General features: G+C 40.1%; 4 protein-coding genes across 15 annotated transcripts; 3 read left to right on the top strand and 1 right to left on the bottom strand.

Moving 5' to 3' along the window:
- The first annotated feature begins 10628 nt into the window (after positions 1-10628).
- Positions 10629-35977, top strand: HABP2 (hyaluronan binding protein 2). Of its 2 annotated transcripts, none has more exons than XM_052798449.1 (14): positions 10629-10774; positions 18890-18926; positions 24001-24129; positions 25308-25418; positions 25876-25992; positions 26360-26479; positions 27397-27568; positions 28009-28103; positions 28233-28479; positions 29364-29506; positions 29858-29992; positions 31506-31651; positions 32552-32752; positions 34369-35977. In XM_052798449.1, exons 1-13 carry the CDS (start codon positions 10706-10708, stop codon positions 32726-32728), a joined length of 1698 nt encoding a protein of 565 aa, XP_052654409.1. In that variant the 5' UTR covers positions 10629-10705; the 3' UTR covers positions 32729-32752; positions 34369-35977. The 2 variants fall into 2 exon arrangements, with proteins under 2 accessions (XP_052654409.1, XP_052654410.1); XM_052798450.1 differs by having other exon boundaries at positions 25311-25418.
- NRAP (nebulin related anchoring protein) lies at positions 33998-87259 on the bottom strand. 4 transcript variants are annotated; one of them, XM_052798446.1, is made up of 42 exons: positions 86991-87259; positions 86630-86724; positions 85863-85941; positions 82643-82747; positions 81994-82098; positions 81250-81357; positions 80306-80410; positions 79637-79744; positions 78008-78112; positions 75163-75267; positions 73154-73270; positions 71306-71410; positions 70254-70361; positions 69446-69550; positions 66941-67039; positions 66316-66420; positions 64597-64704; positions 63679-63780; positions 62975-63172; positions 62647-62751; positions 60257-60355; positions 58108-58212; positions 57521-57628; positions 56569-56880; positions 55407-55511; positions 53163-53261; positions 51219-51323; positions 50718-50825; positions 49827-49940; positions 48177-48374; positions 46227-46331; positions 45083-45181; positions 44308-44412; positions 43842-43949; positions 41864-42175; positions 39773-39877; positions 38917-39015; positions 38696-38800; positions 37074-37181; positions 36092-36403; positions 35692-35844; positions 33998-34428 (listed from the first exon to the last, which is right to left on the bottom strand). In XM_052798446.1, exons 1-42 carry the CDS (start codon positions 87060-87062, stop codon positions 34327-34329), a joined length of 5205 nt encoding a protein of 1734 aa, XP_052654406.1. In that variant the 5' UTR covers positions 87063-87259; the 3' UTR covers positions 33998-34326. The 4 variants fall into 4 exon arrangements, with proteins under 4 accessions (XP_052654406.1, XP_052654405.1, XP_052654408.1 ...); XM_052798445.1 differs by having other exon boundaries at positions 85854-85941; XM_052798448.1 differs by lacking the exon at positions 79637-79744 and having other exon boundaries at positions 85854-85941.
- Positions 87260-93092: 5833 nt separating this feature from the next.
- Positions 93093-118317, top strand: CASP7 (caspase 7). 4 transcript variants are annotated; one of them, XM_052798452.1, is made up of 7 exons: positions 93093-93201; positions 95145-95257; positions 111431-111579; positions 112469-112597; positions 114264-114439; positions 115942-116080; positions 116712-118317. In XM_052798452.1, exons 2-7 carry the CDS (start codon positions 95145-95147, stop codon positions 116933-116935), a joined length of 930 nt encoding a protein of 309 aa, XP_052654412.1. In that variant the 5' UTR covers positions 93093-93201; the 3' UTR covers positions 116936-118317. The 4 variants fall into 4 exon arrangements, with proteins under 4 accessions (XP_052654412.1, XP_052654411.1, XP_052654413.1 ...); XM_052798451.1 differs by lacking the exon at positions 93093-93201 and adding an exon at positions 93299-94086; XM_052798453.1 differs by lacking the exon at positions 93093-93201 and adding an exon at positions 93996-94290.
- Positions 118318-120199: 1882 nt separating this feature from the next.
- Positions 120200-139186, top strand: PLEKHS1 (pleckstrin homology domain containing S1). Of its 5 annotated transcripts, none has more exons than XM_052799890.1 (14): positions 120200-120677; positions 123110-123245; positions 124501-124592; positions 124698-124804; positions 126179-126313; positions 127659-127734; positions 128412-128519; positions 129207-129302; positions 132793-132903; positions 133879-134006; positions 135322-135531; positions 135775-135876; positions 137326-137461; positions 138261-139186. In XM_052799890.1, the coding sequence occupies exons 2-14, from the start codon at positions 123215-123217 to the stop codon at positions 138327-138329; spliced, it is 1401 nt and encodes a 466-aa protein (XP_052655850.1). In that variant the 5' UTR covers positions 120200-120677; positions 123110-123214; the 3' UTR covers positions 138330-139186. The 5 variants fall into 5 exon arrangements, with proteins under 5 accessions (XP_052655850.1, XP_052655852.1, XP_052655853.1 ...); XM_052799892.1 differs by having other exon boundaries at positions 133888-134006; XM_052799893.1 differs by having other exon boundaries at positions 124531-124592.
- The last annotated feature ends 4993 nt before the right edge of the window (positions 139187-144179 follow it).

Below are 144179 nucleotides of genomic sequence, written 5' to 3' on the forward strand. Positions count from 1 at the left end.
ACTGTAATCACAAAAACATTGATGTTTGCATGAAATCCTGAGCTATGAACAGAAAGCAAATTTTGAATGCTAAAGTGAGCATAAGGAAACAAAATCTCTAAGAGTAACACTCGACAATCTGCTAATCAGGCAGTGAAAAGGAAAGCCATATGAGCCTATACACTGAACCAAGATTTACCAGCCCAGCTTAATCCACCTTTACTAGAGGGTTATAGGAGACTGTTTTGCTAATGGTTACAAAACGCAAAGGCTGTAAGGTATTAACGCACATTTTGTAAACAGAAAAAGTGGGCAAATCTATAGAATAAATTATACATAATTTTTCCCCACTTCTTTTGCCTGCCAGCATAACTATGCCCATACTGTGCTGAAAAAAGGGTTTTCACAGATTTGTGATGTTAACTGTTGAATCTATATTTATGAGTTGCCATGATGTTTCTGTAATAATAAGATTATTAACATCTTTTTTACTTAGTATGAGGCACTAAGGCAATCAATGCATGAAACTTACCCGCCTGTAACAGTAGCTGGTTCATTGGCAGGGACTACTGTAAAGAGTGTGGTGAACATTAAGGAATATGCATTTATTTTTAGCAGGGACTCAATATTCTGTGCAAATCCAGCATGGGAAAGGGGAACGGAATTTATAAATATCTCGTTGGCAAAGAATCCTTCCCAGAATGGCATCATTCAAGCATTTTATACCTTTTCCTTTTAACCCTGCACCCTAAGGTGCCAGTGAAAAAAACCATGAACAGCACAAGACTTAGGGCAGGCCCAGAGATGAGTTGTTGGTCAAACTGGTCCTCCATTTTGAGTGTTGTCCCCTGAGTGTGGTTCTACCAACAGCCGTGCCCATATAATATTTTGTCTAGTTCCCGTTTTCACAATTAGCTTATGAGAATATTATGTCAGGCTCTTTCAAAAGCCTCATACCATCTTCAGACACACCTTGCTCATGTTGAATTCTGTTCTGTCCTTAGTACCTCTTTTTCTTTCAAGTGAGACCAGGATAGATAGGGAGGCAGTCCTCGACATGACTAGCAGAATCTGGGTCTCGCTTGCCTTTGAGAATGCCCAAATTTGGTGACACCCAGATCCTTTGGTGGGGATTTGGTGGCCTCACCATTGGTGTATGGTCAAAGAGGTCAACTTCAGCACTCATATCAAACCTTGTCACTGTGAGCAATGGTTGCACACTGACAGCATGGTGCTGAATATGCCGTTTTGACTAGGACAGAGTGTGAACATATTCCGTTCTTAAACTTTATTTAATCAGATTGGAAGTCTCCTTGCTCAACTGAAGAGCTTGCAACAGCATGTGAAAGTGACAGCTAGGGAAAATGCCATCATTAGGAGTATTTCCATCGTGTCTATGGCTCTCCGTCAGCAGGCAGACATGCTGAAGTGATGCACACAGTATTTTCACATTAATATAAAGTGTGTATGAGTGGCCTTTGTAAGTTTGCTGTGTATTCAGAGAAAGCTCAAACTGAGGATCTGACCTGAATTTGGAATTGAGTGGTCCTTTCAGTTATGTAAAAGCTCATTTTTCATGACAAGAATCCATTTATTAGGTGAACCAAAAACCCCATAAGCAGACAGTTTTAGGATTTCAAAGTGCCTTCATACAGGTTCTAGGAAACAACTTGCAAAACATGCAGGAATTTATACAGAGATGTTTAATAAATCAAAGAGACACTTACAACAATGAACATCACTCAGTTTAGGTGATTAGTTCTTTACAGTCATTAGGATTGGAGACCAGAGTGTGTGGACTAGTCTCTTTTTATAGATGATTGATGGGATGAGAGAGATCAGAAACAATATTGTAGACAACAGATGAACAGAGAATATTAAAAAAGCAATGGGGGGAGGATTGAAGCCCTGCTGAAAGATTAAAGAATAGAAAGAAGTACAAATGAGCAAATCAATTATTGTGTGAAGATTTCTAGGATGTTGTTTAATTCATATTGGCCTGTTCTATATTTAGTTTCCTCACAGTTTCTTTTTTTATTGATGTTTCTTTTAGTTCCCTCTCTGGAATCTGATTCTAAGATGCATCATTGAATGATCCTTTGAGGGGAAATGTTACAAAATGAGACCCAATCTAGCAAACATTTTCTGACATGAGCCGTCTTGCCTTAACTAAGCAACATTCAATGATGCTGTTTTGGAGTACGAAAATTGCTCAAAGAAGCAAAAAGTTTGCAAATGCGGGCCCTGGAATGTGTGCATCTGCTTGGGGAGGGAAGGGCAAAGAAGGAAAGGGAAGGGGTAACTTCAGACATGCTTTTTCCTTCCCCAGAAATTTATTTTACCACCAAATATATGGTTGGGTTGCTGGAAGGATGGCCCCAAAGACATGCAGAGCAAAGGGGGTTTACGTGCAGTGCCTGCCTGTCAGACCCCTTTCGGGATGTGATGCCAGGAGTTGGGCAGCTCTCCCATGGGAACCTCGGCTTCAGGACCAGCTTCGGGGCCAAGGTAGCTGGGTTTTCCAGCTTGTCCTCCTGCCTGGAGCCTCCTCTCCCAAAGCATCCTGTACATGGTGTGAAAGCTCTTTCCCTCATGGGCGTCATTCGCTTTGACTTTTTGGGTCCCACTCAAGTAGGTGCACAAGTGAGAGCACTAGCATAGGCAAGGACAATGCATGACAGGTTTCTTCTGGGAGCTGGAGCGGTGAACTGGAGCCATTGCCTCCACTCAGCCGTTCCTCGAGCCAGCCCAGCGAGCAGGGCATCTTCGGGTCAATGTGTGGGGAGCAGCAAGAAGAGGAGCCCAGAGGACAGGGACTGAGGTGCAGGTGCTGCAGCAGAGCTGCGTGCTGCGTGAGTGCCGTGCACGGAGGGTGTTAGGGGAGAGGAGAGGATGTCTGGGAATGGGTGTCAGAGTGGAGAAACCTTTGTGCTTATGGGAGGCACCATGGGAAAGGGAAAAGAGGAAATAAATACACATTTAAAAAGTAAGTAAGTGGTGCACTCTAAGCACAGACCACAGACTTTAAAATAATGTAACCATATTGCTTTGCTGGCTTCAAGATGTCATTATATAGCCGAGCTCAGGCTGTTCAGGAATCAGTTCTACTTTGGAGCATGTTTGAATTAAGTTTAACAATAAATTATTCAGTTTTGCAATGCCTGGCTTAGGGATAATTATAACATCACTGTAATTACTTCTAATGTAAACACTGATACATGCTGTCACCCATACCAGCACCTCAACATTCAAAATTTGCAGTGAAAATTTAGGTGCCTGTCTAAACATATAAAAAGTGTTGCTTTCCACACAAAATGTCAACTTTCTCCCAGAAAGTTCTTTTTAACAACAGCCAAACAGATTCACTGATACCCTTTTTGTGAAGCATTTCATAGGAGCATGGTGACTCTTACCTCTTCTCTGCTTTTTGGGAGACTATGATGCATCACAGGAAGATTGCCAACCAGGAGGTCCATGTTGCTACCGAGGGTTAGGGGAGGAGGAACTTGACTATTGCTGCCATGAAACATTGTGATGGTAGGCTCATACCAAAGTTTCCCAACCTTAAAAATATTCAGGTTTTGGTTTAGGACTCTGAACCAGGAAAACCATGCTGACTTTCCAGTGAGCTGATACAGTTGTTGGTTGCTGATGACAGAAGTCTCCCTGGACAGTGTCTGCATTTCCCTTTATGAATCCCAGATGCTGATTTTTCATGGTGCTGGGTCTGTCCCTTCCCAGTCTGGCCCTTCAGAGGCTGTGCTAGTCCTGTGGGTGCAGAGACACCCTGGGCTGCGAGCATCTTGTTCCCTTTGCTTTCGCTGGCTCTGGCTCTGGGTACCCACCATCGGTGTAACTTTAAAGCCTGCAGGATGACTGGTTTGACTGCAATGAGAAGAATAGAAAGTGGAGAGCGGAAAAGGGAACAAAGAGATTTGGGAGCAGCTTAGTCAAAAAAGGGCCAGTTAAAGAGGACCGTAGGGAAGCAGGCAAATAGTGCTGAATGCAGTGAACAAGGGGGAGGAACAGTGGTTGGAGTTTTCAAAGGAAGGTAAGGGGGAATTCAGTGGGAGCAGGACACAAAATCCCGTAGGATCTGCTCACAATTCCAGTGACTAATTTACAAGCTATTAGCCCTGCTGCTATCGATCTGGATCTCACATTTAGCATTGCTGCTCAAGAGACAGCTTTCTTATCCCAGACAGTCTTATAAAAGCCATAATCAATTTTACTTGTGGTTGCCACTGCTACATGGGGAAAAGTGCAAACAGTGCTGTGCTGCTTCTGTTATAAGTTTCAGAGAGACTTAAATTAAAAAAATACTTGTTTGACTTCAACTATGTAGAAAACGAGCTGGAATACTGGATCAGTGTCCATAGAAAAATTGCTTTTCAGAAAGAAAATCCAGGGTCAAAGTATAGATCTAAGGTGATGGATCAAAAAGAGGAATTGTAACCTGGGGAAGCTGGGCTTGAAATGAAATCAACATCTTTATGCTCAACCAAATTGGCCCCGCTCATCACGCTAGGCCAGCCAAGTTAAACACAAAGCCAAGATAAACATGACATAAGTACAAGAGCTGTTACACATTTCATCACCTCCGTGTATGGGAACCAAGGAGGTAAGGCAGGGGTTACAACTGTGTGCTGCTTCAGTTGTGCATCCTTTCAGCTGGCCGTTCAGATGGCTAACTGTCAATGTGTAGTAATGAACATTAGTAAATAGATGAAAACTAGAAATCTTTTGTATATTCTTATTCAGAGTACTGCACAAGGAAAAGTGAACACCTGAAGAGAATAAAGTAGTTGTGTAGTTCTTACTCAAGGAAGATTTGTTGGCTCTATCAGAACTGCATAGCTGTACGCATAACACTTGTGCATCCTTGCACCTGAAGTTATTTGTCTCTGTTATTTTAGTCATTTAGACAATTCATTGAACAGCATACCAAATTATTCTGCCAAAGAATTCTCAGATATTTAGTATATGTATTACTGTATGACCTCCTGTTGGATTCCCCTCCTGGAAACGGATATCTCACTGTCCCACTGAAAACGTGTGACTCCTGTTTAAAGTAACAACACTACGGTGAATGGGGGGGGAAATCATTCAAAAAATTACAATAATTTTTTTTAAAGATGTATTTTGGAGGCACTTTTTTTTTTTTAAAATCCAAGTGTTTCCTAGTTTGTGCTTGCCTCTAAATGCATGCAAACTAGCATGGGGGTCAGACTTCATTATGGCTTTTCTTCTTCAACAGGAAAAAGGTATTTACCATAATGTTCATTACATTCAGCTTGTTTGGGCATTGTAAAAATAAATCAGTAATGAGGGTGGTTTCATCTACACTGCAGTGTGAGAGGAAAAAAGACACAGATGCTGGCCGAAGTGGCACCAAGATGTGTGACAAGTCCTGCAGCTGGGCAGCACCCAAGACTGCAGAAGCGTTTCCCAGGGGAGCTCTGGAGCTGCAGCCGTTACAGCTCTGCAGCCCTGCGTGTCCAGCGGGCTCTGTGCCTTTCTCGGAGTACAGAAAGGAGATGGAGATTCCCCAGAAATCCATGCACCTCTGCCTAACCCCATTTTTCCCCCTCTCAATCCCATGCAGCTTGTGAGTCTGTGGGCCAAAGACCACCTCAGGCTGGGCTGTCAAACACAGCCCACAGCAACTGGTTTGTGCCACCGTACTACAAGGGCCACCTTTCGGGAGGGTGGCAGAGGCTCCTACCTTCAGTTGACTTGCCAGCTGCTATTTGACATGTTTTGGAAGTGCCTGGCTCTGACCAGTGTGGGGTAGGTCCGTGCACCTCTGTGCAAGTTGCTGCCTGGTGCCCTGCTGAGCCCAGCCACCCTTCTGGGCTGCTGCTCCTCACCCCCTGGTGAAGAAAATCCTCATGGCTGCAGTGCCAGGCCCTAGTGTCAGGCTTTTTCAGGTCCAGGAGCACTTGGGTTTTGCTGTTACAGCTCCTTCTTTCCTTCCTATGCTTTTATTGCTGCTGTCAGGTTAAAAGCCGAATGCTGCACCGTTCAGAAAACCCATCTTTTCCCCCAAAGCAGCAGGATGGCACTGTCAGCTCTTGCCAGCTCTCCCCTGTCTCTGCTCCCACCTCTAACCAACAATCCCGTCAAAGATTACCTTAGGGGGGCACAGTTTGTACGTGTTCCCTCGGACTGATGTTCCCTGTCCTGCACTTTGTCTGGAGAAGGACCAACGGAGCCTGTGGAGGAGGTGTTTGGTAACCGGAGCAGAGAGACTATATTAGCTCTACCTTTGCAGCGTAAAAATATCCCTGGTTTAGGATGGTTGGACAGAATTTGGCCCTTGGGATTTATAGCCTAGGCAGGTTAAGTGAGAGCTGTGCACATTAAATGCAGGCTTTGAGATAGGCCGTCGCATCTTTCCTAAAATGATGTTACCCTACGGTCAGATTTTGTTTGTTTTTAATACTCTGTAAATTTACTACAGGGGCTTTGATGCACGTTTTTCAGCTTGAAAGCAAAACTGTCTTCCTTCATCCACCACTTTACAATTTTAATGCTTTTAGCAGGTAGCTCCAAGACACAAAATGGGCTCAGAAAGCTGCACAGCTAACAAGAATATCTGGAGCTGTTATAGGAAAGATTTAAAAGAACACCCAAGAGGCCAAAAGAGGACAGAAAACCTTTTGGCCAGGGCACACGCCAGTCTTTGACTGAGGACAGGAACAAAGCTCCACCATGGCAGGTTGTTCTTCAAGGGCTCAGTGGTGTTTATGCACCTTCAGAGGAAGAGTCGGGTACCAAATCAGCGTCAGAGAGAGGTTGCTGGTCCTGGTGCGTACCGCTGGAGTGGGATTGCCTCTCTTCCTAACTAGCTGAGCCTCTTCTTGCACTAGCTTTGAACTTGCATAAAGCCTTTGAAGAGTTACTTCTGGGTTATAGCGGCGGGGATGAGGGAAGAGCCCTTTTGCACGTCCAACAGAACTTTCTGCTGCCTGCACTTATTCTGGTTTTTGTTTGTTTGCTTGTCTTTAAATTTTTACTGTGCTTTTGATCTGCACCCAAGAATTGAAACCATCACTGGGAATGTGCTGCTAGAGAGAATTATGAAACAAAATGCAACCGCAACACTTTAAATGTTGATTTAAGTGGTGTCTAGACCTCATGCTGGCTTTCTGCACCAAGATGAATTTCACAAACAGAATACCCCTCCTCCCCTTCCCAGATTTTATATTAAAAGTCAATTCCCTATACTCTCACCCAACTCCAGTCCTTCTGTATAAAGAGGAATAATAGGGCTTCTGCTTTCTTATTTTCATTTGCCGTTTGAAAAAGGCTTGTATTTAATGGAAGTGGAGGGAACACTAAAAAGGAAGCATGAACATGTATAGGGCTTTTGAGTTAGTAAGTTAATTAAAGAAAGCCACAAAATGGTAGCAGTGGAAAAGGCCAAAGTCAAATCATCAATCTTTGCGTCTGAAGAAAGATGTCCTGACCCTCAAAGAGACTGGCTTATGCTCTTGTGGGCATGATGCTCATGTCTGATGCAGGCAAGTATTTCTAGAACCTCTGTTTTTATTAATGTTGCATAATAGATATTTTTATTTTACCTTAGGAAATTTCGCTCTTCACTTACAGCTGTAATGATTTGTTTCTTCTGGTGTTAGTAACTAGATCTGCAGTTAGTGTATCTAACACCTTAATAATCCACACACCCCAGACACATGTAGGTAGATCCAGCACAGAATATTCATTCGTGTTGGAGGATGGAGAAGAGTTATCAGCCAGGAAGGGCTTGAAATGCTTTCCAGGATCAGAATTCAAGCGTTGTGCACAGTGGCAGAAAAATGTCAAAGGGAGATATTTTTCAGTGGAAATTCCCATTGGGGGGGCGGGGGGAGGACAAAGTAATATTTCTGCTGTTTATTTTGGCAACCAAAACTACTCAAGCATTATAGAGTACAATACTTAAATATTGATAGTTAAGATATCAATAATAAATCATTAGACTATAGTCTTATAGGTTAATCTTTTCCTTCTTTTATACTAGACATCACAACCAAGACAGGGCACCTCTTGTGCTTGGAGCTGCTCATTAATATAGGAAAAAAAAAACTGAGCCAGAAGAGTTTATTACCTAAACAGGCAACACATAATAAAGAAGAGAAGTTATTACCCACACTCTTTGGGTGGGACTGATGGCATATTGAGAGTAAATGATTTGTTCAAGGCAGTATAGATGGCTATGCAGAAGCCCCCCAGGCCACCACAGCTCTGATCCATTACTTAAAACATTTGTTTTCATTTATTTATTCTCAATTTAAAAAGATTTGATGGGTCTTATCTATTTTTTTCTCCAAATTTATTGTTTGAAGACACTTAGACTGTCACAGAGAAGTGCTTCGTGTCTAATGAGCAAGCCATCATCACTAAGATGGGCTTGGAGATGTAGGGAATGGGTCCATTCCCAAAAAAGAACATCTGCACCCAAATCCTGCACCACCTTTGAAGTCTTTTGCTGTGCACAGCAACATACTTTATGCACTCCCGTGCCCTGAAAGGGTTGGCCATATCCTGATGAACAAGGAAAGCAAGATGGTATATGTGGGCTCACAACTTTTAAGAATCAAAATGGCTTCAAAGCTTCTTTTCAGTTTCTTGAAGGTCTCTACCGACAAGACATTTCCACACATAGAAAAGAGGAAGAAGGAGTTTCACTTGTTTAAACTTTAGTCCATCTTCTAAAATCAGCAGAAGTTGCAAGCAGGTTTGCCTTTCCATAGGGTCTGACAGGAGGACCACTTTGCCACAGACCGAGAGGCAGAATGAAATGGATCCATAGAACATTCTCATCGGTCAAAATTCTCCTGGGAACAAAGAGACACCCAGCAACCTTGTCGCTTGCATCTTATTCTGTAGATTTATGTGGCACAAAAAGATATGAGCGTTGTGCCAGCCCTCTGCACAGGCGAGATTTCACTCAGCAGCTTGAGAAGGTCAATTAAGTGTTAAATAGCACCCAGGATAACAGGGTAAGATGACTATGTGCCATGTAACACTTTTTACATATCATGAGCTGTGCACAAGGGCATATCTAAATAAAATGCATAGGAAATAGCATCACGCAAATATGATCTACATTTTTCCTTGATCAAAGAGGCTGAGGGGAAAAAAATAATTAAAAAGTAAAAGCCTTATGCAATGAGATTTAAAAGAAAACTTTGGAGGCTGACAAGACGCATCTGGCACAACTTCAAAGTCCATCAAAGTACATATAATCAATGTTTGTCAATAGCAGTTTTGCATCCTTTAATTTATCTTTCATGGCTATAAAGCATGATGTTATTAGGACCCAGTCCATACCTTAATTCTGTTTAAGTTTTGATGAATCAGGGCTCTATTAAAATTCAGTGCAAATCAGCTTACTCAAGGACACATTACATAAAGTCGTGTGTTATCTAACTCCTTTTATCTTGCTGTCTTTCTAACTAGTTAAAGAATCTGGAATCTCTTAAACTTGTATGTGTGGCCACCAACATACTAAATCTCAAACAAGTTTTGCTTGTAGGCACCTGCTTAAATTATGCACGTGTGGCATAATTAGCATACCTAAATTCTTTGTGTATTTTTTGATGTCTGAAATCTCCTGTAGCATGTTCAGGCTCCAAAGTGAGGAATCATCAGAAATAAGGTTCCTTGACATCCAAATTTCAGCACTTGTCACACAGTCTGTAATCAAGTTCTCACATCTTACCTTTTTCACCAGAAAATCCCATTCAGGTTGGGAAATGATGAGGCCCTTGTGATTTCACTGTTTTCTTCCTCATATTTCAACATGCAGACACCCCACCCATCCGTTTTATTTACTGTTCACTATTCAGGTCCTCCTGAGCAGACAACCATATTCATTTTTCTCCTGGTGTTGTGTAATGTGATCAGCACTATCCTATTTAACTGTTTTATAACCATAAAGAAAACATATTGCTAAGGAATTCCTTATGAATTTGGGCTGTGATGTGAAAACACTGTATTTCTATCACCCTCTTCCTTCTCCCTACTCAGGCTCTAAACTATCTGGGAGAAAGAATATGTCTTTTCACTTGTTTTCATAACATTTAACACAAACAAGATCTGATCAGTAAAAGTTTGTCAGCATTTGTCAGAGAGGGTTGTTTATTCTTGCAATAATATTGTGATTTCCTCAGTTGCTACTGTTGTTACAAATGCTTCAGCTTCTGGAAACTGGGGGTTACTCAAGAATTTTGATTTTTATTAAAAAAAAAATTGTCCATTTGTGGACAAATGCTTGAGAACATGAACCCTAATATCTGAAATTTAGAAAATAATAAAAAGCACACTTTCGTGTTTTTAAAAGTCTTGTATTTTATAGCTAGATCTCACTATTTTTTCAGGTGGAAGGGAGAGAAGTAAGTCTGATTCATACTTTTTTTAATTGACAATAATAGTCGAAAAATAATTCTGATAAAAGGAAAATATTTTGTTTCATTTTTAATTTATACTAGTCCCATCTTTGATACTTACTGATTTGAAACATTTACTAGCAGTCAATTCAGTGATTACCTGGACAGGATGCGCTTATTTGATCAGGGCACTCTGTTGAACATTAAACAGTATTTGAAGCACGGTTAATTATTTGCACTGAATTAGCTCACCCTTGAATGATTGTGGCTTGTCTGAAAAAACGTAGGCAAGAAGAAAAAGCTAATTTCAAGAAAAAACGAGCACAAGGATGGTTAACAGTGCTTTGACCCTTCAGGTTCTTCCACTGGTCGTTCTCCTAGGGAACACACATTTGTGCGTGAGTATGTTTTTATATTACTTTTCTTGCCACGTGCCAGCTCTGCTCCTTGCTGAGCCCTTCCCAGGCAGCTGGAGCATTTAGCTGAGTATCTGCATTTCAGGACACTGAGATGCCCAACCAAACGCTGCATAAGAGGGAGGCCCCATGGTTTTTTGGAGCAGATATCTACAGTGACAAGGAATGGCCCATCCGGGTGCGGTCGGTGGCCGGCCGGCTCCCGGGGGTGTGCGGTGGGGAGTGCAGTTGCTCCCCCAGCCCTGGGCACCGAGAGATGCTCCAAACCAGAGGGCTGCAGCGTGGACTGCTCATCTTCATGCCGAAGGGACTAGATAGGTAGCAGATTAAACGGGTCAGGGGTATGCACTGGCTTGGCAGTTTTGCAAGCTCTTTCGTGAAAGGTAAAATTTACCCCAGCCACGTGTTTTGGATGGCTGAATTGTCATTGCCGCTAACGTTGAAGGAAGGCTAATGGCAAAATATTCAACTCAGCTAGAGGTGGCCAGAGCCCTGCTCCGGTAGAGCTTGCTATACTTTCCCAAATCTGTTCATCTCCTCTTTAAAGAAGACTGAAAGAATGACTTGTAACCAAAGCAAAGTTAAAAGTCGGTTTTAAAAATATTTCTTCTGTTCCTCCAAGCACTGTGATCAAGTAGCTCTTCTCATGAAGGAATCTGAGGTTCTTTCAAACCTCTGCTTTCTTAATGATGGTTCCTATGCATGCAGGTTCATATTTACTGAAATGCATTGCAAAATTTCATATTTTGACATGTTTAAATTGAGTCCTTTGGGAAAAACATAGAGTGGGGGGTTTTAATGGGTTATAGATCTTTTTTGAAGAGCTCAGTGAATCTGTGATCACTGATTTTTGCAACACAATAGGGTATTTATTAATTAGTGTATCATCAGGGCTATCTATTCTCTGACAACAGTGGATGTGGCACACTTGATCCACTGGTACATGTGACAGCTTACTGAGGGGATCAGTTCTAGGATAGTTCAATGCCAGTTTTACAGACATTGTAGGAACCCAATCTAATATAAATAAGCTCATAATGAATTGGTTGTGTTAATTCACACTCAGTGAAGAAGATGTAGGTGCAGTCTTAGACAACACAAAGTCTTGCACAGATTTTTACTAACTAGTCCTAAGTGTTAGACTGATTCATTAGCTCGGACAATCCTTATCTGACTTTGCTCTAAATACTGCTGTGGAAAAGGTAGTGTATACCTCCCCCCACCCCTGAAAATTCATTAACTTTGCTAAAATGCAAAAGCAATTCTGCTGTCACTGAAAAGCAGCACGACAGAATATTCAGCAGGCTAGTTTTTAATAAAACATGTTTTTTCTTCATAATTAATATAACAAGCTTTTCTGGCTTAGCACTTGGCATGGATCCCAGAAAAAAAAAGAGGGGAATGAGTCGCCGTGACGTGACCATTGCATGACAAACATGTTATGAGAGAACATTTTTGCCTTAATGATTTGTTCCAAAGAAAAAGTTACACTGAAATAGTTCAAATGAAAAAAGAAAAGACTTTGTACTTTGCTGAAACCATGGAAAACACCCTTAAATTCCTATTTCTTCACAATTCTCATTTTTATTCAAATCTCGTTTTAAGAGTTTTTATAAGTAACATTCTGATTAATACATGTTATTGGTGAAATATTCCAGAAGTCAAAGGCAGATTTAGGCAGCAGCTCATATCGAGTCAGTCAAAATAGAACAGGAAAGCACTCGGACATTCATGGATCCGGCGGGTCTGGAGCAGGACCCTACACCAAAAATTTCCATTTGGTTCTTTCATATTACCTGAAAAGAAACTGATTTCACCTGCATGAATTAAAACTATTTCCATAAAAGGCATAAAGCAGCATGATGGGTGCAAGCGAGAACAAAATTTGGTCCTTTATTTTAGCATATATGATGCAACTGAACCGAAGATTGTCTTCAGACATGACAAGACTTCTCAGGTTGGAGGGGGTTGTTCCACTTTTAATTACACTTCTGCTCATCAAGATACTGTAGTAGAAATGTGCCTGCCATAAGATATTGGTTTGTTAAATATTCCTTACTTAGCCATCCTCCCTTACTCAGACTTGTATTGAGGCAACTTTTCTGAAATACACATAGATTTAAATGGTATGCTTAAATGTTGTGCTGACTTGGGCTAGAGAAATCTGCAACAGGACAAGACCAAGCTGGATCCCACAACACTCCGGCGATGGAGCTGCTCATACACCAGGCTGCAGCTCCCATTTAACAATGCTCTCAAGTGCTTCAGCACATGCTCGCAGAAAAAAAAAAAGTGCTTTTTAAATCAACAGATGTTCAGATCAGGCTTTTTCCTCATATCAGAGTTTCCTGCAAACTCAACACCCCTGGCAGCAGAGAGAAGACATGCAGGGGCATGAGAGCAGCAGAGGTGGCTCTTCACTGAATATTCCAGAACTTCAAAAAATTGATGTCAGCGTAGTTGTGACGGAGAGTGTTCTGAAGTAGTGACTAGCCATGCCCATCCCGATATCTAGTGCACTTAGTAGTGGAAAGGGAAAGATTAAAGTATCACATTAAGGTCAAACAGTTGCAAAGAAAACTTATCATCGATGCCTATCTCCTAGCTGGCCCACATCAGGTCGGAAACTGTTACCAGCAGTACAGGTCTTTCCTTGCCTCAAGTGCTTGGAGACCAACATTTTAGGGTGTCCCGAAGTCAACTCTGTCTGACACCTTTTTGTACCCACCAGCAGATCTATTCCTATAGTAAACTCCCACTTCTGCTCCCCTCACCCTCTCTCCAGTGCTGCACCACACACACGAGGGCTTTACGCTCCACTGTGTCGCAAACCGATCACTGCAAAGAGAAGTGAACGCTGTCAAGCCCGCCTTGATTTGTGGCCCATCAGGTGTAATGCCCTTCTGCCGCGCTCGCCTAAATTTGCCTGATGCAGCAGGAAAGCGCCAAAGCCTTGGGAGTGCCCCCAGCTAATTGTGCACCGTGCTCTCAGAGAGGGAAGCGTTCCTCACTGACCCCTGAAGGCAATCAGCTTATGCCCTGAAGCGTGCAGGTTGATATCCCGTGTAACTAAAGGGACTTAATGACTTTGCATAAGCTTTAAGTCTAGCAGTATAACCTGCATTCCCGGCACTGGCTGCAAAAGCGTTTGATAGTGCAGCGCCCTTGTGTTAGTGTGACAAGGCTGGCTCCTGCAGCCCCCATGAAACAGATTTTGTAGCTTCCCCTTGCTGTGGCATCCAAGGCTGACCCCATTTTCCACCTGGGAGCACAAGCACACCTCATCCACCAGTAAGTAACTTTAAAAACAGCCAGCTGCTACCAGGCCATCTCTCACGGTACAAAGATTAACTTGGGAACTTTGATCTCTGGGAGAACAGGAGCAGGTAACTCCTGTGCAGAGAACCAAGCTGGTTTCAGCAGCATCTCCAAGGGCTGTTGCTTTTTTTCCTGCTTCCCTATGGGTTTTGTATCAGGTGCTACCATGGGAAAGGTTCACAACTGAATAATTAGCCAAATAAAGACGTTAAATGTAAACTTCTCTGGGTACCCAGGGACCAGTCAATAAGGACTCTGTCATTTAGTCTGAGGCACATGCTGCAGTTCAGTGTGGAGGCAGGAGATGTCTTGCTAGCAGAGAGGTGAAGAACTCAGAGGTTTTGGTGGAATCCTTTCAGAGAATGGTTTCCCAGGCTAAAAATACAACATGTGTTGCATGTGTGCTCCAGATGATAATATGCCCTGCTTTCATTATACTGCAACCATGGCCTTGGCTGAGAAACACAATGTCATTGCTGGAAAAGCCACTTTCCCTTGAAGTTCAAAGACTGTCACTACCCAAGATGGTTGCAGGCAAAAATCTGGCCGATTGGAAGAGCATCAGAACTGTCGATTCCCTCCTCCTTTGGCGAGAAGCCCAGACAAAGGTTCCCACTGAGAGCTGTCAGCAGGATCAAGGGGTTCACTACGAAAAGGCAGTAGTTGTGTCTGCCCTCATGGCTCCTTCATGCCTTATGTCAGTCGTGGATGGAAGTTGATCAAATATCCATCCTTATTCTCCAGTTCATCCCCATCCCACCTCCTTCTCGGCTGCAAAGCTGTGACTGCACAGAAGAGCTAATGAAAGGGGTAATATTTGGGGTTTTGCTGCAGAGGCCACTTTGCAGCAAGTTGCGGGAGAATTTGCAGGACTTAGAGTAATTAAGTGAATAGGCCTATTCTTACCAATGCAGTTTAATGTTTGAACGCCTGTAGTGCTTTGTTGCAAAGTGTGTGTATGTGTAGAGGTAGTTTTCATCGCTCTGCTCATCTGTCGTGCCAGCTTGAGTAGCTACACTGTTTTCTCTAGAATTACTTCTGTTCTGCACACATGTAAATTCACAGCCTAACGCTGGGTTGTTGTCTTTGTGCTGCCTGTTTCTCCACCTGCTTTTGTGTTTTAATTATTCTTTTTGATTGTAATAAGGGGTAGCAAATGTACCCAAGACACAATACTTCCTTTGAATTTGAGGTCAAATCTTCCCGGCTTTATTCAGAAAGAATCACCCGAGATTAACTGGACATTTAAGATTAACTGGACATGTCAGACCACGACATTGTCTGAGAAAGAGCTGTAGGATTCTGTCCCGAGACCAAGAAAGCTCATGGTTCTGGCATTACTGTTTCAAATCTATTACATTTCATTCGTGTCTCTTTCTTGAGGAGTTGAAATGGAAAAATGAAGAGTATCACGTATCTGCAGTGTTTAACCTTGGTACAAAACCCAGTTAGCAAAGTTTTGATGGTTCTTTGGAGAAAGAAAGTTTTAGTGAAGTGCTAATCATTACGATGATGACAACAAACAGCAAAGGTCAGGTGAAATTAAGATATTTTGTATTTCAGCCATTTTTCCACCATTTTTTCTAGAAGCCCTATAAATGTAATCGGCTCCACACTCGGCAATGCACCAGTACCCATATAAAATGTCTCTCCCAGATATCTTTTTTTTTTTTTGCAAGGTTTCTTTTTTATGAGCCTAAAGTAATAAAATTTAAAATTGCTCTCCGCACATTTTTCCAGCTTTGTCCCCCATCTCTGCGGACCTGCTACAAACAGGATCCAGCGATTTTATTCCCTCTTGAGAGAGCACACAAAGTATCAGTGTCGAGCTGCAGCAAGGAGACTGTTTGGTGAAACCAGCCCCACAGCCTAATTTCTTCTCTCCCCATCCGCCCCCCCACCCCCCCCCCCCCCTTTTGTTTGAATCCTGCTCCTGGTTGGGCTCAGTATTGCACCTCGTCGGAAGGACAAGATCCTCCTCTGCTGGCCATGAGTAAATACGGCACTGCAGGCAGGAGGCCCTGCCTTCACTGCCCCTGCCTGCACCCCCTCCTGCAGCCCCCAGCCTGCAGCCCCCCCCCCCCCAAACCTGCAGCCCCCTCCTGGACCCCCCACCCTGCAGCCCCCAACCTGTGTCCCCCTCCTAACAGCCTCCTTCTGCATCCCGCATCCCGCATCCCGCATCCCGCATCCCCTGATGGCACGCAGGAAAGGGTGAGCTCAAGCGGGCAGGAGGGAAGGAGGTGAGCGCTTCTCCCTCCTCTGCTGCACACCACCATGGAAAGCTTCATGCAGGGAGCCAAAAGGCTTAAATTTGGCCCTGTGTTGGCTAGCGGGGGTGAAAAGGCTTCAAAACCAGTGTGGTCTGGTGAGGGGTCCAGTGGACCTCGAAAGGGAGGAGAAAAGTCTCTGTGCTGAGAGGTCAGCTCTGCCTGGGGTTTTGTCCGCTGTGGCTCCGCTTGTGACAGGCGCATGACTGGGAAAAGCTCCAGGACAAAACAGGACACCAGAGCCTTAAGGAAAAGATTGGGTTTAACTCTTTGTCTCCCCGTGCCAGGTGCTCCGGGAGCTTTTGTTCCCAGTAACATTTGTACTGTGGCAGCAGATAGAGGCTTTCATCCAAAAGCAGGAATCAAAATTCGGGACTCAGCCACCCTAGAGTACAAGCGACTGCCTGCTCTGAAGGATATTATTGGAAACCTGCACGTTTTTTAGGGCCCCAGTTTATTGCAAGTGGGAGTTTAGGATATCTGCCCTCTTGCAGTCAGCTCTGCCCATTGGAAGAGTGCTTGGACAGGAGGGATAGGTGGGTAACCTGGAAAAGAAAGTAGTGTAGCAAAGTGCTTGGTCTCTCATCTTTCTTCTTTTCTCAGTGTGTAAGCCATCCCCTTGGGCATTGCGAGACTATCATCTCTGCTCTACAGTGGGGGAAACTGAGGCACGGAAGAGCATGATGCAGTCATGTCCTGCACCTCTCTCAGCCTGGGCTGAAAACCTCTGGCATTCCCGTGTGGTGCCAAGGGCTGCCCCAAGTGCAGGGGCAACCTCGCTGAATTCAAACCCTTCTGCCCTCAAACCCTTTCCAATCCCATCAGGCAAACAGCACAACAGGGTGCCGCGGAGAGCTGGGGAGGGAGATGAAATGTTTCTTGCTTCATCCTGCTCCCGTTGCTGCTTCCTTGCTCTTTGTTTCGTCTGTTTCTCCAAAAGAAAGGAGTACACTTGCAGGGTTTGTTTTGGTCTGTGTTTATGGATGAACACTACCACTAATTGTAAATGGAGCAATTAGACCTTTTCTTTATACAGTCTCCATCGGGGTCTGGCAAAGGATCTGACGAACCCTGTACCTGCACTCAAGAAACACATACACCAAGGGCAGAGCTTTTACAGCCTTCTCATTTACTGTCATCTCCGCACTCATTCAGGAGGGGCAATTGTGTGAGTGCGTGTGTCCTTCCAGCTGCAAAGGATTTACTTATGTATGTGTGTGGCTCACTTAAGTGCACCTGGAAAGGGGCTCTGCTGAGCGGTTCAGGGGACATCGCTCTCATTAAAGTCAGTGGGAAGGGGAGAGCTGGAGTGTCTGTTCTCCCTGGCTTAAACACAAGAGGGACGCAAACGTGCCTGAAGCAAAAACTCATTTATATATTCCAGATAATATTCACAAATGTGAATTCTGAGCATTTTTTGTCCTGTTTCTTATTCATTGCTTCTGACTCATTCGTTCTTAGTCACAACCAGCGTTAGCTGAGAATGTCTTTCTTCTGTATACCATTTCTATATATAATGCTCAACTAGCCAGGGCTTATATTCACAGTTAATTGTATCTGTAGCAATGCGTAAGTGCACATAATGATCGTGTGTGTGTGTGTGTATGTATGCTGTCTTTATTACGTGTGTGAAATTGTTTGGAAACATGTTTTCTTCTGACAAATCATGAGAGGGATGAAGAAGAGGAGCTCCAAATCTCCTTCGTTACACCCACTGTTAGCACGCATGTTCTCATCGCAGGCAGGTAATCCTGTCCGCAGCTGGGATTTAGAGCAAGAGCTGAAATCATCACGCAGGGGATGCATCCCGGTGTGGAGTCTGTGTGTCTCCTTTCAGACAAACCTCACGCACACTCTTCAAAGGCTGAGAGCTGTTTTCCTTCTTCTGTTCCCTTTTGTCGCTTGCCCTTGATCATGAGCCAAACAGGAAAGGCTGGAGCCCCACGTCGGAGGTCAGACACATGGCATTTCCTCATGGGAAGTGCCAGAAATGTTCTCCTCCATCCAAAGGTGATTGACAGCCTTCCAGCTCGGAGGTCCGGATCCCACCGCCTGCAGCCGACGTAGGCTCCCGGGCTGTGCCGTGCTGCCCGACCTCCGCTCTGCCCTGCCCGAGCGCGTCCCAGCCTCCAGCTTTGGCAGCTGGCTGGGGCATGGTCTCCGTCAGTACTCAGACAGATAGTCAGTGTGTGGTCACTTAATAAGAAAAGAGGCAATTTAACTTGTTCAGGACAGGTTTTTCCCAAATCACACCAGCCCAGCAGCGTGGGCTGGATGCTCAGAAAAGCCAGAGCTCCCATGCGGGTTGTTGGGAGCAGGGGGTGTTTTAAGACATTTTGTTAATCTTTTGAAAGAGCTCTTAAAATCCAGCCCAGCTAGCTACAAAGTGGGTAATGAGCTTATCTGAATGTCCAGCACTGGGGGCAAACAAACTGTGCTGTAAACCTGGCTCTGTGCTGGCTTTTGTTTTTCCAGAAACTGACCCTCTGCCCTTTTTTATCTCATGCAGGCTTCCCATTTCTTCTTCTTTATCGACCTGCTGCATGGTAAGTGGTTTCAATTTCTTCGTTTTAACTTCTGCATACAAAAACTGAGAGGCTGGCAACCTGGTCCATCAAGAGTCTTTGCTAGTGCCCAGCACTGAATTTTATTAACTTCATGCACAGCTTTGCTGAGCTTAGAATAAGGCCTGTGATCAAGCAGAAAGTCTGTTTGACTTTTTGGACAAGTAACACGGTGAGCACTTTCAGACCTCCCTGTGTGCTCTATGTCAGTGCAGGAGACAGCCCTGCATCAGGTTGCAGCCAGGAGCGTGTCCGGCACACTGGAGCCCAAAACAGAGGTACGGCAGCAGGACCAACTTGCAGCTGATCATGGGGTACTCCTAGACCGCACCTGCAACTCACAGCTCTGTTCCAATCCAGGACTTTTCTGCCACTCTGTGGCTTCATGTGCTCAACACAGTTTTTGGGATCCTTGGGTGACACAGTGGGTCATGGGCTGGAGGAGAGGTCGTGGTGCTGGGCTGCAAACCTCACAGAAAGATAAGCCAAGAGTCTAGCTGTGCACAAAAATTGAAGGTCAAATAAATGAAGGCTAACTTTCCCTTGCAGCATACAACTAACTGTGGAACTTATTTCCGCAAGATTTTGTCCAAAGTGCAAGAAGGTTCAAAAGCTCATGCAAGTAAAAAATCATTAAAGGCTATGTAGCATTAAGATGTTGATAAGAGAAACGCTGTGATAAAAGTTGTGTGAGGATGTGTAGATTGTGTGAGGATTTGTACATCCTTTCACAGCCTACTTGGTCCACATAGAAGATTATGGTTTTATTGATAAATTTAGTATTTTTGCAAGTAAGCCCTGCTCCTCCTTTTCTTGATTTCAGTGGCTCTTAGACATGTGTTTATAATTTATAGCTAATAAAGTATTACATTAATTTTTCTCATTTTCCTGCAAAAAAGCGTGTGGCTTTTACTATGCACTCATTACTCATCTGCATTCCAGTTCATTCCAGTGGCATTTTGGCTTCCAGGACAAACCTGCAAGTCTAGCAGCCTTGTAGCTCATACGTGACTGCTTCTTTCCCCAAATCAATGTTACTCTTCTAACAAGATGTTTGTGGAAAACAAATTTCCAAAACATTTGTGCATCTGAGCTCAGTATTTGGCTTCTGCAAGTATTTGGCCACAGAGTCATGTGCTTGGCTTCAGGCTTTAACCACAAGCCTTGTGCAAACTGGTTGATTTGCCTTTTGATGGTAGAGTAATCCCTTTCACCCTTCCTTAATTCATTCCCTCCCTCATGTGTTATGGTCCTTACCTCTGTCCCTCCACCGTCCCTGCACTCTCCTGCTCCCCATCTTCCTGCGAGTCCCCACTCCTTCAGCCGTCATCGGCCGCCTTCGCCCAGCGCCCATCCCTCCAAGGAAAAGGTGCTGCAAAACTGCTTTTAAGTAACAGCCACAAAACTATTTGAAAGGCTTGCTGGCTTTGTTGTTAGCTGGTCTCACTTCTTTCACAATTTCTTTCTGAAGCCACAGATAGTCCCAGCCACAACCTGCGTGGAAGGGAGGAAATACCGTGAGGTCTCATCTCTGCAGAAGTAAATGGGGAACATCTCATTATTTAAAATACAGTCAGGATTTCAGCCTCATAAAAATAACACTACATTATTCTCAGAGCTGGAGACAAAAAGTATTTAGGGAGGTGGTAGGAAAACTCATCCTGCTTAAATTAGGCCAGATTTCAGTCAGTCCCCAGAGGTTCAGAGAGCTTGAATAAATGCTGGGTACTTTCTGGTGCTCTTGATGTGTGTTGGCAATATGCTTTAACTTTGCACATCACTCATCTTGACAACTGCAGTCCAACAAAGTTACCTCGCAATTCAGGTCACTCGATGGCATCCTAATGCATCACTTTCCCTCTCGGAACATTAGTCATGACTTGATCCAGCGAAGGTTTTGAAAACAGTGTGACTGCCGGCGTTGGGATATCTGTTCTCTCCATAACAGAGAGCCCGTGTAAGCTAATGAACAAGGGGATATTGATCAGAAATCCATCGCTTGATTGACAGCTCTTGGCAATGTGAAAAACTGCAGATGAAAGCTTGAGCAGTTTAAAAGATCACCCAGACCTCAAAGCTGATTTGAAGCTTTAAAAGTCAATCTCTGCCTATCAATTATGGGGGGATTTTTTTGTACTACACAGAGGAAAGTTATTCTTTGAAAATTTGCATGCAGGATGTCTAATTTAATTTCATGTAATAGTCACATTTCAGTGACAAATGTCAGATCACTGCTTTTTTTAAGCATGTTAAGGTTTTCCAGCACTTACAAAGAATGAACACTCTGATTTAGTAATATGTTTAAATCAACCAGTGTATCAGACTTTGTGCGTTAATTATGTGCTCAGATAAAAAAAAAGTGTTGTTTTTGCTTTACTAAACCTATAGCTTGTTATGAATAATTAAAAAAATGGAATGGGAACACTTCTTAAATAAGAGATGTGGAAGCCAAATAGCGATTTAGTGTTGAAGCAATGATAAATGAGAAGACATCTTTTAGTTTGATGTCACGTACCCAAGTCAGGGTATTCTGTTCTTTGTTTTTCACTGCTTCGTGTGGCTGGGGAGGACACGGAGTAGCTGGGAGATAGGAAGCATCACTCACGTGACCCGTAGAAGCTATTTCTGTTTCACAGTTTCATAAAGAGGGATGGCAATGGAGAAAGCAGGGACGCTGGTGATTTCTCAGATTGGCTGCACTCTCACATCGCCGTGGCTGGTCTCCCAGCCAGGCAGCTCAGCTCCCCGACTCCCACTATTCACACGAGGGGCCAGGGTACCCAAAAGGATTTGCTGATGTTTTCCGAGCCCTTTCCGCGTGTGCCCTTAACTCCGCAGCTTGGCCATAAAGTTTCACTTAATGGTAGTCGCCAGGCTATGAGGGGGTTGCTCAGTGCCACCCGCTCGACTTTAGCCCTGGCCACCCAAAGAGGCTATCCTCGAGGGCTGCTGGGTGCCAGCCTGGCCTCAGGTGTGCATTAGCCTGTCCCAAAACTGCCCAGGGGTCATCTGCCTCATCAGCGCAAACAGGGGGTTGTGCTCCTCCACCTCGCAGAGCTGCCAGAAGCAGACATCCTGCAAAACGTGAATTGCATCTTGGCCAACTTGGGTTTTACTGCAGAGATGCACTTAAAATAGTCCATAATGGGTCAACAAGTAATTTCGTAAGTGTTGTTAATAAATGATTAATCCATTGCTAAGAAATTATGCCAGTGTAACAAAATGAAGTGACAGTATTGTAATTTCTTAACACCATACTTACACTGAGCAGTTGATTTAAAAATCATGGTAGAGGCTTCTACAATGGCTTAGCTATTTGTGCTCATTCTGAGCACTTGTTTTTCCTCTGTCAACTCAAGAGAGTCCTCACCAGCCTCTGTAAAACATGCTGGGAGTCTTTGCAGTCTGCTTTTGACAGCTGTAACTCCCCTGTTCATCCTTCATAACTTTTAACAGGTATATCTTTTTTGTACAAAGGGCTACCCCATCCCTCAGGATACTTCTTTAAAGCATCTGTGGAATAAAAGCGAACATTCCCCACTAAGATTTTGAAAATAAACAGGGGAAACAAAATCAGACTTGTTCAGACAGTTCCCTCAAACTCAAGTCCTCTTGCAAAATCTCCCCTCCGACAAAGTGAGCTTGCAGGCTGCATTTCAGGCAAAACCCTCTTTTTGTTTTCCTTTCTTAACTACATCACATTAAATTTAATTTTGTTCACTGTAGACAATGTCCTTATCTTCCAGTGAGATCCTTCTGTTCCTCAGCAAGGCATACACTTCTGCAACACTTGCACACTGTCGAGACTCAGCTCCTGCGGAAATAATGAGCTGAGGAAAAGGAGTCTTGACTTGACATAGCAATAAATGAGGTGAAACTTTCCTCTTTTTTTTTTTTTTTTTGGTGAGAAATGAGAGTTGGCATGTAGGAAAAAAAGAAGAAAAAAAGACAGTTCTATTTTAATATGAAATATAAAACACCCATTGTACAAAAGTGGAATTTCTTTTTTTTTTTCAGAAGCAAAGAAAGAATAAAGATAAAGGCTGCAAGCGAATGAATGAGGAGAGAAAACTAAGATAATGCAGTCGATAATCAGTTCAAGGCAGAGCATTATCCATGGGGCCATCGGTCCGGCCCTAGGGGAGAGCTTTTTAAAATGTCTCTGTACGTAGCTTAGCTTTGCTCATTACCATAGCTTGTCTTTGAAACACCGGAGTGGCTTCCACCGGCAGCGGCCGTACCTGTGCGAGGAGCTGCCAGCCCACTTTAATCAACCGACCCCCCCAAACGCGGGCTGGCAAAGCTGCGGGTCCCGCCAGCGCCAGGCTCCCGGGGAGGACGCTGGCTGCCGGGAGGCTGCAGGCTCAGCTCAGGCAAGGTCGGGTTTTTCAGCACGTGTCTGCTGTGCCTGGCCCTCGCTCCTCCGCAGGGGAGCCACATAGGCGTGCGGGTGCCTTGGGCCCTCGTTCCCCTCCTATTTCCCCCAAAATGGGTTTCTGTGTCCCCACGCGCAGCAGGCACCCACGTGCTGATGAAGGTCTTGCCTTGTGCTGCGGCGGCGGTGATGCTGGTGGCCAAAGCAGCTGGGCAAAGAAAAACCCTTCTTCTCGTAGGAATCTAAATGTCCTTTTCTCACTGTGCTGGTAACAGCCATCAGCACCTCTCCTGGCTGCGGGGCCGTGCGGGGGGCTCGTGCCCGTGCCTGCAGAGCCCCCCGCCTGCGTCCCCTCCGGGGCATCCCGGTTGCCACCGCGGGAACTGGCTGAGCAGCCGGGGCCCCAGCACCCTCCAGCAGCGGCAGCGAGGGCAGAGCTGGGGCCGGTGGTGTGCGGCGGCGGCCGGGCCGGGCGCTGGGCGAGCTCTGTCCACGCCAAGGAAGAGCTGAACAGCACCTTTGGTCCTCCAGATGGTGCGAGCTCTGGACCCACTGGTGTCCCAAACAAGCTGAAGGAGAAAAGGACTGGGCATCCCAGGGAACAACTTCTTTGATACCCTCTCTCCTTCAAGCAGTTTTAATTCCTCTGTTCTTCCACCCTCTTCTCTCCCCTCCCTGCAGACCAGGCTGATGAATACGAATACTACGACGAGTACACGCAACCGGGGCAGGACCCCCTCCTCCAGCAGCAGTCCTCGGAGGACCCCGACTGGTTCGAGGCATTTTTTGGCTACAGCGATACTGGAAAAGGTACCTCTGAGGGGTGGGCAGGGAGGTGAGGAAGGGATAAAATCCCAGCCCTGCGCTTGCAGCGTGAGCGTGGCAGGCCTCGGCTGCCAGCCTGCTCTCGAAATGCCTGCATCAAAGAGATGAGTTAGGAGGATTGTTTGCAGTGTTCTCCTTTGTATTTCTCTCGTAAGGAGCCTGTGTTTTATCTCCGGGTTTCACAGGATGGATTCTGATCATGCAGAACATTTCTGATTGCTACTACAAAAAAAGCACAGGCTTATTTGTCTATAGACACTGTAAGATGTAATTGCTGTTTTCATGGGATATATGTTCTGTATTTATGCTGGGAACCAAATGTAGAGCAGGCTTCCTTTTTTTGTTTTTATTTCTTCTCAGTTGCAGGGTCTCCTTTTCTCTTTTCTTTTCTTTTCTCTTTTCTTTTTTCTCTTCTTTTTTCTCTTCTTTTCCTGTTTTGCCAAACTTCAGGAAAGCAGGAAAGGTTCCTTGAGATTGCTCAGGAAACACAAAAGGAGAGACAGGGAAGTTGCCTGTAACATCCCCTGGGTTATCCCCTGGTACAAAGAAAGCAGAGCTGGTATGTGACTGTCCCCAATACAAATTGCTCCTGGCAGCTTGGAGTGGAGAGGTTGAGCATGGTGGAAGGAGCAGCACTCAAGTGACTCTCAGCAGGTGCCTGCTCCCTTGGAGCAATAGCAATAACACCAGGAGGTATTATACAGTATAATGGTGGTGGATGGCTATTCCAGGGGCGATTTACTACCCAGTTGTGACCAGGGCAATACCAAATCCAGATCCCTCCACACTAAGTGCATGAAGGCACATGCCCAGGACCAGCTCTAGTATTTTAAGGCATCTGCTTCTGCCGCTGACATAGAGTTAAATCTGTCCCTGAGCAAAGGAAGGGACTTGCCCCATTACAGCTCCATCATAGACATGGCAAAGGGAGCTGAGGAGCTCCAGACCCAAAGACATGAGCTGTTACAGCTTGCAATAAGCTCTGCAGCAATTCATAGCTGCTCCTATGGCTGCTGAGCTGATGCATAAGCACGGTATGTGTTACAGGGGATGCTGTGCCCAGCAAGGCAGCCTTCTACAGTCAGAAAATGTGAGAAGAAAAAGCAGGTGATGGAGGTGGAGAAGCTGAAAATAAAACTTAAAGTTCTCCATCCTTACCCCAGCAGACGCATGCTCCTCCAACCCCTGCAAGAACAACGGTAGGTGTGAAAACAGAGGAAGCAGCTTCAGCTGTCTCTGCCCAGAGCCATACGCTGGGACTACGTGTGAGAAAGGTAATCGCTCTTTTGCTAACTTACACTCCTTATGTTGGCAACTGATGTTACTGTTACAGCTCTGTCAATGGAATCAAACACAGGGCTTTATAAACCCACTGTTTGCTAGGCTGAGGGTTTTGGCAGCCCACTGCAGTCATGTTCATAGGTCTCACACTTAGCTCCTCATCCAGATCAAGGTCTGTCTAAAGCAGTATCCAGTAAAATAGACTTCAGGTGTGCAGGAAGCGCTCCTCTATCCCCTGCCAGGTGGGCAGCGGGGAGCTGCTCATTGGTCCTGCAGACTTTTTGCCATAGATACTGTGAACAAGAAGAGAAATCCCAAGTCCACACCAGCCAAATGAAAGCCTCCTCAGAACGTCAGGAGAAAGCGTGTCTCCCCATGGTCCCTGCAAGGGCACAGCTCTTGTGCACACACAAATGGTGATGAAGTACCTCGTGTCTCTGTTTTACACAGTGAAGAACATGTGTCTGGAGAAGCGTTGCCATGGTGGAGACTGCCTGATTACATTAACCCCACCTTATTTTCAGTGCAGATGCAATCACCCCTACAAGACACCCGACTGCCAACGAGGTGAGCACTCAGCAGGACGCTGAGTGAATTGTGGTGGGGACGGCACGGTGAGGTCACCTCACCACGGCTGGTCAGAGGTGGGAAATCACAAACAGCCCACTGCAGAGGGTGGTCCTGCCCTAGTCATCCAGCCTGAGTCTGCTACAGCTCCCATCCGTGGGGCTGGTCGGTGATGAATCATGTTTGATTTATAGGGTGGTGGTTCAGTAACTGGTAAACCCCCCAGTGATAAGTGTTTTTCAAGAGTTCATAAGAACTTGATGCCAACAGGCTAAGTGGGAGCTCTCCCAGTTTCCATTGGGCATGCAAATGGCTGTATAGTGTTCAGCAGAGCGACAAAGCTGTTCTGTGTTTTCCACATTGACAGCATCTTCACCGTGCAGGCCAAACCCTTGCAAAAATGGAGGTATCTGCATACGGCACAGAATCAGATCCAAATTCACCTGCAAGTGCCCTGAACCTTTCAGCGGGAGGTTCTGCGAGATCGGTACGTCACCACACCAAGCTCCGAACACACCAGGAGCACTGGCCTCCTTGGGGAGAGTGTTGGAGGAAGAAGCTGACTTCTGCAGCCACCATTAGCAAAGGGACTCCGAACAGTTCCCATAATGATGTTTTCTAAGTGTGCTTCAGCAAGGCCCCACTGGTATATAATGAATGAGCACACATTTCGCAGAGGTTGCGTGTGTCCCATGGGGTAGGAGCGTCGGGCTTTCCTTAAACACTCGAAAGCTGATGTAGTAAAGATTCATGTCCAGTTGCCTGTGACTCCCCAGGCTGAGGGGACAGCCACTGATACACGGATGGGTGGCCAAGGGCGTGGGATTACCCCAGCCTGCATGGAGAGCCTTCTGCCTCTGCAGCACCACCATGGGCACCACACTCCACGCATGTTTCCAAGGAGAAGGATTTCTTTCTCTTTTAAAAGTTGATTGCACTTCAAACTCTATGTACCATTACGTGCTCCACATTGCAGGTGACTTTTCCTCCACCTCGCCTACAGGTTAGGTTCACAACCCCACAACCTTCCTTTTGGCTCATCCACTGCCCTAGAATGACAGCAGCTCTATGCCCACTTCTGTCTAATCCTGCTGATACCATTTCTTGCCCAAGCCACTGATGGACAGATTCAGCTTTGGCATTAAGACACCTCTTAGCTGCTAGGTCTTTACCATGCAAAGAGGTTTCAGGCATTTGAAGTCAATCAAGCTTCAAGCTGGACAGATGTTGGGACATTACTCTTATTTCTGGCCTGTGTAGGATAAGGGATATAATTACATGACCCAGTAGGTCCTTCTGATCCTCCATAAAATTAACATAGGGCAAGGAAGGGAAGGAAGAGGAACCACTTTGGGCAAGGAAAAACACAAAAATAATTTTCATAGCAGCATTGTCTTCCTACAGGACCAGATGATTGTTATGAAAAGGCCTCCTCTAAGTACAGAGGAAGTGTGAACCAAGTGGTGAATGGAAAGACCTGCCTGCACTGGAATTCCCACTTTCTCTTGGACTACCCTATTAATGCCTTTATGGAGGACGCTGACTCTTATGGCATCGGTGAACATAACTTCTGCAGGTAATATTTTGAAGAAGCAACTGTGGAGGTCTATATCAAAGAGAGCACCGAGGAAAAACTGCTCATGAATTTGGCAAACTGATGGTGTTAAGATCTCACACCTTTCTAGACACCGCTTGTCTATAAAATACCAGGATGTTAGAGGCGCATTCCCTAAGTCACTGTACTGAGGTGAGGTTTCCAGAAGCAGCCCTCATTTCCTTGAATCAGTCCCTCATTTTTCTTAGGGTTAAGAAGGGTATGGGAATAGTAAAATGGCAGAAGCCCTGCTTTCTTATCTCAGGTATCTTCCTTGTCAAATCTTATGAAAGAGTATCTTTGAAAGCTTGGCTGTCATATGGGAGCATGAGGCTGCTTCCCTAAGCATCCTCAGATCCTTCACTGGTTTCGTGGAGATTTCCCCATTCCTACTGGCTGATGCTGTCAAATGTTCCCTTTAGGAACCCCGATGAGGATGAAAAACCCTGGTGCTACATCAGAAAAAGTCACAAAGTGGAATGGGACTTCTGTGACGTTTCACCCTGCTCAGGAACAGGTAAAGAATCAGAAGTAAGTTGTTTGGCAGCATGTAGGTGGTCCAGAGCAGCAGGTAACTCCCTGTTACTTAATTCCTCCAGTCCGATATTATCTCTGCTTTATACGTCTGCTGTCTCTTCCAATGCAGCTGAAGAGAGCCTATGGCCAACAGACAGCTCAACAGACCCACCTGGATCAAATGAAATATTCAAAACATGTGGACAACCAGAAATTCAAAGGGCACTCAAGAGGATCTATGGTGGAGCTAAGACTATAGCTGGCAAACATCCCTGGGTGGCATCTCTGCAGATAAAGACTTCAAAAAGGAACACACATTTCTGTGGTGGAGTGCTAATTAAAGCATGCTGGGTTCTTACTGCCGGGCACTGCATTGAGTAGGTGCATGTCCTATGCCTAGGGTAGATAAATGTATAAAAATCAGGATGGTTATTAAAGGCAGTTTGGAATTCAAACTATTTGCAATCTAAATGATTGCTGGGAATCAAATTGAAAGGAAAACATATATGTGAAAAAATGAACACGTACATGAAAATATGTATATACTTGAAGATAGTGGTTGCTGGAATAACAAATTAAACTTACCCTCCACTCACCCAAAATGAGCTAAAATAGTTGTGTGAGAGGAAAAAAGGAGGAAAGTAACAAAGTTTTGCAATGTATAAAAGAATGTATGAGAACTTCAGGGGATATTGGGATACCATAAACATCATCACATATTGCATCATAATTAAGATCTCCAGAACAGCCAAAATATGCATTGTGCTTTCAATTGTTTATGTGCCAGCTAGCTTAGAATATGACATTCCCTTCAACATTTTTGTTGAATAGGTTGGAAACCACCATACTTGGAAACTGGTAAATTACACTCTGGAGATCATTCCAGCTCAGATGATTTTACGCGTGCCCAGACAATGGCAAGCAATTGTACCCCCATGGCTCCATGAGTTGCCACTCATCATCACAGCTATAGTAACAGACTGTGTGCACACTGCTACTCTGCCCTCAAATGCAAAGAAAACAATGTTTGTGCAGCTTTAAATCACTTTATTTCATGATTGCAGCAAGTTAAGGGCACATGTATTGTCCAACACCACCGCTTCCCTGACTAAGCCCTCCTATAACAATCTTAGGAAATCTTCTGGCCATGCTCTACAACAGGAAGCAATATCTTGACTTCCAGATACTAAAGGTGCAGGTTTTCACCACCACTGATAGACAATGTCTGCATGTAATTTACATTTTTTTTTTTTTTTTGCAGACAACCAGCAGAAAATCTTCAAGTAGCCCTTGGAAAGCAAAACCTCAAGAAGAGAGAGCATCAAGAGCAAGTATTTGATGTGGAGAAGATCATCGTACATTACAAATACAGAGAGAAGGAGGGTGTCCCACACAATGATATCGGTAAATCCCTTTTATTGAATATTCATGTGGCTCACCTCCAACCTCAGTTATTTGAATGCCTCTTTCCAACTCAAGTCAATGTAAAATTTCCATTGAGACTATATTCTGGAAATAATTAGGCCAAATTGAGGTTTAGACCAATTTGAATCTTTAGGATGTGAATTGTGATGGGCAGGCAGAAGTCACTGTGTGGGAGGAGCAAAACAACAGGGACAGGTCCGACATATAGTGCAAATAGCACGTCAGGTATATGCAGCTTTGCGTGGGGTTGTGTCACAGCATGGTAATGATGGTTAGGGATTAAAATTAACTACAAATACTTTTTTTTGTTGTTTTTTATCGTCTCTCCAGCACTACTGAAATTGAAGCCAGTTGATGGTCACTGTGCAGTGGAAACAAAGTATGTGAAAACAGCGTGTCTGCCTCACTTCTTCTTTCCCATTGGGACTGACTGCTTCATTTCTGGATGGGGCATGACAGAGACAGGTATTTGTGGCCTAGCTGGATTTTGGTGGGTACTTCCATGGCAAGGTGGGCTCGTGCTTTCAGTAGCAACTGCCAAACCCAAATGTGGACCTATGCACTTAGTGAAAACAAGATATGGAATTCAAAACAAAGGACAGCTAAACCCTGCCATGGAAATTACTCATTAGGAGAAATCTCCAACTGCTAGACCAACCAAACCTTTCAGAGTTCTGAAAAAATCTCTGATGCATTTTTTTTGCTTGCCATCTGACACACCATGTCATGGTTTCATCTGAAGCCAGCAATAGAAGCAAGAAGGTATCAAGAGACAGGCTATTGTATAGTTTGTGTGTTTCAAGACAGGACCAAGAAAGATGGGAACTTTCACATGGTTTTCCAGCCCATTGGGTCAGATAAAGCTTTTCAGAAGCAGCATCTGGATCTTCAGATGCGCTGAAAAATAAAAAATCCCAAAGCTTTTCAAGTTCAACCAGCTCTATCCAAAACCTTTCTTGCCCACAGTAAATCCTAAGGGGAGAAATTACTATGCTTAAAAAAAGATAATGGCAATTTTCTGAAAAATGCATTTTCTCATGTTCTGATTGATGTGTTGCTGTAAAGCAGCAGAAGGAAAATGTGTCACTGAGGCTGCAGTAGGTGTCCTAGTGCTTTGTGACTGATACAGCCTGATACGATACATAGGACCAAATTCTCCCTTCTGATGTAACTCTCATTGAAGTCCACAAGAGACAAGCGTGTTCATTTGATCAGAATGCACCAACAGAATTTAATGGACATTTTTTAAAAGTTCCAAATAGAAAGTCTCGCTTAAAAAGGGTACAGGGAATATTTTTTTTTTTTCCCCAACAAAGATATCAAGTACCCTGTACATGTTCACACTAGATGGCTACTTCTTTGAGCAGAGCTATTATTAGCATTTCAGGAAATCACTGCAGAAATGGAATATTTCCTGAAACTCAAGCAGAACCAAACTTATAAACCACCTTTGATTATCTACAGATGTAGTGCTTTGAAACTCTGGCTATTGCCTTTAGATGTCAAGTTATGTCTTTAGATTCACTGTAATTAATCATTGCCCTTAAATATTGTATGATTTTCAGTTTTCATCTGTTTCATTAACTTGTGTGTTAAAACATCTAATCGCACCAGTCTGAGAAGTGCTGAGCAGCTCAAAGTCCCATGGGGACCTGTGGGAGCTGCAGACAACCAGCACCTTTGAAAAGCAGGATTACACGGGTAGAGCTGATTGGAGCCAAATTCTGAATACTTGACCTTGTGCTTTTATTCAAGCAACAACGTGGTATCCTGAGTGAAGCTTCCAGGCTCCAACTCTAACCCTTATCATTTCAGACAGATACTTCTTTTCTTCCCAGGCTAGCACATGCATTCCCCCCCTGCGCCCGCTATTCCCCCTTCCCATCCAAATGGTAAGCAAGCTCATATTTTGAACAAAGACAACATGTAACAGGATTGGAAGGAAGGTGACTCCATTTTTTTGGTGCACATCCTGTAGATGAAGAATCCCATCAGCTGTTAGATGCCAATGTCAAGCTGATTTCACAGAGGAAATGCAGTGCACCCAGAGCATATGATCACATACTGGATGAAAGCATGTTTTGTGCAGGAAACCTTCGGAGACCCGGAGCTGATTCTTGTCAGGTCTGTTGCTTTTTCTGTATTTGAACACTAATTTTTTGTGTAAATAGTCAGGCTGTGCAGAGTAATAGCTTTGGCAGGGTGCTGCATATGTATCTGTTTCTCCCATCAGTGTATTTCAACAGCGACCGTCTTTCTTCAGTACAGTTTGAGATGTATATCCCTAGAGCTAATATTGTCACTGTCAGCCACAGGCAGATCTATGGAAGCTAGAGACTAGCCTGGAAAGTTTGGCTTTTGAGGCAGTTTGTCATAATAACCTGGAAACTTGCCTTTTTTCTCTCAATTTAATTATGGCCTCTGCTATGAGCACCAATTCTAATCTGATTTTCACTATCAGAGCTAAGACTTGCAGGGAAACTCAGGATTGGTATTTCTTTTCACTACAGCTAGTGCAAATGTGAAGCAAGTTTATACTGTTGTAAGATAGGGAAGAGTTTGAACAATGCTTCCTGACATGCAAACTACCACTGCAAGCATACTTCACAATAGAAATCACCAATAAAACAAAAAAAAATGAGACCAACCAGTCAGAATAAGGTTATTTTGAGGGGTATGGGAGAGATCAAGTGTCTTCGTTTATGTCAAGGATCACATCTTTATCTTTCTGAGGTCAGGTTCTTAATGCCTGGTACGTTCATGCCCAGGAAATTTCATGTGACCTTGTCAGATATACGTCACAGACTTGAACAAACAAAAACTTACATCCAAAAAGTCTGGTATCATTTGACCTGCTTCCAGAACTGCAGGCCTATTCAGGGACTGAGCAGCATCTGATAGTACATCTGATGATAGGAAAAAAAAAATCATTACAGCTTCAAAGCCTTATGATGGGAGAGGAACATTCTTATTTTGGTTAATGTTTTGCTCCATATTCTGATTGTGTGTGCTTTTTCTCATCAGGGAGACTCCGGAGGCCCGCTAACTTGTGTAGAAAATGGCTCCTACTATGTATATGGCCTTGTGAGCTGGGGTGATGGGTGCGGGTTAAAGAACAAGCCAGGAGTTTATACCCAGGTGACAACATTTCTCAGTTGGATTAAATCCAAAATTCAGTCTGAGTCAAGGTCACTTCACTAGGAGACAGCTTTGGAATGACAAATGGTAAGCTTGAGATATTTACTTATTTTTATCCTTTCCCCAAATGCCTCCTCTTTGACCAAAACCATTATTGATATTTCCTCATGGCCTACATGGAGCATCCTTCACCACCATCTTGAAAATAGCCTTAGAGCACTTGCTAGAATGTCAGTGACAGTTTTCCTGTTGGGGACTTTGAAATAAGCCCACATTTTGTATGCAAAACAGATCAGAAAGTAAAGCAACTCCAGTTCTTCCCCAAATCAATCAGAGCCACAGTTGCCAATGTTTCAGTTTTGGTTTTCAAGCCTTGAAAATTCTGCAGGCTCAGCTGCTGCCACCCTGTCCCTCTTGCCCTTACGCCCCAGGCTAAGGTGTGTTTTTTCTGGACTCATTGGACCCTGACACCTCAAAGCTATTGGTGTGTGCTCCTAAAGCCAGTACCATTTTTCACATATATAAAAATCATCATGTGCCTATGTTTGCAAGACTGCAGCCATTAGAACTATCTGAGGAGGGAGGATCAGGCAGAAGAATTGTTTTTAAAAGCACTTCTGTAGGACAAATTCCACCAGTGATGCATTCCAGATTGAAAAAGCAAAAAAAAATTCAATATTAGAATTATCCACTTTATTCCTGATTAGAGAATAATTACTTCTTATGTTCCAGATCTACAATGGTATATATGTGCTTAACTTCAATATCAGTGAGACTTAGGCAGTATTAAAGCCCATTAAAAAATATGGGTCTAAAGCCATTGGATAATTCTTGGGTTTTCATAAGTTTTGCAAGTCAAATTGTGTAATTTTTGCCCAATGATTCTGTACAGAAATTTGAAAAACAGAGGATTGGTATTAAATCAGGATATAAAGAATAGACGTGTTTTTGAAGAGTCAATTGCTTAAAATAGTAATGTCCTTTTCACCTGAATTCCAGGGTTTACAACCTTCTCTAAGCAGCTACGTAATCTATCAATAGCTACCCCTATTGTGATAATTTCTAACAAACTAATTCTGATTTTTTTTGCTTTGGAAGATTTGAAAAAGACTGAAGAATTAATTGCGATATGAATACATCATGTTAATCAAGAACAAATTCTTTGATGTCTGCTAAAAGGCGTGCCCTTGGTTAGTCAATGATAACTTTGCTTCCACCGGCCTTTGTCTTGTTCATCTGTTAAACCACCTGAATCACACTTTTGTATTCTCTTAGGTCAATGGTGCCAATAATCCAGGAACATAAAAATCTCCAAAGATTACAAGTGTGGAATAAGATTCATCTGATTTATTCATTACAAATTATTTTATATTCTACCAATCAGGTTCATTCATCTGTAGTACAAAGCTGAGCCTGCCAGTCATCTAGTATTAATTTCATTTACAGCTTTAAATAAATATCAGATTCTGTAATACATACAAAGATAAATCACAAAGTATCCACACAAAAATAAAACAATCACTTATAAATTGCAATGTTTAGGTTGCTTTTTAAAACAAAAAGTTCTTAGACGCCATCTATTGTGCTTCCCAGAAAACTGGAAAAGCTACAGGATTTGCAGGACAAGATGAAAATGTATTTGTGTTATGTCATGTTTCTGTTTACTTCTGATACAGCTGCATTTTCCTTCTCTTGAATTGCAGAATTTCTGAAGCATCAGGGTTGACTGTGACCTGCTGAGATCCTTCTGTCTCCAATTCGTCCTGTAAAATCAAACCCAAGTAAATTGTGAGGACAGCCAGTGGACAGGAGGTTTTAACTATTATTCCATAAAAATATTTGCATATTAAAAATTACCACAACTGGCAAACAAGTGAGCAAAATCTACATCACTGCTCTGCACTGAGCAAATCTCTACAGTGGAAAAGTGCAAAAAATGGAGCCGTTCATATAAGTTAGATACTACACATACCAAAGGACTGAATGTGCTCAAGTCCTAATTTCTAATTTGAGCCCTAAATAAAGAGCAAACTAGCAAACACCTGTGTTCCAGATGGATTGCATACCTGTAGATTTCCCTGGAACCATCAGATCACTATCATACATAGGGCTTAAGATATTGCCCGCAGTCCCCACTGCCTGCATTACTCAACTAGTTATAATTTATTTCCAGAGTAACCTTTCGGATGGGAATGTAAATCATGGATATGTCCTGTTTTCCTTGGGCTGGATTATTGTTTGACTTGTTGCCAAAGTTAAAACTTAAATGAAACAAGTATTTAAAGTGCAGAGCTTCTCTTTTATTGTAACTTAATGCTTCCTAACTGTAGGGGCTACAAGGTCCCTATATAGACTTCTGCTTTCTTGTGCAGGTTAGGAGTCACCCCTGTGGAGGCAGGGAGAAGGAAAACCTGGAAGATCCCAGGTTGTAATTTCTTGCCTCTTGATCTGGACAGAGATGGAGGAGGCTGGAGCATTCCCCCTTTGCAAAAAGCCTCCCACAGTATTGGGGAGCCTCCCACAGCACAGATTATGCTGTTAGGAGTCTACACTGAGCCTGTCAATACAGTTGCCAGTGGAGATTACATGGCAACACGTAATTACGTGGCAACACATGGTGTCATGCTGAAATTAGGAAAAGAGAAGGGGAGTTGTACAGGGACTCCCTTCTGCCTCTACTTCTGCTTTCCATGGAGGTACCAGGACATTTGGAGATCTGACAACATCCACAAGTTAAGGGAAACACATCCCATAGTATAAGTAAATCCTATTCTGTGGCACTTTCTAGTCCCTACAGGAATTCCTCAGCCATGACAGTGCTGAATTCTCTTGAGAGGTTCCTTCAAGTTAAGGTGTACACAAAGCCACAAAGCTTTGCAAGCGAAGTATACGTATTCTGTTCAAATAAAGGGGACAACTGTTGACTCCAGGGAGTATTCAAAAGCATTAAACAGGATGTGTGCCTGTCTGCCTTCTGGAGAGCAGTGCTGTTGGGATTTGTGAGAAGAACAGTCTACTCTACTTACAACTCCAGGTCCATACTGAGCAGAAGCACCCTGCAATCCCATTTCCCGAATGTACGCCAACTCAGCAGCTCTTCTTGCCATTTCGACTTTGTGAGAACCTGGGGGAGTCCAGCCAATGCCTCTGAGCCAGTTCAAGTCAGACTTGTATTTTACCTGAGAGAATGAAACATACACCAGTGTGTGTTATTTTGTTTGGCTCTAATCAAACCACATGTCCTGGGTATTCAAGAGAGAGCATATAAAGAGCAACAGAGTCGATAATAAAGAAGCTATTCATTTTCAGCAAGCAGACTGTAGTTCTTTCAAGAGTGTGATTTTGTTGATAGGTAAAGTCTGTGAAGCACATTGCCACAGGCAGCTCCTAGCACTTGGAAGGACAGTGTTGCTCAGCTATACTTACATCACTCTGCAGCTTGTAGGCCTGCTTTGCATGCTTCACATTCAGCTGCTCAGGATCACAAGTGTATTGGTGCAAAGGCTGCCTGTAGTTAACACTGCTTGCAAGCTGCTGGCTTCTCTTAGCATGAAGGAATCCTGGCTGGTTGATGTGACTCTGGAACTGTGCCCTGTTTTGGGCATATCCACTCCTGTATTGGTTGTCACTCTGGAGTTTCCCCACTCTGAGGACATGCCTGATTTTGGGATCATCATTTGCACTGAGGAATCCAATCTGCTGGCCTCTCTCTCTCAGGAAGGCTTCTCTGTATTTGTACTGCAGGAAGTGCAGCAGAAAATCTCACTTTCACATTCAGATTACCTTCAAATTCTGTTATGAAATAACTTACCCTCCCCTAGCTACCATTCATGCTTCCTGTAGTACCCAAAGACCAAGGGTTTGTTTGATATCAAACTACATCTCCTAATCTAACAAGACACTTCAGAAGAATGCTCTTTGTTCTAATTTTTAAAGGAGTAGAAAGATTTAGGGACCCCAAATTACTGATCTTTCAAAAGCAATCAGAGGTCCTTTTATTGTTGCACTCGGGTGCACCCAATACACAGCTCAAGCAATGAAGTTCCTCCATCTTCAGTTTTCTTGCCAACTGTGGTCTTCTGTGTTCAAAGGTGACCCACTTTATTCTAGACCATGCTTTAACTATTCATAGCCTAGTACCTATTTTATTTAACTACATCATAATATGCCTCCTTCCCAAGAATAACTCTTTGAAGAGAAACAGAGCAGCCTGGTATTGGACATTATTAATGGTAGCCTTTAGTTGGAAATCTTTGCACTTAACTCACATTTGGTTACACTGGGTCACCAATTTTCCAAACCAGAGCCAGAACAAGGTTCAGAGTTATGTCAGAATTCACCCATTTTTACAGGGTGGGGGTGGCATGGGAAGAGGGTTGGGAAGTGTGTGAAACAGAACAATTCTTACATCACTAGCAATCTCTCTTGAAGCCTTTGCTGTCTGGAATGGGATGGCGTCAATCCTAAAATCATAGCCAGATGCCCTTGTCTGTTCCCAAGATGTTTTATACAATTTCTGTGTTGAAAAGAAAAGAACAAAACAGTCATTTCCCCCTGCAGTTTCTTAAATGCAGTCCCATAACTGCAATAATAAATGTTTTATCCTACTGGGCTTATTTGTATCACGAGTCATCAGTACCATCTCCAAGGTTTTGATCCAGTTCTATAGCACTTCAACTTCTTTTCCATTCACCATAATGATAAAATGCCTCATCTGAAAAGTGCCACCAGGGTTTCCTTTTGTACTTGAATGTGGTTGGTTTTGATGTGATTTAATTTCTATTAGAAACTGTGAGGCATCAGTCACATCAATATTGCATTGATATTGCCCTTATTCTCTCTTTTGATGCATCCACTTGCAGTGTCTTGGGTTTCGTGGCATCATAATTTCAATACCAGTTATTTCAAGCTTTTCAAATGATCCCTGTCTCTATCCCCAGCCACATGTGGCTTCATTAACTCATATGGAATAACAGCCGGTTCTAACATATTTAATGTGACTTTGAGGATGTGAAATACATTTACATCCTGAAGAGAAAATGCTCTAGATTTAGTACTTCTTCCATTAGTAGCTTTCTTAAAATAGCTTCTAGTCTGCAGGTCCGGCTGCACAGCCATGGTATCTTAGCTGACACTTTTGGCTTGTCCCTTTCTGATTTTATTCATTTGCTTTCTGTAATTCTTTGATTCATCCTTTCTGGGGTTTGTGACCATATGAAAACAAGCACAAAATCCACTTCACATTTTAAAAGATATTCTTCTGTTTCACTGGTGAATTTAGTGCTAGGTCGTGCTAAATTTGAAGGTAAACTGAGATGCCAGAAATCCTGCAAGACAGCCTGGGTAGAAGCAACGCAAGCATTACTGTACACCCTGCCAACAGGTCTAGGGCTGACCTTTGCCTTTTTACCTTCTCCTCTATCGCTTCAAAGAATGTAAATCCTACTTGTTTCTTTCACCTACAGAGCACCTATCACCAAACAAGGAACTCAAAGCTTCTTACAAAGGTCCCTCTGACCCTACAGTTAAAGACAACAGCTAATTTAATCGGGGAACAGTAGATTAGGAATAGACTGAGTGCCTCTGTCTGGGATAATATGGAAACAAAATCCCTTTAAACCTGATTCAGTTGCATCCAGGTTGATGACAACTGTGCCTAAGGGCACACAGCTCAACACAGTGTTGCAGCTTCATGACAGTAGATAGTCAAGGAAAGAGGATTCTCCCTCCTTCCCCACCCAAACATAAGTAAAAGATTTAAATTTGTAACTAACCATACCTATACTAAAGGACTGAAATCCTTAATAATAGCTTCCTGACTTATAAAGCAGAACCAATTCTCAAAAGAAAAATCAACAGACTTTTCCTGATCCCTCCAGCCCAAACCTAGCAACATGTTGGCTGTCCACAGCCTCTGGCTTTTTTAGTTTTGGTCAGGCTCAGAGAACCTGGCTTCTACATATGTATGAAAGTTTTTAATTCCCAAGCAAGTTTACCAAGTCAACTCCCCAGAGTAAAAGGCTTACTTACATCGCTGATGTGAAGTGCATTCTGGCGGGCTCGGATAAAGTCCGGATGATCAGGAGGCAGGGTGTACCTGTGCCTGGCTTCTGAGCCTCCAGCCTTGTATAATCTCTGTGGAGTCAAAAGTCATTGAATGCATCTGATACTGGAAGCAATGTCGAGATCAATTCTTTTATGCATTGTAGTACAACAAAAGTTAAGATTACTTATAGTAAAATGAAACCTACGTCACTGCACTGGAGATAGCTGGTTTTAGCATGAATCAAATCTGGAGAGTCAACCACGGCAGTGAACTTCAAACTTTCTGGCTTCTGGCGGTATTTTATCTAAGAGGGGGAGGAGGCAACAAAAACAAACAACGGAAAAAAAACACTGGACATTTCTGTTAATGATATGTCACAATTCCAAGTGTGTGATAACTGGAATAAAACATAAAAGCCACCTTCCTGAAGCCACAGTATTAAAAACATAATGTTCTGCTTTAGTCTCAGTTGCTCTTTCAGCTAAGGAATGGGGATGCCGCTGTATGATTGCTGTGGTGCCCAGGCACCAAACTTCTTTTTTCGTTTGTGTGCAAGAAGGACTTCCCACTGAAAATTCACATGCAAAAAGCTTTTGAGGCACCAAACTTCTTTTTTCGTTCGTGTGCAAGGACTTCCCACTGAAAATTCACATGCAAAAAGCTTTTGAACACTACACTTTTGACAGCTCATAATTTTTCTCCATTAATGCATGATACTGAGCAGGCAAATGCCCCTTCAGTGTGGTTGTCAATGCTGTATCTTTCTATATCACTTCCATAACCACCTGCTTAGAATTTCATAATGGAGTTTACTGCATTTATTTATTGCTACATGTCTTGTTTATACTCTTGTGTTTCATTTGGAATGGAAAATATTCAGCAGGTGTCACACAGTGGACTTGCATCTCCCGTACTGCTTCTTGGTAACTTACACCTTGTATAAACAGGCTCCCACATCAAAAGGAAATGATAAGCTACATTCGTAAGTGTCATGTAACGAGGAGCCTTGATGGTAAACAATTCCTACAGACGTGCTATCCCATGAAAGATTTATCAGTTACCTCGCTGATGAGCTCTCCAGCCTTCTTTACACTTTCTATCTGCGGAGATCTCAGAGCCATCCAACCAACTCCTTTCATGAAGTTCAGGTCTGATTTATAGCGATGCTGTTAAAAATGAAAATCATTAGCTATCAGTTTTGTATCCACAGCTATTAAGGTTTTTTAAAAAGACTCCCTGATTCATATTAACATTTTGAGGTTTTTCATTTGCCATGCACATATCACATCGTAAAGCCAAACTGTTTGCATTTGTTCATTCCACTAGGAATTAAATAATGTATCATATGCAAGTTACAAGAGAAGGCCCCGTGAGTGAATTAGTATGACTCAAAGCAGTAAGTAATAACCTGTTTGTACTGGGCGTAAAAGAACCCCTTTTGAAATAATTTTCTGAGGTGAGTTCAAGTCAGGAATACTAATTATTTTATCTGGTGCATGCTTCCTCATTAACCCCATTTCTAGGACTACACATTACTCTTTACTCACATTAAAGGCTTGCTCTACCTCCTAATCCAGTTAAGAAAACAAGGCAGACCCAATAAAAAGTGAAAGCCAGTAAAGTACCCACAATCCCAACAATTCTGACTTCTCCTTCAGAGTGACAGTGGGTCACTGTGTGACTTCAATCCAACCACCCATTTTCTCAGGGGTTTTTTTTTTCCCTTGTATGCAAAAGGACATAACAGCCAGCTAGCTCAAGCGTGTTGTACTTTACTAGATAGTGAGGGTATCAGACAAAACCACCTTCATTTCTCTGGATTCCTAACCTGTGGGGTCTAAAGGCAGGGAGCCAAATGCTGAGGTTCTTATTCATCTTCTGTCCTGTCCCTTTGTAGGCAAGCTCTGAAGTACATGCTGTTAGGGTCTAAGGACTAAGACCCTAGAAATGCCACTTTCCTATCACATGAGCCACCATCACACATCAGCAAATAGTAGAAAATCCTGCCTTCCTGGATCTAACTACCCGTATGCCAATCTGTTAGCTATTACAGGAGAAGGTAGGAATGGGAGTTGGAAGGGCAAAGAACTGCATCTAGCAACAGCTTCTATACCATCTCAAGAATATCCCCAAAAAGTTCTGGCAATGAATAGTACATTTGGGATACTGGATAGCAAGTACACCGAGTAAGAAAGAAGGATACAAGCTCTCTGGTGCTTTGATTGCCACTCTGACTTTCGTAGCTGGAATATCTGTTAATATCTGCTCATCAGATCTGAATAAATCCAACAAATATCCCATCACTTTGTCTCGCAATGAAATCCTGAGCTCAGTAAATGATCAGCTCTCTAAAGACCTATAAAGAGTTAGCATAACTTTCTGAACAAACTTTTTCACTTCCCTGCTGAAGGAGTCATTCTCTTTTCTTACAAAACAAAAAACACCTTAACAGAGCTTCCTGCTACAGAGCAGCTAATGACACTGGACCCTAAGCTGTCAAAATACAGCTGCCTGCATCCATGCAGCTTTATGCATGCACTCAACATCTGCATCTGTTTGAAAGCACATGCAGACAATGGCTTGTCCCTGGACAAAGGTACAGGCTAAGGCAAAGTGAGCATGGACGTGGCCCATGCTGAGATTCCATCATTTCTGTCATCAAAGTTTGTCTGAACTTACATTTGCATAAGTAATTTCTGCAAACACATCTGGGGAACTGGTTATTTGATATGACCATTTCTGTTTGCAAAATGACCTTCTAACATATCCCAAATCAACCTCTGAGCGTATCCTAAATCAGGCTCTGAGCGTTTAACCTTCTGCTCAAAGAATTCTGCATGTAGAGTAGTGGCTGTCAAACCACTGATTGGCTGTGATCCAAATAGCTGAGAGATGATTGTGTATATCCCTTGGCTCTAGAATGAGTAACATGGACCACAGTGATTTTATGTCAGGTTCACAACACGAGAACCTCTGTGTTCCGTATATTCCATATGTGAGGAGCAATCACATATCTTGCTGTTACACATACATAAGCTTACAAACAGTCTTTCTAAAAACACTGCCCAACATCAATATACAATTCATGCCAGTCACGCAAAGCTTTGGTATTGCTAAATTCAATTTGCTGTTAACAGAAGGAAAGTCTTTACCTCACTCTGTAGCATGTGGGCTCTTTTGGCCCACTTCATCTTCATGTCTTCCGGGAGCGCTGTAAATTCATGGAGTCTCTTCCTGTAATCTTGATCACTCGCTAAGGCCTGGGCTTTCCTGGCATGGACAAGATTCACCATGTCCATGGGCAGATGGTACTGAGACCAGACTTCTTGGGATCCCTTCTTATACTCCTGTTCACTCTGTAATTTGGCAGCATGCAAGCAATGCAGCAACCTGGTGTCATCCAGAACACTTCTAGCACCAATGTGCTTTCCTCTCTCCATCACGAAGTTGTGTTTATATTGGTACTAAAAATAGAAAAGGGTAAAAGTGAAAAAGTGCCAAACTTAGACTGGCTACTCTAGCTAACTAACTTAGGGTAAGTCACTAAAACATCTATGCTGTCCGTAAGAACAGCCAAGGTATGCAGCACTAGAAAGTAATTGTTTGAATCTCTCATTGCTCTCAAATTTAAATACTGCAGTAGTTGCAACATTAAAGTTAAGCACATCTCAATACATTCTCTGAATATGCCCAAAGCATTGATCATGTTTAACCTCATATCATGTACTTTTATTATCTCTCATAGAATTTTATTCCCATCACTAGGAATAAGAACATAAGAGAAACAAACAAAAGACAGAGGAAAAAAAATCTATACAAAAGAGAAACATCATGCACTCTGTAGCCTTCAGATTTGCAAATGCCACCCAGCTATTTTAAAGAGTAAATTCAGTTTTCCTGGATCAATAGCTATGTTGAGAAGCCTAAGATGGTGGTCTGAGCACAAGAATAAGCATGAGCAACCCCTCATTCTTATCTTAGCTGGGACTATGACTCTCCCTATCATCTTGCATTTATCCTCTCTGTGAAATAGTGATGATGATGATAATGATTATTTATACAGCATCAACAGAGTGCTTGGAACTTTAAAGGGAAGGCCTGGGCCCTGAAGAGTTCATAATGTAGTTGAAATGGGATAATAACACTTATCTACCACACAAGAGAGTTGTGGGGATTAAATTACAGTAGCTAATGTTTATAAAGTGCTTCCAAGATGAAGGGCCAAATTCAGATCTGTTGTAAGTGGATGTAATTCTGTTATGGACTTGTACCCTTTAGAGCAGATCTGAAGCTGTAACCAAAAGCACTCTGCAAAATATGTTTAAGTATACATCATAAATTACAGCTAGAAATAGTTGCTTCATAAAACAAATACAGATGAAATATATTCATATTTTATCACATTAGAGATAAAATATGCAACTAAATACTGCACAAAATGAAGACTTTTTTTGCTAAATTTAGCTTGATTGTCAGTGTTTCCTAGAATTTATTAAATTTCTTGTGAGGAAGGGATGAACTTAGGCTTTCTGAGAAATGGATACCACCATGTCTGAGTGTTTTGCAAACAGCAATCCAAATGAGACAATATTTTTAAGGGTGAGAAGATTTGTTTCCTCTGTTTCAGAAATTAAGGGGACACATATTTATAGGAGTATCCACTGATTTTCACTTCTTAACCAGACAGGCAGTTTCTGATTTTCAGAGATTCAAAGAACGCTCAGCTGCTTCTGACTTCATTTCAATTCAGGAGCACTAAGCACTTCCAAATGTCAGCTCAAAGCAGGGTGGACAGAATTAGTGGGCACTTTATAATATGAGGAGCTGAAAGCCTGCAAAGGAGCAGAATCCCTCTGATTTGTCTGTCTGCAAATACTTTAATTCAGCTATTTCCCACTGGAAGATGTTTAACCGAGCTTGGTTCCCGATTAGCAGCGATTCTTCCTCTTCTTTTTTTTTTTTTTTTTTTAATTCACACAAAGAAACTCATTCATAAGTAATATATTCTGTCTCACACTTGTCTCACATGGTTATGGAGTTGCTTTAATTCAGTACAATCTGCTTTAGACATTGTTTTACATGAAGTTAACAGAAATTAGGCAAGAAGGAAGGTTGAATCATTCAACTCACATCACTGGCAATTTCTCTGGAGGCCCTGGCAGTCTGGAACGGGAGTGCTTCCGTTGTCAGCTTGTAGCCTTGAGCACGTAGATTATGCCAAGATTCTCTGTATTTTGCCTAAAGTAGGAAAGGCACATGTAGATTGCTGTTTCACTTTTAAATGCACAAAGGAACAAACAAAGGAACCCTCTTTCATTTGTTATTCTGCGTTACAGTCTTATTCTTCATAATCAAAGGATTTTTTTAAATTATCTTTGGGAAATCCTACTAACTCAGACAAAATATGTCTCGTTCTTTATGTAGATATAATTTACTCACAACCTTATATATGCTAATGGAGACAAATATCATTATAATCAAATCAGGGAAAGCATAATTAGAATAGACCTAAAAAGTCTTCTACTTATCCATCTTCCTTGCCACTGCACAATTCATCCTCCATCCCAAGTGTAAGAAATACAGAACAAATTCTTACATCACTGAGGTTGGCTGCATTTATTCTTGCCCGTGTAAACTCAGGCAGACCCACTGTTGGTGTATAGTGATGCTGACTGTCCTCTCCCGCTGCTTTATACAGGCGCTAAGAAAGAGATCAAAAAGACAACTGCAATTAATTTTCTGTATTGTTTCAATAACAGCAGTACTAAGTTGTTTATGATTTTGACAACTATAGTCAGCCAGCACAAAAACCAGCTAAGAATATACCATTGCAATTGCAATTGCATGGGGTTTTTTTCTGGGCACAAAAAACTTTTACATTAATTTTTATACATATATCATGATGCCAACCCACTACATTCTTAGCCTTGCATTGTTATGTTCTCAGCAGGCCAAAAGTAGACCTAAGAACATTAAGGGCATCATAAATCCGTGTTAAACAAAAGGGTAGGCATTTCTGGTAGACTGGCCATATTTTCTAGCTTGGATTTCTCCTCATGTTATTATAGGTGATTTTGATAATTTGCCTGTGGGTTTTGTCTTGTTTTTTCAAAAATTAGAAAAGCAATTCTTTTTTTAGGAACCCTCTAAAGTGGACCATACTACGCAAATGGTTGAATTGAACGTGGTATTAGATGTTTGGAAATAATGAAATGTGATCTAGCTGTGAAAAAACACAAATGAGTGATGCTTGCTTTCTTTTTGATGCATTTTTTTTTTTTCAGAAAAGGGTTGTCTCTTTCCCACTCCTCCATCCCTCGCTTGCTGCATTTTGAAAAGCATATTTTCTGATTCACGTTAGGAGAGCCTACCTCATTAGCAATCATATTGCTGAATTTTGCATGAAGGAGGCCAGGAGAGTCTGTCACCAATGTGTACTTGAAGGAATGTGGCTGCTGACGATATTTACTCTGAGTTCACACACAAAGAAAAATGAACAGAATAACTAAATTGTCTTGTCAGATGAGGGACTTTTTCCAATACCAGTGGTATAGTATCGTTTCTTGTGCCTAAAATTCTACTTTGCAAAGGGTACGTGTCTATTAACAATTAGACTAATTTACCTTTTGCTACTCTGAATTTGGTGCATTCAAGTCTCAAAGAGGAAATGAAAAGTAAATAAGGAATAAGGTGTTAAAAAAAAAAACCAAGGTGCTGCTATGCTGAATACAGTAATAAGGTTATTTCACTCCTTGGTGTCATTAACCCTGGCTAGTGGAATTATAGTAAAGGCAATCCAATCCAGAGGGAAGATGCTGCACAAACACACTGAACTTTTCTGTGAGAAAAATGAGGTTCCACCTAGCCTGTAGTCCTATGTCAGAATTGTGAACAAAATAACTGCAAGATCACTGCAAGCAGGGATCTGTTCAACACAACTAGGAAAAGGACTTTTATTTTTTTTAATTTCACATCTATGTGACTATGGGCAATAGATTCAAGATTTGAAAATGGTAGAGACTATAAGAAGAGAACACGGCAGAGGAAATAAAAATCCAGTTACAGAGGGGAAAAAAAATAGCACACAAAAGCAGCAAGTGAAAAACAGACTAAGACTGTAAAGCAGGAGCAGAGCTGAGGACAGTATAATATATTGGGCACTCCACAGGTCAGTCTAACTTTGGAGAAACAGTACAAGGTATGTATTAGAGAGAGACACAGCCCTTATTTTTAGTTGAAAAAGCCCATTTTAATTCTAAAATAAATAACATAAAATAATAACCTCCTGGGTCTGAAACACAGGAGAAAAGATTTGCAAAAACAGTTAGCAAAGTCTGCAAAACCTTGAACTCCATCAGGTTCACCCATCTGCAGTTAGGACACGAATGGAATGATCAAATGCAAGGGGAGGGAGCCTAGCATTATCCAGTGAGTCACTTTGCCAGCCCAGTTTAATAGAAAGACATCTGGCAAACTCTTGTTTGTAGTGGAGAAATCAAAACCCTCTTTTGTTACCTCGCTGATGAGTTCAGAAGCTTTCTTCTTTCCTTCAATCTCTAGGGCCTCTGAAGTAATACATCCAACTCCTCGCATAAAGTTTATGTCAGACCGGTATAAATTCTAAGGAAAACCAAGCAGAAGTAATTACAAGTTTGCATTTGAGATGCCCTATATTTATTCATCCAAAAACACACAATAATGGTATTCAAATAAATCCATTAAAATTAGTATCTACCACAGATAGTTCATATACATTACCCTGCGTTCTTGTGTTTATATATGTGTCCGTGTGCATACAGCCCTGACAGATCTACAGTACAGATGAAAGATTCTGAGGAGTTCTAAGTCTCATGAACACTGAATGATACTTGGACTTCTAACTTCCACTTGTAACCTTGAAAAAACTTTTCCTAGATACATGAATTTTCTTCATATACATAAATCACAGCTAGATATTATTTATTTATAAATATATATAAAATAAGACCAGTTTATAAAAGTGTATAAAAATATTTTTAAATAAATGCTGGTAACTTTTTAATAAGTGAAATTGCAGACAAAATAGCCTTGGTTTTCAACAGTTCTGAATGTCATAATGTAAGTAGGCAATACTAAGGAAAAATAGCACTAAGCCACTGTACAGACTTTGTTAAAATATTTTCTAGACCACCAAACCGAGCAGTGACTCATTGTAAGTATTACTTTTTCAAAAGTTACCAGTAGGTTACTGGTAGATATATTCTGACAAATATTATTTCATTTGATGATGAGAAGGGTGAGAAGGAGGAGGATCATCTTATTTTCTGCTTCAAAAGAGCTATAAAGACCAAACAACTAGTTTGATCCACTACAAACAGATTGGCCTACTTGATGGATATGTGGAAACTGCTACTGCTTACTGAGGGAAGAACTAGCTTTAGTTAATAAGGCGTTTTGGTTCAGCCAACCACTTATAATGGAAATGGACTATGCCTTCATTTTATTCAGCTGCCTAGGAGAACAGAACTAGCTCCTCTTCCATCCAGGTCTGCCCAGTGCTAATCTCTAGACTCAAAGGCATCATGGTGCTGCGTACAGGAAATATCCTTTGTGAGTCAGAAGGTCTGAGAGGACAACACTAGCTCTTGTCAGCTCTTAGCACTAGCTGGTAAGAGAGTAAACTCTGCACCCTGAGATGTGTTGCTGCCAATCAGCATTTCACTCCCGAGAGAGGCATGGATGGAAACCTGCCTCAGAATCTCTGATTACATGTGTTTTCACCTGAGTTGTGGGCAGCACAACTGGCAGGTGATGTTTACACTTGTTTGAGCACAGTCCGCCATCTTTAAGACTGTTGGCTGAAAGTGTTAAACTGATATAAAGTAGCATTTGGGGGCCAGACTTGTTTTTAAGATACAGCCCCTCCTGAGGTCTCCAGAGGCAATGTAATCTATTAAAAGCCCTTTGCTACCCTTGAATTTGTAAGGCATTATCCGGTTAATTTTCCTCAAGATTACGTAGAGAGCTAAACTCATCCTTAGAATTTCAGTGCTTATGTCTTGGGCCAGAGTTTGTAAGTCTCTTACAAATCAGATTTTTAACAATAGGCACCATTCTTGTGGAAGTACACACGAATTTCACCTAGATGCAAACCAACTCAAATACCAGTTGGTAAACAGTTTGCATAGTTAGCAAGATCTTAGAAAGAGTATTTCACCAACAGTGCAATCATCCTCACTTGCAAGCACTTCTCTGCCCAATCATCAAAGACTACTGTACTTTATCTCTCAGTATAGTGTGATCACACATGTTGTACAACTGCCCAATAAGATAAATGTCTCATTTCTGAATGTAATCAAGGGGGAACAGCCATTGTTGATCCCTCAGCTGCTGCTCAAATACATACTGTCAGCTGTCATGATTTGGAACAGAACTATCTTGCATGAGATCCAACAGGGAAATATCGCTGGGATATTTTGCAATTACCTCACTCTGTAGTTTGTATGCATTCTTGGCACACCGCAATCTCACATCATCAGTCAAAGAAGTGTACTGGTGTAGCAGCTGTCTGTATTCTTGTTCACTGACCAAAGACTGGGCTTTCCTGGCATGTACCAAGTTTATCATATCCAGTGGCAGGTGGAAGTGAGTCTTTGTATCCTCAAAACCTTGCTTATATTTCACCTATCAGATTAAAAACAGATCACATAGATATCACAGCACAATAATTAGAATTCAGGTTTTAATCAGAAGAGACATTCTCCATATTTCTTCCATTTTCCAGTATAAATTATTCTTTTTAGAAGTAAGTAAGTTCCCTAACTTGTTTAACTATACTGTGAATGATCGATACTTATAATTAGAATATGTGGCAGCCTATTCTTCATCAAAATAGTAACCATCTACGTTATATTCAATTTAGCTGAGAGATTATTTATAATTTTTTTTTGTTAAAACTGGATACATTGCATCTATAGAATTACCAAACTGATAAATGAAATCTTAATTCAATGCATTTCTAGAAAGCACAACAAAAAGGTGAAGCTACTGCCTGAGGATAAAATGCAAACAGCCATATTTATATTAGAATTAGTACAAATCCCCACTCAAAATATTTGTTGGTCCCATTGATTTGGCCAGTTTCATTTCATATTTTTAAATGTCTTTTTTAGTGGCAGGGGTTTTTTCACTTCTTGTCTCTGTCCAGGAAAAGAAAGGTGTAGAAATCTTCAAAGAACATTTTTCACATGACATTTCCCTATCAGATTATGCAAATTTGAGATGTTCAGGCTGTTCATCCAAATAATGAACATCCAGAGTTATTGATGATCACCAAACTGACTTAGAGTAACCTGACAGATGGATTAATTCTTCAGACATTTATTGTTACCTGTATGTCTAAGCATACCATCACACAAGAAAGAATCCCAGTACAAGCCCAGCACTCACTGAAATCTATGAACACTCTCCCATCTATATCCACAATCCAGCTCACTATGGACAGTTTTGGTAAGAAGATAAACAGTTCTTAGATTATTTATGTGCTTAAAGTCAGACAAATATGTCACTGCTTTCTGGATCAAGCCACAGTGTTCAAAATGCACTGAACAGTTACAATTCTTATAGACAATGAACAAATTATGTGATTATTAGCATAACCCAAGACCAAGTGAGAACCATTCCCCAATCAGAAAAGTCCAACTTGAAATTCCATACTCATTCATCCTTTAGTCTTTCAGGAAAACAGTAAATTGAAAATAATCACTGAATAACTTTGTATCTCTACCAAATTTAATTTACTTCTGTACAAAGACCACCACTTGGTCAATTAGACCTGCCTCTGAGTGATACTTTTACAGAGTAAAATATTCTGTGCTAGGCAACACTGGTATGCAGCAGGGATTGTGCAAGAATGCAGTCTTCTTTTATTGTCAAATTAACGTTATTGTAAATAATGTAAAAGAATGGAAAGAATATCATATTATATCAAAATATCTGGAAAGTGGGACAGAAAGCCCTAAGTTTTAAATAGTAAGCTATTCAACAGCTAGTCCACAGCTAAGTGCATCTTCCATGAGGAACTACTAACTGTTAGAACCAATTCCAAAACGCCCACATCTTCTTTCTTTTACTTACATCACTCTGCAGCGATGTTGCATGGACTGAATGAGCAATATGAATATCACCATCCAGGCCACATGAGCCAACCATCTGTCCTTTCATTTTCTGAAATGCCTCCTTATACTTATGCTAAAAAGGAAATAAGAATAGGACTGAAGAGAAGTAAGTATTAGTCAGATTGTTAAAACCTGAATAAAAGGTGTTTCATATTACAGAAAGAGCGCCATGGACAATAAATTCTGTCTATACTCAATATGATAATAAATCTGAATGAACCTTTACTGCATGCTAGGAAGACCTCATCTGTGCAAACATTTTAATATTTTATTCTATTTAGAGAGAAACACACAAAAATACAGCAACAAACACTTACAAATAGCTTGGATTAGTTACCTGCTATTACACAGGTCGTGGAAGACAAGAACCTGGTGCAGGTGCTCAGAATCAACCTCTGAGGAGCCTCTCTCCATCAGCTCTCTAGCAAAGTCAGAACAACTGGTCTCCTACTCTTGAAATTAATCTGTATATCTCGACAACCTTTAAAGGACACCCAAGACAAACCCTGAAGGGTAGAACATCCTGAGCAAGATCTCTCTTCCAAAACTTGCCTAACTAACAGTGGCTGACAGCTCCTGAACAATCCCTGTGATTGCCCAGTCACTACAGCAAGTTGGTCAACTTTGATAATGGATGTTTGCTTTCGCAAACCTTCCTTTGCTTAGTTACCAATAACACTTTGTTGTTGCTGCACCACCAAAAGTACAACTAACTAGACCGAGGCCAGATGTCTCCCAGATGTAGAGTTGGCTGGACATGATGTTTCCATCAAGAGTCACTCAGCAGAGCAGAAACAGTCTGGAGTGACTGACATACCTACTGGACAATATCAGCAGTAAGTTCACTTACATCACTTATGATTTCACCCGAAGCCTTTGCTGCCTGGAAGGGAATGGCATCTAGTTTCAGTTGATAGCCACCATCTTTCATCTTTCCCCAGGACTCTTTATAGCGAATCTAGGAAACATGGAACAGGAATAAAGCAGAGTTGCTGTTCAGAGGGTTGACACTGCAGCATTATTGCTATCCTAGCAATGTTACCACATTAGTTTCATTCTATTCTGATGCAGAGGGCTAACATAAATCAAACTATCAATACACAACAGGAATAATCACATGACAAATGTCCATTAAAAAAATGTATTTGTTTGTTCATTCTTAATCTTCTAACTTAGGAGAAGTTTGATAAGAAGTTTGATTTCTCATGTTACTTCAGAAACATTTAGACCATAGTATGATCATGTACTGGGGAAAGGAAAGAAATTTAGTATGATTTCCTGTGTAGGACAAATAGCAAAGCACTATCAACTTTTTAACTTTTCTTTAAAGTATTAAACATCGTATTTATACCTCACTGATATTCATAGAATTTAATTTGGCCTGAAGGATTTCAGGAAGATCTGTCGTTGGTGTATACTGATGCTTTACACTCTCTCCATGCTCCTTGTACAGCCTCTGCAAATAGAGGTGAATTTCAGCAGCAAGTACTCACTACACATTCAATCACTAGTTCAAACAAAAACATTAACAAATAGGTTTATGGAAAGCAAAGACTACACAAAAGTGACAGCAGCATTAATAAATACAGGCAATTGTATCAGTCAGAAAGTATTCAAAAAGCTTTGGGAGTCCGATACACCTATCAGTTAGAGTATGCTAGAGAGGAACTCCTTGAAGTTTTGAGTGTATAAATCTATGTATATGAAAATTCAGATATTTCAATATTAATTTGATAAGACTTCCAACATATGTGAATAGGGAGAGGGAGAATAAACAGCATTTATTAAGGATGTGCAGCCATGAGTGGCCCACCAACACTTTGAAATTCCACAGAAATCTGGGGAGTTGAAGTTCCCCAAATGCATCTCTCCAAAGTTGTTCATTTTTAGCAGATAAATATGATGGTAATTATCTGTGCAATTAATCTGAATTTATTTCCAGAGCTAGTTGCAACGGGCTGCTTAATAGTCAGTGGCAAGAGGTTATCAAAAACTCAGAAGATGACTAATCCCATTGTAAAACAGGTGTCTATGTGGGCTACTCCTATCAATCCTCGGATCAATCCTATCTGGGATAGTTGTCCCAGAACTAGCTAACTTTTGGATGTCTGCAGACAGATAAGAGGAGTTCTATGCAGTTAACTGGAACTTCCCCTACAATGGCTACGCAGAGTTCACCTCTTTCACATTATTTTCCTTTCCTAGCTTAGTTTCTTCTTACATTGACACCGTAATTTTCAGATGAGTACAGACAGCTACCACTGGTTTTGGCCTTAGATATGACCCATGTCTTGACCACCCGACTTGCCTTTCCCAGGCTATTATTTCAGTGTGAGTGTTTGAGACCCTCTAGATTACAATGAACCTCTCCATTTCACCCGGCTGCAACTTTCTTTAGCAAGTAGGCCCACTTGTATTGCAGCTCCATAAGAGGAAAATTAATGAGAACTCCATGTGTGAAGAAGTAGAGCAGCAGACAGATTTTGACTGTGGCTCAGTGGAACAAAATGATTTATATTTATCCTGCCTGAGATGTAAGCATTTTGGATCTTATTAATTAAACCAAAGGCATAGACACTATAAGTATTACAATAGCATGTGTTTTACACAAAGTCTTTCATCTTCTTCTTCACTTTAAAAATATCTATTTTCACAATAAAACATCCTCTTATGTTTGAAACTTGTCTTTTTTGAGTGACTTTTGCTTATTATTCACTTCTGTATTATCCCAGTTAAGTCTACAATATTTTTAAATCGCTCTTCTATTAAAAATAAACATGTTTAAACACCAAACAGCCTCAATTCTTCCCTTTAAGGTTTCCCCTCCTGGATTTCTCTCTCAGCAGGATGACAGCTTGAAATAATTTATTTTTTCTTCCTTGTCATGCTGCCTTACATTTTGTTTCCAAAGAATATGCAGAAACTGAAATTTGAAAGATCTGTTTGAAAAGGGGAAAGAACCCCAAATGTGTTCTTCCTCAATGAATATCAAAAAGCCAAAAGTCTCTAAAGGTCAAAGGTCAGCCTTACTCCTAAATTTTACTTCTGAAAAAAAAATTGGACATGAAACTCCTTTTTACATGAAACTCCCATTCACTTCAGTGGGATCTCTATGACTTCCCATTCCAAGTTAGAAACATGCTCTTTGTGAGATGCACCACACCAGAACACAGAAGTTTCATGGTTCCCAATGATAATCTCAGAGAAAGAAAAAGAGAGAAAGCCAGTGCTTCAATCAGGTCGTTCAAAGAGGATACCACTCTTATAATCATAATGTATATACATTATAACTTACATCCACAGCCTGGTTATAACTAATTCTAGCCTGGATCATCTCAGGAGTGTCTTTAATACTGGTAAACTTCAAAGCATATGGGTGCTGACGGTACTTCTTCTGTTGAGCAGAAAAAGATCAAAGCTGTGAATTTTGTGCTGCTCTTTCATGCTATTTGAAAGAGAAAAATCATAGGTTGCTGGAGATTAGAGTGAATTTGTGAACATAATTATTATTCCTCTTTCCTCATCTTTATGTCCTAGGTACTTTCAGATTAATATTTGTTTCGATTTAACAATAACCTTTTGCCGATTAATATTAAAGTATTTCTCCCTAAATATAAGGAAAACATTTCAAAATCAGATTCTGCCTACCTAAATACTCCGGAACTCAGGATTTTAAAATCTTTTTCGGACTACTTCAAATACTGTATGACTGATTATATTTTTTATTTATAGTTTCTTTAAGCAAGAAATTACATACAATTGTAGTGTGTTAATAATGGCAACCATTTAACTTATTGTTTCAGGGTTTAGGTTTCCTCCTAACATCTCTAGGAAATCTGTGCAGCCATTAACACTGTGCCTAATTGTTATGGTATGTCTTCTAGATAATGATATTGATTCTTCTTGCTTGAAAGGACCCATAGTAGCTTCTCAGAGATCTTGTTATATTTACATGATTAAAATGAAAGCTGTTTGATGGCAAAATGACACTTTTTCCATATGGCCAGGTCAATAAAACCTTCCCTTCCTCCATGAGTTGTCCTATACCCATCAATACTCTTATCTCTTCTCCAAATAGTACATAGCAAATTTTCCCAATGCCCGTAATGAACTCCCAATTCAATAAGCATGTCCATGACTCTTCTGGAAATTGTTTATATCTCAGTGTTCAAGTCTAAAGGCAGGTCATTCTCCTTTAAATTGAGCTGTGATCCACAGCAGTTTATTTGAGCCAACATCTTGACTGTGGACTCAAAACATCAATGTAAAACACATTAACTCTTTTAAGGTATTACAAGCTTTTAAGCAATGTTTTGGTTTCAGAAAGAAATCCCTTAAAAATGAGCAATCTTAACTGGGGACAAAAAGTGGTTTACGCTTTGTCCTGATCAGCTGTACAGACCAGTAAGAGTTGACCAGAACATCTCTACGTAAAAATCCTAGAAAATATATTCTGGCAATTGCTTTTTAGCAGTATTACAAGGGCAAGTCATTGTGTGTATATAAGAAGGGAGGAGGCTCATAGCCACCTAAAATTATTAAGTACTCACAAAAAGGTTGAGATTAACAACCTAGTAGGTCAAATTTCTACTCGGCAGTTTTCACTACTATAATATCAAAATGGTATACCTATACAGATTCACAGGTACTATTCCAGCAGCATTGCTGTACTAGCTGTTATGAAGCTACCTTGCTTTACACTAGTTGAGGATCTAGTTTATTGTGTCTAAAAAAACCATCCTTCTTCACTGTAGATGCTTACACAGGAAAAAAATAGTGTTAGCAATCAAGCAGATGTGAAAGGATGACCATATTTTTCTGAGACACTACACCAGTGGTTTTGCTGTCATTGAGTGAATGGACAGATGATTCCTGCATCACCAGTGATTATCTAAAAAAATCACAGGATTCAGTCTCCTGCTGCAGCAGATTTGGCCAGTAGGACTTCCTCTGAAATAACAGAAACAGAATACTATGAACCTTTTAACCATTTCCACCAGAACCTCCTTTGAAGGCCTCATTCAAAGCATTCTGGAGTTCACTTTTTCCTGTAAGTGATATTGCTTATAGAGAGAAATAAGGATGAAAACTACTTGGGCCAGTAGACAGCTACAGACAGAGATATCTATATGAATTTCAATAGCTAACGTGAATATATATGAAAAAGGAGCAAGAAGGAACGTGTATCTGTTACAGAAGAAGGTTCTGGGTCCAATGACTGCATCTTTTCATCATCTCTCCTGTTTCGCTTCATTAAAAAGGTAGGTTAGTGGGTAGCAATTGAGCACTGTTTGATTGCCATTATTATTCATAACATCATTTGTCACCTACTTTGTTTTTGCAAAGGCTATATGGACTCCTACTGGTGTGTGTTTGGTATCTGGTTTCCCTCTAATTACCAGTCCTATCCCTGGTTTTGAGGGCTTTCATGTGGTATGCCTTTTTCTTTCCCCTTTGAGTGGAAATTATTTTAATTTTATACAGACATTTTGCACGCATTATGCAGCAAATTCTGTTACATGCTGTCATGAAATCTCACCTCACTAATGAGTTCTCCTGCCTTCTTAGCCTGCTCCACATTTAATGACCCAGTGGCTATCCATCCAACTCCTTTCATCCAGTTCAAATCTGCTCTGTATCGGTTCTGACAAAGAAAAAAAAAAGTCCTATTGTTGGTGTTCATACACTTAAAATGCCATTAAAGGATTCAGACATCTCAGGAACAACAAGCAAGTCAAATTAGTGCCCGCTTTTGTTTTATTCACTATGGCACAGTTGCAAGGAAAGCAAAAAAATTACAGAATGAAATAGAAGTATCAAGACTCACCAGCACTTGTGCAATATGCTTTGCAAGGTAATTTTTAGAAATGGTCTACACCTTACTGTCATTTGTAATTTTTATTCTAACAAGGCAAAAACTTCAGTTTTATTGTATATAGTGCACTGTTTAAAACATCATTAATGATTTGCAATGATAAGAAAATTATATTTAGCATTTCCCAACCCCTATCCTTTTGTTATACTGGAGGGAAAGCATTTTGTTTTGTTTTGTCCATGTGTCTTTAGGGAGGAAGAGTACAGGAATACTTCTCACTTTCCTCACAAATCTTTCCTACCAACAGTCTACTGAATTCCAAAAGCTTATGCAAGCACTACAGCTGGGTTTCTCAAAGAAGCCAGAAGGGTTTCAGCAGCTATACCTCAACAAGACCTGTGCACATATCTATCTTAGTCTCCTTGAAAAGTTCTGACTTAAAACCTCAGAATGGAAAGTCTAACTGATAGTAACCATTTACAGTATCAGATAGTTCAGTTCATCTGATGGTTACAGCTGAGCGTGTGGTCTCCATATGCAATTTTATCACCATAAATTATTTAACCTCCCTGCACATTAGGTAAAAAAAAATATATACATCATATATGAATCCTAGTGTTTTATTAACATTTGAAGTAGGCTTTGAATAAGCCATGCTCATAAACAGGATTATAACTCTCCTCAAACACTGCACATCTTAAACATATCTCTTGAGCAAATAAGTGGTTAATATTTACTGTTTTAATATCAACTGTTTAATAGATGAAAAATTAGCTGTATAAATATGTCATGACATTAAAAGCATAAACATCTGAAGAAACTCAGCCCTAAGTGTCTGAAGGGGTTGAGTGAAAGGGTATTGAAATATATTAAGCTCTGGACTTACATCACTTTGCAATCCATAGGCCCACTTGGCCCATGCTACTTTCATGTCAGTAGGCAGGGCTGTGTAGTGATGGAGAGCTGTCTTGTATCCTCTGTCTGTGGCCAAATTCTGAGCGTTTTTGGCATGGACAAGGTTAACCATATCCATGGAGACCTGGAACTGGTTCTTTGTGTCCTCAAATGCCTTCCTGTACTCCAGATCACTCTGCAACTTTGACATTTGAAGGGAATGAGCCATCTGCGAATCTTCCTCCACAGCCTTTACTCCAATCAGCTTACCCTTCATCTTCTCATAACCTTCCTTATATTTAATCTGTGAAGAAAAAAATAGACCGTGAGTAAATGATCTAGGCTGCCAAACTGACAGCTCTGCTAGTAGTAAAGCAATGGTCTATCAGTATTGTGACATGGTTGGTCCTCAATACAAGCAAGTAAGAAGTCCGTTTGCAAAAGAGAAATTGAATGCCTTAGAAATTAGTGTTTATAAAGAATAAACCCTTTCTCAATAATAATATGTTCACAAAAATTGTTCACAAAAATCTGTAAGAAATCTTCTCTTTCTGGTTCTCTATAGGAAAAACAACATTCTGTAAGCACTGAGGTCAGAAGGTTCTTTCAGGAATTTTCTGGCCACGCATAGATGTACTAAGTTATGATGTTTCACAGGAGATTTTCACTTCATTTTGAGTTCTAAAATTCACCCTCTGGTCAAAATAAGAATAGGGAAAACACAGTCAGCATGTGGAGAAAAACTCTGAATTGCTCAGAGCAAACCTTCTGACTAACTACAGAATACCAGTCACCCAGACAACTTCTCCATTGCTCCTTAGCACGAATTGAGTGAGGATGGCTCAGGGCACTGAGACATATGTGACACATCCCCAACACTCTGGTAGCAACCTGGACTGTCACCTGTCCTAAGAATAAAGAAGGCTGACGGAGTCCATACTCACATCACTTGCCAGATCCCTCTTTGCCTTAGCTGTCAAGAATGACAAAGCATCCAGACGAAGAACAAATCCTTTTTCCTTCTGCTTCTCCCAGCAACTCTTGTAGAGTTTCTAAAGAGATGACAATAACACAGTCTCTTTATTACTATCAGTATATTCTATTTGTTCTATAGTCACAGTGAAAGCTCTCAGGTAATGTCAGACGAGCGTACACTCCATGCCCAGCAACCATATGTCTAAGGATCAGATCCTGGTGTCTTCATTTACATGCTGTAACTGTGGATATTGTGGATACTGTAACCCCATTATCTCATTGGTTCCAGTGAAACTGCTGATGTGCCACTCATCTGGAAGCATGTGGAAAATACACAGCTTCAAACTCTGAAAGTGACAAGGCTTCAGAACAGCAGATGTGACTAGTATTTAATGAAGGGCAATGAATTAAATTTAGATATAAATTTTTTTACATCTAAAACATATGGACCTTTTCAGAGAAAGAACCTAACTTTTACCTACAGAAAAAACATTTCAACAGCAGCTGTAACTATTCACAGGAGTGAGGCAATCCAAACCTCTGGCTTACACAGTACCTCACTGATATTGGCAGCGTTTGCTTTGGCCAGTATGAAGACAGGATCATCTTTGCTGATGGTGTACTGATGAAGAAACTGCTCTTTTCCTGACCTGTAGGCAACCTGTACACAGAAAGCAAAGCATGGTTAACAAGCAGTAGTCTGTGTTTAATGTTGAAGGAATACTGATTAAAAGACCCCCAATATTCAAGGATTTTTTACAGTTAATTTATTTGGTGAGTAAGTCTTTAGCATCATGACTTTTTTTGTCAAATATGAATTTAAAAGCTGACCCACAGAGTCAGGTTGACCAAATTACTCATGGTTAAATTTCAGGGAAGTGGTGAAACAACATACATATCAGGATACTTTAATCCTTTTTCCTAAAGTTAGGTACTTAACTGGCTATAAAGCTGACAGTAATTCATACTCTGTACAAAATGTATGCAAGAATATATTTCATCCAATACTAAACTGCAGCTACTTTCTAGGTGGAATGAAAGTCTTTAATAGGACAGAGAAATAGTGAATTTTAGGCATGACATGAAGAACACTAAGCAATTGAATCTGAAGAGAAAATTTGTGACCTAAATGTAATTGCTGACATAATATTCCAGTGAGGACTAACATTCCAACTTTAAATGAAAATATCAAGGACTTCTTATAATCCAAGTAGCAAACATCTCCATCGCATATCCCAGGGTAACGTCAACAGAGAATTGAACTGCTCTGTTTCAGAAGCCCATAAAGCTGTTGGAGGAGCTGTTGAAAAGCTACAAAAAGATGTCCCATTTCACAAAGTGTTACATTTCTTACATCTCACAGAAAAAGAAATATAATATCCCTACTATAAAGCTCTAAATTCATGGTTACTATTCTGACTGCAACTCACATACAGAAAAGCAGCATTGTCCAGTACACAGGAGATAAGTAAGAGGACTCAGGAGACCAGCATTCTCCTCTGATTCAATTTGGTGTCATCTTTGAGACACACAACACTCATACAAGTAAGTGCCAGGTTTTTATTGATGCAAAGGAGCAAAACAAGGAAACATGGTAGCTGCCTAAAAAAAGATCAATCAAGAAGCAATAATTCTTCATTCACATAACAACTGAGAGGCTGACAGTATCTTCATTTCAAGGCACAACATATTAAAAGTAATTTTAAAAAAAGCTTTGCAAGTCACTACTGTTCCAAAATTAGTTGCTCAGCAATTTTAACAACAGGTTCCCCTTTTGAAAACTTAAAAGTGAGTTGCTGTCAGCTAAGTCCTGCCAAGGAGTTCTGAAGTACCATCTCAGCCCTGAAGTGGTCAGACAGTTGGACTAGATGACCATTGTAGGTCCCTTCCAACTGAAATAGTCTATTCTAGTCTATTCTATCTGACAGGGTCGCCCAGCCCCAACAAAGAATAGGGAGCATTCTGAAGGCACCCAGTTTAGGAAAATATGCCAATTTAGCATTTTACCAAATCATAGAATCAAAAAGTAAAGTCTTTTAGTAAAGTAAGTAAAGGTAAAATACTTCAATGGCAATAGCTGAAGAACATGTGACCTAACAAGGCTGATATAGCTTTAAGTAGTATGACAGGGCCCTCAGTGGAGAGAAACACAGAACCTGGGATGGATGTATATCAGTCCCTGTGCTAACATCTAACTAGCTTTGAAGCACTGCCTGAGGATCAGCTGGGAATACTGTGTTTTCCCTCCAGCTTCCTTCCTCCACTTTTACTACCTCATGGATAACCAATTTTCATGCAGATGACATTAATGTCTCAGGAATACTCAGGTATCCTCTCATGAATGCATTTTAGCCATACTTGAATCCAGCCAGCACCACCCACAAGATTGTCACCAAGACTGTCTTGTAGAGGCATCCCCCCAACCCCCAGCCTTTGACTTCATTTATAAGAAGCCTCATTTGTCTATTTCCATTCCCATTGGGGTTTGATTTTTGTTGTTGTTGTTCTAGTACAGAGAATTCAGTCAGAGAATTCACCAAATAAACAAATAAAAACCCTTAGAAATAAATCTCAAGAAATTTCATACATTGACAGGTTTCATGACCGGGTTCTCTTCCACCCCCCACCCCCAGTGTACATATCTAAGGAGTCATCACATTACGAGTAAGCTACTTGCAAAGAGACAAATTCAGTCAAGGACTCACATCACTTTGCAGTTCCTGGCTTTTCTTGGCATGCTTGATCTGAGAACTGTCAGCCACACTGGTGAACTTCAGAGCATCAGCCTTCTGTCTGTACTTTTTCTACATCAAATTAAAGCAGGTTACACAAAAGTTTCTACAATATTTACCTTCCCCCCAAAATGTAGTGCTTTCAAAAATATATGACTGATAGAGCCAAAAGTCTCCTGTAATTCCCAAGACAGTTTTAGCACGGGTATCAACAAAATAAGCTTCCAAATACTACCCAGTGCTAAGTATTTTCAAGGCAAGGAGGGTAGTGCAAGAGTATGCCAAACGCATTGTTGCTGACACTGCAAGCATGGATACTCTTTGGTGCCAGATGTACTAGCTACATATCTTACAAGATCTAGGTTGCACACCAACCAATGAGTGTCCTTCACAAACCAGCTATGAATTAAGTCAGGACCCAAGAGACCTCATAAACTAGACAGTCAATATTACTATCTCATTTTCTTACATAAGCTTTCTCAAGCATATGCATGTGTTGTTCAAATCACTGAACATATGTTACTGAGATATTTGTAAATTATTAAGATATTTCTAAACTATCAATTAAATTAGAACAGGCAATTTCAGGGTCCTGAAAGTAACTTAAATTCAAAACCTTCCACACCATCTCCCAGTTCTTTTCAAAGCAGAGCTCAGTGTAGACATTGTAGTCAAGCCTTCCTGGGAGCAACAGCTATGAGAGGCCTCCACAAGGCTCAAGTCTTGGATGTAGGAGAAAACATCGTGCTTCATTCATCCTCTGGTACCAGTACTTACATAAAATCTATTTGAATGGACAAATTTGCATAGAGACTAAAGTTTCTAGTTTGGTAAATAAGACTGCCCTTACTTTTATTCCATCTTACTTTTTGTTTTACATCTGAAACACACCAAAGTGAATGGAAAACTTCCATTGACTTCATTGGGCTTTGGATCAGGCCTGGTTTGAATCAATGTCTCTGCTTCAGCCTTTTGCATCACTCATTTGAGAGCAAGCTAAGCATCTCTTTCTATCTTTGAGACACTACAAGGAAATGCAGCACCCTGTTTCAAGACCACAGTATGATAGGGGAGACCAAGCAAACACTTCTTGTATACTTTAGTCAAATTCTTATTCTAACAGTTCAACCATGAATGAAGTGGGGTATTCCACCTAGGAAGGGTGTAAATGCATTTTTTCATTGTCTGGCATTTCAGGAGGGAAATCCTTCTGTTTGAACTGATGGGTGAACAGATCGGTTTACGCTGTGTCTCTGCTAGGGGAACACAAAATACAAGTTAAAAAAGCATGCAACACTTCAAAGAGGTGCTCATGGCTTTATTTTAGGAACCTGGAAGGGAGGGAGGCAGATTAAAACCAGTATGTTTTGTCACATTGCATGGAACACAATGTAGTGACATTCTGCAAAGAAATGACAAAATGCCAGGCTCTCTATGGCAATAAAGATCTCTAAAATAATATCCACCAGTCTCCAGTTTAAGTGACTGTCAGCCATCTCTTGGACTTACACAGCACTGGAATGAAAAGGCAGATCATTATGGATTAAATATTTGTGGAAGTGATTATTACTACAGCACACCACAGCAGCAGATGTCAGTCTATCCCTAGCAAGACACCAGATCTGAGAGTAGCTGCTCTTCTTTTGTTTCTAAGATGTATTTTTTCCCCTTGCAGGAGTAGAGAGAGGATGTCAGAGACCCAAGGTATCAGAGAGTGTGATCTCCAGTAACTAACTGGCTTCTATTCCTTCCTTCAGCACTAAGTGGGATTTTATCCTTCTTGTCAAACTTCCCCTAATTTATTCTGCTATCTGTCCTCTAGTTTTCCTAGCACTAGTGAGACAACTCAACCATAGCCAAGCAGCTGAGGACGTGTCCTTCCATAAGGTTAATGGCAGTGCAAAACCATGAATTAATCAAGCGAAAGAAATGAAAAGCAGCACAAGCTGAAGCTGCCAGTAAAGTCACAGCCCTTATTTGCCAAAGAGCAAGGAAATTTCCAAACATGGTTAACAAATATCTAATTTTTCAACACTGTTCCTTAAAACTCTATGCACTTCATGTAGCATGTACCACAGGAAATTCTAATTCCTTTCAATGCCACTCTGCAAAATGGGCAGGTGAATGAAAAGAGGTGGAAGCACAATTATGGGGACTTCTGCCTCACAAACTTGACACAATAATCATATAATGGGAAAACATATTTTTAACCTCTAACCCAGGATCTCCTAAACTGTAGAATAACTAAACAATGTCCAGCAGTTCCTCCATTTCTCAGATTTTCCATATTAGGAATTCCTTACCTATTCCACATAATAAACCTTTGAATAAACAACAGACAGAAGCCTGAGCACTTTGCTTACCTCACTGACCAAATCTCCTGCCTTTTTGGCTTGTTGTATATTAAGACTTCCTTCTGTGATACACCCAGCTCCTTTCATCCACATCAGATCTGCTCTATATTGAAGCTGTAGAGGACAATGACATTTATTGGTATGGGGAACACAGGTACAATGTTTGCATGTGAACTTGTGCACCCTTTCCCATTTCAAAGACATTGCAAAGACATTTTAAAAAGGCATAGTGCAAATCAAACAGCGTCCATATGAAATGAGAATTAATGTCAAACTGAAAAAGGTTATAAACACTCATACTGCTTTTAACAGTTAAGCTGAGTATACATCATCTTACATCACTCTGGAGACCATAGGCCTTCTTTGCCCATTTGGTCTTCATATCTTCTGGAACCACTGTGTATTCATGGAGTCTCTTTCTATAATCTAAGTCACTAGCAAGTGCCTGGGCCTTCTTAGCATGTCTCAGGTTTATCATATCCATAGGCAGATGGAAATGGCTCTTACTCTCCTCAAAATCTTTTTTGTAGGCAATCTAGAAATAGAAGGAATTAAAATAAGTTGTCTGTACTAGTGTATTGCAAAGCCAAAGCCATCTTAATTCTCCACTCTTGTTTAGGTCCCTATGCAGCTTAGGCAAAAAACACATGTAGCAATCAGGTCCTATGAGAGATCCACAAACAGATGGCAGGATGAATTTTACGGACTCTGAAGACATCTTCTCTATTACAGTACATCTTACTTTTAAACATACTTTTATCTGCTTGAAAGTTTTATGTAGAAGTGTTTATACTGGGGTTTTAATAGGATTTTATTTTCCTGCCCCAAAATAAGGACACCATCAACCCAAAAGTCCCTATGAGAACAAAAATACTGTGCAATCATTGCAGATTAACAGATGGAGGAAGGAAACCAATTTTTGTTAAATGCTTCCAAGAATTTCTTATAGTGAAAGCAGTAACAGTGGTAGATCGCATATCATTGCTGAAAGATTCATAATTATGAAAAACAGCTTTTGAGTAAGAGAAATAAATAATTTACCTCACTACTCATCTTGGCCACCTGCAGAGAGTGCAAAAGTCTTGAATCTTTGGTTCCAATTGCTTTTCCTTTTGTTTTTTCATATTCTTCTTTATATTTAATCTGTGAAAAAAATAGTTTAAGTCAAAGAACATTTCCAATTACCCAACACATAAGCAATATGTTCTCCACTGGCATTTGGATGGTCAAAATTTACAAGGGCTTAGTCTGATTCTCATTTTGTCACTTCAGATTTCCCAGATTTTCTCAGAGGTGCAAGGTTGGTCTCATTTATATTGTCATTAACCTAATTCTTTAAGGCTCGCTCCTCTGAGGTGGATATGCTTATAAATTTAAAGTCTTCTGATTAGCTAAATTACCTGATTCTTAAAGCAAAAGATAAGAAATCAATCATGTAAAAACCAAACAAGGAATTCAAGATTTGATTTTCTTAATGAGGTGGGATTTCAGAATCACCATCATTGCTGAACACTTTCCAGCTGCAGGAAAAGTTTCTTCCTTTTCTGCCTCTCCACAGGTTAAGAATCGTGAGATAAGCTGCTTAGGAGTTTGTTTGGAAATTTTTTTATACACATGTGTTTATGTTAAAGAAGCAGACTAAAGAAATATGCATTCCTTTTGCAGTGGATGATAGCAGTATTTTTGAGGCTATAAACAATTCAAAACACTGAATTTTACTAAGGGATTATTTTGCAAATTTTGTTTCCTTCTGTACACTTGTATTTAAAAAAATAATATTCAGAGAGTGAAATTTCATAGCAGAGTCTGAGAAAGTTTCCAACTGTTCATCAGCCATTGAGAAAGATGGACAGCCAAATTCAGGACTTAAAAATCTAGATGAAGTGAGCTAAGCTTTATTTCCCTGTGCTATAGCAACTTACGTAAAGAATAATTCCTAGGTAATTAAATATAACATACATCACTGGCAAGATCCCTTGAAGCTTTGGCAGCAAGTAAAGGCAGAGAATCAAGTTTCATTTCAAAGCCCCGGCCCTTACTCTTCTCCCAGCCTTCTTTGTACTTAATCTGAGAAAGGAAAGACAGCAACATGTTGCTAACCCATAAACACACAAGATCTTCAAATGAACATGAAAATTACTAAGAGCAAAACAGAAGTATAAATACACTCAGTCCACAAATGGGAACCTTCTTAAGTCAGAGTTCATTATCATTTTGAGCTAATTAATTGGCCAGGATTGAGTCAAGAATCTTATTCTTGGAGTTTACAGGCACTTTAAATCCCAGAACATTCACCAATAGCTCTCAATTTCAAACAGGCATGGAGGAGGGAAGGTTCTTCAAAAGTGCCTGTGGTTATGTCTACATACACAAATAGTGTAGATCAGTAGGAACTGATCTATAGGCAGAACAGCTGGTGCTCAGAATCAGACATCACACTACTCATTTCAGGATTTTTCTTTCCCCCCACCCCCAAACTAGAGCTAGTCAGGTCACATGCACTGAATGCCTATTTGTAGCTGCAGTTCTTTATGTGAGCTCCTGGAGAGCATCTTTCGGTTTGGCTGCATTCAAAAGGAATCCAGCTCATGTGCGCTGAGACCACCCCACAATGTGAAGCAAAACTCAGTGAAGAAACCCTTATAATCCGATTTGCTTCAAAAACACACTCATGAGGTACACCATATCACAAATGTAGATGAAATGCATGAGAATCACATGCTTAACTTCTGAAAGTTAATGGAAGTTAAAGTACTAGTTGTTTAAGCTCTTTTTCAAGGTTCTACTTGAAATTCTATTAGAGCAGGATCAAGTATGCCTTCATGCATACTATGCATGCACCTAATGAAGTATCCAGGAAGCCCTGATCTCTGGATTTGTCTTTTTGTATGGTTATATTTTCCTAGTATCTAACAATGAGCATGCATCCCAACACATTATAGCCACAAAGAGTGCTGCTACACAACACTCCACCAAAGCAACTCAAATAAAACTTTGGGGAAGAACACAAGATATGAATATGCCAGGAAAAACTTGCAGTAATGCCAACTCACAACCATGAAAAATTATGAAACTGGTTCAAAAATAACAGTCACACCAGTAATAAGTCTGGAGGTTTTTTCTGGTTTTGCCTTTATTTGTCTTGTTGGGCTTTTTTCCCTCCAAAACTATCTACAACAATGGAGGCCTGAAAAATACTTTAAAAATTAAATAGAGGTTAAACTTTTTCTGCAAGTGCTTGACTTTAACACCCAGGTCTCTAAGTAAATCACTACATATCGTCATGAATTATGAATGGCAGCAACAGTGGGCTTGATCCAAATTCACTGAAGTCACTGTCTTTCTTTCCATTGACTTCAGTGGGCTTTGAGTTATTAGAACTGTGCAAATGTTGGTTCTCCATAAAAATACCACCTCAGAAGCAGTTAATTTTCTGAAGTGAACACTGATTTACTAAACAAATTCAAATCATCTGAAAAGGTCTTGAAAAAAAAGTCTATCGGTTCCACTATACTTAAGATTGTATCCCTATCTATTCTGGTTACCATATTTCATTCTGTTTAGTAAAGACCAATGATAAACATCAACCACTTCCAGAGACAGCATCATCATCTTTACATTTATTTCTGTCTATTAACAGCATCATGAATACCAATATTTCCACATTGCTTGGCTTACCTCACTGTATAACTCAGCATTGGCTTTTGCCTTGACTAACTGAGGTACGTCCTGAGGTAGAGTGTAATTTGTTTTTGTCTTCTCATACTGGGCTCGGTAGTTCAACTGCCATATATTGAAAAAGTCAACAACAAAGTCAGTTATTTTTAACTCACTAAAATTATGACCATTACACTGATTGACTGCTGTTGAATTTCAGGCTATTAGTGCCATATGTTATAGATAAACTTATAGGTATGGCTGACATAAATATGAGGGCAATAAAGCAATTATAACTTTTACCTAGGTACTAGGAAGTAGAATAATTATTCTATAAACAGAATAGCTACTGTTTATCTATAAGTAGAAAATATATTATTAAAAAGCATGCATTAATAAATACACAGAAGTTAAATCCTTAACAAAGCACACTAATACAAATCTTAAAAATGGAGGAAGATATTAGATCTACTAGTCTGCTTGCCACATTTTTGGAAGTTATTTCATTCCATTAGTATTCTTGTTTTGGTTGTAAATCTGCTGATGAACTATCAAGAATAAAAACACTTAAGTGCTACAAATGCTATGAAATAAAATTATCTCATAATTCTAATAAACAATGGTGGCTAATGGTGACACAACTTACATCACTGAGCTGCTGCGCATTTATTTTCGCTTGAGCAATTTGTGGAGTGCTGGCAACAGAGCTGTACTTCAGCTTGTCTATACTTTGCCTGTAGTTTACCTAATTTAAGATAAAATAAAAGATTTAATAAAGGAAGAAATGTTCAGACTGGAAAAAGAGAGATTAAGTAGACAAAGTTTTGTTAGCTAATGCTCTGGATAAATCATTACTTAAACCATAATAAACTGAAGTGAGGAAAAATGCCAGGATATGTTGGATGAGATCTGAGTTAATGCTCTGAAAATTTCCTAGTTTGAGGTCACAGTTTTTATTCCACTTTGAAAATGAACTTCATTTATAACCCCTCCACCTCAAAACCACAAATTCTTAAAAAGATGCAGTTTCAGCTGGTCCCCCAAAGCATTCCTATAAAACTGATATTCTTAACCATCACTTAGACTACTTTTATCTTTGTCAGACTATCTTTATAATGGAACATTGTAACTGCCTATTAAGAGGTCTGTCCAGTGTAATGCTGTGCAGAGCAAATGAACTCTCTTACACTTTGTCTTTACTCAGTTTTAATATAATAATCACAGAATTTCCCTGTGTGGCAAGAGTTTTGTGTGAATGATGAGAGAAGAAAAATATATATTTATGGTACAGAAAAAGTCATTTTAATGTCAGCCATTGACAGGATTGGAGCCTACTAAATTCCTAACACATTAACATGGTAGCAGCAATAATAAGCTATAAAATAAATATATTAAATCCCAAAATTATGCAAGATAAAAAAATCATAGAGAAGCTTTCTTTCAAACCTGTTGCTGCCAAAGGACTCAGTGCTACACTGCCGGATGCAATTATTATTCTCTGTAGGCCTTAATTAATATTCACTGTAGTTAATCACCACTTTGCAAACATTGTAAATCACATCACCTAAAACTAGTTTCTTAAGAAAACTTTTTTCCAGTAAAGTGGAATATATTTCTAGAGACTTTGAGTTACTGCCACTATTTTAATGCAAACCTTCTTATCTCGGGTACCCTCATGTAAACTTGTTCTTTCTGCCATAAGGACAAAAACTAGGAAAAAAAGCCTGAATTATCTCACAGGTCCAAGTGATCAAGGTACCTAAAGCAGTTCATTTGTTTCTTTACAGAGACAGAAAGAATTTTAATTCCACAGAAGGGGATAATTTCTTTTTAACTGAAACTGTGTATTTATTGCTACTTGTGATTACTCAGTGTGTGAGAGAGTTGTATTCTTAGAGTTCAGAGTAAGCATGTTGGTTATCGGTGAGCAGACGAGTCCTGGGACTGTTTCAAACTACTAGATGATGATCATGACTAGTGCAACTGAGTCTCTGTGGCCAGTTGATTTACGTGCTCCAAACCCAGATGCTGACTATGAATTGTAGAGCCACAAGTAGTGCTGAAATGTTTAGAGTGGGTAGAACTAATTTGTACACTTTGGACAGGAATTCATGCTGACTTTGAACTCTTTAAGAGTTCTTACACACACTCGAAGCTCTCTCACACACTAAGCAATCAAACACTGAACTTTACTTTTCTAATCTTTTTCAAAGACAAACCTGAAATTACTGCTGAAGAGGCAATAGTGCATCTTACAGTTGAAGTATATCAAGTACTTCCTCAAAAACTTTAGGGTTCTCAATTCTACCTCTTCATGCTACCATCTTTTTCTTGGAAGAGGTATTTAGGCCCAGATAAATCTCATATAACGTTAATGGCCTCTCTAAGGCATCTTGCCCCTGGTTTCTTGCAATTTCAATGGAACAACAGTTTATATACATCTTACATAGTCAGAAATGCCCTGCAGAGGTGCTGCTCTCTTCCTCTTGATTTTGTAAGTAATGCTGTGCTCCTAACTAAGGCACAGGTTAAGTTCCCAATGGCATATGAGATCAACTCAGCCTTTAATGCTTGTGAGAGGTGAAAGTATGGTATCCTCTGCAGTTTGACGTCCTGCATTTATCTGTAGAGCACATATAGCCACAGCAGTACACAAATTTCTTCACATTGTTCCATCAGTAACTCAACCCCAAGCACAGAGGGCACCTCTCGCATGGATCACAGGCATAAGAAAGGTTATGTGACCAATTAGTTCCCCTTCAAAGGGCAACACCTATCTTCAGGGAATTCACAAATGATGAGAAGCCTACTTAAGTCTCCCTGTCCTTTCAGAGCTTGATGCTGCTGTTGAAGCTGCCCAGGATGGTGAGGCGTTTTGCAACACAGACCAGGGATAGGGCAGAACTCACTCATTTCACACCACTGTACAATCTGTGCTGAACTGAAGCCAATGACAGGAGGTGGCAGCACTTTCTATTCCTCTGAGCCCTCTTGACTCCCTGCACTTTTTTCCTTTAACTTTGTTATCACTAGCTGTTTGCTCCCATGATTAAATCATCATTTCACACATGCAATCTATCACAATCTCTCCTACAGAGAGATGATAAGCCATGCAAGTCATAGGAGAAAAAAAAACCATAAAATTATTTACATCTTTCAAAGGGACCAACTTCCTTGTTGTCTGATATGAAGGAGTGAGAGTAGCTGGGTAATTGTAGTCAACACCGTCATGTTTGTAATCAGATTTATAGGCTATCTGAAACACAGGGAGAACAAAAAAAAAAACCACATCTTTTTTTTTTAAGCTGTCATTTGTTTGAATAATTATCAGTCAAGAGGAAAGGAGAAACAATAATATTAATATTAAATGCAGGAAACAAAGTAAGTTCAATGTCATGAGTGACAAAGAAAATGAAATTATTTGCATAGTTTAGCCACTAATTGATTCTTTTTCAGCTCCTCAATTAATCCAATGCCAACAGTGGGAGCATTAAGTTAACTTCCACCTATGACACATCTCTTTTATCTTTCTGCTTAGTTCTCAAGCTTCTTACAGATTTGTAAATAATGTACTTGAAGGAATGGTATGTAACAAAATAGCTTCTTGACTAACCCACTAAATTAAATTGGAATCCAGAAATCTTCATTAAAGGCTGTTTTTTCAGCAAAGGTCTGACCCTGAGGGTCGTGGCAAGCAACCTTCAGCATCCTACTGATGTCAAAGAAAACTGAAAGAGCTCAGTATGTTGCCAGATCACTGAATTTGCTTATTTTAACTTCTTCCACACAGTGAGCTATAAATCAGTACAAAAGGGTTTCCAGAATTTCCCCCCTTCTCAACATATCTATCCTTCAGATCTCCAGTACAATATGATCTAAAGTTTTCTATCAACTTAATTCTGTAAAAACTTAAAGACAAGAAAGCAACAACCATATACGTGTGATTAAAAAAGACTTACATTGCTTGCCAAACTGCCAACTTTCATGGCATGTAGCATTCGCTTGTCCATGCCGATACCTACATAATGACCTTTCATCTGGTTCTGGTAGGTTTCTTTGTATTTTAGCTGTACAAAAAAAGCAAAAATACTCTGAGAAAATATATTTAGTTTTTTATGAGTTTCCATATATTACAGCAGTGGGACAAATTACTTCAGCTGTGGTCTACTAGTGTTGCACCACTACAGAAACTCATGAGTTCAGAACAACCTTTGTACTTTAAAAAATAAAAACTAAAACCCTCTGTGAGTTTCCTATTTTACAAGATGTCGTTTACATATTCTTCAGATCACCTGGATGCCACATAAAGGAGATACTTCCACCTTCCATTGCTGCATATTATTTCATCAGAAATAAATATTAGAACAAAGTTGCAGGGAAGCATTATTTGTACATCAACAAATGAACAGATTATCATCTACCAAAACTGGACCATTTTGGTGCAGCTTTTACCAAGCCCAGAATAGGGAATTTGACAACAAGATAAATTAATCACTCTACCATCTCATCTGTATGGCAAAATATTTATTCCTCCTGGATTTCAGAGAATGGTAGCAAGCATTATAAAGCAACATTATACTTCAGTATCATGAGATACAAGCCATGTAATTATTAATATTGATTACTTTCCCACAGCAAACATGTTCCTCTCACATGAACTCTGGTAAAGTATCTTCTGCCTACATTTCCCGTCAGGAAATGGACCTACACAATGAAATAAGTAATAATTATGATAGATAATGCTAACAATTGACAGCTACTTGTCTAGATTAGCAGTCCATTGTAAATAACCTCTCTTCCATATATCATAATAGTTCTTTTCATAATCCTATATAAAATGAGCCCCGGTTATCCATCAGGACAGACTAGGATAGGTGCTGTACAGGCATGGGTTAAAATCAGTTATAATCAAATTCCCAGCGCAGGCTTATCTGAAACACACACACAGACGACTTGCGATTCCAGCAGCTACTGGGTTAAGCAAGCCACACACGAGGTACTGAAAACTTACATCACTGGTGAATTTTGAGATCTTGCTCACATTCTTGAATTGTGGAGTATCACAGTAGTTCATGCTGTAGCCTTTGTTGTTTTCGAGATCCTTCTTATACTCCACCTTAGTGACAAAAATGCACAAGGGAAAGATATGGTAAAACCATATCAAGTTCCTTCACACACTTTTTATTAGCCAGACCCACTATTCAGAGATTTTGATACATGAATTTCATCAGACGGCATATGATGAAAATTAATAAGAAGGTGATTTTCATATACTCACTTCTCATTTTATAGGCAAAAGAAATGCAATCAACTTCATCCATTGGGACCTCAGCAAAGTGTATGAGACAGTGCCATGAGGAAAATTATTAACAAAAACAAGAATCTATGCAGGAATTTTAAGGTGAGTGTGGAGCAAATGAAAGCAGAGAAAGCAATGGGTATTTTTCAACAGGAAGGATTGAACACAGGGAAGTTTACCAGCAGAATTCCTCAGAGGAAGTTTAAATACAGAACTGGTTTAATATTCTCATTAAGTACCTTTGCTCTGAAGTAGGAATGTTGACGGTGATATTAAAAGGGCTAATAGAAATGGGACTAAATTCAGCAATGTAGAGGTTAATATACATAGGAAGTAGTCATAAAAATTTCAGCCATCACCTGGAAAGGCTAAGAAAGAGAAAACTGTTTATATGTAGGCTGATTACAGAAAGATGGCAAGATGCCAAAGTAACACAGCCATGAAAAAGGCAAATGCAGTCCAATGCAGGAGCAAAAGACTTTTGAGCAGGCACTGGGAAGTGCACATGCTTTATACCAGGTTCCAGCAAGACCTCATCAAGAACTTATGTACTCTTACAGTCATTCCTGTTTAAGGAACATGTACTCAGCCTGTAACAGCTGCAGTGAAAGACTGTGAGAGATGAGAAGAATTTGGCTTGGTTAGTCTAGGAAAACAAAGGCAGAGAGAAGAAAATTATATCCGTTTGTAAACATCTCAGGTAATCATGCAGGGAGAAAAACTTTTAAACTAAAGGGCAATGTTGGCACAAAACACAATATTAATAAAGTGGACAGGAATAAATGTAGGCTAGAAATTAGAAGAAGAGGATTACATGATACTGTGCCGAAACAGCAGGAGTCAGGAATCAATGGCCCAGGAGGCCCCTTCCAGTCCTACTTCCAGGGGTTTTTCATTATTGAAGGTTTTATACTTTGACATCTCAAGAGTATAAGTTTTTAAACTGCCATGGGGAAGCTCTAGAAACTCACATTTATTAATAGCTTTATAGCTGATATGACACTATAAATAAATCAATAATTCAGAATCTACTGAGAATTCCTCAGCAATCTTCCCTTGCCAAGCGGAAGAAGAATGCATTATTAGTAACTCACAGTCTTTCACATGATGGAAGAAAACAGAAACCTGAATTAACAGAATGGTACAAATTTTGGTTCTGTTGGTGTTATTTCTTAGTTATCAGTAAACCCATCTTTGAAACACTCTAAGGTACACACCCAAGTCATCCTAAAGCATTTATGATTATACCTTCACAGCACATTAAGAACACAATTCAAGGTTTTTTTTAGATCTCTGTTCTTCATGTGGCCAGAATTAGAATTAATCTTCTGGGGTTAATTTCCCATACTTTCATACAGATCATTGGAAGTGCCAGATAACAGCACCTGAAGATCTGTTCTTGCACCTTTCTCTCCAGTTACTGTGCTACACACAGATATTTTTGTTACATATGGGGCAATAAGAACAACAGCTTTTTATATCTGTAGTCCTTACCCACCAGACGCAAATGTTTGTATGGGCTGCTCTCAAAGTTGTTAACAGATCGATTCAACCCCTTACCTCACTGACAAGCTTGTTAACACTTTGGGCTTGTTTAAGGACTAAGTTGTCTTCAGCCATTAGGGAGTGAAAGTGAGCTGCACCTTTCATCTTGGAAAGATCTTTCTTGTATTTTATCTGAAAAGAAGTAGGGAAAATTATAAAATACATGTCTACCTTTTCACCATTGCTATTTAGACTGACTTCATGAGTTGGGATAAGATTTTTCCTGTTCTTTTTGATAAGCAAATAGAACTTGCTACGTTGAAACAATGCAAGTTGTTAGTTCCTGAAATAAACCATGTATAAAATCACAGCCCTAACAATCTCAGTCAAGCCACTTCACTAGACAGCTTTTTTTTAAATCCATTTTTTACATAGATTGAACAGCACTGGTTGTTGTTCATAGCTTGAACAGATAACTAGCAGATTCTTGGCTGGTGACTGGTTGAAGCTTGTGTGCTCTTCTATTACTGAAGTTAATTCTCAGTACTTTAATTTTAGATTTCTACTCAGAGAATTACAGATAGTTATCAAGTGCTCTGTGAACTTTTCCTTTTCTAGAAACCAGCTTTTCAAAAAAGCTGTATCTTTTTGCACTTACAATGTTTTTAGGGGAATTCTATTTCTCTACCAAATCAAGATAGAAATAAGAGAACTGTTAATTTAATTTAGACATGAGGTTGTTGACTTAAATTGGGCTCAGATGGGTGAAGAGAGATAATACTTATATTGGCCTTTTTCCAAACTTTGTCCAGCAAAAACCCTGTTGGGAATACATTTCTATAGTTCTTGCATACAAGGAGATGCTTATGTTCTTCATCTTACGTTACTGCTTCAAAAATCAGATTCATAATGTACAAAATAACAAATTATTTTAAATGTGTTGCAGCACAAAGTGTTTGGGGTTTTTATTTTCTAAGTCTGCACGGAGTTTCTCAGGCTTTAAAGACACGTAGCAGCTTGGTAAGTGCTCACGTGCAAATGTTACTGCCATGAACCAACTCTTCTCCTCGCTCCAGGTATTACAAATTAATAAGTAAACTACTGACCATTAGCATTTTTAAAACCTATGAAACTGCCGTCTTCATCTGGGAAGGTTCAATATTTCATGTTTAAACAGGGCATCACTGAGTTTGTCATCCAAATAGGGACTGGTCACAGAAGGTTTCAGGTTTTTTATATTCTCTCAGTCATAAGCTCAGGTAACAGAATGTGACTGATCCTTTCACTCTAGTTTACTGCTGTCTAGTCCAGGCTAGTACAAGCTGAAAGACTCGACCATTTGTTAGCTCCCCAGAAAACAGACTGAGCCCATCAGCTCATATAGCCCCATGAGGGACAGGTGTCCACACTACGAAGGTTGTCACTCGCAGGAAACCTTCACAGCAGCCACATGGTAATGACCTACAGCCTGACCCATTTTTTGTCACTACTAGAAACGGTCTCCTCAAATAGGACTGAGGCTCTTTTATCAACGGGCTGCATGCAAGAATCACACATCACCACTTTTTTTGCAGATTTTTTAGCTTACTACCCAAAACAAAATCCCCAGCCTAGAAACAAGCTCAGTCTTGTGAAGTGACAGTGTCGTACTCTATGGTTTCCTTTCCTCCATATGACTTGCTTTGCGCTAGAGGCATGATACATCAAAATATCAAAACCAGTTCAGCTCATTCATCCTCCATTTATTCACTACTGGGAATACCACAGTAGTCCACAGGATGATTAAGGCAGTTGAAGGTTTCATTAATAATACAGGTGCAGATTTGCCAGGAGGGTTAACCTAACAGTAGGGAACCCCATTAGTTGCTACATCCATCTCCTCCCTCATGCAAGTTGGAGATGTGTCCCCTTCTATTAATGGATATTATTAATCCCCTGAGCCATCCAGTTCCCAGCAATGCAGTGAAATGTCGTTGTTGTTTACTGCTCAAGTGTAATTTTAGCATTCTCCTCCCAGGCACTGCTCTGACAAACTGCTGGTTTTAATTGTTTATGAACTGTATTGATTCAGGTTTCATACTTACATCACTTGCCAGTTCATTTGCTTTCTTGGCATTTTGATAAGCTGGAGTGATCATAGCAGGAAAGCTTCCTTTCCCTCTGCGTTCTTCATACTCATCCATATAATCCTGAAGAAAATTCAGAGTGTTTACTCATCATACGTGAGCAGGTGGGGCCATGGGTGATTTCACAAAGCCCCATATTCCTTGTTAGTAAGAAAGTTCATTGCTTAATTTTATTTTTTTTTATGAAAAAGAGAATAAAATTACCAACTGTAAGAATAAAATCACCCATTAAATTAACTGTGCCTGTAAAATCACTTGTGTTGCATTGCAAGAGAAATTTAGGTAGCAATTAGCTGTAGTCAAGATAGCATTCAAGTATACAATGATATACAACCTTCTAATCTCACCTCAGTTCTTACAGAGGTTATATCTGCTAGTCCCTCTCTTTGTCAATATGTGTTTCCCTGGAAAACTATAAAAATATCTAATGGTGTAGGCAGCCAGGAGATTTGCTTAAACTTTCCAAGTTTAATGTAGGGTCAGCCTTCCTCTGTGACGTGACAGAAGTCTCTTGATCTCTCTGTGGCCATTTCTTACACCATAACTGACCAAAAATAGTATTTCTCTAGTGCAGTGATATATTTTGAAGAGGGATTCATTAATGAAGCAGAAATACCTAGATATTAAAGTGGTAAACACCTGAGGGAACAAAAACACAAAATTCCATTTGCTTGATATAAGAAAACAATTGTTGTGGAATTAATACTCTTAAATCTATCTATAGAAAGGTTTATGTGTAAATGTTTGACAATTTGAAAAGCCTTTTGATAATTTAGTGACAAAATACTGGAACTTTTTTTAAAAATGGTATTACACAATGACCATCCCAAAGCTTTCTATGGCAAGATCTGGGGAGAATATGGTAAGTACACAAAAAGGTAAAGATATAGTGTAATGTGTCTTCTCTGTAATATTTTGTAAATCCGTTGTAGTAAAGAGTCAGTTTAAGTGAAAAAAGAATGTGTGGCATGTCAAGAATGTCATGGAAAGCACAGATAGAAAGGACTATAAATATTTGGGGTATCTGTCTTGTGACTTCTCCATGCAAAACAATCCATTGTAGGTCATTTTGTGCACCACCAATGTCACATAAAAATAGGTCATATCATAAGTTTGTGAACAATATAACATAATTATAGTTATTGCATCTAAATTATTCTATAAACAGGCACAGAAAACAAAAAATATCCCTGACTTATCAGCTGAGTTAGTTTCTTAAAATGCTATTTGAGTCTGAATTCTTCAGACTAATTTGCCATTTTCTTTTTCTTCTTTCTCAAATACATTTTTACATAATTTCTAATATTGCTTATATTACAAAACAGTATTTTCAAAGTTCCAGATAATTAACATTAGTCAGTTCTAAGATTTTTAAACATGAACAAAACAGGTGTTCAGCACACAGGAATTTTACAGTCAGATTCCTTACATCCTCTTATGTTATGTATATATCTGTATGATGTACCCTCATGATCTCGACAGTTAAAAATCTAATCCCTTTACCCATGTTAAGTCACACTTCACTCAGAAAGATCCATTAATTTCAGTGGCTCTATTTTATTTGAATAAAAATATCAGAATCCAATCTATGAAGATTAAAACTCAAATTAAATTTGAAGTCTGTGACTGAAGTTTCAAAGATACTTTCAAAGAAAAAAAAATTAAATTAATTCTAAAGATAGCAGCATTCCAATGGTTGAAAATGCAATTAGCGCTTTTTAAAATTCATTTTATTTGTTTATTCTTACTAAAACTTGTAGTAGTTCAAAAGACAGAAACTAATTGAAGGCTTCAATGCTACTTATTCTAAACTCATATTCTTGAAGGATGGTTTGCTTTTCACTCATTACAAGGCGTACATTTGGACAGAAGTGAAGAAACATAAAACTCCCAAATGTCTTATAACAATATATTCGCTGTTCCTTCATTTCTCCAAAGTATATGGGTCTTAGGAGGAGCTATGGTGAAAAACCTAAGACTAACCATACAGTTCTGTTTATACAAACCCACTATTCAATTCCTTTCAAATTCCCTTTAGCTGTATTCAGTTCTATTTAGCGGTATTCTTTCTCTAACTTAATTGGAATAGGAATTTGGATGCATTTTGGGAGACCACAAAAATAATTGCATTCCCTTAAAAATTAAATAAAAGCAAAACAAATGCCACAGACCAAAACAGAGCTAAAGCCTATTTGGTTCCACAAATGCAGAACTACCACTTGTCAAGCTTACAATACCACTTTTGTAGAAGAGCTGAAATTTAAGAGATCGTGTATGATCTTTAGTGCCACTTGCACATACTTAGAGCTGCAAAGCTTCTAAGATTTCTAAAAATACTGGCAGAGAAAAGATGCTTAACTATCTACTAACTTTCTACCATTTCACAGCTCTTTCACTTTTTCTCCTAACTGAATTTACATTTTCTTTCTCATGGAATGGGAAAGTTTCCACAAGTAAGCACATTTCAGCGTGATACGTAAAAACACCACAATAGAAATGCATAGCACATACATGTACACAGATAAAATTTGCCAAGGTAAGGCTTACCTTTTGGAAAGACCCTACCATAAGGATCACACAGTGACAGTGCATGCACCTTGTAGTCTCATCTTGTAAGTGCCAATGTCAAATATATTACACATTCAGAGCACGGTGCTGTGCACACCATCTTTTCCTTTGAGACCTTGCTTTCTCGTACAGGAAAGCAAAGTGAAAATAGGTCTCACTGCAGTTTCTAAAGTCTTGAGCAATCAGCCATAGTAATGATCAACATCAGCATGAGTATCTCTTGGATGTTGCATACCTGGCCATATTGATCTACATTTTCTCTTGCAGAAGTAACATCTGTTCCAGCTGTATGGCTGGCTTTTCCCTTGATCTCTTTTTCATATCTTTGATGATACTTTACCTACCAGGAAAAAACAAAAAGGAAAAGAATCATCTGGATGAATTTAGTCTGGTACACAGATGCTGCATAATAAGTAATAATCAATGACATGCACATGTTGACAATAAAGGATTGTCAAAATTCCCATTGCCACCAATGTACAGAAGTCAAATAAGCCACTTGAAGATATAAAAACGAAAATAGTGGTATGCTTTTTAATAATGCAGTAGGAACATGGGACTTGCCATTTCAACCCAGACCATTAGTTCAGTGTGTTCAGTACCACCTGCTTGTCAGTGGCTAATCCCTGATGCTCCAGCAGGTTAAAAAAATAGAACTGATTGTAATGTAAATCCACGGTTACCACAGAGCACTTTTTTTACCACAGGGTCATCTGAACACCAATAATAAATGGGCTTGTTTCTGAAAGATGCTGATCTCCCCAATGATCAAGGTAATTTTAGGCAATGAACCTTCAAGTTTAGAACAAGATTTGCACTACCTTTGCTGAAGTCAAAATAATGCCTGTAACCTGATGCTGCCCTTTAATCACCATGTGTGTTTGCTGACACAAATGAAGGGTTTTCCACAGATCAAAGGCAAACAAAAACATTTAAATGTTTTAGAGTCAGTTTCTTTTGCCTTCAAAATTACAGATCTCATTTTCCTCAATGACTCTTAATAATGTTTTACATTCACTTCCATTGAGTTAGCACAATATGTTATCCTCTCCAACAGTCTTCCTTTCAGCCTCCAATGACAAAACACAATTAACTGTACAGTTTGAAGCAATACTGATGTCTTTTTACAATGCTTTTTAAAGAATACAGCTGTGTTGTGGTTTTGTTGTGTTTGGAGAGGAAAAGAAAGCCAATAAAGATCAGTACACCAAGGAGTTTAAAAAAAAACCCCAACAGTAAGGAGAGTAAAATGAGCAGAATAGAAAGCTATGTTTTATAAATCTATACCTATGTCAAATGTATGCATGTGTTTGTGTGTGTGTATGTGTGTGTATATACTTTATATATGTAATTGCTATTCAAGAAGCTAGTTTCTTGTGTTCATAAAAGCCTCATCCTGCAACAGCACATAAGAAGGAATAAAAGAATTTGAACTGTAAGGACCCACTGGAAGCATGGAAAGTCACGGCAAAGCAGAGCTCTGCAAACACAGCCCTCCCCTGATACAAGGTCACCCAGAAATATTGTGGCTGTGTAAATTAGAGCTGCACTTCAGCCCCTCTAACTCATACTGAGTTGGGCAGAATGAAATCAAAGACCTCTGGCTGACTCCTTATTCTTTTCCTTCTCGGTTGTATGCAACAGGAGGCTGGGTAAATCCAGAGTGGTGATTCACAGATGAAATGCCTAATTTTCTCTTTGTGCATAAAACTCAACTTTGTCCCTGCAAAAGACAATAACTTGAAAAATCTGTGTATGAAGTGCACTGCTAGCATAACTCCACAATGCTAAACATTTTAATCCAAAATTTGTGTGACAATTTATTCTTTTCTTCCCAAAAAGAGACTTTGCTTTGGACACTTACATCACTGGCTAATTCATTCGCTCTCTTGGCTATTTGATAAGCTGGAGTGATCATAGCAGGAAAGCTGCCTTTCCCTTTCTGTTCTTCAAAGTCTTCTGTGTATTTCAACTGTAAAAAACCAAGACAGTTCGGGAGCAATTAGATCAAATGTATCTTGATTGCACACATAATCAATTCTTAAAGTTGCAAAGTCAGGTGTTTGATGGCTGTCATGTCCCAAAAGGAAGATGAACCATGAAGTCTGAATCTTTATAGTGTAGCCTTCATCTGCATGACCACATACCTTCTGCAGGACCTCTGTGTCTTATTCAGAGTACAGGATGGATCACAGTCACTTAAAAAAAATACTAAAGTTGTCTGCAAGATGCCTGCTCTGTTTATATTAGTCAGGCAGCTTCCTTCTTTACATTGCATGGCATCCAGTTGCTGGGTATAGAACAGACTAGTTCCCTGCCTTCAGTTCTGACAGCCAGCTAGTCCCTAAAGTGGCCTGGAACTGAATATGGTCTTTATAACTGGAAGTATTAAATACTAAATGGTAAAATGAATCTGCCTTTATAATATTTTTTTTTTTACTTTTCTCTATGTTCATATTTTTAAGTGATTTATAAATGTCCTAAGAGCCAATTGTGGAGTCAAAACCAGGTCAACCTATTTTGTTTCACTTACCCCACTTGAAAGCTGTCCTCCAACCTTTGCATGAAGTATATCTGGAGTGTCTACAACAGAAGTGAACTTCGAAATTCTCTCTTCATGTCCCCTCTTATATTCTACCTGAGGGAGAAAATATAAAATACACATTACAAACAATAAACAGCAAATATGCATTTTCTGTCAGAAGGCTTCAAGAGAAAATGAGCAACAGCAGCCATGACACTTCCCACTGTACAGTCAAGCTATCAGTATATTTAAGGCCCAATTATCTTAAAGTGAATGCCAGAAGCAGACAGAAATGGACCCAGACAATCACATTTTCAGATTGTACTAGATTTATGTGAGCCATATATTTGATTAAAATATCATCGTAATAGTCATTAACGGCCCAACTAAGATCATACTACAATAACAATGCAAACAGTGTTTGCAGAAAACAATGCAATACTTTAAAATAATTTCTACAGGATTTATTTTTACTTGATCTTTTTCAGTTGAATTGCTATTTTTATAAATAAGCAATTTTCTGTGTATATATTTAAAGTAGCTTGTATATGAATTAAACTCAGTATTACAGGTATTTAACTTCAAATAATAAAGAAAGCAAAAAATGTCAGATGTAAATAGATTAATAAAGCCATAAATTGAAAATAAAGGTAATGAATTAAATAAAAATTTTAGAGTGATTCACAATCTTTTTCAAGTTGGGATAAATTACAGCAAAAGGTGCTACACCTTTCAGGAAATATCTATATTGTCATTTATCCTATATGATTGTCCTCCCAAGCCAAGTAGTTTGTTAACCCCATTTCCTGCATCATGTTAAAGTTTTCTCACTTTGTAGAATTAACAGTACAACAAATATTCATCATAGAACTTACTGTCTAAAGTGAATGGCCTAAACCCAGGATTCTCCAAATTCAGAAGTCTAACATACAATTAAAAAAACTGCAACTTACATTACTGCTTAGTTGGGTGGCTCTCTTAGCAACCTGATAACCTGGGGTGATCATAGCGGGAAAGCTGCCTTTGCCTCTCCGCGGCTCATATTCTTCTGTATATTGAAACTAGAAAATGAATATTTTTTGGTTTGTTGTTACAGAAGAACCCACTGTAGTTTAATGTGATTCCTCTTTTAATGCCTGCTTCCTAAAAGTATGTATCACTTTATTTAAAAGTAAACAAATTAAAGAACTTATACCTTATAAGTTTGTTAGGTAGAAATATTTCCTACATACAACAGAAAACATCCCCCATTCATATCAGTTATCCACTGTTAATTGGCTATGTTGACTGGGCATAGACAATCAGTCATAATTCAGAAGTGATTTTAATCAGTCATGGAAATACAGTCAATGAAAGGTCTACTCTACGGAAAATAAGACATGTTTTCCATCACGAGTTCTGCTCTACTGAGGGAAGCAGCACTGCCTGCTAGATCAGGTCACCTCAGATATCATTGGTCAGTAGTTTAAGTGCTTCTCAATTACATAAATATATTAATATATGATTTCCAGGATGGGCAATAGCACTGTTATGTGACTTTAATCACTTACATGGTTAAATATTGTTATTGACAGAAGTAAACATGTCAGTCTCTCCTTTGGTAACATCTTACCAAAGGTTGGCTTTGGTGCACTGGTAAGTCTTCAGAATATGATAGACCACGAAAATAGAGCTATTCCAAACATCAGCCCACTTACATCACTCAGAGTCTTCTCTGCCTGTGTTACCTTGACCATCTCAGGATCCGGGGTGGTTCCTGAGTACCATGGTTTTCCTTCCTCATAGGCAGCATAGTAAGCATTCTACAAAACAAAAATTAAATAACTACCAATCTTCACCCTTGTTTTAATACACAACCATCTGATCTGACAGAAAAAAGGAAACACACACAATGCTGTGGAAGTGAAATTTACTCTCTGCAGACATACAGCACAAGGCCTACACTCCATATACCTTCAGAATGCTAGGGCAGAACTTGTATAACAAGAACTGACATCAAGATGTCAGGACCTGGGATCCTGGAGTGAGACTCAAATAACTCCCCCTGGGAATCAGATCACTTGTTGTGAAGCTTCAGTGCTAGTAGAAAGAAGACACGTTAAGTATGGCTGTACATGCAGCAGTCCAAACAGCTAACTGTAAAGATACACTCTTCCTTCCTCATCTTCTGATTCTTGCACCCTAAGCTATAACTGAGCTATGCTGCCTTGAAAAGTTTAGCCAAATGAGAAGCAATAGCTTTTTTAGAATTTAAATGCTGTGAGTAAAACCCTAACAATCAGGACTGCCAAGGCCAATTCTTGGTCTCCTGAAGGCTAGTGGCTTGGAGACTTGGATATTTCTTACCTGGGTGGCCAGTTGTTGGGCTTTATAGGCAGCTTCAATTTCTCTGGACCTTACATCCCATTGAAAGACTGATTTGAATTGTTCACCCTCTTCTCGATATTTTATCTTAAAAAAAAAAAAGACTTTGGATTAGTAGTTTATTAGTACAGACTAGCACACCCCCCTCTTAGGAGAAGAACAAGAAGGGAGAAAAACAAGGTGAACAGTCTTTTAGTCCACAGTGATATGGAGTCTTCAAGAACTGCAGCAACAAAAGGAGATGAATGCAAGACAAAACAACAAATACAGTGCAATTCCCACCATAACAAATCCACTTCAGTGCCTGCTAGTTTAGGCTGCACCTTAAACCAGTCTAAAGAAAGGCTACTTCCAAAAACACCTCTGGCCCTACTAGGTGACCCTTCTTCTTGTCTATCACACACTGACACCATCAGCCAGGCAGCCACTGGGCAAATTAGATCAGGGAATTAGTATGTAGACTTTTGCTGTGTTAGCTTTCAGCTGTATCAGTTCCTTCATCGGCCTCACTGCAAAAATCACCAATATCAACATAAGAGAAGCAAAGGAACAATGTGACTACACAGAACTAATTTTCTGGGTGACAGCATCAACACAACTCAGTTTAAGATGATTTACTCTGTTCATAATGTTTACCTGTGTCTGTCTGTTAGATCTCCAACTGCTACAGACCAGCCTAGTTTTCAGTGCCAACTAATAATTTCACCCTGAAGACACATTTATATATAATATGAATGCAGAATCCAAGGGACTATGACAAGCACACCTGATCTACCAAATCTCCACAACTCACAAGACAATATCAATCACCTTCTGAGAGCTTGCAAAACTGTCCATCTTTTCCTCCTTCTCCCTCTTTAGATCAACACCACTTACACTCTGTTTGTGTACAAAAAGGCCACATCACCTGTAGCTCTATGCCATGCAAAGACTACACAAGTACTTCCTCCATGCCACCCATTCTTGGCAAAGGAGTTTTCATGGAAGAGAAGACTGCATTTAGCCCTAAGGTCAAAATGCTACTCTCTAATCCACACCCAACTTCTTCCTAAGATTTTTGCTATTATTGGAACTACACATCTGTAAAGGAGCAGCATATTACACCTGAAATCTGGCATGAAGTTCTGAAAGAATAATTCGGTCTTTAGATAATACTTTTGGGGGAAATAATCTATGAGGATTGAAATCTCTAAGAAATTTTAAGCAGAACATATCAATGCAGCATTAGATGAAAGAACTATTACCTGGTGGGCAATATTCTACTCTCCTATTTCCCTGCACAGTGTCCACGAAGTGTCATGATTGTGTAAATATAAATGACTATTATATTTAGGCCTGGGTCATCATTTTCCTGCTGTTACGTTTATCATGACAGCATACAGAAGTCCAAATGAAATCACAGCTCTGCTATACAACTCACTCTACAAATGCAAAAAATAACAGTCCCTGTCCTGAAGAGTGCAAAATCTAAACTGACTGGACAGAAAAATCACTGAGCAGGTATACCATTATTCCCATTTTATAAATTAAGTACAGAGGTACAGAGATTTGAATGATTCGTCTGCTCACATAGAAATTCTGTGTAGAGGGAGTGAGCTGAATTTTTATCTCTGCATTCAAGTTGGTGTCTCAACATAAGACTTATGTGAGAACATCATGTTAGGATTGAAGAAAGATGTTACATTTTCTGCATAAGAAAAATTCTTACTTAAAAAAACCCAACAATTCAATTTAAATTGCTACAGTAGCAAGTGAACCCTTTTCCCAAGTTGGCATTATTTTCTACATTTACCAGTGCAAAATTTTCCTGCACTCAAAATTTCTACAGAAGTACTCCCTTTCAGTAAGTACTGCAGAATCAGCTTCTTTACTACCCTTAGCAATTTTCTCTCTGGAGCAGAACCTCATTATGTGATTGAAAAGGACAGAAGGTGCTTTAGGTGTAAAAAACAAGGGAAAGTGATCTTTGAGCTATAATTTGTCTGGCGTGTATATTCACATGCACTGGAAGTATCAGAGTCTCATATCACTGCCTAAAAACAGAAATAGAACCTGCTGTAATCCCAGACTCATTCCTGACCAGATCTGTCACACACAGTTTAAAGTAAGTGTGACAGTCACTGCTGAAATAGTTACTGCCCATGATGTTGCAAAAACTGATATATAAGAATACTGTACAAGAATGATAAAAGATAGAGTGTCTGATAAAGGCTATTAATGTACATCAACTTTGTATAGCTAATACAGAACATCAGAATGAATTTAGCATGCTATAATCTAAGAAATACAACTTTCTTATTTTATTTTAATGATGGCTAATCACATCAAAACACATTGGTTTGCCTACTAAATATAGTCATGCAATGAATAGTACTTTAGAGTATTAAAAGACATGACATTCAAGAAAATAGCATTACACATAGACGTGAGATAGCTATCAATTATTGGCTGTTTCTGTATTTCTCATTTCATAAAATTCTTAGAAATGCAAGTTTGAAACAAATGTATCTGGAGGAAAACAATGCAAGACAGAAAAGAATGACATTTGAAAAGAAAGAAGACTTTGAGCACCCCTAGAGGTTTGCCGGGGCACAGCAGCCTTTTAGGGGATTGATGCAGTTAAAAGGGCATGGAAAGCTAGTCCATGCTGAACGCGTTAGCAAAACGTTTTCGGTATAACCATACAAAACTCCCTGGACTTCGTGTTTTGTCATCTCAGGTTTGCCAGAAATACTTGACAAAGTATTTATAAGAACTTTTGCCTACATCCCACTGAGACAGAATTTATTTTTTGTTTCGTGCCCTTTAGTATCTGTTTCAGAAGAGATCATAGAGCAAGTAGGTCATTCTTGTTCCCAATGGCTGTGTAAACCCCCCTGATTTAGTTACTAAGTTTACATAGCTCTGGGCAGTTTATGCGAACAATGCTTCCATGTAGATTATCAGATATGGCAGGTGAGAAACTGCTATCCATTTTTCTTTCTGAAAATAGAAGCAAATTCAGATCTAACCTTTCTTACTCATGAGTCAATGCATTTTAAAAATTATGATTCAAACCCAGGCTGAGATCCTACTGCTCTAAAAGAACACAGGAGGGTAAGTAAAGAATACATACTTATTTCCAAAACAAGACACATATATGGTATCAAAATGTAAAACAAAGCCAAATACATTTGGCCCTCCAGCTTCTTACCTCACTTACCACTTCCGACAGTTTTTTTGCATTCATATTTATTGGTGTCTCAAATACACTTGTGAACGCATTGGTTTTGGGATTATGCCTAAAAAAGGAAAGTGTGAAAGTATATTAGGAATGTACGAGACAGCCCACCAGAAAGGTTCTCTGTGAGCACTCAAAAACACAATACCAGCTTCTACCCCTCCATACATAACTTTTCCCTGACTCACACACAGGTTTCAGATTATATTCAAGTTATCATTGCATGGAGTAGGTGCCTAGAGCAAAATTAATTTTAATGATCGTCATATCAATGCTGTGTTTCTAATAACAAAAGAGAATAATAGAATAAAAAACAACTGTCATCTCTCCTTTTTCTGCTGACAAATTTGACAGGAATTGATCATTATAAAATAAAAACTTCCTAGAACAAACCAACTCCAAAATCTGCATTTTATACATTTTCCTGATGATTAGCTCAACCTTGTTAACTCTTAACCGCAGATTTGGAAAGCACTGAATTTTATGGTTTGGTTTATTTTCTTCCCACAATACTGAAATGGAACTTAATTTGGTATCTTTTAACACACTGGACAAATGAGGAAGCTTTATATACAGTAACAAGAGTTTCCCATCATTTCTATATCCCAAAGATATGCATGAAGGCACTAACAATACATAATTTCACATTACACATGGGACCAGGCTGAGTCCAAATGGTGATTACATTATTACATTAAAATGACTTGGCATTTTAAACCTTTGCTCTAAAAAAAAGAAAACACACTTACGCTTGACAGTAAGGCTTTTTCTCATGACTAACAAAGTTGTTTACTGTTAACATCATCTTGCATACTTCGCAGTGAAAACAGGCTTTATGCCATGTCTGGAAATACCACAAAACAGAAACCAAACAGACATGATTTGTATTTCATTATTACTCTGTTGATTTTTAAATTTCAGTATTGATCCTAAACATTCATTTCATGAATTTGAAGAATTCTTCTTCAAATATACGCCTATTATTAACTCATTTCAGTTCTGAACCCAGTTATGAGTAAAGAATTTTTGGAACCGAGAGATTTGCACTGTGTTAAAAGTGCCAATCTGTACATTTATTATAGTCCAAAATAATAAAGAAAGAGAACTGACCTGATCTATACAGTTAATCTTCTCAGCAGGGTAAACCCCATAGCCACATCTAGCACACGGCTGCACATTCATCTTGAAATCCACGGAGTGAAAAATATATAGGTCTATACAAAAGGTTCAAAGAGTATAAAAGTGACTTTTTGGCCTGTGCAAAGCACACTCTAGACACTCCAGTCAAGGCCTTTTGCTGTGGTCAATGGCTCCCATTAAAGCTCTGAATTGAAGTCTGTTGCTCCGTTTGCTGACCTTCTGTTTCAAAGTCAGCTGCAGGCTGGCTTTTAAAGCTGCCAGTTAGTAAGAGCGGTTATTTTGGCAACTGTGTCAGTGCGTAAGGGAGGGTAGCAATATCTTTCTCTAAATAGAAGAATGAACTCACAGAAACAAATCACGTCCATGTGAACGTTAGAGTCTGATCATTTAGTATTTCAGTTTTGCTGTAAAGCCAGTTGTCATAAGCCCAGGATGAAAAGTATATACAAGCAGCAGCAGCAATTTATCATAGTCTCTCGTCACCCTGATATACAGCAAGTGACCTCATGAAGGACTACTCTGTGTTTAGGAACAGCCTCATATTAGAAGGAGGTACCACCAGAGACACAGGCCGGAGATGGGTTTGGAGCTTCCTGACCCTTTGTTGGATCTAGAATAGGTACACCACCGTTGTTCCAGCCAAGTCACTACTTTTTTCCCTTGGTGCCAGCTCAGTTTCACCTTGTATGTTATGGGCAGCAGAGCAGAGCACACTCATTTCTCATGTCTTTCTGTTTCATCAATCTATCACTACATCTCCAGGTGTAGGAGGACACACAGTGAAATGGGCAGAGCCTCTTATCTCACAGAGTTCTAAACATGATGGGTACAAACCCAAACATCTATCTCCTACAGGAAAAACTTCAGAAAGGAACCATTTACTTTTGAATAGAATGAACAAAGCAGCTATTTAAAAGTGTTCACAAAGAGTAGGCTGGCATAGATCAGAATATAAAAATTCCTTTGCCAAATAACGATAAGGAATTATTATGCCTGATATTAGGATTCAAGCACGTTATTAAGGTTGTGAAGTCTGCTCTGAACAAAAGAAGCTATTAAACTCTACTGCTACAAATGGTCAGAATTTGAGACTTACATCTCACTTAATTATAATACCTCCAGCTGCAGGGCTCCATAACCCTGGGACAGAGCTAAGAGTTATCTCAATCCAGGTAAAAGTCTACTTAGTTGTCCATGGATCTGCACCACTTCCCATGCCTGCAGCAGTCCTGGGATATTGCTAAGCACTTTCCTTTTCTATAAATTACAATTAAATCAAAATAATTTCTGTCTAAACCTTCTGGTATGCTTAGAGAGCCTCCTATTCACCTCTCCATAGAGATACACAGTTCTGCTTAACTTATTATTACTACTTTTACTGAATGCTGACAATGTACTGGCACAACGTACTGTCAGCAACTGGTGTGCTGAAAATAGAGTCTCTAATCTGAAGAGCAATGGGTATGGCACAAAGTCCTGAAAACACTTGAGGCCCTTCAAAGTAAGTAATTAATATCAGTATATAAACAGAAGTATTTTCATTTAAAAAAAATGTTCACAGAACATAATTTCTTGTATTAAAATAACTGCTGAGTTACCTCATGTTATTCTTTTGGGGATCAGGAGTTATTTTATGTTGACCAAGTTATATCACAATAATATCTATCCTGCTCACACCTGTGAAACAAAATAGTTTGGAAGTCTTCCAGTTCCCTTCTCACACAGGTTTTCATCTTGTCCCAGATTGCCATTCTGTTTATGCAAGTGACCTATGTTAGGGTCACAGTGGCCAGGCTGTCCCCACCTTATTTAGCACTGGGCACACTACCAGCTGCTGCCTCTCATCTACTCCAAGAGTCACCATATTGTATATTTTCTCGATAGTCCTAGTTGTCTTCATGCTGTCTCAATCCATGCTAGAGCCCTTGTCTCACACTTTGGCAAGAACAAAGATGCATGACCTGCTCCTGTCCCAGCACAGACAATGCATTGTTTAAGGCCCTCCTGAAATGAGTTCTGAGAGGTGCTGAAAGCACGACATCCCTGAACCACACTAAAACATAAAGACTTGGCAACTACAGAACAAATCATTCATCCAGGAGTCACCTGAACACTGATGATCTGGACAGGACTCCAGCCTGGAGCATCAGTATATACAGTCCATATGCACTGTGCACCCAGAGAGCATACTAGAGGTCCTTGAGAAGAATGAGTCCATGTGTTCCTTCCAAGAGGCCTGTCAGACAGCTAGAAGTCCTTTATTTCACAGATAAAACTTAGTTCATTTCAAGATATACAAAGCCTGTTTGTTTCTTTTCAGTGACACATATTACCAGCTTGGCTGGAAGTCAGCAAACACATTTTCCAAGTTCTCCTGCTTCTCCCAAGTTACAGCATGTTCAAGAGAAGCATGGTAAGGCACAGTGCCCTATACAGCTACTGCCTTTCTCAGCCACGCTACTTCCCTCACATCCATTGTGTGACAGTTCTGCTGGAGTCTATTGAAGATTTTCCCATTTCTGAGCACCTCAAAACTGTCCTGTTGCAGGGTCTGTTCTTCACCACCCAGGATTAAAACTGATTTGCTAACAGAAAAGAGAGTTTATTGAAAAACAAGCATTGTATGGTCTCATTACAAAGTACGTACTGCATTTTGATCATGTAAGGAATTAAATCACAAAACCAGTGCAAGTTTGTTATCTTGACAAATCTTAGCAAGACATTTTCTCTTCAGTTAAAAGCTCATTGTGGCTTTTTTCCTCCTTTAGTAAGGCCCCATAAAGGCTTTTGATATCAATGAAAATCTTAAAAGGCTTTACTTAACAGTAGAACCTTAATCAATGCGGTTTAAAAGTACTGCAGTTACGTGTAAAGTACAAGGAGACAGTACCTTGAAAGTGCAAATTAGTAGGAAGAAACATTGTTACCTCTCCAACCTCCTTAAATTCATTGAATTAGCTGCATAGAAAACGGGGCATGTCTGCATCCTGAATCTGAATTTTAAAAGCACACATTAGTTACACAAAGTAACCTCTTAACAGACATTCAAGTCAGGGCCACCTTCTCTGTCACTCCTGAACAGTGGCTGTGCCCTTCCAGCCACATGACTAGCGGGAAGCCAGATACCACAAATTATAGCAACCCTATCTTCCCTCTGTTTGCAAAAAAAAAAAAGCTTCTGTTTCACTACACAAACTGGGGGTGTTATCCACTGTTAAAAGCTGCCTGTAAACGTTCAAACACTAGACCAGCCTCATCATAACCTTCTCTGAACTACGTGGTTAATTAGTTACCTGGTCTCAGGACCTTTTGCCTCATATAGCCTCGCCACGCTAATCAAATTTAGCATAGTAGCAAATCCAGCTTGCAAAAATATTGAAAGAAAGCTGGAAAAGACTTATCAACACCAGGATCTCCCAAGACTTGAAGAAAAACCTCTAAGGGACTGCCTTCCAAACTTGTACAGTAGCTTTTTACATTTTTGCTGTTTTGGAAACCAACCAACAACTGTTTACATTTCATGACTAAAAGGATTTGTGCTTACACTTTCCCTTTGTTGCTAGTGTCAGGAAAACCTGAGGGTGTGGAGATTTCGCAAGTGCTTCTAACAGAGCAAAAGAAAGCGAGAGAGGGAGTAGAGAGGAATGGAAAAAAGAACCAACAGGCCAAGAACGCATCACTGTTACAGAGCAGAGAAAGAAATGGTGAGGATGTGCTACAATTTAAGCTGAAACCTTGAAGAAATGTGTGCAAAGCATGCACAGCATAGCCCACGTGCATACAATGAGACCTTCAGTGTCGATGTCCATTTATCATGTATTAGAACCTAAAAAAGACCCAATTTTAAAACTTGTAAAACATGGCATATGCAACAGATCACCTCTGCCTGATTAGAGAAATCCCACGCAAACACATACACCAAACTGAGACGCATTATTTTACTGAATTTCATAAAACTGTGGTGTGCCAAATCACACTGCACAGCCCCCATATTCCCCACAGCATACCAAACCCACCCATCCTTTCTTGCAAAATGTATAAAATTCTAACAACTGTCATTTAGAAGGGAACATCTTGCAAGTCGCTCAAATCCTCCATCCTCAAAGTATCCCCACACCTGCCTCCCAGGTCTCAGCAAAGCCCCATCCTTTCTTTCACAGATGTTGTGCAGAACACAGTACACAGTTATTATTCCAGACAGGTACTATTTAGTTGCCTCAAGCCTTCTAGTTTGTACCTGCCATCTACCTTTCAATTTCCCAAAGGCACGCTCCATTGTCATCTTGCAGCTGCTTACGTGGTAGTTAAAAACTTATTTTCTACAATGCAAATATCCAGTCAAAGGCTTCATTATTAATGTTTTTAGGGAGTAGAGTGAGTCTCTGGGGATAAGAAAAGGAATGCTGATGCTATAGGTATCACATTGCTGGCTCTTCCCCCTGCCCAGTAATGCATACGGCCAGCTGTGCAATGTTATACATGAGAAATTTTTTCCTTCCTGACCCTTCCCCAGATAGCAATCACTCTGTGCCCTGAAGCAAGATACTTCCTTCTACTATCTTTTTAATTTCTCCCTTACTCATTACTGAAAACAAGCAAGATTTTCTGAAAAATCTAGCACCTCACACTGCATTAAAATTGGTTAATCTAACATGTAGTTAAGAAAAGTATTGCAGCATACAGAGGAATCAACCTTTCTCTTTGTAAATGCCAGCAACCAACCTGAAAAGAAAACAGAAATAGGGGGTTCATCAACAGTTTGAGTCAGAAATTCCCCATACACAATTCTGTTAGCAAACTCTTTAAAATTGGCAAGCATTATCAGATACAGTATCACTTTTTCAATAGCAATACAATGACTTTTAGAAAAAAGCCATTTCTATGTCTGCTAATTCTGCTGTGAGGGCCAGATGGCAATGGATAAACATTTTCATCAAGATATAGAAGGTCACAGCTGGCAAATAGCTTCTGGATTTCCTAGATAACCCCCATACACATCATCAGGAAACTACATTTGGATTTGCTGAAGTTCAGGTGCCACTGCCAGTCATTGCTGGTGATGGCACAGTCTCCCTCATCTCCTCCACACGCATTTACTTGAAGATCTATACATCTCCAGCGTCTCTGTTGTCCATAATGATCCATTATGGATTTAGAAGTGGTGCTGTTTTCTTGAAAAGAAGCAGCTAACAGATGGCATGAGAGGAACCATGGGATTCTGTTAGTTTGATTTTCAGGAGAAAACTTTGGCTACGTATCCAACCAGGAGCTACAGGCATAATCCCACGAAGCAGAGACCGGCCCCAGCAGCAGCATGCAGACACACGGCAAGAGCCGCTGCGCCGTTCAGATGCTCCTCCATCACATTGAAGCAGTGACCTGTCGTGAAGCAAAAGGCTGTTTGTTACCATGCCTGTGTTTTGTGCCAATTACGAGGCAGTTACACTGAAAAATGTCACTTTGATGTAAATCTCTTCAGGTAGTGAATGTTAAACACCACGCACTGCTGGGTAGGTGTATGATTTTGCAGGATTGGAGCCCGCATCCAGGAGTAATTAGCAAGACCGTGCCAGTTTTCAGTCCGTGTACTGGACTGCTGGGCCTGATGCAACGGCTACACAGTAGGATATCGTAATTAGCAGAGATGCAACACACTGAATAATTGGACAGATAAGGAAGCGCCACTGAAGTTTATATAAGGGAAAATATTGCCTTAGATCTAGACAGTCTCGTGTCACCATGAAACTTAAGGCTCTTCTTTCGCGGGGGTGTGACGGAGCACAGCTATTAAGAAGCGGTAATTTCCTTTTTGCTGTGAGGAAGCCGTCATTACCAGGGAAGCGAGGAGGGCCCGGGGGCAGCACCCGAGCCCCTCGGCCAGGGGGGCCCGGCTGGGGAGCGGGGCGGGAGAAGCCCTCGCCTCCCCCAACCCCGCACCCGCCCCACCGCCGCCGCACCGGGCGAAGGCCGAGGCCGAGGCCGAGGCCGAGGCCGAGGCCGCCCCCGCCCCGGGGGACAGGCCCGCAGTCCCGCCGCAGCGGGGCGGAAGGCGCGGCCCCTCCGGGACAGGACCGGGCCGGCGGAGCCCGTCCCGTCCCGTCCCGCCCCGCTGCCGGCCGGCGGGGCACACACTCCGCCCGCTTTCGCTTTCGCTTTTGCCTCGCCGGAGCCCAGCGCCAAGGCAAGCCCCGGCCGCGGTCCCGGCCCCTTCCCAGCCCCCTGCTCCTCCGCTTCGCGTCGCTTCGCGTCGCGTCGCGCCGGCCGGCCGCCCTCCCTGCTCGCCTCAGGGAAGCCCGCTCCGCTCCGCTCCCTTCCCGCCTCCCGCCCTCCCCTCAGCCGGCCGCCGCCTTCCCGCTCCCCCGCACCTTCTCCTCCTGTTCCCCCCCGCCCCGCGGGCCCGGCCCGCTGCCCTTACCTGACGCCTGCGGCAGAGGGGTGGAAGGAAGCGGCTCTCCCTCAGCACGGGATGCTTGGGCGGCCCTTCGGGTGGCTGCCCTGGCTACACAACCGTGTCCCGAGCGAGGGCAGAAGTCCTCGCAGCGGGGCTTGCGGTGCGGGTAGTTGGTAGCGTCGGGGGTGCTGGATTCCTCCGCTCGGGGCTGCGTCTTCCTTGGCGTGGGGCTGCTTCCCTGCGGCGGCCTCCCCCCCCTCCGCGCTCCTCTTCGGCCGCCTGACTGCCCGCCTGAGGCCTGCGCGCCCTCCCATCCTTATTTTTTTAAAAAGTTGTATTTGTTTGTCAAAGCCGAATCTAGAACCCAGCTTTCGGGACCTGCTGTTACTCTCGGGGAGCTCAAAAACGCCAGTCAGTGACCCGGACGCCGGCTGGGGTGGTGCTGGTGGCCGGGTAGCCGCAGGGCCTAGCTGGCGGCCTCCGAGCTGCGGCGAGGTCACCAGGGCGGTTTTCGAGCTAGGTGTAAACATGTGCTTTCCTGAGTAAATGTATTATCAAAGCAAGTTTCATCTGCCTAAATACGGGGAAGGGGCAAGAATCGCCGCTGCTTTTCCTCATGAAAACCTGGAGCTGGAGTTGGAGAAGGTGGCTCAGCGCATCCCACCGCCAGCGAAGGTGGGGGTCCCGCGCTGCCTTCTCCACTGCCCTTCTCGGCCTCCGCTGAGCTGGTGCGGATCATTGCGCTATCAGAAAAATGACTCCTTTCTTCTTGTTGTCTTCTGCCGGCTTAATGATCTAAATAAACTTCCTCAGTGGGCAGCTCAGTACCTGGAAGAAGAGGAGAGAGAGACCATTTTTTCATCAGGAAAAAGTCATTAGGTCAGGTCAACCTTGTTGTCTAGCGGTGCCCCGTGTCACTTTTGAGATGAGTGAAGATGTTCCAAGCTTACACTGGGGTAATGGGAAAAAAAAATTGACAGAAATACAGCAATTAGTGTTAAGAGGCTGCTTCATGTAATGAAAACACCTTTTAATTTCCAAGAAACACTTCACAACTGTTTTTTTTTTCCTAACAACTGTACACATATATTAATTAATCATTAGAAGAATATAAAATTCATATTAAGTGTTGATATAGACAAAATGGAGAAATGAAAACCTAAGATCCCATCCATGGAAGGTAATACAGGGGTTTTTCTCTTATGCACAGTTGACTGCATATATGCAAATGAAAACACAGGAGCTCTCTTGGTGTCTCAGTACTGGATAGGATTGCAGTTACAAATATTTTGATGTTAGTTGTCCTTGCCTTCTTCCCAACCTACTTCTTTCCAGACCATGAAAAATTTTCTGGGAATTAGTCATAAGATCTCTCCCCATAAAATAATGTTTACTTTTGTTCTTATCTGCATATTTGAGAGTGCTATTAGACAAGTCACTTTTGGTAACTGCCACGAGGTAATACAGACGGCTGAGCATGTGCAATGTCATGTTAATTCAGGGCCAGAAACCTATAGCCACTCTTACTTGAAGGTAAGTATTATACATTATACAGTATAACTGTAAGTTATACTGTAAGGTATAGTATTATATAAGGTAAGTATTATACATTATACAGTATAACTGACTAACAACCCCGCATGTATCTCATTTAATGGTTTGGTTTATAGAAGTGTTTCTAAAATGATAGAGTTCATTGAGGGACACTTACATTCTTGTACCTTTATTTGTAGATGTCAGGAGATCAGCATGTTGATAGCTCTACTCAAGAGGGAGGTGATGAAGATCACGGTGATGTAGTTGATGCAAAGCCAGACAGAAGCAGCAGATTCTCACTTTTGGGAAAGTAAGTTACTACTTTTATTCCTGTTATTGTTGTATTGGCTGTCGTGCTACCCTTCTAATGGGATTTTGGTGTTCAGTTTGCCATGTCCACAATGTCATGGATAGTCTGGATAGGGAGATGGTTTATGTTGTATAGGTTTAATGTATCTGGTCTGTACCTTAGAGCATCTCTCTATAGTATCTCCCTATAGCGAGACCTACAGTATATCTCATAAGCTTTATTTGGTAGTCAAGAGACCGCTAAGTTCATTTAGCATCAGTTATAGCTCTTCATCTTAAACATTGCCCTTTGGTGGAGCTGAGAATTAAATATGCCATTAATTACCTGTTTTACTGCATTCAGCTCAGCTAATGTCCAGCATCATTGGAATCCCCTGCTGACTATTTAAGTTAGTTTAAAGCCTGGATGTGCCATCTAGGTTGTAGCACAAAGAAGCCTCACTGAGTCTAGAGATGTAACCCATTACAGAATAAATTAAAAGCCTTTAATTTTAAAACATAGTAGTCTCACTGAAGCATAAGCTCAATTTTGTTAAATGTGTAGGAAGCAAGAACTATGTACTGCTTGTCTGTAGTCCTGAAAACACTAGATAAATGTGATTGAAAATGAAAAAGATGAAAAATGAACATGCAAAATTTACAAATACTATTGAATGTCAGCAAATGGCTACTTCACATTCTGAACTTCATGGATTTAGAGAGATTTAATTAGAGGTGTTTATTACAAAGACTACTGGACTTACAGAGAGGTTTTGATTTTTTTTTTTTTTACTATTGGACATTCACATTCAAGTGAACAGTATAGTTCAGAGAAAGTACATGGAGAATATAATTTTATTTTAGCTGCTTATGAGTCTAATGGGGGTAACAAATCTGTGAGAGAAGTGAAGATGCTTTAGTCTTAGAAGACTTTTAATGTGCTGTTAAGCAAATCACTTTGCTTTCTCTGTCTCATTTTATCATTCCTCAAGTATGTTTTCTTATGTGTATTATTAACAGAATCACGTCATGCAAAATAGAAAATGTAACATTTGTTTCTAAATCTTGCCAAACATTTTTCAAAGGTTTCTTTTAAACTTTATAAAATGTGTGGTTTAATATCTGAATTGGTCTTCTTTATAAAAGGCAATATGCTAATACTATTATTAAATTATGCAACTCAAAGTTAATAATTCCTGAAGGGAAGGCAATAATCAGCATTTCTATCACTTTTTTCTATAAGAAATTTTTCAAATAATTTGGCTATGCATCAGTTTGAGGCATTCATCTTTTGGGAACCCCTTGAAGATACAATTTGAAACATTTTTCTTTAGAAGTAAGAAATTGCTCAAATTAAATATGAGGTAATTGGGAAGATTCAACTTAGATTTTGTTGAAAAAAAGTAAGTCTGAGAAATCTATCAGAGTTTCTTGAAGAAGGTGATGATTGCCTAAAGAGGAATGAGCTGGTTGACAGCGAAGGTCTTAAAAATCCAAGCACAGTAACAAGGTCTTTGTTTTATAGAAACAAAAACTCTTTGGCCTGAAGGAAGATAGGAGAGGAATGTGAGAGGATAAAGGAAGATGGGATATGATTTTAAATCATGACTGTAATGGAGGAGAAAGTGAATAGAGAATGGTCGTTCCTTGTGCCTCACTGGAAATCTAGGGCACATCCAATGAAAGGTTCATGCCATAGGTTTAAAACAACTGATAAGATGTAATTTTCACATAGTGCAGAATGCAATTGTAGAAGTCACAAGATATGCAGATGTCAAGATTTTAGATGAGTTCAGAAGAGATTAGATGTATTTGTGGAGGGAAAGTCCAGTAGGAATATTGATGTTAAAATCTTTGGTGCAAGACGTTCCTGAATCCGGTTTCTGTGAGAATATATTCTATATCCAGTTTCTTTTGTTTGTTTTCTTAAAACTCATTACTAGTCAGTAGCAGATACTAGGCTAAATGTACTTTTAGCTGGAACCAGCATGGCTCTATGTCTTGATTGCCAAGGCTTAATTTTGGCAATGTGAAATTAATACCTGTAAAATAAGATGTCTAGAAAGCTTTAGCTTGACTACAATTTTATGGTCCCTTGTTTTGTTTTGGCAACCCAGTTTTTACCAGCTGTGCAGTACTTTCAGTGAAATTCTACATTGTATTTCATTTATTATTGCTTAAAACATATAAACTCAATTGGTAAAAAAGTAACATGTATTGTTAAATAAGCCCATTAGTTTTCATTTAAGAGAACAGGGTAGTGAGAAACTGAATTCAGCGCTGTACAGAAAGACCAGCTGTTTCTAGTAGCTTCACAGCTCCAAGTCACCATTCTCTGGCTGTGACCAGAAATTTACCTAGCAAGAGCAGTAAGTAGAAATAAGTGAAAATCTTATTCACTACAGCATATTTCTCTCCGACAAGTCTGTGAGCCTGCTTTACTGTGGAGGCCACGATGCTCAGAACAAGCCATGGAGTGGGCAGGTTCTTCTGGCTTCACCAGTTTAGGGAAATTATCTTCTATGTATTTCCTTTTCTTTGAAAAAGTGCTAGTACTTAGTTAATGTTGGTGGGGAAAAACTGTTTGGTGGGGAAAAGAGTTGAAAGAAGTAAGTTTTGAAGTAGCATCTGCTGGTGGTGTTTGGTTTAGGGTTTTTTTTTTTTTTTAGCCACTAGATGGCAGGAGGGTATCAGTTTTGTTTATTGCCAAAAATGGGGACAAAAATTAGGGAGAGTTGCAGCTGAGCAAAAAGTTGTGTTTTAGAAAGCAGAAATAGCAGGATACACTCTGGCAAGCCTGTGCACAATAAAATTTTAAAACGTGGTTAAACAAAGATTGAGCTGAGGATTTCAAACATGTATTTTAATTCTTTATGTCATAGTTAGAAATGAATAAAATTCTTCCCATAGAAATTTTTCTTTTCTGTGCTGTATGTGCTCCTGTTACACTTTCAAGGCCTTAAAAATATTCTCACTTCTCCACAGGATGATTTAATATCTTCATTTGGTATGTTTTGTCTTTTATTGGGGAACTCTGTTAGGGAGATTGATAGCAGCAAACCTATTTTAGCATCCAGGAAACATGATGTAACATGAAACGGAATAAAATTGTGGTTCCACTGTATTAAGCAAAGCTAAAATTTCTCTTACTCCTAAGCTGTTTTTTTTTTAAAATGCTCCATCTAAAAATTCCCAAGGCTTGGTAGACACACACGTGCGCTGTCAATAACCATGACTGTGGGCTTCAGTGAAGAAGCATAATGCAGAAGAGGGTGGTTGTTAGTAGTATCTAGGTACCAGTTTTATTCTAATTTAATTGAATAGAACCATTTGGTCTCTGGTTACTTTTATCTACTCCAGCTCTACTGTCTTGTTTTACAGTCAATATTCCCCTTCTCATCTGGAAACAGAAAACATAATTTAAATATATATTTAAGAATTCTTACAAATACCTAGTTACAATTGAAACTGTGATTCTGTAGTGCCCTTAATGCAGAAACATGAAATATATTGTAAGAAAATCCCATTGAGGAATTTGAGAGGCTTGTAGGATACACTGATGTGTAGTTACCAACAGTACTACTGGTACTAGGGGGACAGCCTGCCTCACCATGGTCTTCACCACAGGCTGCAGGGGAATCTCTGCTCTGGCACCTGGAACACCTCCTCCCCCTCCTTCTTCCCTGCCCTTGGTGTCTGCAGAGTTGTTTCTCTCACATATTCTCACTCCTCTCTCCCAGCTGCAGTTGCTGGGGGAGGGGGGGGTTGCCTCTTCTTAAATATGTTCTCCCAGAGGTGGTACCACTGTCGCTGATGGGCTCAGCCTTGGCCAGCGGTGGGTCCGTCTTGGAGCCAGCTGGCATTGGCTCTGTAAGACATAGGGGAAGCTTCCAGCAGCTTCTCACAGAAGCCACCCCTGTAGCATCCCTGCTACCAAAACCTTGCCACACAAACACAGGACACTGATCTTGTAAATTAATTGCTTGCTTTGTAGAAAAAGTACTACTGCTAGCACCGTATGCTTATGAAGAAACTGTATTGGCCTCCACTGCATGAATGTCAGCTGTTCTTGCCTTGAAATTAACGTGTTCAAATCCAGATGATGCCTTGAATGATACCTCATCTTTTTTATCATAACTTTTACAGTTTTAAAATTAAAAATGCAGTTCTGTTACAGGTTTTTCAGTGACAGAATATTACAGACCTTTCAAAAATAAATATTGCTAAGTAAAGTATCTCTTTTATCCTTAGAATAAAAATAGCAAGTTACTTTAAAACAAATAACAGCTGATGAATCGTTATCTGAAGTTATGCTCTGGGCTGCAACTCAGAGGTCTGAACTAAACTCTTGGTTCAGCCTCACATTTCCTTTATGTCTCTAAGCAAATCACTGTGTGCCTTAGTCTGTCCTATAAATGGGTGGTGATCTTTTCTTTTACTATCCTAACTCCAAAGTCTAGCATAATATAATTTTAATTTTGTTTGGAGTTTGTGGGTTCTGCTTTGCACAAGCTAAATATCAGTGTATTTTCCCCTGAAGCGCTGAACATAAAATTTCAGAAGCAATAGGTTCTGACATCCATAGTCTGTTAAAGTTAATTCCTACAAAGACAATGAAAAGATTTTAACAAAGAGCAACATAGATGTTTCATTTTCATTACTCTCTTTTAAGCCAGAGGTTGGTGGTTTTTTTATTCTTTGTTATTGCAGTTTTTGTTAGATCTGGAACTAAACTTCTGGAGAACACTGCAGGAGTATTTAACAATTAGTGAAAATTGTGGTCAGTGCTTGTACTTTCCCTTGGACAGTGACTGGAGGTACCGTACAGGAAATGCCCAAGTATCTTGAAATAGTGTCTAGTCTAAAGTACAAGAACTCGTTAATTCACAGTCAGTATTTGTTTCCACTCTCCTTAGAGACTTTGTCTTGTGAAGCATAGCAGACACTGGGTTAACCATGAACTGTAGCTGTAGCAATCACAACAGTGAGTCAAGTATCCTAATTCCTTTTCAGTGTAGTAATTTATTTCCTTCATTACAGCAAACTCTGGGCTGTCATCATACAAAATTTGGAGGAAAGCTATTCGGTAGTATCATTTTTAAGTTTTCAAAGTAATCAAAACCAAATTAAGCCAAATTTATAATAAACCAAAACTGTTTAAGGGTAAATATACAGGAAATAGTTCTATGAATTAGAATACAGAGGTTTTGTAAACTGTGCATGTTCCTTTGCATTGTTTTCTGAGAAATATTCATTGTGTAAATATTGTAGTAATGGTGGATCAGGTTTTGAGAGAAGGAAGAAAGACGTATTACAAAGTGAAGTCTGCTGTCCCACCTCCATCTCAAGATCTGCTGTATTTTCCTACACTCTTACATAGGAACAGTGATAGAATCAGAGCGATGGGAGTGTGTTTTCCGCTTGTCAGCAAAGGTAGATCAGGCCTGCATGACCTCAGCTTGCAGGGTGATAGCTATGAGGGTTTGAATAGCCCCCATAGAAAAGTCCAGCGTGACCCACTGCTGACACATGCGAATCTTTGGGCCTGAACACAGAGAGCATCCTGCTTCACTCTCCAATGTAACCCTGAGCATGGTGGGCTCCTAGCATTAGCAAAGAAGATTAGACTTGCTCTTGAGGACAAGCTGAAGCTATTTTCAGATGCAGTGTGGAGTACCATTTGATGATGAGCCGAGGTACTGTAGAATGTTATTTATCTCCTTCCTTCTCTGACACCTGTTTGGAAATCTCATGAATGAATACCCTAAAAGAGTGTAGTTTCAGTGCTTATATCAAGCTAATTATAACTCTGCTGGCATTTTGCAATTGCTAATCCTAGCCAGAGTGTTCTCTGAGAAATAGTATTTTGGGGGGTTGCTTTATTTTGAATCGTTTTCCAAGCAGTCCATACAGCAATATATATACCTGTTAATTGCTCTTAGTACCTATGATAGATAAGAGAGGCTTCATCTTTTTTTTTCATGTAATTGGCAGTTGCCTATGTATATTATACTACTTAGGATATGATCATGCAAAATTTCGGTTTCCAGAACACCCATGTATGTGCAGCTTTTCTAGAAATGAGCAGAAAGCCTTTCAGCAAGCAATATTCTTTATTTGTAAAATTTTACCATTTGAATATTATGTTGCATACAATATTGTGAGGCCTGCACAGCAGATACCATGCAACTAATTAGGAAGCTGAAGATGAATTACAAATTGACGGTTGAGAGTTAGAACTTACTCTGTTTTGGCCCTCTCCGCTGCAGGAATAACACCACAAAATTGTCATGTAGGCTGTAAATGATACTTAATATTTTAAGTGCACAAAGACTAGGATACTGCTACTTTACTGATACTGTTTGTTTTTCTTTCCCTCTTGTCTTTTTTTAACTGTTGCGAAATGTGGACAACATTAGACATAATAGTCTGCATTGAAACTTTTTTTACAAAGTGCGGCTGGCTTAGCCCCAGTGCGCTTTGTCTGCTTCATTTGTATGTAATAAATAAAATTGCAGCCATGGTTTTGATTTGAATTATGTTAAGACCATCACTAATATGCAGTTAAAAGGAGAGGAAGACATATTTAGATGTAACTGTCAGAACTCCAAAGATATATATAACATGCAATGATATATATAACATACGAAGTATGTCAGAAGTTGTAGTCTGAAGCTTGCTCTTTCAAACAGCTCAACTGCTTTCATTACACACTGAGTTTCCAGTTGTCCTGGACTGGTTTTCTCTGTTTTCCAAGTTCCTAGAGAAGATTCTCCCTCCTAATTGGAGAAGGGTCTGAAACAAAAATGGGACAAAAAAGCTAGAAGAGTAGCTCAGGATCTGAAAAGTATCTTATAATGAGGGATTTAAAATGTCTTTAGTTTCTCTAACTGAAGTTGAAAGACAATTGCTTGTACTATACAAATATGTAGTGTACTGTACAAATATATAGGTGATGGAAGATCAGAAGATAGGAGGCACTTTTTGTAAGAAAAGAATTCATAAATGAATCCAATGGATCCATAAATGGATCTTTTAAAAAAAGGTTCAGTATAAATCTAAAAGATGTTTTGCAGATTAAACAGAAGCTGAAGGTTTGTAGAAACTACTGAATAAGGGTTTGTGGTTTGCTTTGCAAGAGATCAAATGAAAAGTGTGTTCACACTCAGGTGGGTCTGTTAGTGCAATTAGCATGTTGCAGCTTACTAGTTGATTTTGTTTATCTCTGAGACTTGCAGTTGTGAAGCTTTGTGGTAGGTGAGGCCTTATTGTGATTCAGGCTAATACACTTTAGATTGTGGTTTCAAAGGAACATATCAATAGCCATTGCTGTAGTTCAGCTGAGTAGCTGATATGTGATAAGCTCTGATATCTTGACCATTAAGCCAAGGTCTCAGAGGCCTTTAGGGCTATAATATACTTTGGGGAAATGCCATATTCTGTGTACTGCAACCTTGTCATTTTTACAGTTGATGTTAAATAATCGTGTGCAGACGCCAGCGGTTTTATTTCTTCAGGGAAGCTAATGTGCAGTAACCAAAGATAGGAATTTGTTGCTGAACTGAGGTCCACTGTAAACCTCCACAGTGGGCAGTAAGAATGCCTTTGTTTCAAGCATTTTTTTCCAGGAGGCATGTGGCAATAAGCTACCTCACACGCTCTGGACGTAAACATTGTACAGATGTACAAAATAGTGGATTTTAAATTCATTCTCTAGTTTATTGTACACTACTATCCTCCAGAAAGAAGCCATGAGATCTGCAGTTGTTTTATGAAATAAATTTGTTTAGGCTCCATTTTGTAATGGAAAAACTAAGACCAAGAGATACGAAGTTATTTTTCCCAAAGTTATTCAATAGCAGAAGCAGGATTCATGCTCAGTTCTCCATCTAGAGCACAACTGTCTCTTAGTAGATAACAGAACTTATCCCCCCAGCTGAGCATTTTGTTTTGTTTAATACTTTCCATCAAGTTAACTGAGTAAAGCATAGCTAGCATATAATCTTAATAAATATTTTTATGACTTGTGTTCTACTGTTGGAGGTCATATTGCATGCTACAGGAAACTTAGGGAAATTCCAGGATTTCTTTCAAAAAATTAAAGCATTTTATTTTGCGAATTTTCTGCAAAATCGGTAACAGTACTGCTATATATGTCATAGTAAGAACAAAAGGAGGTTTTTAATACGATACTGTTTTAATGGATGAATGAACTCAGTCCTGTCATGGGCAAAGAATTTGTTAATGGTAGCTTAGGAGCTTAGAGCTCCCCAGCTCTATTATTATCTTTATAAATTCAAGGAAATAATCCCATTGTTTACCTAACGCCTTTCTTTCAAGACTGCTACAGCAATATTTTCCTTTCAAAATTAGTGTGTTTACAGTTATAAGGAGGGCTTGGGACATGGGTTTCCAAAGAAACAAGAAACAAAGAAACAAGAGGCACTGTCTCCATTAGCTTCCTAGTTTCAGGTTCATTCAAGCAAAAGGCTTTGCCTCTGGTGAGTTTTAAACTGGCTTTGTTTAGTCAGCTGACGATCTAATTCCAAAGATGTCCTTAAGAAGTCACGAACTAATTGGCGGTTCAAAAAGAAGCTGTAGGCTAAATAATTACTATGGCCCTGATCTTGAGAACAGTTACAAACAGGCATTATTTTACTGTCTGACTAGTCCTGTTGCTTTTAGTAGGCCTGCTCCCAGAAGGAAAGCGGGGTGCATTCATTAGGGGCTGTGGTGTTCGAGTAAGCACACTTGCCATTTCCCTTTATTCCACTCCTTCCCAAATATGACTTTCAAGGTTTTGGCACTTCAGCAGAGTAGCATATGAAGATACAAGGGTTGCACAGACTTTCTAAGTCATTGATAAATATGAATTTTAGACTCCAGTATTATCAGTCTGGCATGTTTCACCATGATTTAAAATTTCTTGAACAGAAAAAACAAGACCATTAAATGGAACAGAAATCTAGGACTGTTTGACTGGGTTTTGTGTTTTAATGGGGGGGGGGGGTGTTGTATTGTGTTGTTTATGTTTGCTATTCCAAATTGCAACTGCCAGTTTTCATGCCTTTTGTGTAAGACACCTCCTTGCCATAGTAAGCAATATAGGTGAAATAATGTTTAGATGCTTTGGGGGGAACTTTTATGTTCAGTTTTCTAGGACTACTTTTCTTCTCTCTTCTAAATTAAGACTTTCTATTATGTTGAAAAGATTCTGACATTAATATTAGAAATTTTTTAAATTTTCTTTTGACATTTATCTGGAGCATATTTAAAAATAGCCTTCTAAGGACTGGTTATTTTTTTGGTGCTAGTCTATCAAAGTCAGCAGTCATTTGGTAATAACTTTCAGTAGGGAAATTGAAAGTATGCAATATTTTCTTGAACTTCCTCCTACATAATTAGTATTGCCACTTTTTCCTCAGGAGATTTTTGCTTCAACTGTTAAGCTGGTTTTCAGTTTATCTACTGGCACGTAATTTGGAAGCCTGAGTAACCTTTGTTTAAAAAAAGATTGTGAGGGATAGTATTTATTTTCTTGGTTCACAACTATATTTAACCTCTTTCAAAAGAGTCCTTGGTAAGGTGTTTTCTGTCTGAAAAGAGAGAGATGGAAATTGCACCTGCCATTGGAGTATATTCAGGAGAAAATGTTTGTGAGGCCATAGCAAGTGACAGTCAGGTTGGAAACAGAACTGAGATCTCCCAAATGCCAACGTCTTCTGCAGTGGCTCCTGTAAGTGTTTATCGTAGGCTTCACTTAGTATTCTAGCATGCTGCCTTTTCAGTGTGTGACCCAGGATCACACCATCAAATGCAGTATGATACAGTTTTAGTATTTGGACTAGCCCATATGTTATGCATAGTCCTTATCCCATATAATTTGTGCTTTCTGATTTTTAACAGTAAAGGAATATTAGTTTTTATAAAAGACAATTCAAGTAATGACACATTCTTCTTGTCCAGAAATGTTGCTGCTCTGCAAACCTGATGCAATATTAATGGGAAAAGGCAACAGGATAATCTATTATTTGCATGCAGCTCTAAATCTGTGTGACACTTTACCAAAATGAATCTGACAAAGAACAAAGAGTCTGCCTTAAAGAACTTAAGATCTAAAAAGCTCTAGTCAGGTTTAACAAGTGTCTTTTGCTTGTTATTGCCAATAGGTTTCAAGAGAAAAAAAAATTCAAAGAGGGGAGAGTGTACAGTAATTAGAGTTGTACTAAATATGGTGAAATTAGACTGGATAAAAGTATTAAAGCTGAATAGAAGTATAAAAGCTGGCAGTTTGGAGAGAAGGTTATGTAGGAGTAAGACATACTAATGCATAATCATCAGAAAGCATCAGACATATGAATAGACCCCTAATTATTGAGACTAAAGTAGAAACATAGAACAAAATATTGAACCTTGATTGTCTAATTTATGAATTTTGTTTCCTGTTCACTTCTTTTGGAAGAATAACTCTGAATTGGTCTCCAGCAGACTCAGTTTTACTACACATAGCTTGGTGATGCTTTGTGAATTCAAACACAATCCTCTTTGCATTTTCATTTTTTCCTATCTATCCTTTAACTACCTATTTAAAAAAATAAATCCAATCCAGGATTTTTCCCCAGGAGAGCAAACATAGCACTTGTGATGAGCAGTAGTTACAAATGCCATTTATATTGTGCGTGCAATAATGGAAGGAGTGGGGGGTTTTAGACAGAAAGAGCATCATAGAGCTACACAAACTGCATAAAATTAAATCAGCAATATAGGCTCTGTAAGTTTCTTCAGAGGTCTTAAAATTAATGTATCGTCCCGTACACTTACTCCACAGTATTGTAACTTAACGGGGAATTTATTCAAATGAAGCCTTTAAAGAGATCCCCAAATGTAAAAGTCATAAGGGAAACATGTCAGTTGTTTGTAATAGAATAAAGAGCATTGCAGGTTTAAGATACCTTGCATCCCACAACATCAAGTGTATGAAAGTTCCGGTGGATGTTGATGGATTACCTGAGAAGATCTGTACTAAGGACTTTGTCACTGTACCACTGCTATAATCTTCTTGCCTAGAGTCAACAGAAAGGCTGACAATGTGACGGAAACTAGAATAAAACTGTTCTCCAATGTCAAAAAGCATGGGGACTCCAGAAGGGATCCTGAGGTGATGTGTTCTGTAAAGATAGCATGTTTTTTAAGGCAAATTTTCTTTTTAACAGAAACCTGTTATCAGTCATTCAAAAATGGTATATGATTGCACATTGTATTAAAGAAGCATGCCAGGGTAAAAACTACCACAATGTTCTGTGATATTCCTTATCAAGTAAAGGCCAAACTTACTGAACTTCATAGAGCAAGACAGAGTTCTCATCTTTTGTGTGTGTGTACTTCAAATAGAAATTAATGTAATCACTTTAGCCTTTTCCACCCACCTCTGAATGTCAACTTCCTTAAATTGAATAGTATCATAATTGTAGAATTTTTTTATCTGCTTACATTTTTCAGTACAGCAACAAAAGTCCCTAACTTTCCTAGGAGAGAAAGGGATTATAGCTGTTTTCAAAGCCCGGATATCCCTCTGTAATATCATTTTTAGAGTTTATTTGGATTAACACATCGATTTCCTCTTAGAAAAGCAAACAAACAGAAAAAAAACAAACAGGAAACTCCTCCCATCCTGTGACTGGGAAGTGATGACTGTGAAATTTGTCTTTACTCATCTAATCCTCTACCCATAAGGCTATTTAAGTGACTGTTCTTTTCCAGGCAGAGCTGTTTCTTCCATGTGCTGTCACATTGCTTTTAAGGCCAAGCAGCTCATGTTTTCAGAAGAGCTGTATTGGCTGTTAGTTACTATCACCCTCTTTTTAATCGTTGTTAATGTTGAGGTTTAGTAAATGGATTGGTATAACTGTTTCTACTTATAGATTGCACTTTCTTCTTAATGTTTCCCTTTCATCCACTCTTCCCTTCAGAACTTTCCCTGCACTATGCCACCTAGTACTGTTCCAAGGGGAGTCCATATAGTTACAGCAGACCAGCTTGCTTAGAGCAGAAGGGTTTTTTACAGGCACTGGCCTTTGCACCTTGCACAAAGGTAGGCAGTACCAGACTACACAGCTGACTAATTATGTAATGTGATGGAAAGTGAAGACCCTCCCCATGGAAATAAATCACACTACACTTTAAGTTAAGCAGCTGGTTCTGAAATACTTGTTACTCTGGAGGGCTGGCAGACCTGAGACCAAGACCTTGGCTATAGCAGGGGAAAGAGATGATGAGAGACTGCAACACTCAAGGAAGAGATTCTCCTTCACGTGGATTCTTAGTGTGTTGTTGTGTCATACTAATATGTGGTAGCAAAGAAAGTGCAGGATGATGCTAGTAGAAAGGAAGCCAAAGGAGAGGAAATGTCAGCTGCTAAGAGGCACTGCTTTTAGTAAAATTGTTATTGAAAACAATCTTTAGGTATAGTTAAATGTTAACAGTGATATTTTTATCCTTAAATCTTGATATCCCTACATACTGAAATCATAATTTACCCAAAGTGTAACAGAAAAGAAAGTTTGTTGTGATAAGTAGCAGTCCTTTAGACAATCGAGTTCACTATTGGTGCAAGTGATGTATCTCCATTGACTTTGACAGAATTTTAGCCACTCATGGTGATAAGAAGCTTGGCCTTTACTATTTAAAAGTTCAATAACAAAATGATAAATAGTATGAGTAACTTTAATTTTATATTTGAAAAATGAGAAGTTGATAATAATGATTTTCCCAGGGTTGACACCGGTTAAGTCTAGACTTGATGAAATCACATTCCCAGACATACTCTTGTCAAGCCTAAGGCATGGATTTACAAACACAGTAAGGGTGAAAATGTGCAAGCTATATGAAGGTGCCAGAGTGGAGTTTCAATTTTGCTGAACTCTTGACTAAAGGGAGAGAACATGAGAACATGAAATATGTGAGAGCACTGATAGCCAGAATATTTCTAAGGGAAAGATCAGTGACCACTAGCGGCGTGAGGACTTATGGCACAGTTGTAATTAAAAGCTGAAGAAAGAGTAAACAGTCATAAAACTCAAGTTTCTATTTAGTCTGGGCAAGTTTGAATCCCAAAAGAGGGAAATTAAAGACACTGGATGTCAGAGAAGCAGGATGAAATAAAACTGAGGGCAAATAGTTTAAAACATTTTATAACAGCACATAAGTAACCTGTAGAAACCCTTTTGGAAAATACGGTAATTAGAAAGCTTAGTAAGAACAACAGCAGTAAACATTTATATTAACAAGTGTCCAGTTCAAAGCTTAGACAATAAATATTTAGCTGGAAAGCTTTAGGCTTTGGGTCATAAGCCAGCCTGTCACTGACAGGGCGTTTCCCTTAAGGACTGATGATTACATATTTATTACTTTATTAGTCATTATTACAAGGTCTGATTTAGCTTATTGAAACTGAAGAGTTGGACCTTATACTGTCAATTTAATCCAGTCAGGCAATTCCTATATTGCGCTGTGTTGGCACAGAAAACTGAATCTTCAAAAAACCTTTTTCTCTCTGGACTGCAGGCCCAGGATATGTATACTGCACAACCTTTGCTTCCTTATTTGTTCAGTTTGGACAGATACCAAAAGATTTCTGGAACTTTTTGTTGTCTGCCAGTAAAGAAATGGTAGGCGTAACCCTACAAAGCATGCTCTGATTGCTTAATATCTCATTAGCCTGATCAGCTTGGAAGGAATCATTAGAACAAAAATATACTATCCTTTGTAAAGAAATGGGGAAATAATAGAGTTATGTGTGCTACCGTGCTGACAAGGCTTGTCTGTGACATTTGACATTGACTGGCATAGAGCTTCTGGCGTACTTTTGGGAATACCAGCAGTAGTAGCTACATCCCTTAAACTCCCACATATTTCTGCATGAATGAGTGCAAACTATTGAACTCAGAAGTGAAGTGGTTTCAGAGAAGTTGTGTGGCTACGTTATTATGCCACTTAACCCTAGTTGCTGTTTTCAGTGAGGCTTTTTGTGGGGTAACATGGCTACGTACTTCTGGACTAGAATTAGATTACTTCCAGCATTTTAGCAGAGCAGACAGTGCAAACATGATACCATGGTGCTCATGTGGATCTGTCCCGAGTGTTCACAACTGTTCAGGGGTTGAACATAAACAGAAATTTGTGTACAATCCCCTTGAAAATATCCTATTGTGAGTAACAGCCATTGTTAGTCATACAGCTTTTTCAGGAAGTCAGTGAAGCCAGGTAAATCTGTAGAAATTTGAATCCAGTGTGGACTGAGGAAATTAGCCTCTTCATTGACCTGAGTGTTTATTTGTTGTTTTGAAATTCTTTTTTCTGTCTTTGCCAGAGAGCTGTCTAGTGATGTAGGACCAGGGGGAATTTTAGGCTAAAATAAGGATCCAAGACCTCTTTGAAAGTCAAATGTAATATTAACATCATACAGCTGTGGATAATTCTTTAAAATGGTTAAAATCTTTTCTTGAGGCAAAGCATGTTTAATTACTGCTCCCAGAGGCCTCAAGAAGCAGTATGTGAGGGGAATACCAATACTTGTGACTTGCCAGGAAAAACTGTACTTCCAGAGTATCAGACAAAATCCTCAAGTAGATATGATTCAATACCTTGTTTTGTAGTCTCTAAGAGAAGTCTAAGAGAGGAGATGATATTAGGATGGTCACATACAGAAAGAGTACAGAGAAAGCCTGCCAGCTGCAGCTATTTGATTTGGCCCTTTATAACAGAACACGAGGACACTCAAAGAAGCTGTTTTAAAATTGAATTGCAGTAGCATTTAAACACGATGAATCATCTAGAGAAGGTTTGTTGTAGTTTACAATTAGTCTTGTCCTTTAGTAATAAAAAAGAGGACACTTAAAGCTGAAAGACAACAATCATTAAATCAGGAAGGTAAGAAAGTAGATTACCTAAACATTTAATCAGTTCACAGCAATCTCATGTCTACAGGCTATTATTGAAGCAAATAGCTTAGTAATTCTTTAGAAAGATATCAGAGTGAGAATAGTGAAAGTACTTAAATTAATTGAGATTGTGGGAAAAATCTAATTTTGTTAAGAACAAACTGTATTATACAGTTATTTGTGCTGCGAAAGTAGGTTATGTTTTCCTCTCAGACATCAGCAATAAATACTATTAGAAGCAGGATGCTGGACCAAATAAGTAAGAGACGTGCTCATAACTTCTGCCCTTTCCTGAGCATTGTTTTTAACTGGGCTTGCTCCAAAGCTTGTTTATAGTTCTGAGGTTGAATCAGACCCTTTATAGGCTCTCACTGGCTTCAGTTCTGCTTGAGGAGATCTTGCCAACATTTGAAGCCACCTGCTTGGACCAAAAAGTCAGCCTCTAAAAGCAAGTACTGCTGAGTTCCTCATGCTTGTACTTCAGGTGTGCATGCTGGCTGTAATTGATTTGTTCTTAATACTTCAATGAGAATAAATTGCATCCCTTTCTAATCCAGTCTAAGACTTCTGCAGAAACATCAGTACACAGTCATATTAACAGATAATATTTATAGCTCGTTTTGGTTTGGTTTGGTTTTTTTAAGTGAGGTTCAGGTATTGATGATTACACTAAAATGTGCTTAGTTTTTTGCATAGGTTCAGACTGCTGTTTGGCAGACCAAATTAACACGACCTGTTTGTATCTGTAACCTTTATCAGTAGAAACTACCTACTGCTCTGTCTTAATCTTCAGAAAATTTAGGCACGATGGTGATTCAATAAACAAATCCTATAATGCCATTGGGTAAACTGCATATCTTCCTGTGCTTGGAATAGTTATTAAGGGAGATCTGTCTGTCCTTCCATGAATTATTTATAGTAAAAGTGAAATATGTCCAGAACCATAGTTTGCAAAAGGTTACTGTCAGCCTGACTTCATGTTTAGGCCATTTGTTTTATCTGTGGGATGTGGGTATACTAGTGCTGGCTGCAGTTCACTCTAGAGTCATTTTACCATCATCAGAATCCAATCGCGTACAATAATCACTTCATGGCAATCACAAGATCTTTATGCCTTGATCTGAAATATGAAAGAAGAAGACAAACATTAGAGAAGAAGGAACATTGGGTAGGGCTGCCTGAATGGTTTGAATTAAGATAAATAGGCACACTGCATGTGACTGGCCACTGACAATAATTTCATTTGGTTCACCTAGAAAAAAGAAGAATGGAGAAGAAGAACAGCCAAAGTCCTCTCTCAGTAATCAGTACCGAATTGTTACGCCCACATTCCAGTATAATATGGACTACAAGAAAGTTGGCAAATGTATTATTATAAACAACAAAAATTTTGAAGACAAAACAGGTAATGTTCTTTCTTTGATGATACTCATTACAGACTTTAGAATTTTTATACTTTCATTAAGCAATAAGTATTTTATTTTTAGGACATGAAATTTTAATGAATGTATTTATCTTTTTTGAGAAGTAGTTGTTCCTACAATTTATTCCTGTTCTTTAGCACTTATATTAGAGCGACTCTTTGCAGCTTCTCTCCAGTATATGTTTCAAAGAGCATGTCACCTTGCTCTACCAACTTCAAAATAAACCTTTGTCCCAGAGTTTAAGGCTGTGTTGTTAAAGTTTGAACTTTGGCATCTGCAGCCCATGCTATATCTTCTCTGTCCCTGAGCTACAGCTATGAGCTACAAAAGCTAATATCTGTAGCTGTGCTCTGTTTACACTCCTGCATTTAACTTTTCAGACCATGTATGGTTTCAAAGCAGACAGATACTTGTGTTATAGTCAACTTTATAGGTCTTTTCCTATACACTTGGCAAACACACTAAATGAAGTGTTTACTCCAAAGAATTTACATCAGTTTCTTTTATGTGGGTATCACAGGGACTCTTTTCAACAGTTTTGTCTTGGGATGCTTATGCATATGTTACACTGCATAACAAAAAGGAGATAGAATCATCCATAGAGGTCCTATGTTGCAAGGTGCTGGAGGCATGCCAACATTTTTCAGGATAAGATAGGTGTTACCATTGAACCTTGAGTTATTTTGCTTTAAAACAAATCTCACAATTTGTTCTCAATGCTGAGAATACTGTTAGAGGATTGTTTTAAAATCATGTCACCATGACATTGTTTAGTTTTATTAATTATAAACCTAAAAATTTACCTTTGAACACGTGAATTATTTTGAATTGTGTAATGTGCAATCAACCATATTCTTTGTTTTCTGGCAGGAATGGGTACACGCAATGGCACTGATAAAGATGCTGGAGATCTAGCTAAGAGTTTTAGAAACTTAGGTTTTGACGTTTGCATATACAATGACCGAAGCCGTGATGATATGGAAAAGTTACTGAAGCAAGGTAAAAATTTAGAATCATAGAATAATTTAGAGTGGAACAGACCTCTGGAAGTCACCAAATCTATCCCCTGCTCAAAGCAGGTCAAATTAGAGCAGATTGCTTAGGCCCCACTACATACAGTTTTCTGTATAGAAGGATTAAGTTTCTGAATGGATTAGGCTTAATTCCCCACCTCTTCTGCCAACATCAATTCAGAAATACAGTTTTCTTGTCATATTAGGTGAAGCACCTGTCCTGTGTATTAGGTGAAGAGCCTTGTCATATTAGATAAAGAGTCTAGCCTGTTGACTCCTGTGGGCTAGACTCGGAGTCAAGTGAAGGATGCATTCATGTATTCAAGGTACTCACCACATTACTAAAAAGTGGGTTGTGTCATCTTTATCCACTCCTTATCCTGGTTATTTTCCTAGACTTCAGCAAGGCCTTTGACACTGTCTCTCATGGCATACTCCTTGAGAAGCTGGTGTCTCGTGGCCTGGATAAGTGCACTATTCACTGGGTGAAAAACTGGCTGGATGGCTGAGCCCAGAGGGTAGTGGTGAATGGGGTGAAATCCAGTTGGCGGCGGGTCACAAGTGGTGTTCCCCAGGGCTTGGCGTTGGGCCCTGTTCTGTTTAATATCTTTATTGATGATTTGGGTGAGGGGATTGAGTGCACCCTCAGCAAGTTTGCAGATGACACCAAGTTGGGAGGCAGGGTCGATCTGCTTGAGGGTAGGGAGGCTCTACAAAGAGATCTGGACAGGCTGGATCGATGGGCTGAGGCCAATTGTATGAAGTTTAACACCGCCAAGTGCCGGGTCCTGCACTTCTGTCACGGCAACCCCATGCAGCGCTACAGGCTTGGGGAAGAGTGGCTGGAAAGCTGCCCGGCAGAGAAAGACCTGGGGGTGCTGGTCGACAGCCGGCTGAATATGAGCCAGCAGTGTGCCCAGGTGGCCAAGAAGGCCAACGGCATCCTGGCCTGTATCAGGAACAGTGTGGCCAGCAGGAGCAGGGAGGTGGTTGTTCCCCTGTACTCGGCACTGGTGAGGCCGCACCTCGAGTACTGTGTTCAGTTTGGGGCCCCTCACTACAGGAAAGACATTGAGCTGCTGGAGCGTGTCCAGAGGAGAGCAACCAAGTTGGTGAGGGGCCTGGAGCACAAGTCTTATGAGGAGCGGCTGAGGGAGCTGGGGCTGTTCAGTCTAGAAAAGAGGAGGCTGAGGGGAGAACTTATCGCTCTCTACAACTACCTGAAAGGGGGTTGTAGTGAGGTGGGTGCTGGTCTCTTCTGTCAGGTGGCTGGAGATAGGACAAGAGGAAATGGCCTCAAGTTGAGGCAAGGGAGATTTAGGTTAGATATTAGGAAAAATTTTTTTACTGAGAGGGTTGTCAAACATTGGAATGGGCTGCCCAGGGAAGTGGTTGAGTCGCCATCCCTGGAGGTATTAAAAAAGCGAGTGGACAGGGTACTCCAGGGCATGGTTTAGGGGGCATGGTTAATGGTTGGACTCGATGATCTTGAAGGTCTTTTCCAACCGAAATGATTCTATGATTCTATGATTCCTTCTTATGCCTTCCAGTACAGGCCCAATGTATATGTAGTCTCAGAAAACTGTGTTTGCTAAATATAATTTTAATTTTACATGTTGCTTCCTTTTGGCTAAGACTTATTTGATTTGTAGCTGCTGAGGAGAATCACAGTGATGCTGCTTGTTTTGCCTGTATCCTTCTAAGCCATGGGGAGGAAGGCCTCATCTATGGCACTGATGGACCCATGGCTATCAAGAGTTTGACTGCGCTATTCAGAGGAGACAAGTGTAAAAGCCTTATAGGCAAACCCAAATTATTTTTCATTCAGGTAATAGCCGTAAGGTAAATATAGTATCCTACTGCTGCAGTGAGGAAAACATGCTATGTTGGTTGTCTGCTCTAGAAGAGCCCTGTAGGTTAACTTACTGAACTTTGCTGGAGGTTTTGTGAAAAAATGTGTTGAGAGAAGTTGAGTATGGGTGACTTGTATTGTTTGTTTTTAAAAGATAATTTATACACAAGATTCACAGATGTAAAGAACATATTGTCATTGTAATTTTGTACATAGTTTCTCTTTATGCTTGGTAATATATGAACTTCAAAGCAGAAAGGTAAACTCCCTCTTGTGCAGACAGAGCTGAGGACTGTCCAGGCCTGTTTGAATAAAGGCTGTCTCTACAAATCACTGCATTCTGCTAAAACGAAATATTTTCTCTCTCTCTCAGTAGCCTAAAAATTTATATTGCATTATTGCATTAGCATATAATTAATTGTATATTACTTAAGCTTTTAAAGACAGCTGTTTCAAACAGTATTAACTGACATACCATGGGTCTGAATTGCACTTTTTTATCATAGTGTTAGGTATATATGGGAGTTGCAGCAGATGTGGTTTTCCCTAGGTTGTTCCATCAATTATTCCTCAACCTCAAAGTGAAAACTGTGTCTATTTTAGGCTCTTGATACTACTAAAGTGATGTTTCTTTTAATTGTAGGTTTGGAATGGGTACTTTTTTGCCTTTAAAGTTATCTTAAGAAAGGCAACCAACTCATGATATATAAGCCCATCAGACTGCTATTTTTTTGCAAGAGCTATCAGTCAAAGCTACTGATCGAGAGCTGAAACTTACCAACCTGGACTGTGTTTCCAGTGTGCCCTTTAGCTAAACCACGTGATTAAGAGGAAATTAAGAATAAAAGAGAGAAATCGAAAAATGTTAAAAATGCAATATGCTTGAAATGGGTGGTCAAACACTGGAACAGGTTGCCCAGACTGTAGAGTCTTCGTCTGTGGAGATATTCGAAACCCAGCTAGACATGGTCCTGAACATCTGCTGTAGCTGTCCTTGCTTGAGAAGGGGGATTGGACTAGATGGTCTCGGGATGTGCTTTTGTTACTCTGTGAAATGTAGTGCTACAGCAGTGCATGTCAGGAACCAAAGACAATGTGTAGTTGCCTGTAAAGAAAATGTCCAGAAGTCACACTGCAAAAGACATTATGTAATAATTGAGTGCTGAGGATGACTCTAGACTAGTAAAATTAATCATGGTTAGAATAAGCTAATGCTGACTTGGCCCTTTGACAATCCACTGAGATCCACAGCCTGCAACACCATTAACTCCCTTTACTGTACGGGATGTATATTTTAAAATGGGTAAGCTAGTAACTTTATCACTGAAAATTAGATGTCTCCCAGAATTGCATTTCTGCTTCTAATACATGCAAAGTATTGCTTAAACTGTATCCATTAAAAAATGTTAATTAATATTTATTTTTATAACACCGTTTCTCCTTATTGGACAAGTTCTCTTTGTCTTCACTGCTTTCAGGCATGCAGAGGCTCTGAATTTGATGAAGGTATACAAACTGACTCTGGACCTGCAAATGACACTCTGGAAACAGATGCCAATCCGAGATACAAAATCCCAGTAGAAGCAGATTTTCTGTTTGCATATTCCACAGTGCCAGGTAAAGAAAAGGGAGTCAGGGTGGGGATAGAAGCCTAAAAATTTATCGCTCATATTGACTTGATTGTAGACTGAAGCTCATTGATGATACGTTGTACACTGATGGACAAAACACTAAGGCCTGCTGCATGTTGGGCCAGTGTGTTGTATCCACCCCTTTTACACTAGCTATAGCGGAAACAGAAGAAAGCCCAGATTTGGCAGGTGAGAAGACACAGACATTACAGGTTGCAAAGGCATTACTATTTTCTGGGAATCCTGCCCTTCCATATCCTAGTTCACTGAGTATGTTGAATATGTGATGAAGGCAGGAAGAGGAACAGTTAGAGCACAAGACTTACTCTTAGAGAGGAAAAACATGAAATCTTTCTTCTTGCACTTTCCCAAATGCAGAATGGTACTTGAGTAGTGTGAGGTCTGGAGAGTTAATACAGATTATTCTCCGCTTTAATGAAGTAGGATATATGACACAAATGATAAGAATTAAACTTTCTGTGTGTGCAGTTACTCTTTGCTCAGAATCTTTCACACAAATTAGTACATATCTCTCTGCCATTCTCTTCTTCAGCACAAGATAATAAGAAAAAAGAGGAAAAATAACCCCATGTACTTTCTGATCTCTTCCCTGTAAGGTTATTACTCCTGGAGGAATCCTGGAAGAGGCTCCTGGTTTGTGCAGTCTCTGTGCTCTGTACTAAATGAGCATGGAAAACAACTTGAGATCATGCAGATCCTCACACGGGTCAACTATGTGGTTGCCACAAATTTTGAATCACAGTCTGATGATCCACGCTTCAGTGAGAAGAAGCAGATTCCTTGCGTGGTCTCTATGCTCACTAAGGAACTTTACTTCTGAAAGTGTATTTTAAGGCAGCCAGTGATGAAAGATCAGGATATGGTTTTGGGTAGAGATTTGATATAAACTGGAGTAACACATTCTTAATAACAGAAATGTAATTACACTAGATTTTTATATTGTATAAGCTGGGGTATCTGAGGGATGGACAATATGCAAGATTTTAAAAAAGAAATAAATGCTGTGGGCCAGCCTGACAGCTAATACTAATTACTGTATCTTGATTTCCCTTAGTGTGGCTGTCATGATTTATGGCTACTGAAGATGTTCTGAGAGTCAGCTACCTGACCCATAAAGGTTTATTCCAGAAAACAGACTGTAAATTAAGAACAAAAAAATTTAATCGTGAGACTCCATCTTTTCTTTCACTGCTAGCTCATGGAACTATAACTTCCTCGGAAATTTGCAAAGACCATCATATTATGGGTATGTCCAGTGATGAAACAGTTTGTAGCTATTTAAAAGGGTGTTTCTTAGTCTAATATATTTCCTTTTTTATGAACATTATTAATGAAGACTAATGGTTGCTCTGTGCTTAATCTGGAAGTCAATTTACTTAGGTATCACTCTAGCATAAGATGGATAATTAAAAAATCAATATTTGTAGATTATTTGCCTGAGTAGTATGGAAATGTAACAAATAGAAAAATTAAAATGAAAATCTTTGTGAAAGATTGGCAAACTGTAATTGGATGATGCCTTATTAAAGTGCCATTGTAAAGATTTTTGCCTTGCAAATGACAATTAACTGACAGAACGGCCTGAAACAGTGGTATTGCAGTTTTTCTGCTTGCAGAAATAAAAATGTCTGCTTTTTCATTCAGAAGTTTTGAACCAACAGAAAGTTAATGCCAAGGCTTTGTTATAAAACATTAAAATTTAATGTTGAAATCATAGAATTATATGTTCCAGTAACAAATGTATGTTTAGATATAGGTTCTATTTGTGAGGAATTTTGCCAAGACTGGAAATACTTACTTGAATCAGAAACCAGAAGTGCCTTTTTAGTTACTGCACAGTCTTGATTTTGTATTTTGGAGCTACGTCGGTGATGTTTATATTCCTACTTTTTATATTCTCTTTAAAGTTGGTAGCTAGCTCAAAAAAGTAAGTTTAATGATTTGTTTAAACTGATAAATGGTTAGTTGTTCACCCTTTTCCCAGTTAATGTATTCTATGCTCTTTTGAAATCTTCTAAGAAAATAAGTGCATACTATTAAAGCCAAGTTACCGAATTATAAAGTTTATTTTCTTACAAATACTGTGGCATAGTGAGGCATTTTTTTTTTCATAAGTCAAATTTACAGTTGTTTGAATTAAATAAATGACTGTTTTATGGACATCTTGAGCATGAAATCAATAAAGACCTTTTTTTAAATTTCCTATGAATATCTGCATGTTTGTCACTCAATCTGGTGAAGTGAAAACCAGCCAAAATACATCCCAAAACCTTTCTCAGCCAGGAATGCAGATGGTCTTCAGCATCTTTTCAAGATGAGGTTTACAGTGTCAGTTGAAAAGTAGTTTAGAAAAGTAAGCTGGCATTGGGTGACTTTTAGGTTAGGCAGGCCACATCCTCTCTTACAGTAAACCAAAATTATTGAAAATATTTTAATGGAAATATCCTTATCTACCAGTGCTTAATCTTGCCCTGTGTATAAAATGTCTTTATACAGTAAACTGTACAGTGGTCTAGCAGTTCATATGAAAATGTTCTTCTTATTACTTCTGGCAAATAGCTCCATCTTAAACTATTTTCTGGCATTAGAGATATTCTTGTTTTACTGTGAGAAAAGTGTCCAGTCAACATTTCAGTATTCATTACTTCTCTGGAAGCTCTTTCATGTCTCTGTAGTTTGTTGGTGTTTCTTTGCTTAAGGTTTAGCCTGTTTTTAAATTTCTGTTAACAGTATTCCCCTGTCTCCAAAACTATCCTTTTATTCAGATGCATTGTAGCTCTGAAGCCAGAGAGCCTTGGGAACAATAAAGGAGCAAGTAGGGGCTCTGAAACAGGTCATTTAAGTTTTTAATATAATGCCAAGGAATGTAACAGCATAACAGGTAAGGAGCACACTTCCTTTTGTGTAGTGCTTTTTTCTTAAAGGTTCTTTGAGAATGATATTTTATTTTTTAAAAAGCTACAGCAAATTTGTCTTAGCATAAAAGCATTGGGAAAATATAAAAATTACCAGAAAAAGTCCCTAGCCTACAAGGGAGTGCTGAGAAAGAATCAGAGGAGTTAATGTTAGTGAGTTTCCTCTGTCAGTAGGAAAAACTATTTGCCCTGTTGGACATAATGTCTAAAAGTAAAAAAAAAAAAAAGGTGGACAGAGTAGGTCTTTATCAGATTTTGTTGTACATTTACCATGACAGACACTAAGTAAGCACAGCTTGGGAATTTCCAACTAATAGGTGAAATGGTAGCTGTCTGTCTAAGAAAAAAGGCAAAGTAGTAATGTTATTTGAAGCTCTTCAGTGCTCTAATGTGGCAAGCTAACAAGGCACTCTCTACATTTGCAAGAGGTCTCCTGGTAGACCAAAGGTTTCCTGGAAAAAGATGATAGTGTGGCACAAAGGAGCACAGCAATTCTACCTGCTGACTTACAATGAAAGGAAGAAGTTGAGGCTGAATCTTAAACAACCTTTGGACTAGTTCTAGTATATGAAATATACAAAGATCAGCATAAAATACCTGAAGACACTGCCAGAGAGGAAAGCAACTTGGAAAGATAATTTAGAGTAGCAGTGAAAGAAAGAGAGAGAAGCTCCCTTGTGTGGGGACCACTGTGTCTGCTAGATGGAGCATTGCTTCAGATCATGTCCAAAAAACATTAAAATTATTTAAGAAGAAAACTTCCCACTGACAGACATCATGTCTGACTGGTGATGTTTACATGCTGAGGGCTGTGCCAGCCCAAGACCTGAAGGAACCCATTCAGAATAAGGAAGCCTGACCCTTTCACTTGAGCAAGGGCAGGTAGCTGAATAGTGACTTACAAGCTGTAGGGCATTTTAGCTTATTTCCTGATCAAATTTATAACTATTTTCTGTCTAAACGCAATTCCCTTGCCACCTGCAGGATTAGCCAAATGGTTCAGTGTGTAAAATCATTATCATTATTGATATGCTGGATGTTTCTGGAGAGAATCAAAATAATTCACCTATAACCAAGACAGACACTGACCCTACAATGAAAGTATGTTGTCATTACATAGGTAGCATGAGAAATCCTGCTTCACCATTGTATGTTTTAGTAAATGCTGTTCTTTAACTCTGAACTTGGTTACATTTTATGGTATTTTACAATCTTTTAGGGTTCTTAATGTTGCTTTATCTTCCAGTCATGGGTGGATATTATATTTTAGACACAGCTCAGGGGAAATGAAGGGACTGTTTAGAAAGTTGAACCAACAAAAACAAGCTGTCTCCAGGCATTTTTTCTGCATGGGAGACATTCATGGCTGCCTCAAATGTGCATATTTTTTCATTGCTTGTAAGTGAATATTAATCTTCTGGATTCCCCTTTCAGAACAGTCTTTTATTTGCTTCCCATGGCAGAAACAGGAATTTCCTTGTGGGTCATATTTCAGGGTGTTTGTATTTATACACAGACTATAAGGCGGCAGTCACAATACAGGGCAAGGACAGATCATGTTTTGCTGCAGGACGCAATACAGGTTATCTGGAAATACTTAAAGGTGTGTTTCTCTAAAACCTCCTACATCATAAAGACATTTTGCCTGTAAGTATTAACACAGTTTGTTTTCCTTATCTTGGCATTATATTTTTGAAGTTTTATAATAGCCTACATCTTAATAATTTGAAGCATTTTATTTGCATTTTGACTGAAGTGCCTCATTGCCTTTCAAAAGGTTGAAAGCAATCAAGTCTCTTAATGCCAGGAATACAAAAATCTGAGGGGGTATAATCATGGAATTGGCATTGTCTATTCTGAATTAGACATAACCTGTGTAAAAATGTTGCTTTCCATTGAAGAGAAAAGACAATTAAATGCAACAATTAAAAACTTTTTCCCAAAATGCAGAGTGAGATAGCACAACTGTAATCTCACAGGTTTTTATCTTCCCACCTGCAAAGCTTGACTTTTACTGAAACCTAGAAGAGACTTTTATCCTGTTACAGGCTCTTGGAACATTGTTTTGCAAGAACTGTATCATTTGCCAGTCACGGTGACTCTGTCAGTCACATTGAAAAGAATATTACGTTGCCTTTCATTGCAACCCCAGGCATGTGCCCCTGCTATTGACACTAACAATTTGACTTTGTGTGCAGTCATTTTTAGTTTTGGAAGTTGCTTTTTTGTCTTTTTTTATGGTAGGCTATAGGTGAAAACCCTAGCAGTAAATTTAATAACAGTCTGTCATAGCATTTGTACAACAAATCTTTCTGCCAAAAAGGCAAAATCGCAAAGGTTTCCTTAAAAAAAAAAAAAAAAACCAACAAAAATACAGGCAGAAATGCTCTGCAAAGATCTCCAGTGGACCTAAATTTGCAGTGGGTCATTTTCATTTACAGCATGGTATTGCCTGGAAGAGGATGTGTGGAAGTCTATAGCTTTAGTTGTGTGTCAGAGGTAAAATTTTGTGTGTAACCTATCCCATGTCAGGTGAGTGAGGCCAGAAAATAACCAATCATTTCTGACCACCACTTATGACCGTACCATGTTTACTTCTGGCACCATGGAGTAAATCACTGAAGAAACAGAAGAAAGGAAACACCTTAAATCTCTCAGTCCAGCCAGGGAGCCCAGCAAAGAACTAGAGAACAGCACTTGAAATCCTTCAAATTTTCCCAGAAGAGGCTCTGCAGCTTCAGGTGGCACACGTTGGAGACAGTGTAACCTCGTTGTAGCTAACAGACAACTTCAAGCCAAGTTACTAAAAGGAAAGTATTTGATTTTGCAAGGAATGAGAGCTTTGGGGTAAGGCAAAGGGAAACTTTTGAAAAGTTTCCTAAATTATGTTACAGACAGACACGGTATTACAAACCGGAAATGTAAGTATATGAGAGAAACTAGATCTGATTTTAAATAAACAAGAAAACAATTGTGAGATAATAATAAACTGTCAAGTGTGCAAAATGTAGTGTCGTGCATGCAATCGATTGGGAGGAGTGCAGAGGTCACATACAAATTGCAAAGAAATAGCAGTGCTTTGGAGGTCTGGCACTGTTATCCTGACACCCAAGTGGTGTTCTTCTCAAAGGAAAGGACCAAAAGGCAAATTAGCTCCAAAAAAACCCCCAATGGAAGCCCATTAACCCACCTTTTACTTTCTAAATACTCCATCTCTGTGTTCCTGCACTTATCAAATCCCACAGACTGTGGCCTGCTTGTTTTGTTAAAGGGTTATTTAACAAAACTTTGGAGAATTCCATGAAAATGCATCGGTGCATTCTGCCTTCCTGCCAGCCTCTATTCCCATCTCTGCCCCAGCCTGGCTATGCCAATGAGTAGGTCATTTAACTTCTCAAGTTTACAGTGAGATTCCCATTTCCCTGGTAATACTGGAGGAGATGTTGCAAAAATAAGTTGATGTAAATAAAAACAGATACTCTGTTTACCCCTCTGAAAAATCATACTAATCCACCTCTTAGAAAGCTGTAAAGTTTATTTCATCACTGTTTATAAATTGCTCTGAGGGCATTGTATAAAGAATGCTACAGACTTGCAAATTATTATAATTACCATAGTATTGTGACTAGATTTTCTAAATAGATTTTGAACTCTTCAGGCCAAGCTATGCCTGTTTTATACAGAACTGATCACACTGCTAAAGGCAGTGTCAGAAACATATATGGGATGCAATATTCCTAGGTTACAGGTGTTGTGTCTATTACAAAGGAAGGGGCAAAATGAAGTTCTGTTAGCAGGTCTCGCAAGTTCCTAGGCAAATCATCTCTTTGGCCTATATACATTTATAATTTTTATTGTTTGTAATTTTATAATTCTATTATAATAGAATAAATATAATATAGCATATAATGTATAATTTACTTTATAATATAAAATAAGATGTACAATAGTATGCTTAAATGAATAATAATTATTATAATTGTTTATATAGTTTATTATAGATTTTTCTATGTTCATTTTATATAGTTTAATCATCACTACGAAAATAAACATTTGTAAGATACTTGTTATTTTCTCAGGCAACCGTGCGTGCAGTGAAATGCTGCTCAGCAGGAAGCAAAGCAAAAGGAGTTAGCTTCAAGGTTTTTGCTCTGTTTACTATCTGGGTGGACAAAACAATCAGGATGGCTTCTACAAGTAAAAGAAATTCTGCAGGTATGAAATTTCATTTACTAAGATTTGTCAGTAGTAAGGTTGAATCAGGTTTCTATCCATTCTTATCAATATACGATACCATTCTCTTTACCCTCCACCTACCAGGGATTTTGTGGTAAACAACAGGTGAAAAACAGGGGAAAATAGCATACTGAAAAATCTGGAGATCTCATCTGGGCTTACACTGTGTGTTAATTCTGGCCTTCTGCTTCCTTCCTTAAAGAATCTGTCCTAAATGCAGCATTTCCCTTTATACCAGATTTTTTCTTGTCCCTGACACAGAGGTTGAACTGGCATTTGTAAAAAATGTTAAAATCCTTAAAAATTAACTGTGAACTGGAAGGTACAGTCAGTATCTCCAAGGCGCTGACGATGAAGCCTTACCTCCACTGAAGTCAGTAGTAAATGGGATTTCAGAACCAAGCGTTTCTTGCATCACCCCAAAATTTGGTCATGTTATATTTCCCAGGACTTATGTATATTCTCTACTGTCCCTTACTGGAAGATCCAAAATGAGGTTGACTGTGCTCCTTTCAGTCACTGGATTCTTAAAAAAATCTTAATTTCCCAAACATGGTTTATAGCTTAAAAAATGGAATAAGATTGCCACTCCTTTCATTGGGTATTAAAGTGCATTAATAAGACTGAGATTTTTATTAGAAATTCATCAGTGATTAGAAAATGTGAATCTTAAACTACAACTGGCCACAGGTTATGCAGGGTCGTGAACAAATACATTCAGGCATTTCTCCCCCCCGCAGGTTTTAGCTCATATTTTACTTGTAAGACTTTTTCCTGTTGTCACATCATGATTCACAGTGTAAGATGATCTATCCTTAGCTGTGTTTGCAACGATCCAAATTGAATGCCATCTACAAATTTCATTAGGGGGGCTGTTTACTCTCTTTCAGGTCACTAATTGTGGAGTTAAATAAGACCATACTCCAGAAGTTAAATAAGACCAGTTAAATAAGACAGAGGCTCATGATATCTTCTGACCCCCCTACATTGTCACTATCATTTGTTGACAGTTTAGGTCAGTTGTCAGCAGTAACACTGACATCAGGGAAGCATGGCCTGGCCCTATATTTTATAGCCTTGATTTGTGTTCGTCTTCTCTAATTGTAATGTGCTTTATGGCCATTTAAGCACAGAAACCCGGTGCTCAGCAACAATTTTCAGTTCAAGCAGATCTGTGTAAGAGATTAATTGGCAACAAATTAAGTAATGGTGTTGTTCATTTCTCTTTGATTAGTGAGAACTCAAAATACCTTTTGCCCTGAAGGTGAAGTCTACAAGCACGGATTCTTCATCAAATCACCACCTCTTCAACTTTTTGGCTCACAGGTATGCTAGTACAGATTAGTCATATTTCAGCAATCCCCCAACAAGCATCTGTTGTTTCTGCTATCCTGAATTTTAATGAGAGACAAATTGCTTTCTCTTCCACAGAATTCCTGGAAGAGGCGTTTTTTCATCCTGTCCAAATCCAGCAAGGGCAATTACATCCTGAAATATCTAAAAGGCCAGAACATAAAAGGCTCCATAGCTGTTGATCAGTATGTAACTCAAATGCATCACCTTTCTATTTTAAGTCATGTATCAACACTCTTAAATGGCCACTGTACAGGCACTTGTTCCTGATTGAGGTTCTTGATCAAAATCCCACTGTACTCCAGAAAAGAGTCCCTGGGGCTTTTGTAGGCTTTCGGTGCAACTTACAGTGCACGATATAGATAGAAGTAAAAATCCTAAATTGCTTTGATGAAATTTGATACATTTATGTGAGTGATTGTGGTGATGTGGTATCTGCAAACCAGACATCTTGGCTCCGTGATCCCGAAGGCTGTATTCCTGTAGTAGAAGATACTTTATCTCCTGTGAGGACAGTGCTATGCATTCACTCACATGCAAGTAAGGATGGAGTATGCCACTCTTAACTGTGGCACACAACCTTTCCCACCTTATAGCTTTACAAAGTGCTTTGCAAGTTGTGCAGAGGTCTCCTGGCTTTCACGTGGCCCTTTGGGCTGATGCTGACTGCCCCACTGCCTCTCACTCCACCAAGAAATTGCCCTGCTTGGCTCATTTGGGTTGGTCATTTCATTCCTCTCAGCACAGTGCCCACTACAGCAAGGCTGGGTATCATAGGCTTTGTACTGGCACCTTTTTCCATGTCACATGTGGTGTGAGATACATAGAAGGGAAGCAGTAAATGTAAAGGAAAATGTAAAGATTTTACCAGTCAGACCTGGGGATTAATACTCCAGGCTCCTGGAATTGTTAGGCATGGAGGTCACTGGACTCACATTGCTGTTGTGCTTCTTCCATTAAAAGGATTTACATTGTGAAGCTCTTGAAAAAATGCCAGCTTGCTCAGTGGTATGTGGTTACATTATTAGCATCATTATTGTTGTTGTTATTTTTACTTATTTAACTTCTTGGAAGTTAATGGAAGTAGTGCTTCTATTTAAGTATCCATTAAGAGTACTTCTTGTCTGTTCCTCTTCTCCATTAAAACACTGTTAATATCCAATTAGTTTCAAATCAAATGTATTGTTCTGTAGTGGTTCAAAAACATCTGCCAGGAATTTTTCTTACTGTCATTTCTTTTCAAGATTCCGTGTTAGACAAACAGCCCCTTTTTTCAGAAATGAGGATCCAAAATCTGGACATGAGTCTTTGCAAAAGTTGATTTTATTTTTTTGCTTGGAAGTTTTTCTTCATTGAAAGACCATGTGTTTTAAATGTGTGCACTTTTTTTCTTGACAATTTTTTCTGTGGAAAAATGTTTACCTTTCCCATGTAGATCTCATCATATTACACTGTGCTTAGAGTAAAATATGCACATACACACATATGTATGTGTGTGCATATGTTTGTATGTAGGTATGTATAGTTATATAGGATGTTTCATATGGTTATCTTAACAGAATCATAAGTACCGAAGTTGGCATAAGCAATTCTGAAATTATGGAAACAGTAAGGAAGATGTTTAAATGCCTTCCTGAACAGGTGATGTCCATCAGTACTGGAAACAGATGTTACTACCTCATTGGGAGCAGCAGGTAGGCATAAAAAGATGTGGAAATGCAATATGACATTATAGTTATGCTAATGTTACACTAAGCTGCTGCCCCAAGGCGAGGTCCTACTCCTTCACAGCTGCTCCCATCGCTTCCTGTGTCTCAGCTACTGATGGCACAGCTCTGGGATGAAACAATTCAGCTGGTTGATCCAATGGAAAACTGCTCTTTTCTATGCCGTTTTTTTTCCCCTGTGGCCAGGTTAATTTTTGCTGGTTCAGACAGGTGAGCTAACCTTCCCTGCAGCCACACTGTTACAACATCCCACAGGTGAAAGTAGTGGGAGCATGCAGCTGGGATTGAGGATGGCAGTGGCAGTACATCAGTATGGCAGTGCCATGTCAAACTGTACCAGTCAAGGAAGAGCAGAGAGCTTTGTCTTCTCACCCAGCGGCTCCTGGGAGTTAGGAAAGCTTCTGCTCCTTATTGATAAGTCACAGGAAATAATCTTGCCCTGGAAAGTAGGTTGTTAATCAAGGGAAGCAGACTGAAGGGGAAAGTTCCCCCGAGGGAAAACAGATCCCCAAAGGAATGACTGGGGCCTTTACTGCAGCAGGGTGGTGTGCTCCTTGCTCTCCCAGGCTTCAATCCAGTCCTCAGCAAGGGCAGAAACTGCTGCTGTCGAGGTGATCAGCCAAAGCTCAGTTAGGTGAGAGAGGACATTTGGCATGGTGCTCCCCTGCTGCTGCTTCCCAGCTTCTCCTCTTCAGTTTCCCAGCCAGAAGCATGTCAGGAGTTTTTCTGCCCTTATGCAGAAGAACAGCTCATGTGTGAAATGCTGATAAGCATAGAAGAAAAACACATACCTGTCTGTTACTTGAGTGTGCCACACCACGCCTTCCCCCAGGGCACTGCTCTCACAGCCCACACTCCGTGGGAAGCATTCCAGAATTAATCCAACTAAATCCACCACAAGCATGAAACAGAGCTTCAGGGGTCCTTTCATGGCATGTTTCTCATTCTGCTCGCCCAAATGCATTCCCAAGCCTTGTTAGCTGTCTTTATGGCAGGACTTGGCAGAGCAGCATTACACACAGAAAACAAAGCAGAAAGCACCATCTCCCTCTCCGTGTCTCCTGCACGCACACACACAGCCCCCCCTGCATACCTTTTAGCTCCCAGTCTTAGGCTGCACATCTCTGAGTTCAAACTTTGCCATCTGGCTGCGGCCACCCAAGCACTCTCTCTTGAAAGGAAGGTGCAGATTTTCCCCATTGATTTCAGGAAGCATTATTTTGGGCTCCATAGGAAGAAGGGGGTAGGCAAATGGGTTTTGCTTGTGTTTTACCTGTGAGTAGGTTTTCATTTCTGTTGTTCCAACCTACAGGCAGGAAACAGAGGATTGGGTCACTGTGATATCTTCGATCTGCAGGGAGGCCAAAAGAGGTGGATGCTGCCCTCAGGTGATACGTTACTGCACTTGATTTTAGAAAGAAAAAAATATGTAATTTCATTAGAAACCTGTGCAAAGGATTTTTCCTGATTTTGGCCTTGCAAATTGGCTCTTGCCTTGGTTAATCAGAAATTCATTTTCCATATAAATCCTGTACCCAGGCTTTATGCATTAAGCAGGCATTGCACAGTCTGTCTGCAGTGGGATTGATTTTACATTGAAGGAATCTCTTTGAAGAGTAAGCCACATGGAAATTAGGAGATGATTGATGTTATGCTGCAATGAATTGCACCTTTGATGTGTCGGAATGAAAACTTGTGTGTTATTCTTACCGTGTGCTTTTTGGTTATATTTACATGCTGTTTTACAAACCAATCCACATCTGGTCTGTCAATGTTATGAACCAGCTGGAAGCCCTGTTAGTTCAAGCTCAGGCCCAAGTTTCTGCACCTTGTCAGCCAGCCAGGCCTACTAGTTCAGACTCAGCACTGAGCTACTTACATCCCTGCAGCTTCCAGTCAGCTCAAAGTGCAAGCAGGGCAAATTTATGTCAGCCTGAAAAATGCCATGTAGACAACCTCTCTGAGCCATTAGAAGTAAAATTTGGACTAGTGGAATGCGTTGGTACATGGTAGCCCATGCCCATCAGGTGCCTGTCTTCTTACACTGTTGTAATCTTATTTCCAGAACCAAGATCTTCCAAATCCAGAAGTCAGAAGCCGGCCCTCCTCTTTGCCAGTATTCTTGAATTCTGTAGATATGACCAGTTTCCCGGAAAGCCAAAGCTGCCAGAAGGTAAACAGATTAGTCATCCTTAATAATGAGTTTGCTCGTAGGGGTGACTGTGAAATTTGATTTGTGTAGTTGCTTTTTTTCATCAAAAGTTCTTCAGAGCTTGTGCAACGGGTGCCCGGGTGGTCTGTTCTGCTCTCTGGTGGGGTTCCTGAGTAGGACCTGGGTGATAACATCAGAGAGTCCCCACAAAGGAAAGACTTTTGAGGAAAGTCTGCATGTAAGTAAAGGCAGATGTTGATGGCAATGAGAAATGATATTCATTGGCTGTCTCAACTGACTGGCAAAGATTAGTGGGCATGAAGAAAGCCCCTGAAGATTTGCTTTCACATGCCTTGGCAAAGCCATGTGATGATTGTTTTGGGAGCTGCTAATCACATTCCTCCTGTTTTATGATTGTGCTCTTCTTTCTCTCTTCAGGCTGTAAAGCTCAGAGGGGAGTTCAGGTCCAGTTCCTCTGTGCCTTCCAGATCTTCCCCCTCAATATTTAAATAGAAAGGAAGGAAAGCATTGCTGCTGTCCCAGAGCAATTGCAGTCCCCTGGTGACAGGCTGAATAGCAGCCAAGGAATTGTTGGTTTTCTCTAGTCACAAAGCTGTGTGCAAATGGCCCAGCTAGAGGAAGCTGAATGCAGGTGAAGCACTTGCAGTGTATCTTTAGGAGGAGTAAACTTTTTTCTTTTGTATACAGGAGAATGGTTCCTCAGAAGACAAGAACAGGCCCAGTTCAGATCCTGGCCCTCATCAGGCTCAGTGTGACTCACCAAGAGGAGTTTTTCCAAGCCTGGTGAGCAGAACAAATCAAACAGCTCTTGAGTTGTTCAGTCTGCAGAAGTGATTATTGGCTCTTATCTCACCTGAGTATCTGTAACTATAGATTATCCACCTATTTTCCCAGCACACTGGGTTGGTTTTCACTGTGAAAGTTTCCTAAATATTTAGTCTGTTGTCTTGTTTAATACTGAAAATAACCTTCTAAGAACTTGCTTGAAATACCCTTTTTTTACTTTGCTTCTTGGAGGCAGATCCTCAGAGTTTCTGTGCAGCAATTGCAACTTGTGGCAGCTCTCACAAACTCCATCAAGAAAACTCTGAAGTTGCACTGCTTGAGGATTTGCTCCTCCCATCACATTTCTCAGCAGTGCCACAGTCTTCCCAAATGGTTTCTTTCTGCAGCCTCTTCCAGTAGCAATTGAATCAATGTAACTGAACTAGAGAACAAGGGCTTGTTAAATTGAGGCACACCTCAGGACTAGCCTTCTGTCAGCATAAATATGACTTCAAGTAGTTTAGCTTCCATATCTGGCAGGAATGATTTAAAAAGATACAGTGATGAATGTTATCATGTATTATCGGCTAAACGTTCCGACCTGTGTTCCCTGAACAAACACCTGCAGCAGTTTCGGATGGTTTTCACCCATTCTCTGCCCTGGATTACTGCCTTTGCAGCAGAGTCAACAGAACAGAAGCACAACCAAGGCTCCACCTCACCAGTATGCAGTTGGCAGCTGAGTTTAAACCCATCTTTACTGGCAGTTTATGCATTGGACTATGATCTGGAGCGGCTGAGGTACAGGGAAAAGAATCTGTTCTGCTATCATAACTAACAGGGTGGTAAATCACATGCTGCAGTCACCATCCATGTATATAGGCTGGCAGCAAGCATGAGAAAGTACAGCTAAATTTAGTGGAAAGAAGTGAAAATAGTTGAAACTACATTGCAATGACGTGGGCAGTTAGCACAGCTCAGCTGATGCACAGTACTTTATGAAGCTGCAGTAATTCAATTGTGAGTCTGATCTCTGAAATGCATTGAGTTAACCTTTAGTCATACCAAGACACTCTGTCTCTTTCTTATGCATGCCTTTTCTGTCTCATTCATTAATTCTTCTCATACTTATGATGTCTCAGAGAGCATGTATTATATGCAGCTGTTCAGACTAGGACAGACTGACCATGAGGGTTAAAAGATAAGGAATTTGGATTTTACCTTTTCAGCCTGAAGCAGAGGGAACAGCAGAAAGCTCGTGTTTCTGTTTCAGCATGTGTGAAAATAAATTACCTTGCCATACAGCTAACAAGAAACAAAAATGTTTGTTCATTCGATAAAAATGTTTCACTTGCCTCATAAGTTTAGCATCTGCTAACATCTCCAGATCTATTCTCTGCTCAATGATGTCTAGACAGCTGACTTCCACATTAATCCCTTGTATTTACTTTCTTTTAGAATTATGACTCCACATTTCTAGTATCTGATTCTTTTTGCTTTTTATTGGTGGTTCCCTCATCCAGCCCCAGATCCTGAAAACTCTGGTCAGTAGCCGTTACTCATGCAAACAGGCCTCTGAATGTTAATTGAGTCTAGTCACGCAGGCAGGGACCCTGAAGAAGTCTGGGGACCTGGCTCCCTTTCAACCCACATTTTGGAGCTCCCAAACCACATCTGACTCAACATCTTGATACACAGCTTTCAATACCTGAAATACATCAAAATAAGGAGCCCTGACTTGCATCACCCATACTGTGCATTACTGTATTGCAGGCACCTAGGCATCCTTGTCAGGATATGTTTGGCACACCTGATTTTTTGAAAGAGAAGTTCCTCTGTCCAAGGGCATAATTTTCCTAAGGAGCCTATAACTAACAATTGCTCAGTTGTTCTCCGGGTATCATTTCCATCTTGTGCTACAGTCAATTTTCTCCATAGTCTACTTTCTCTCTAATGTAAATCTTCATCATGGTTCAACAGAGGCTTAAAGAACTTGTTCAGCTGTACAGTTGAGAATAACTGTACACTGATGTTAACTGCACTTCTCTGGTGGTAAAGCACCTGGAGGAACAGAAATGTTGGCAAACTGCCTTAGGGAAACAGTGCTGATGCAGCTTAACCTTCTCCTTCCCATTGCCCCTATAATCTGCAATGGTGCCAAGGAGAAACACTACACATTTGGCAAAAGGTAGCCAGTGTCAGTGATTGAAGGCTCAGTTTGTGAAGCTGATGAGTGCTGTTTGCTCTCTGAGATTTCCTAGGAGTTGGAGGATCTCAGGACTTCATAAAATCACCTCCTCTTCCCGTTCTCCCCAAGTGTTTGCTTGTTTGATTGATCCAAAGCCCCTGAAAAGTCACTAGGAAACTCATTCATGACTTTAGATCATGACCACAGAGCCAGTCTTGTTCCTGCTGTGCTTTTGTTACACGCTTCTTGAAGGACCGTTTGCAGGTTTGTTCTGACTCTGACTGCATGCGTTGCTTTTTATGTCATTTATACCCACAAGGAACAAAAATACATTCATCATCTTTAATTTCTATTCAATGCCAGTTTCTTCTCTTTACATGTGAGAGAGTAATTAGTTTAATTTACCTTGAAAACAGTGATATATTCTGTGGCATGTTTAGCAATTATTAAAATTATCACCATGGAAACCAAGGATGTAAGTGGAGAGATAAAAAACAGTTGCATCACAAACATGGCATGGCGAATTGCATTGGGAGGCAGCTAAATACTAATTACCATGCTCTTCACTATAGTGAAGTCAACAAGGAGACATAAAAATAAATAATTTATCTTAGTGACTGAGAAAGGTAAACTTGGTGGCAGGATTAATTTCTCCTTGACTTACCAAATTGCCACAAACTTAGTATTTCAGGTATTTATGAAGGCAGAATATCACTCAGGACACAAAGGATTCAAAATCAGATCTCCAGACCTCCAGGTATGTTCTAGTTAATGGAGAAGTAGGAGATAATAGACTTCTTATTAGTCAAGGAAGTCCCAAATTCATTCTTTACTTGATAGCAGTTAAAAGGTGCTTAAAAAGGACAAATATATCCCGATCCAATTCTAGATTTCCTACAGATTTTTTTCCTAGTGTAAGGACTTTAGAAGTGAATGCAAATAAAAAATCTTCTCCACACAAGCGACCCTAAATGCATGCAGATTCATACATGAAGTGTTTAACCCACTTGATTTTTAAACAAAACGCAATCGATTGCAACTGCCTGGTTACCACAAATCCATCTATGAGAAGTATCAATACCAGTGGCCAGTTTTGTCTGTGTGCCATGGATCTCAAAAATACAAGAAGGAGCACAGATATAGAAACCTTGTTTCTAAAACAGACTGGCTCTGAGCATATCTCACTTCAAGGAGATACATGTCTTCCCATGTTTTCTGTGGATATTTGCTGATTCTATTACTTCTCCATGTAAATGGAAAATACATGTTAAACAATCTGTATAATTGAACCTGTTAAATACAAAATGATTCTTTTAACAGGATAAAAATCTGGGAAAGAGTAAGGAAAATCTGCTGTCATCAGATACAGATGAAGACATCAAAAAGGACGAAGAAGATTATTACCAAACTCCCAGCAATATTTTAGCAAAGGTAGTTTATCAGTTGCAAGTTCTGCTGGTTTGTTAACAGCCCCAAGGAGACAGGACATATTTAATGAGCCAAAGAGGAACTGGTATGAGGAACCTCTTCTCTTTGCAAAAGAAATACATAGGTAATAGGTAGGTAGGTAATAGAGTTTTCATTTGTACAAGAAAAAATACACTAGATTCAAAGGATCTTTCTGGTAGAAAGCGGCATTTTGACAAAAACATTGCTGATTTTGTTGAAATTCCCCAAATTGACCGTTTCATTGTAAATGGCTTTTGCCTATTGTATAACAGGGGTTTTTTTCCAAAAGTGAAAACTTCATTTAGAAAATGGAACAGTACATTATTTTTACATATTTTAAAATGTAATTCTTTTGAGGCATCAGTAAGCTGCATAAAACAAAGCAGTACTTTAAAAACGCTGTGAAACATTTTGGCACCTACATTTCATTGTGAAACAAGGGAGCAGGAGGAATCATACTGGTAATTTTAAACAAATTTTGACACCTAATTTGGGAGGCTAATTTTTCTAGGCTTCCCATGTAGTTAGTGGTCAGGAGAAGCTAAGTGGTTAGTCTTCTGGAGAAGTCACAGCCTCTCTCCCAAGACTGTACAGCTAACTGAAGGACATTAACAATATGATTTTGTTATATAATCTAAGTGCTCTAAGTTAAGCACACCCAAATTACAAGACTTTTTTCAACCTGCTTAAACTAAAACATAACACAGTTTTTGTGGTAGTACTTTAGAATATAGCTGGTTATGTCCCAGTCTGAAAGTGTCAATAATACCAGAGAACATTAACTTGTAAGTTTCAACCACCTTTTTAGCTCACAGTTTCTGGGAATTGATTTATCGGGGGGAAAGCCAAGCTATATTAGCCAATGTGTTTAAACAGCATGAGCGCTGCACAAAATAAGGAAATTAAGAAGATTTTTTCTGTAGGCAGAGCAATGATATTAACGTCTTATGCTGTTAGTGTTTCCAGCAGTGCACTACTGAAGTATCAAAGCCTGACCCTACAGCTGAGTCTGAGGTCCCTGTGCAAGAGAAGCCAGTGCAGAAGAACCCAATAAAGGACAACATTTATATGTCAATGAAATCACTGTAAGTAACAACTTCATTAAGGTTTTGCAAATTAAAAGTGACATAGTGGTACAGATAGAGCTGTCATCTGTGGTATTTACATAACAATATCTAGAGGCTGCATCTTGTATGAATGAGTCCCTCTTTGGTCTTGGTTCAGAAAGTTCAGAACTTGTGGGAATACCAGAGTGAAATTCAAATTCATCAACATGAAATTTAAACTCACATTGCAAACACATGCATTTAGAAATGTTCTGACTATAAGATGCAGCACTTTTTGTTGACTTACACTTTTTCTAGGTTTTCGTGACATAAGAGCCCACCACTTTTCTCAGATACCGCAGCCAAGCTCCAAAAACCTTTCAGACAGGTACTCTCTAAAGCAGGCAGCATTATTTAGTGGTTAGAAGAGAAAGGTAGACATGGGGCATTAGTTCCCAGCTTTTCAGTAAGAAGTTACATGCTCCTGAGTAGTTCCTCTCCTTCCTTCCATTTTCCCATCCAAAGAACGGGTCTGATGCTGTGTACTTTGAAAGTACAGTGTTTGGCATGTCACAAAGAAAGACCTGAACTTTGTGTCACAGTTGTAGTGCCACATGGGAACTTTACGACCTCCACAATATAGCACAGTATACTGAAGAGAAGTGTGCCTACACGGTAAAACCATACCTCCTGAGCCAGAGGACTGGTCATTAGCTGTTAGCTATGGCCTGCCACCTACAGATGGTCAGGTCTTTTGTCGCATAATGGGAGGCAATTGGAAATGCCGACCCACAAACCAGTTTATTCCAATAGATTTATTCAAGCTCGTCTGTGTCTTTGGGAGCCCCTGGAGGGAATTACTATAAAAACCTCACAAGCCTATGCCATCTGAGTTGAAATATACCAAGAGCAGCTTTTGTTACTAATCCCAGTTTTGTCTGGGGCGTGGGGGGAGTTGGCTCCAGGCATTATAAGGCTCATCAAATAAACCTAGAATGAGTGCAAGCACATCTGAGTTATTGTATCTCCCAGGGGACAGCATTACATCCCTGCAGAAGCCAGTACAGCCAAGGCCAACAATCTGTACTCAGTTGCTTTGTCAAGGCACGTTGTTAGCTGGAATGTTTTCAGGCTTAATAAATAGTCTTTAAATACTGAAAAGGTTTATTTTGGGATTTATGGTCCATTTTTAGAAGGACTGTTTATTTTACTTAGCTGTAATTTTGTCCACTGGATATTCTACAAGAACTTGTTATTCTTTGCTTCACTGATGGCTATTTGATCCAGCTTCAAACACAGCAAGAGTGCCTGAAATGGTCAAACTAGTTCATATTTTATCATCATTCCTCTGCAGTAGGTTGCTGGATGAGAGTTGTCAGCTCATGTGCAGATGTGATGGGGTCCCATCTCCCCCCAAATGCCAGGACAACAGTGCATGTCCAAAAGACTTGGAAGCAAACAGAGACCTAAAATTCCCAGAAAGCAGCACCAGTCAGCAGCCAACTCTCCAGAGAAGGAAAAATTCATTACCACTTTCGTTGGTTCAGTTGTCTATACTGCTCAGGTAAGTGTCTTCCCCATTTTTGTTGCAGAGAACACAGACGCGTTCATGGATTTCAGCCTGAGGTACAGGTAGAGCATGCCAAGCCTGTCAAAGTTCAAGGAGTGTCTGGACAACACTGTCAGTCATATGATTTAATTTAGGTAGTCCTCCAAGGAGCAGGGAGTTGGACTCCATGATCCTTGTAGGTCCCTTCCAACTTGACATATTCTATGATTCTGTAGTCTCTGATGTTTTCTCTCACAGTCAAGTTACAGATGAGACCCAGCTGCAGAATTTGGATATTTTCATCCCCCTGGCTGATATTAACAGCTACCTAAAACTTACTGAAGCAGCAGGACAAATATGGTAAGTTCTGGATGTCTTGTGATGGTGCCTGTCAGATATGAATGAGTGACAGTCAGGTACAGAAGTGTACAACCATACACATCCATGTACAGTTTTGGCAGTGCAGAACAGGGCAGGGTCAGTGTGTGCTGGTACTTCAGTGTATACTTCAGGTATTCAGTGTAAGGAATTTCTGCTCTTTCTGACTCTTCATGTACTTGAGTTTCTATTTCAACTGCTGTTGAAGAGGGCTGTATAGAATTGAGATCCCTCAGCATGCTGTGTAATAATTAGCGATGAAGTCCCACCCCAAAAGCTATTCTTCTAATGTTGGTGTGAAATCACCCAATTACCGCTAGTCAGTTTTGCCTTTGATTTGGTGAGCCACAATGATGGTGTGTCTCAGAGATATAGTGAGAGAATATATCTTGTGATAGGGTAAATAGGGCGTCAAGCTGACTTGAGTTAGATGTGAGCACAAAATTATCTCTGAATTAATCCCAGAGGTGGTTCAGTGCTAGGAATCAGTGCTAGGCAGAGATTTTCACAGCTAGGTGTTATGGGCTAGAGCACATACATCCTCTTAGTAGTCCGTTGGAAATTATTGCTCTCCCTAGACCTTCAATATCAATGACTAGGATAAAGAGGATGCAGCAGAAAAAATGCTCAATGCATACTCCTGTGCTTCCTGTTGACCTTTCACTGCCACACAGCACTGAGACTGCGTTTTGCTGCTGCGCTCATATTCACACCGATTAGGTGCACTGTGTGCACAGCAAGTCACTTCGTTTCAGCCACTGTCAGCAAGAAGAAAAAATACCATTGCAAAAGGGACTGGAAATGGGACCCCACCTCAATAATAGGATCTACATCTAAATTTATAGAGCTTTCTCTTTTTCTATGGAAGTTCATATTGAAAGAATTTGGAACAGAGCACTAAGTCTGACTGTCAGGTCAGCTTGTCATCAAGGAGAGTCTATCAGAGACCAGCAAGAAAGAGATACTGGAATTTCCATAAGGGTCCTGTCAGGACAGCAATGGATCTCTGATGCTTGCAGTTATATCATAGATAAAACACATGATAATAAGTTTTAATTCAGTTCTTTTGGGATGACATTGGAAATCATCTTAGTCAAACATAGGGCTAAAACACCTGCAGCAGTGTACATGTACCTGCAGCGAGTCTGGCTGACTGCTTTTGAACTAGCATCCCCAACTCTCACTGGTGACCTAGCTAGTACCAGTCTCACTTGTTAACAGGCTGCAATGTCAGTGTCATGTGCCCTTTTAGGAGGACCTGTTGGGATGGATGAAGCAGCTTGGTTTCAGCTAGAACCAGATCAAAAAGTTGCAAAGTCATTCAACCTGTGTATTATTTCCAGAGGGCAGTACCGTAAACGCAATCCTGTTCAGCCATTGCCATTCTGTTAGCAGTAGCTAGATATCCCGTATGTTTCCTTTATTGTCTAGTATCTCACAGTGGACTGGTCCTTGCCGACTGGGATGTTTGTTTAATCACGGAGACCATATAGTGGCTGTGAATGATCTGCAACCCCAGAACGTGGAGGAGGCTTACTTCTTCATCAGCAGGTCCACAAGAAAGGAGGTAAGCTTGACTAACCTGAAGGTGATAGTCAAACGAATCAAGCCAAATGAGAAAGCAAGTTGCTTTTTGCATTTAAAGTGGCTCCATTCAAACCAGTTTACTCTGTTTTAAGTTTGGCATGAATAACTTCGGTACCAAATAGCTCCTCAGCATCATTCTGATGTAGCATCTCTTATTCCTGGGCTATTTGGGGAATGCAAGGACAGCACTACTGTGTTTGAGGAGTTGATCTCAAACAGTCTGAGCAACCCCAAGAGATACTACTGGGCAACCATAAATTAGAGTTAGTGGTATTTTTTGGCTAAGGCCCATGAATTGCAAACTTTGGGAAATTAATTATTGCCTCCAGTGGATGTGTAGTTGCTTATAGTGGTTTTGTGTTTTGAGAGCAGAGCCCTAGACTCCTACCTCCTATTGGTTATCAAGCACTACGCATCTCCTTGTGTGATACCACTTTTTTTGAAGAATGTGGGAGATTTCTAAGTCATGCCTAAACACCACTGTGATCTACGACATGTTGCTACCTATGTTTCTTTCAGATGGACTCATATTTTAGCATCCAGGTTCTCTGTCCCATACCTGAACACATTCATATTTGAATTTTGCTGAGAAAGTTAAGATCAGATGCTTTTGCCAACTAAAGAAAAGACAGACAGTCTCAGCAAGGAAAAAAATACTTATCTCTCTTAATAGGGGATTTTTATTTAGCTAGTTAAAATACAAGTCAGATAGTAGCACAAATGTTGATCAGATATAACAAGCTATAAAAATGTCTCTCTTTTTTTTTTTCTTTTTCAAGGTGAAACTTACTGTATGTCGGATTCCACATTCAGATATCTTCCATGCTAAAGGCTGCTCATGTTCCTGAAAAAAAAGACTTCAATAATTAAGTAAGTGTCAAAGTTCAAGGGAAAATATTGGGGGAAGAATGTGATATATAGTGTATGCAGGTAATCTTTATCCTTTAGAGGTGCCAGACATCTTTTGTTGCTGAAGTACAAAGAATAGAGAATGTGGATTTCATTTTCATTTTATGTCCTAATAACTTGTTTTGTTGACATGGATGGCATGGGTTTGGCTTGTATTTCATGTTGGCATGTACTTCAGTTACATCAAAAAAACTGAGGGTCAAATCATTTATGAAACCTTTGCACTGTGTATACTTTGTACTTCAGCAGAAAGTACTGGTTCACTCTTCTGCTTGCCTCTTTACACTGAGTTACATTGATTTATACTGAACTCCTAATCAGTTAGAGGTGTGGAAACAAACTACATTTGGACCAAAGCCATGTTTTCCCTTGTTTCCTCTCAGCTACAGAAAGGCAAAGGCAAGCTGAGAGCTGTAGTGTTGGAGGGAAGACTGGTAAATAAAGTGTTGTGTAGTGATTCAGTGGGGCCTCCTTTTGTGTTATGCCCCTCTTGCGTTACAGCCACAAAAATACATTCAAGGGATGACAGGAAAAAGAGCTGGTTGGAGAAAAGGAATGTGGCTGGAGCACCTTTTTGTTCATTGGCAGCCAAAATAAGCCCTACGTGAAGAATGAATGAATGGATTTGGGAGAGAGGAGGGCTGACCTGCTCTGTTGAAGTGTTACTGGTAAAGACAGCTGGGAAAACCAGAGAGACAAATTATGTATATGAAAGCATGTGCACTCAGCCCAACACAAACGGATCACTGAAAGAGTTTTGATGCTACCAAGTACTACCGTAGGGATGTCATGGGTACCGCAGCATTTCCAGAGCAAGTGCTCATTTGTTTCCCAAACAAGGATGTTTCCTGTAAATATTTATTTGTGAATGTGTCTTGCTTCCATTGCTATCATAGAAACATGACTGATTTTCAGCTAATATCACACCAAAAGCTGCTGGTGCTTGATATGGAACTGCCTGCAGGGGTGCCTTTAGTGGATGCCAAAAGGGAACTTTGTCCTGTACTACAATAACCTCTGTTGCTTACAGAAACATGGTGGTTTATGGCATGTATGCAGAACACGTACCTATTCTCTATATGGATATGTACACTTTTGTATATATGTGTTTGTGTGCAGGTGTATTTACATACATATATATTGCTGTAAGATAGATTGTATTAATATACAATGATGCGGCAACAAACCGAATCACTGTTTTTGAGTACAGATAATTTTATCGTGCCAGATACAACCAAAATAACTATTGGGTTTAGCAGGCATAGGATTATTGATATTAAGAGATTTATATAAGCTTTGATTAAGGTGGATTTGTCCCAAAGGAAATATTTGTCCAGCTTCCAATTGAATTAGGCCAAGTCAGCTACTACAGTAAGAAACTACACTCACTAAAATCAGCGTTGGTGCCACTTACTCCAGTAGTAAATTTGACAAATGTGCTTTGTATATTTCCTTTAAAATCCAGTCTGGACTTTTAAAAAAATTGTTATAAAATTTTATTTAGCCAAAGATGAAAACAGCATCAGTAACCCAAAATGACCACACACAAATATTTATACAATCTATTCAGACTCAGCTCCTGTTCAAAACATTAATTTCCAGACTGAATGTTTTCACAGCCTGTCTCTTCTGCTTTTGAGGTAAGAGTGTTTGGGACATGCTTATTTCTCAAGGTGGGAAAGGATAACTTTTTGGTATTTCTGTTTCAGTGGTGTTCAAAGCCTGTTTGTGCTGAATTCTGCATAAAGACAGAGGAGAAACCCCAGTCCTGGAACTACAGAGGCTGAAAATGGAAGAAAAGACATTCCTTGGGAGCTCTTCTCCAAAGCTGCTATGGGACTCCTTTGCTCTGCACTGCCTCTTTGAGCACAACAAATTCATTTCTGCCTAAGGAGTCTCTGAGGGATGGGATGGCCAGCTATTACCATGCAGGGCTTCTTCCAGCTCTGTAGCTGTGTCAGTCTGCTAGGACAGTCCTCTAGGCCTGAATCCTAAAGTCACAGATCATCTAGTTCAAGACAATCCACTGAGGATGTCACCCTCGACCCTTCCTGCCCAAGGTTTGCCTAAGCTCTTCCCCTGAAGTCTAGAAAAGGAAAGTCCAAATCTTCCTCTGTTGTTCCAAGACTCATCTCTCTCTATAATTAGGAAGTTTTTTCCTAATACTTATCTTAGATGGTTTTTTCAGAAAATGAATGTGATTTTTTTCTTGCCCTGTTTTCAGTGGGCATAGGGAATGCTTGATTTCCACTGTCTCCAGAGAAATCTTCATTCTGGAAGGTATTTTTTCTGCCTGTTCTCCCTTCTCTTTTTTTTTCAAACCAAACATCCTGCATTCTTTCAACATTTTTTCAAACATTTCCTGAAAGTGGTCATATGTCACTGAACTGCGAGACAAATACCTAGTGTTTCCAGTTACGGGTGAACAAAGGAGGTGAGACAGCCGTAAAGCAATTTCCTGGAACTTCATAGAGAAACATTTCCAAAAAGAAGTGAACTAACGAAGAAGCTTGTGAACCATACGCAGTGGTGGGAGGAGATCCAACACCGTGGAACCTGCACATAGCATTGCTGCTGAAGCAGGTGTTTAGCAATGCATGCTGCACCTCTCAGCCATGGAAGAATGTTACTTTTGGACAAGAGTAGGATTTGGGTAGATATAGCATGCACAGGATAATTGCGGAATATTTCAGAAAACTGGGGGATTACTTCTATACTTCAGTAAACAGTTACTGATGTGTTACCCCATAATTGATCATTATGTCAGTTTGCACGATGGTAAATGCAGATAATTAATGTCACATATTGGGTGATTCATAACACTTACAGAGATACAATACGGAAATTACATTGGTACAGTAAATTCTGGTAGGGTGTGTGAAGTCGTCTTCCCACATACAATTAATAAATGTTTTAACACTTTACAACACATTGTATTCTGTGAATACCTCACTTCCTCCTGACACAGCCCCTCCTCATCCTCCAAAAACTACCTATAACTTACGAGTAACCTGCAGCTGAGTCACCAAACAGCCCTTTTAAAAAAAGCTATCCTTAAAAAAACAAGATCAACCTCATTCTGTAACATTTTCCCCAATGTGAAAATTTTACCTTTCTTCAAATGAGCAAATTCTGCTAAATCTCTAGGCTGCTTCTAGAAGAAACAGCAAAGGGAAACGCCTACATGCATGGTATTACCCAGTGCTCACTTTTAATCCAGGAAGACCTGAAGGGAATGTCTTTAAACCCGTGGCATCTGAGCGGTAATTTTTTGGTCCACCTATAGGCATTTTAAATGTGTCATGTAAGTACACACTCTTAAAGAAATAGGTGATATTGTAGCTTCTTGTTGCAGCATGCTCTATGGTGTCAAAATCTTTTCTTAGCCAGTTTCCAGGTATGTTTTGGGCTATGGAGGGTTCCTGACACGGATGCTTAAATTGACATGAGCTGAAATTCAGTGAATCCACAGACTAGCGAATCTATGTAAAACACAGCTGGAAGAAGGCTGCAGATCCTGAAACCTTCTTGCACTACTGACCCCATGAAGTAACCTGCTTGGATGCAGGGGCGGTTGCTGGCTGCAACACACACCACTTTGAATCCCTCAGTATCTGCAAACTGGGTGTACAAGAGAGACAAAACCCAACCGAGTGCAACACAGATTACATGATTAGCTAACAATTAACATGCTCCTCACTAACTATTGTATTTCCTGTCATTGAATACAGCCGGTGCCTTTAGGTTGTTTTCCTGGCTGTTAATTCGTGGCACATTCCCATGCTGCACTCACTCATTAGTGGCTGCTAATTTTCCCCCCTGAATTCCCAAATATGAATCATGCTCTTTCTACCACTCTAGTACCCTTCTCCAGCAGGAAAATGGCAACTGTCCAGGAGAAAAGCAAGTTCCGGAACAGAGAGAAAGTAATGGGAAGAGAAATCTCCAAATTGGTGTGAGGTCACTGAAGTTACGAAAAATAAAAAGCCCATTGTACAGCAAACACAAACCAGACCACACAACTCCCACACTTCCTCTTGAGGACAACACTGCCGAGAACTGGGGTTGGAGTCATACACTGATCAAGAGAGCACAAGTCCTGCAGGAGAACGAGTCCAGCCACGAAAGGTTATCTGTGCTGTCTGTGTCCATCCTGAACTGAGCCAGACACAAGCTCTCCATAGTGCAGTGTCTGGCTGCAATGCATTATTTAGAGTCCCTCCAGCCTGCGATACCCAACCAGACATGCTTCTATGTGGCTGGACTTTCAGCAAATGAAGTCAATAGAGGAGCACCTGCAATAAAGACGAGCGATGTCGCCTTGCACACCGGGGAGAGACCGGATCAGTGGTGAGCTGGGGACACCAGATGCTTAATCTATGTTTGCCCCAAATTTTCTGGTGACCTCAGGAGAGCCATTTTCTTGCACACACTCAGTAAAATTCAAGAAGTGATTTCAGACAGATTTGCATCATGCTATCTCTTATCATGCATACGATCTCCAGCATCACATTCAATACTATGGATTGCTTTCCCTCCCAGAACATCTGCTGGAAACACCTCCATCAGACCTGTACGCTACAGGCGTGGGGACTGGTTCATCAATGCCCCATGCTATGGAGAGACATTGATGTGCCCATTCGGTGCTAAGGGAGAAGCCCTCCTTAGTGTCCTGCAGAAATGTGGCTTACCCTCCATCACCCTTCAGACAGCACCGTCATGAGCGAACATTAGATAATGCCCCCGCTTCCCTGCAAGGAACTGGCTTACTCCATCTGTGTGCTGCTTACGGAGAGCTGCACCAAGCAGGGCCTATGGAAATCTTCTCAAATGGATTCATCCAGTACTTCAGGCCCCATTAGGGGACATACTAATGTTTACAAAGGTACTTCCTTGCTGGTGCTCCCTTTGTCAGTGCAGGGACTAGGAAGAGAGTGTAATGAATCCTCAGTAGAAAGCCTTAACCACAGGACCGTCTACCTTCAGGTTTGGGGAGCTGACAATGTAACCTGAGATGCGCTGAGGGCTTTTTTGGTTTGTTTCCCAGGGACGAACAGCCATCCCACGTACGTGCCTCGCTGTAGCCAGCTGCTTCCCTCCTGCAGGCCAGCCAGCAGGTTGCTGCGAGGAACTTGGAGCGTGTCGGGCAGTTCCTAGAAATGCCACTGGAATTTCAATGTTCCCTTTGGCCCCTTATCACTGTCTAATTTATTGCATCATTTAAAGAAAAGGAGAGGCCAGCCAAGGTTGATGCAAATCTTTCATTCAGCAAAAACACCTGAAGAGAAACCACATCTCCGCACTGCAGCAGTGAGGATACTCGGTGGCCAGGAGCTGTTTGCTTGCTGCTAACAGCTGCTCAGTGACTCAGCCATCCCACTTCCATCTTACAGCAGGACCAGCTCTTCAGGGGCCACCAAGCCACTATGGTGGGAGCAGGACTGGACTTGTAGCACCAAGTGTCTAGCCCTGTTGAATTTTCCATCCTGGGGTGCCTGGGTCACTCTGTGCCTGAGAACTTGTTTCTTTTATAACCCAGCGGTGGAGGGCGAAGAATTTAAGCAGTTGATGGGAGTGCTAAGACCATGGCTATCAGTGGTGCTAATCTTGTGTTTCAAAATGCTGAATGTTTGCTATTATCACTCCACAGAGCCCTAGTCACAGGCTGCCAGCCCAGGGGTCTCTTCCCCAAAGAACTCAACACCTCTGCCACCAAAGCAAACAAACCCTCTGCTTGGGACGAGAGCTTCTGTCTGCAAGGTCTCCTTAGACTCCTCTTCCCAGTTCAG

Source organism: Harpia harpyja, chromosome 10, assembly GCF_026419915.1.
Source record: "Harpia harpyja isolate bHarHar1 chromosome 10, bHarHar1 primary haplotype, whole genome shotgun sequence".
In the NCBI taxonomy this organism is placed as follows: domain Eukaryota; kingdom Metazoa; phylum Chordata; class Aves; order Accipitriformes; family Accipitridae; genus Harpia; species Harpia harpyja.

Excerpts from the sequence above, each read along its gene's own strand:
- HABP2 (XM_052798449.1), top strand. The coding sequence starts at position 10,706 with ATGGTTAACAGTGCTTTGACCCTTCAGGTTCTTCCACTGGTCGTTCTC. Across the intron at positions 10,775-18,889 it reads TAGGGAACACACATTTGTGC|GCTTCCCATTTCTTCTTCTT; the intron begins GTGAGTATGTTT and ends TATCTCATGCAG. Across the intron at positions 26,480-27,396 it reads CGGGAGGTTCTGCGAGATCG|GACCAGATGATTGTTATGAA; the intron begins GTACGTCACCAC and ends GTCTTCCTACAG.
- NRAP (XM_052798445.1), bottom strand. The coding sequence starts at position 87,062 with ATGAATGTGCAGCCGTGTGCTAGATGTGGCTATGGGGTTTACCCTGCT. Across the intron at positions 48,375-49,826 it reads CAACATCGCTGCAGAGTGAT|GTGAAATATAAGCAAGGTTT; the intron begins GTAAGTAAAAGA and ends TTAATCTGATAG. Across the intron at positions 44,413-45,082 it reads GCAATATGATTGCTAATGAG|CGCCTGTATAAAGCAGCGGG; the intron begins GTAGGCTCTCCT and ends TCTCTTTCTTAG.
- CASP7 (XM_052798455.1), top strand. The coding sequence starts at position 94,750 with ATGAAAAATTTTCTGGGAATTAGTCATAAGATCTCTCCCCATAAAATA. Across the intron at positions 94,945-95,144 it reads ATAGCCACTCTTACTTGAAG|ATGTCAGGAGATCAGCATGT; the intron begins GTAAGTATTATA and ends CTTTATTTGTAG. Across the intron at positions 114,440-115,941 it reads CCAAATTATTTTTCATTCAG|GCATGCAGAGGCTCTGAATT; the intron begins GTAATAGCCGTA and ends CACTGCTTTCAG.
- PLEKHS1 (XM_052799890.1), top strand. The coding sequence starts at position 123,215 with ATGGCTTCTACAAGTAAAAGAAATTCTGCAG. Across the intron at positions 126,314-127,658 it reads TACCTCATTGGGAGCAGCAG|GCAGGAAACAGAGGATTGGG; the intron begins GTAGGCATAAAA and ends TCCAACCTACAG. Across the intron at positions 129,303-132,792 it reads GAGGAGTTTTTCCAAGCCTG|GATAAAAATCTGGGAAAGAG; the intron begins GTGAGCAGAACA and ends TTCTTTTAACAG.